The following is a 144,179-nucleotide window of genomic DNA, read 5'->3' on the forward strand; positions in this document are numbered from 1 at the left end:
TGGCGTGGCTTATGAGCGATGGAGAGAGTTACGTGACCTGAGAAACGTAAAATCGGACGCTGAGATGGCTACATTTCTTATAGACAGGTAAGGAATAGTGATATCTCTCCATGGTATATTGTGAAGAATATGTAAAGTGTCGGCTGGTATGGTTTTTTACTAGGCAGAGCCACGATAACTGTTACATTACGGTTCTGTAATGTAACCGTTTCAATACGGTTCCGTAGGATGTCTTGCATCGGCCCATGGTTCTTTTCCGGTCCGTTTTATGTGTTAGTTATGGTCAAACTAACCTGTCGGAATAACACAGATTGTGCTCACACGTCGCTTAGGCCTCAACGCAACTGTGGATAATGTCCGAGTCACGTTTGTGTAAAAGCTACTTTGACACAACTGCCAAGATAAGCACAGCGAGGGAAGTGTAGCATATGATATTCCATGTATTGTTATAAAGTTGTTGCAATGGTGTTTCGTCTTCCTATCAATGTAACTGAATTCACATGAACGCGCATAACTGATTTTCGGAGGGAGGAGCTACGGCAGGTAGAGCGTGGCAGGGAGGGACCAGAGAGAACACAACGGAGTCTCAACGGCTGTTTTCTCCAAAATTACCCACCCTAGCTTTAAAGTCCAGTTTATAGCTGTTTTTTTATTGTGTGGTATATTTAAAAAGGTATGGTTAGCCTGTAAATAGTTTTGTAATTGATTAGTTGGGTATGTTGACCCTGGTTAAAGTCCAGTTTATAGCTGTTTTCTATTGTGTGGTATATTTGCACTCCAAACTCTGTAAACCCAGTAAAGCCACCTCATTGGGGTTATGGCAGGGAACATTGCTTCAGTGAATAAACATAACTTCCAATAAAACTTTGATAGCCTACATTAACTCGTCCTTGAATCGATTTCTGCATGAGTAATTTTCCCCGGAAATGGTGGTGATAAGAAAAAAAACTCCCATGTTCCGAGACTACTTCAAAAGGTCGACAAACTAGGTATATTGTGATTGCCTTGATTGAGGGGCCCCTAGCAGCAGAAGTTACAATTACCATTCAGTTCCTTAGAAAATATTCTAATAGAATGTAAGTAATTAAACCTTTACTATGCAACTTAGTGCCTTAACAATATTAATATCAATATACAGTATCTGAACAAGTAAATTCATCCACTTTTGTGACGGTACGTTATCTTAACCATGTCCATCTGAAGTAGCTCCTTCCGTCATTATAGGACAAGATGGTCCTCAAAATAGAAGCCATCCGGCCGGCTGTTGGCTCTTATATATAATACGAAGACACATAACAGAACGCCTTGTAGGAACCAAAGTTTTAATCACAAACTGCGATCCTATGCTACATGTCTTTCCCTCCCTTTCAACCCGTGATCTTTTAAACGGTTTGGAAACATAGGCGCCGGAACTGGTGCGTCCAAATTGTGCAACCACAAAGAATATATAATATATACATTTGTCCATGTCATGGCGTGGCAGTGGTGGTTGCAGCATGAACCAGACCTATTCACAACGTTGTAGCTTTAAATTACAAGTCTGCTCTTGCCTCTTGGTCATGATGTCACGTGCACCAGGCAATCGGATGCTTCGGCCGCAGGGTAGGCTACAAACCAGAAAAAATAGAGGTCACGCGAGCGCAGCTCTCTGACCAAGCACCACTTTTATCTTGCAAATAGCTGTGCACTGCTGCTTTACCTTCATCTGTATTTGTTCATAACAAAAATCTAGACAAACTATACATCATGAAAGGTGAGACTCCACTGATTCAAACAGTCCCAACCACTCTAACCTAACCGGAAGCACACTTCAACACACTGGCAGATGCCTGCTGCAGGGCTTTGTTCTTCTGCCAATATGACTAAATAGCTCTGTACAATTTATAAATCTATGAAGGAACCTCATCCCTTGGCTACTCGATGCTGACGATGAGCCCATTTTGGAAGTACCTTCTGACACAGGGTATAATTCTTCTTCTTATTATTTTTATTATTATAATTCACACGCTGGAGTGATTGTTGCAGACCAGACTAGACAAGCGTTGGGATCTCCAGCGACCACAGCCTCCTACCAATTCCTCATGACAAGTCTTGAGGGCAAACCCAGGCACACTTCCTTTATTTTAGATGAGCTCATGATGCAACACGAGAACGCCTCGGTAATACCCCCCATCGTATCAATTTCTTTAAGCGATATTGCGTCTCTACAACGGATGAGACTTCTAAATGCAAAAAAGCACCTAATAGTTGTAGACAATTAACCTATTTTAATGTATGCATACACTAGACTCCTCTCTAGCAGAGTGAGTCCAGAATACAGTTAGACAGAGCGGTTTAGACAGTTTCACACCCTCCCCACAACAACAGATGTAAATAAATCAGATAATGTTTACCCAAGACATGTTTACTCAAGTAAAATAATGCATAAGGGGATGCCTTCAACCTTGTGACCGGTTTACTCCAAGCACAAAGTTAAACATTTAGATGACACTGAGGAAGGTAGGGTGGCTATACAATGCAATACAGGAAACAGAAAAAACTGCTGCAGATAACTAAAAAAGAAATCTCCCCCCCCGTCCCCACCCTGATTACAACACAGGGCCTCCCATCGCCGTCTATAGTGAAGAAAAAGGAAGAGAGTTCTCATTCAAACACTGTACAGACTGAAGGGTGCATCAAACCGGTAAGTCCAAAAATAGTTTGAATTTTTATACCTTTGCTCCTTGGTAGATGTATTCAACCATTTTTTATTACTTTTGATTCAAGTGTGGAGTATAAGACTTGCATTTCATATAGTTCCCACTTTCAGCTTTACATATTAAAAAGCTATATTACATATAGCTTTACATAGTTTTCAAGGCAGAGCTGTTTTAAGAGGATACTTGAGTCCAATGCAAAATATGCTGGATTAGTTCCCCCTTGAAAGAAAGCTCAAAGCCCCCACAAACAAGTTCCTTCCTTTTGCAGATATTGTGTACGACTACTTTTTATACCATGTTAGTTATAGTATGTATAGTATGTGGAACATACTATACATACTAACCATGTGGAGTGTAAAAAGGTTTGGAGCAGAATAAATACCTATTCAAAGCCTTCACCATGGCCAAGCAGTAGCGTCGTCAAAGAATTAGGATTGCGGGAGCTACGGGGGTGCTAGAATGTTTATAGCTGGTGCTAATACATTTTGACGTGGTTGTGGGAAATATGATGTGTGTTTCGTGTGTGTGTTTGTGTGTGTGTGTGAGAGAGAGAGATAGAGAGTGTGTGAGAGAGAGAGAGCGAGAGAGCGAGAGAGCGCGAGAGCGCGAGAGAGCGAGAGCGAGATAGATAGATAGATAGATAGATAGATAGATAGATAGATAGATAGATAGATAGATAGATAGATAGATAGATAGATAGATGTTTAAATAAGTCAACTCTCAGGGTGGTAAATAAAATAAAAAATAAAAGCCCGGGCTATTGAAGTTTTACGGTATCACTGACATCCACCGACCCAATGTCAACCGGGTTGAATTCACTGCGGGTCCCTCTTCTTATATCCATCTTAGCAAAGATATTTTAATACTGTCCTTCTTAACACTCTCTGATCTCACTAAAAGGCTAGCAGCAAGAAACAGCAATATCGACGAGATGCGCTATGCATAGAGAAGAAAGAATACCGACGTTGAATTTGCAACATTTTGCAACAAATTATTCTAAATCTGCCCATTATGGACATGTCGGGATTTTGCAGTTTTCACTCGCTACAATGTTGCATCTATGGCTGCTGGTAATGCAACCACAAAGAAGTAAACTCTACGGGGCTATTTTCATCATTATGTTTTTTTGTTTTTTTTGACGGCACAGCGATCCGGGGCTATTCCCAAAAGATCCGGGGCTATAGCCTCGAATGCCCAGGTCTAACGACGCGCCTGATTATATGAAAGATATGGGAAATGTTAGATATGCAAACCACAAACTATTATCCAAAATCATCTTGAGAATAAACACTGCTCCAACAATGGTTACCAGTGGCGGACTGGGACAATAATTCAGGCCAGGAATTTGATGACATTCCAGGCCACCCTTCTCATGCAGACCACCATACCTCTAGTTGTGTATTTTAACACTATTTGATAGTTAAGAGATTAAGGAGTAACCGATGAGTTATCTATTTGAATATATGATTTTCATTGAAAACCCTGTTTTCAAATGTTATAGCAATGGATGAATACTCAAAAACTATTGAGGACAGCAGCCATAGGATACACAAATGTACAAGGCAAGACACACAAAACAATGGGCCTATATTTGTAAAAAGAGAGACAAATACTAGCTTGGATGTTCAATAATTAACTTTACTTTCAAGCATCAAACATATAAAACATTTATCAAAACTGGAATATATTAATTTCTTTAAATTTAACAAGCAACAATGTAAGAACAACAAAGAAGAACTTAGAATACAATATTCACTCATTAGTGTCAATAAAGTAGATCACTAAGAGTAACCAGTCAGCGATTATCCCTAGTAAACCAGTAGGCGGCGCAGTAGCTCACTGCTCTCTGCCATCTTGTCAATAATGTCATCTTTGTCAAGTGCCATTAGAATCTCCTTCTCTGTTGCCATGAGCATGAATGCTTCTAAGTTCTCTTGATTGAGAGAGGTTCTCAGGCGATTCTTCACAAGTTTCAGAGTAGAGAAGGTCCTCTCACAGGCCACCTGTGAGACTGATAGTGTGAGGATGAACTTGTAGCCCAAACCAATGATATGATATGCATCTGTGAGCAGATTGTACTGTGACAGGAGTAAATAGCAGCATACCAGGCAGTTTTTACAGGCTGAACAACTTGTGCTCACAAACTCCACACTTTCATCAAGATCCTCTCCAGAGTCATCACTGGTGGTGGCAGCCCTGGTGTTGTACTCATCTTGGTGTGATTGTTTGAGTCTTTCACAGTGTTGTGCAAGGCTGGTCAGTTCAGCCTGCAATGCTTCAACAGTGGCACGGTCATCAAATTTCAACAAGCATTTGCTGAGCTCCTTCATGGCTGTGTTTGGAAGGCCCTTTTCTCTGATTTCAGGAAAGCGTTTAGGATCCATGCAGGAGACATCTGCACAGAGCACTGCATTTGCTGCATAACGATGGTGGATACTTTCCACAACAGTGTCCAGTATCACATTGTGGATTTTGATTTCATAATTTTTGTCAGCATTAGCAATGAGGTCATCTTCTGCCAATTCACCTGGCCTTCTCTTCTTTTTTTTTGTTCTCTTCTCTGGCAGAGCAGTTTGAGCTTCAGCATCAGTTCTGCTGTTCTTCCAGAATGCCATTGGCCCACTCAACAAAGTTGTCTGCTGCCTTCTTCACACTCTGAAAGTCTCTTGCATACTTTCTCAGATTATCCTCTGTTCCAGTCACTAGGTGTTGTGCTGTCACAAAATCTATCCCACTTGTTTGCAAATATTTTGAGAGAGGGGATGTGTTCTCAAAGATCCTGAGATAAATCTCAGCTGTGAGAATCGTCTCATACCATAGCAGAGCATCTTTGTACCCTTGGGCCTTGCTTCGGATAGAAGGTTTTATGGTCATGTCCTTTTCAATTTTCTCCATAGTGATGATGACATCTGTGTAGAGTGCCTGGTTGGGCTTTGCAAAGCGTCCGAAGACTTTCTTCAATGCTTCATCTTTAGCCCACCAGCGTGTTTCACCAATGACACCTAGACGCCTGCGTCTCTTGCCCTCAGTGGTTTCCTCCCATAGGTGCATGCGCTTATAGGAGTCTCGAATTAACACTGCAATGTCGTTCAGGAGACAGAAAAGGGATTTGCTTGCAACAACAACCCGAGTGGTGTCACTCAGCACAAGATTTAGGATGTGTGAGTAACACCAAATGTGGACTTGGTTGGGAGATACTTCTGTAATCAATGCAGAGAAGCCTCTGTATTTTCCCTGCATATTAGCTGCTCCATCTGTTGCATTGCCAATGCAATGTTTGATGTCTATGTCCATCTTTGCGAGTGTCTCTTTTACAAGGTCCACAAATTACTGTCCAGTTGATGACTCACAGTCAATGACAGCAATGAGTCTCTCATGGACAACAGTAGTGACATATCGCAGAACTACTGCACATTGGTCTTTGGATGTCAAATCCTGTGTTGTGTCCAGTTGTACAGAGAACATCCCTGCCCTTTTCACTTCAACAGCAATTGTCTGCTGAATCAATGACCTGATGACTTCAATAACTTTATTTACTGTCGTTTTGGACATCATTGTTACCAATGACCCTCTTCCTTTACTTCTCATCTGTTTTTTACTCTTCTCAATACAATCCTTAACGTGCTCTTGTAGGCAGACATCATATTTGCTCAGCAACAAAATTAGTTCAAGAAAGTTGCCATGGTTGCTGGCGATGTTTTCCAATGTATACGCAGCTTCTTGGCTGTGTCCTCTGTAGCTAAGCCCGCATTTACCGATAACTTTTACTACATTTATGACACGTTCCATGACCTGCCTCCTCTTTCTGATCTGCTCTCTTTGAATAGACATTTGTTTGTCACTCAAAAGGCTACAAATGTCACCCCTGCTGGCTCTGAGAAAAAAGGCTTCTGCACTCTCTCTGTGAGTCTTGCTTCTCTCATGCTCCTGTACCCTCTGATGGGCATGTTTCCAATCATGCATCCCTCCTTTGGCAAATGTGCTTTCACTGGCAGAGGGTTTTGCAAATGCTAGACATACTGAACAGAAGAAGGAGTGAGTTCCTTCATTGTATGTCAGCCATATTCTGTTGGTGCCATCTTTGGAATTGAATACATTAGGGATGATTCTTTGAGTGGTTTGTTTTGGGTGGTTCTTAAAAAATAAGTCATAGTCCTTGGGCTGAGGGCGGGCAAAATAATCAAATGAATGTTCTGTTTTCTCCCTTTCATTTTCTCCTGTGCTGGACTCTGAACCTGTCTCTCTCTCTCCCTCTTCCTCAACCTCAACGTCTGGTTGCTCTGCAGAATGAGATTGACAAGTATAGCCTGATTCTAAACTTGTATTACATATTATGCAGTCATCAATTGTATTCTTCCTGATTACACTTACTGATAGTTTCATTAATAAATCACCTATTAATCTAAAAGCATACTCTGTGTGCTCTTAAGTGGTACCTGGGAGGTCCTGCTCTGTTTCTGACTGTGTACCAACACTCTCCAGTTCTGCAGGAGCACTTGGGGTACCAGTGCTGCTGCTGGTTCCTTCTCCACCTTTGCAAGGAAAAACCCAAGAGCAGGCCATGTTTTAATGCCATGTTTATTGCACTGCTGTTTACATTCAAACAATGTGTATTGCACACACAAACCAGAAAGACAGGTGTCTGTGAACACAGCCTATGAAGTTTATAGTCATACCATATAGAGCCTGTATATATTATTATGATAGTCAAACTATCATTTATGGTGCAGAATTACAATAAAGAAAACTGCCACAAAGCTGCAGCCTAATAGATTAAGAGTAAACAAAAAAGCTAGCTGTATTTAATAATGCTTTATTATTTCAGCATGTATAAACTATCCTGTAGTGGCTCAAACATTATGCAACATATTTTTCATTCATGTCTAGGTATTCTGGATTGATTGTCGGGCCGTGTGCCTGTGTCAGTGTGTGTATGTGTTTGTGTGTGGAGGGGGCTGTGTTGTAAACTCTGAAACCACCATAAGAAATAGTAGGATCTCTTCTTTCTTCTAGAAAAAAAGTTTGTTTCTACCCTTTTCCGTTCCTTAGTAATTGGCATTAGCGCGTCTTTCGCTTCGCCATTTAATTCCTATTATCGCATGTCTTCTTCGTGTAATAAAAACTGATAGCTCATCCTCAAAAAGCACTATAGCTGTCCCAAAAGATTATTTTTCTAACGACTAATCTAGCGATTATTTTTTCGATTAGTCGACTAATCGAACGACTTTCTTTTTTTTTTTTTAACATGACAAAAGTTCTCTTTTCACCAGAGTATAAAATCCGAACCCGACAAAGTCTATTCATATTTCATAATATTGTAATGACCACGGAAGAGGCAGTGAATGAAGTGATTAGACAGCTTAGATACCTAATAAACCGTTGGAACGCGCAAGACCGGTCACCATAGCAACACTGGTAAACAAACCCTCGGAGCTCGGCTTTTGGCCGAGTTTTATACTATATAAAGGAATGAAGACATTTAATGGTCCAAATATTATTAATAAATATTCGAATATTAATATACATACAAACTTTTATCTTTGGTATACTACTGCGACTGCTTGATAAACGAACATTCCAGGTCGGGGAAGGGGGAAAATCAACAGAACTTGCGGTGGTTTGCGGCCATCCTGAACCAGAGCTCCCGGGTGTTTTCTTTTTAAATGCTCGTGCATTGCCGTAGTGCTGCTGTGGTACGCTAATGTAAATTTGCATAGTCTGCAAATAACCACCTTGTTGGGAGCGTTGAGAGTGAAAAAATCCCACACTTTTGAACACCTCAGTCGTGTTTTTTTTGCTGTTGGAGCCTCTGTGCTCCCGCTACTACTGCTTGCCGCCGCCGCCATTGTTATGATTAAACGATTGGCGATGATCGTTTTTGACTGACCTTCCCTTCTGGTAAACATGTCACTTATTTTGCAACATTTTGCTCCGTCTGTGGCGAGGGCTTTACGTTTTCTGTCCCTCTCTCTCTCTGCTCCACCTTTCCTCTTTTTCTGACTCTCCATTTCTCTCGACTACTGGAATGAAGACAGCGGAGCTAATTGGTTGTTGTGTTACGCCGACAGGTCGCCGAGCGGCGTTATTACGTAACTAGATGGATCGATTTGATTGGCCCGGGCGTCAGTCACTCAGTCCGGTGACTGTTCAAGTCAGGCCAGGAGGACCATCAGGCCGCCGGGAAACGTCCCGGTGCTCCCGACAGCCAATCCGCCACTGATGGTTACTACAATGCATTGGATAATTTTAGGACTGTTATGGACCTATGTACATAGCTGACATGTTTTGATTTTCATTGAAGCGTGCGGGATTGGATTGAGCAGCGGACCAGCTACACTGAAAAAAAGGAACATAGCAGGTCTTTAAATTTACAAAAAGGAAGTACGTAAATGCAACATGATCAATTTATATTCTTATTGTGGACATGCTATAATCATGTTAACTTTGATTGTTTATGGAGAATGTTAGATGTACTAATGTCTCTCACGTTGATTGAAATTGATTTAATTAAAACACTCATGTCGATGTGATCGAGTTTGGTGCTTTTCTGCCGCCTAAGTGTAATTTGCATTGCGAGCAGAGGGTGGCAGTATAGTGCACCCATAGGCTGGATTCAAATTGCGCTGAAGAAGAAGAGAGAAGGAGTACATTTGACCCCGAAAATTCTGGAAGCAATCACATTTCCCCCTTCAGCCACAACGGACACAGCAGCCCATTTACTGATAAAGTAAGTTTGTGAAGTTGGAAACATTTGCACTACACTGCTATGGTTCACTGTGTAACTATTAAAATATTAAGTCCACTCGTTTGTGTGTGTAGGCTATGTACCTATAGGCTATATTTTGTTTTTAGCGCGCTAATTAGCCTGTGTCCGTTTGTGTGAGAGCCTAACGGCTAAAGCTAGTGGTTAAGTTAGCTATATATTAAGAGGTTTTGCATTTATAAACATACGTGTGTGCACGTGTGTGTCAATGTCGGGAGGGTCGTTGCATGCGGGGACTGCATGTGCACTCATGTATGTCAGTCCCTCAAGATGAGTGCAGCATATTTTTGTGATTGTTGCGGCCAAGAATCCGTGATTATGCAGCACTTTTTCTTAAAAATGCGATGAAATATGCGGCATATTTATGCAATGAATTTGTGGGAATTTGCAAAAATTGCGGGAACTTGCAAAGAATGCGGGAACTTGCAAAAAATGCGGGAACTTGCGAAAAATGCAGCTTTTCGATGACGTTCACGTCGCGTAATTACGTCATTTCATATCGTGGGGGGAAATGGCTGCTCTTGTGTTTTTCAACTTTCTGCTAAGATATATGGGACTCTTTTGCAACGAAAATGCGGGGATTATGAAATCATGCAAGCCCCGCCTATTATGCGCGGAAATAGGCAATTTATGCAGTGAAAGTGTGGCATATATGAAAAAATTGGCTTTGACATTGGCTGATTATGCGTTGAATTATGCGATCGCATATTCGCGTTTTTCTGAAGGGACTGTGTATATGTTTGAGCGCCATTCTTTTTCTCACTAGCTGTTTATTGCCTGTCATGACCGTTCATGCAAAGTCCAACAAGCGTTCTCCTGAATCGGTTACTCCATCTTTTAATATATATTTTCCCTTATGTGTTAGTCCTTGTATTTAAACACATTAATCAGGTAAATTGAAAGCGATAACAGATTTACATGTGCTTTGAATTTTGGTATTGCTGCAGACCTTTTTGTTTCTGAATTGATGATTGAAGCTTTGATGAAGTTACTAATAATAATCTTGATGTATGTTACAGGGTTTGGTGGCGGTAATGTGGAGTTGTAAAAGCTGCAAAGAGACTGTATCAAGTAGGTCCGAGCTTTTGCATCACTACAAGTTAAAGCATTCACATTTTGGACGTAGTTCTCGCTTTCCATGTACATATCTGAACTGCCCATGCACATTTAAGACATGGAATGCCCTTATTGTCCACCAAAGTAAAATTCACTCCACAGGGGTCACTCGCAAAGAGGAAGCAATATTCAGTTGCCACATTTGTGCTTGTAGTGATTTAACATCAGAGAGGTGTTATTTCGCCCATATTAATGCACATGCACATCCGGTAGGTTCAAGTTTCCAGGAAGTCCACACAAGTCGATAACCGGCTACCGTAAATAATATAATGAAGGCGCCAACAACTTTAACTTGACAATCTCCCCTCTTGATACTTGGCTGTTTTAAATTTGTTTTTTGATGCTATTGTATGGTAACCTGACTCTCAGGTTCATCTGTCTAGAGTCAGGTTAATTGTATGGGTCTTCATGCAGAAAAAGGAATTACACTTTAATAGTTTTTTTTGTATGCTGTATTGTTGGAGGGAGCCTGATATTTAGATTTAATTAAAAATGACTGTGCCTGTACCAGTTCCGCATATGATAAAGAAACTTATAACTAGGAAAATGAAACTTAACGTCTAATCTTTTTTTGTGTGTCTGTGCAGAGTGAACAGCTTTAAAGATGGAGACTCCTCTGATCCTTAAGATCATCTTGACTGATGGCAGCTGTCAGAGGTTGACTCTCACCAATGGACTCCCTGCATCAATTGACGATCTTATGGCTGAAGTGAAGACGCAATGTGGACTTCAGGGCACTATTAGACTAATTTATGGACGTATTGTTTGGAAATGAGTTCCTTAACCTTACCTCAATTTCAGAAATAGAAGCCAAAGGTACTCTTAAAGTCATTGATATGTCGAGGCCCAATACTATGCAACATGATGAGATGCTTACTGTTCTCAATCCAATAGCAAATCCCCATGCATTCAGTCCTTCCTCTGTGAATGACTCTTCGTCCATGTCAGGTGCATCTGTGGATATAGATATACTGTCATCATGCGAGTCTACGAGCTCACGGTGTTCTTGGCCTGCTGTGTTTCATGTGCCAAAGTTCTCCTACGATGCTGAATTTAGCTTATGTTAAAAATGGCACTGTACTTATTCCAGATCCCAAGTTAAAGTCATCCATCCTTGAAGGTTTAGTGCAGGAAATTGTGAAGTACAAAGTCTACGTCAGTGATAAGGATCAGGTAGCTCAGAGACTTATCAAGAAGCATCCTTGTTTGACCGAGAAAGGTTCGAGCACAGGATGTGGCGGATAGAAGACCAGTGTTAAATATAAACTTTCAAATTACCGTACACTGCTGAGGAAACTGGGCTGCCCAGAGGTGACTGTGAACTCTTTAAAAAACAAACCTGCCGGAAGGCACAGTGCAGCCTTTGGTGTCAAAAAGGCAAAGAGAGCGGAGGTGAATTTTTGCCCAATATACCCGTCAGAAGAAACTAAAGAGAGTCTGGAGGCAATGCAGAAAGATCTACTTTCAGATCTAAAGAAGAGAAACAACCGAGAGATTATGAAAAAGAAAATGGAGAAGACTTTCGCCCTCAGAAGACATGAGGTCGTACGTGATGAGCCAATGGTGGAGGAATTCATGGCAAGGTGGCCTGCTCTATTTGCTGTCAATGAGGTAAGGCTTATCTACATGGTTGGTTATTCATCTTGTTTTGGTTGTTGGTCCAAGGAAAGTTATGGTACCGTGGCTATGCTTTATCTCCTAGACTTTCCTGGTCGGCTGTATGTGTTATGTACGTTCTCTCTGATAATAAGTTTGAAACCTGAATCCTTTGTGCCTTTTTTGTGCTTACTACTATTTTGATCAATGCTGAGTTCAAGAGAATCGCCACCGTCCCACTTCAATCCAGGTTCCTGTCTCAGCTGGACGTTCACTCTGACAAACTGACGAGGCTGTTCCAAAGGAGAGGACACCTAGGGCAAAAGCTCAAAAAAAACGATTGCACAAATGGCAGATGTAAGTTATACGGGAGTCCAACTTTCATAAAAAAATAGACTGTTTTTGGAGAATATGATTTTTTTTTTTTGAATTGTTGACATGTTATGCAACACTATAGATTGTTTTAGTTGCCACATAATTGATTGGCAAGGAGGGTACATGAATTGTACACAAAGCCAGGGAGACGATAAGTGCATTTATTTTTCATCTTCCCCTTCCACTATTTGTACATCTATTTTGTCTCACAGCAAGGCTCTTAATCATATGAAGAAGCCAGGTGCTATATTCTTAAATTTCTAAATTATTTTATTGTTACTTCAAATGACAGTGTACATGGTGATATAATCGCAATGTATTTCTTAATTGCAATGTCCTGCACCTAGGCCATATTGTCATATTAAAATCATTTATTAACCATATAAATCTAAAACTACTAACTGCAGGGTGTAACTCTCTTAACACCGGTAGCTCACTTTATTTAAGAAATAGCAAAAGGGCTGAATTCTGACACTGATCAAGAACATTTCCTTTCAGTGTGATGAGACCGATGTTGGACGAGAGTGCATTATCAAGGGAGTCTGCATCTACATGGGTGAAAATCCAGAAAACCTTGTGCAAGAATACGCGGTGTGTACATGGATCAGTGCTTACGTGCTAATTCCACTATCTTCCATATCAGATACAATTCTGTTACATATATTTTAAAATCATTATCTTTCTCAGTTGCTGGTCACATAAACGTACATTTTTTTCATTTTCATCTTACTACTATAACAAAAGCATTTTCTGTCAAACTACAAAGATAAATATGATAGTGTGCTGAAAATAGTAGTCAAAATTCTACTTTATATTTCATTCTAGTTAATACTTGTATCATACTTCTTGTCCACCTAGCGACTGAAATAGTGTCTCATGTCTTAGATTATCATGTGTATTCTTAATACAGTTTGTGTTGCTCGAGGAAGCCAGAGATTTTAAAATGTCATTGCCAACTGCTGCTTCTGTATTTGCTGTTCATGATAAGTAGTCAAACTTGTGGTCTAATTTACCTACCTTTGTCTGTTTTGTACAGGGCATGGATGGAGACGCCTTCAATGCTGCTATTGAAAAAACCACGGTCGGGATTTATGTTCTAAAAGAGCATGAGGCAAGCGAAGAATCTGAGGACATTGGAGTTGTCCTCGAGGGCATCAGGGTGTTAAGAGATTTAGACAATAAGCATTAGCGGTTGCTATGCTTTTTGGACTGATGCACGCACTGAACATCAGCTACCCCGCCGACCTCCGGTACTAATGATACTAATGGACATGGATGTGGGTAAACTTTAAAACAAAGTACTCACGCTGAAAAACCGTCTCTTCGAATGAATGGGTCAAACACTGCGCTGCCTCTCGGTAAACCTCAGATGATCACTGGCTTTAATTTGTGTTATTCATTTCTGTTCCTTATTTGGTGTATAAACATGTGTGGCTCTAGGTATTCTAGGTTTCTATTGATACAGTGATAAGTTCATTTTGTGCTTGTGTGTTCATCCACTGCTGTTGATGGTGTCCAGTTTGTGTGTTCATGGTATCCAGTTTGTGTGTTCACCCACTGCTGTTGATGGTATCCAGTTTGTGTGTTCACCCACTGCTGTTGCTGGTATCCAGTTTGTGTGTTCACCCACTGCTGTTGCTGGTATCCAGTTTGTGTGTTCATCCACTGCTGTTGATGGTATCCAGTTTGTGTGTTCATCCACTGCTGTTGATGGTATCCAGTTTGTGTGTTCATCCACTGCTGTTGATGGTGTCCAGTTTGTGTGTTCATCCACTGCTGTTGATGGTGTCCAGTTTGTGTGTTCATCCACTGCTGTTGATGGTGTCCAGTTTGTGTGTTCATCCACTGCTGTTGATGGTGTCCAGTTTGTGTGTTCATCCACTGCTGTTGATGGTGTCCAGTTTGTGTGTTCATCCACTGCTGTTGATGGTGTCCAGTTTGTGTGTTCATCCACTGCTGTTGATGGTGTCCAGTTTGTGTGTTCATCCACTGCTGTTGATGGTATCCAGTTTGTGTGTTCATCCACTGCTGTTGATGGTTTCCAGTTTGTGTGTTCATCCACTGCTGTTGATGGTGTCCAGTTTGTGTGTTCATCCACTGCTGTTGATGGTGTCCAGTTTGTGTGTTCATCCACTGCTGTTGATGGTGTCCAGTTTGTGTGTTCATCCACTGCTGTTGATGGTATCCAGTTTGTGTGTTCATCCACTGCTGTTGATGGTATCCAGTTTGTGTGTTCATCCACTGCTGTTGATGGTGTCCAGTTTGTGTGTTCATCCACTGCTGTTGATGGTGTCCAGTTTGTGTGTTCATCCACTGCTGTTGATGGTGTCCAGTTTGTGTGTTCATCCACTGCTGTTGATGGTGTCCAGTTTGTGTGTTCATCCACTGCTGTTGATGGTGTCCAGTTTGTGTGTTCATCCACTGCTGTTGATGGTGTCCAGTTTGTGTGTTCATCCACTGCTGTTGATGGTGTCCAGTTTGTGTGTTCATCCACTGCTGTTGATGGTATCCAGTTTGTGTGTTCATCCACTGCTGTTGATGGTTTCCAGTTTGTGTGTTCATCCACTGCTGTTGATGGTGTCCAGTTTGTGTGTTCATCCACTGCTGTTGATGGTGTCCAGTTTGTGTGTTCATCCACTGCTGTTGATGGTGTCCAGTTTGTGTGTTCATCCACTGCTGTTGATGGTGTCCAGTTTGTGTGTTCATCCAGTGCTGTTGATGGTATCCAGTTTGTGTGTTCATCCAGTGCTGTTGATGGTGTCCAGTTTGTGTGTTCACCCACTGCTGTTGCTAGTAACCAGTTTGTGTGTTCATCCACAGCTGTTGATGGTATCCAGTTTGTGTGTTCATCTCCTGCTGTTGATGGTATCCAGTTTGTGTGTTCATCCACTGCTGTTGACGGTATCCAGTTTGTGTGTTCATCCAGTGCTGTTGATGGTTATCCTGTTTAGTGGAAGAGGCAATGTGCTTGTTACTATGTGAATGGACCTGCACTCTCCATATTTTGTACGGAAGCAAGTCTATGTTTGTGAATTACCATAATGTATAGCTGTTGGCTAGTGACATGTTGCAACACAAAGGGAGAGAGGTAAAAAAAAAATTGGCCAGAAATTCCCATCATATTGCATTATGTTCAGTCAGGGCCACTTGTGATAACTTTGACTGTTTGACTGTTCTAGGCAAATTTATTTTTATATTGAGAGTGAAAACAGTAAATGTGGTATTTGACAGTGAATCCACTGCTGTTGATGCAGGGTATCGAATTTGAATTTTGATTCATCTTACATCTGTTTACGGCAACTGCACAGATTTGTCTGTTTTCCTGAATGTTTTAAAGCTCAATACAGAAAATTTGACTACAGATGACTGACTGCCTTTTTTCTCCTGTATTTTGTATTTGCACACACTAAATCATGAAATTGATCTCTACAAAACATTTGGATAGTTTATTTGAACAAATCAAGTTAGATTTATGTCTAAATTGGATACCAGAGACATTATCAAATTGCCTTAAAAAGTTACATAAATAGTGGATAATATAAGCATTAAGAAATCAAGTTGGAGTTATAGTTGAAAATCCAGTACCCATAACATGATGCAATCATTTTAACTACATAAATACATAACATATTAGTGTTACGGTTACTTACACATAATATGTCTAATCAACATGATTTTTTCAAACAGTTTTATGTGAATACGATATTTTGGGTTAACAAGAAATATTTCATTGAGAATAAAAGAAAACGCATGTCAGATGGCCACATTCTGATCATGTGGGACCGATGTCCACATTAAAATCAAGTAATTTCAACAAAATTACATACATTAAAGATAAACAAATTAAAGTTACAGTACCTCTGTCTTTTCCCCGTTTTTCCTCCTCTTCTTTTTTTCCTTTCCTCCCCTGGGCGCAAGAGTTTTTAGGTTTTTTTGACATTGCGATCTGCAAAAAGATGGCTTTCTCCTCTCCGGTCAGAATGATGTATCAAGTGGGTAATTAAGGTAACTCGCCCCTCCCAACCTCCCGATTCAGGTAGAGTCTAGGGCGCTCTTTTATTTTACATGTTATGTTGTCTAATATTTATTTCGACATAATTTTGTTTAGTTTATTTTGTTTATAGTTTTGTGGACAGTCCCCTTTGAGAAGGAGCAGCTTTAGCCTATTTGGCTAATTTCCAGCTGTAGTCCGCAGCCAGTTGTCAGTAGGCAACCTACAATACATAACAGTAAAAAAAAATACATTACATACAGTGGGGCAAAAAAGTATTTAGTCAGCCACCAATTGTGCAAGTTCTCCCACTTAAAAAGATGAGAGGCCTGTAATTTTCATCATAGGTATACCTCAGCTATGAGAGACAAAATGAATAAAAAAAAATCTAGAAAATCACATTGTCTGATTTTTAAAGAATTTATTTGCAAATTATGGTGGAAAATAAGTATTTGGTCAATAACAAAAGGTAATCTCAATACTTTGTTACATGCCCTTTGTTGGCAATGACAGAGGTCAAACGTTTTCTGTAAGTCTTTACAAGGTTTTCACACACTGCTGCTGGTATTTTGGCCCATTCCTCCATGCAGATCTCCTCTAGAGCAGTGATGTTTTTGGGCCTTCGCTGGGCAACACAGATTTTCAACTCCCTCCAAAGATTTTCTATGGGGTTGAGATCTGGAGACTGGCTAGGCCACTCCAGGACCTTGAAATGCTTCTTACGAAGCCACTCCTTCGTTGCCCGGGCGGTGTGTTTGGGGTCATTGTCATGCTGAAAGACCCAGCCACGTTTCATCTTCAGTGCCCTTGCTGATGGAAGGAGGTTTTCACTCAAAATCTCACGATACATGGCCCCATTCATTCTTTCCGTCACACGGATCAGACGTCCTGGTCCCTTGGCAGAAAAACAGCCCCAAAGCATGATGTTTCCACCCCCATGCTTCACTGTAGGTACGGTGTTCTTTGGATGCAACTCAGCATTCTTTCTCCTCCAAACACGACGAGTTGAGTTTTTACCAAAAAGTTCTAAAAAGTTCTATTTTGGTATTCTGACCATATGACATTCTCCCAATCCTGTTCTGGATCATCCAAATGCTCTCTAGCAAACTTCAAACGGGCCCGGACATGCACTGGCTTTAGCAGGGGGACACGTCTAGCACTGCAGGATTTGAGTCCCTGGCGGCGTAGTGTGTTAGTGATGGTAGCCTTTGTTACTTTGGTCCCAGCTCTCTGGAGGTCATTCACTAGGTCCCCCCGTGTGGTTCTGGGATTTTTGTTCACCGTTCTTGTGATCATTTTGACCCCACAGGGTGAGATCTTGCGTGGAGCCCCAGATTGAGGGAGATTATCAGTGGTCTTGTATGTATTCCATTTCCTAATAATTGCTCCCACAGTTGATTTCTTCACACCAAGCTGCTTACCTATTGCAGATTCAGACTTCCCAGCCTGGTGCAGGTCTACAATTGTGTTTCTGGTGTCCTTTGACAGCTCTTTGGTCTTGGCCATAGAGGAGTTTGGAGTGTGACTGTTTGAGGTTGTGGACAGGTGTCTTTTATACTGATAAGGAGTTCAAACAGGTGCCATTAATACAGGAAACGAGTGGAGGACAGAGGAGCCTCTTAAAGAAGAAGTTACAGGTCTGTGACAGCCAGAAATCTTGCTGGTTTGTAGTTTTTTTTTTTTCATTTTGTCTCTCATAGCTGAGGTTTACCTATGATGAAAATTACAGGCCTCTCTCGTCTTTTTAAGTGGGAGAACTTGCACAATTGGTGGCTGACTAAATACTTTTTTGCCCCACTGTATATAATTACAGCAGGCCTGAGCAAAAAGGGGAAAAAGACAAACAAACATGTTGCACACAGTTGGAGCAAGAACCAACAGGCAAGCACAGATGATGGCAAAGATATCAAGGCAGTTCATGCAACAACACAAACACACAGGAGACAAGGGAAAATAGGCCACAAAGATCACATTGAAAGCACATAGGGCAGAACATGCAGGCAGGTAGCAGAGATGGAGCGGCAGCAACAATGACTAAGACTTTGTCACATCAAACACACACATCACGTCTGACAGAAATTAATGTGTGCAAAATAACTACAGGTACAAAGTAATATAAACATTGAAGTTAAAGCTAGATGAATACAGTATGCAAAAACCAAACAAAAAAAACAACATATTTTTGGCGCCCCCTGCGCTGCCCAGGGCCGGGCCTGCCATGGTATGTCAGTGGTCGCGGTGGCACATGCCACAGGCCAATAAACGATCTTGGTGTACCCGTCACGGATGGCCCCAATTATGGCTTGCTTGGACGTTTGGATTAGGCTTCCTCCAGTTCAGGGGACCACAAAGTTTGCAGCGTGGGCTGAGGAACGGCCTGAATAGTGCCATAGTGTCGCACAACTGGGCGTAGTTCGCCACCTGGTTGACAAGGCCAAACCAGCTTCTGATACCTGTCGTGGAGTCTGGGGTGGGGAAGTCCCAGATGGCGTCCAAGTACTTTGGGAGTGGCTCTATGGTAGTGTCTGACACCCTGAACCCAGCAAAATCCACGCTCCTCTCCGCAAATTGAAACTTATCTGGGTTCAACTCAATACCCGACCGGCCGACACGAGTCAGGAAGTCCATGGTCCTCCACCAGTGATGCTCTAGAGGACAGCGTCAAAACGACGGTTGTAGTGCAGGGGAATGGTATTGCCTGAGGCCGTGGTGGAGGGGCTTTACGCTTGGGGCATGAGCACTGAGCGTCCTGGGCTCAGTGCTCAACCATTGCTTCTTCATGAAGAAATACACTCCTCGATATCAAACTTCTTATTTAATGACAACGATGAAGAAGCCCTGCAGCAATACACAAAATAACAACATAAGCTACAACCAGTAATTCCTAAATGCATATTTCTAACATAAGTATCTTCAGGAACATAACCAACCTTGATCTCAACAACTATAGTAATCAAGAATGATAATGGACTTACATGCATTATGTTAACAGCTTAATATCTGTAACAGGAACGTCTGTAATGCTGGCAAACACAATAAGGTTGAATCCTAACTGAGCCGGTCAGCGGTCTGTAATCCAATACTATCCCCTAGCGGCCGCTGGTAAACTCTGCAATTAACCCTAGACTATGGAGAACATCTAATGACAAGTAGAATGGCAACGTAGAAGTTATTTGGCCAAATGTGTTTCATAACCTGTTTTTGAAATTTGATTTAGCTACCTGAACAAATTTGTTATCACATGTTACGAATTAAGATTAACTTTTGTAATGTATATGTCTTTCCCAGATGGAGATGCTATTTATATTGCTGGGATTTTCCTTCTTTGTCAAAGGTAAGAAAATATTCCAGTTGGAAGAGTTCTAACTGTAATAATTAGCTGAGTGCTGCATGCAGCGCTCAACTATTGTTCTTCTTAAGTTTTATTGTTTCTTTCTTTCTTTCTTTCTTTCTTTCTTTCTTTCTTTCTTTCTTTCTTTCTTATTCTCTACAAAATTTGGGACCTATGTCCTTCCTCAATTTTCCCCTAGACTCCATTCAAATTTTTTAATGTTCATATTAGCTTGGAATAGTGCGCTTCTTCTTTGAAATATTTTATACTTTATTAGATATTCTACTTTTAAAATACTATTTTTCACAATGGAAGTCAATGGGAGGACGGCGCAGCCGTCCGCCCATTCTCTGACCCTTACTACTTCAGCCTTCGTTACTTGGTCAATTTTTTATCGTCAACCTTCGTTCAAAGGTTTAACAAATCAACACTTTTATCTTCAATAATCTGAAAACAAAATTTCGATTACGTTTATACTTTTTTCAAATTCACAGTTTAAGTTCCAAGTCGTCTTGTTTTCAGTTGGTCTCATTGATTTACGCTGAGGTTAGAGCGCGAGGACGTGCAGGCAGTGTTGCCAGATTGGGCCGTTTTCTCGCTCAATTGAACTTCTTTTTACGACGTTCAGGCAGCGCTGCCAGATTGGGCAATTTTTCCCGCCCAATTGAACTACTTTTAATAACGTTAGGCCGGAAAAATGAGAATTAGGCGAGTACATACAATTTCGGCTGGTTTAAAAAAAAAAAAGGCGGGATTATTAAAATTATTTTTACAAACATCAATCAATACCATACCTTTCATAAGGCATATCGTTTGTGCAGCTAGTGTCGTTGATAAAACCCACGGTCTAATACTCTAACAACTTACGAAAGGTCGAGAAGGACTAGGGTTGAATGATCTAGGCTTTATTGTCACCACAGATAGTAACAACATCACCTGAGTTGGTTTGCAAAGAACTCACAAACATTATCGGAGCTCCGCGTTGTATCCTAATTGTGTGGCCACCCCTAAATTGTCCTTGGCCAATCACAATGCTCTAAACTACGGGCTCTTGACGTTCACGGCCACAATGTCCAAAAAACTTTCCATACAGTAATTTAAGCATTACGTACAAAAGGGTTACATATTAAAAATTTGTTAAAGGAAGTTACATATTATACATTACTTATATGAAGTGAGGTCTTTCATTAAAATCCATTTACCGCCTTGTTTATTAACCTGATCTAAAACCACCATGACTTACCACATGGGTTTAAGAGATGAGCCCTTTGAAAGCAATATCAATTCAAACAGTAAAATATACATTTGTAATAGTTAACAATGCCACTTTATTTGTCTGTGGCATATACAGTCATAATCCTAAAGCTGGCAGTGTCTGATTTTAACCGGTGTATGGATTAGTTAACTTAACTCTAATTTGAAGTCTACAGAATATACATTTTAAAACCACAGACGAGGAACCACAGGGGGTAACAGATGTTCTCTATGAGGCCATTTACTAAAGCGTCGGGCGTTCATCAGAATGCAGGCATTAGTTTGACACAGGAAGGCCAGGCAATATCAATAGTGGATAACATTTGGCTCCATTGTAAATATATTTACCTTCAATTCTTATATAATTTATACTTAAAGTTAACCTTACTTATATTTATACTTAACGTGAAATGAGAAATAGACTGATATCATTGACTACAGAGGGATGTCTTGTGTGGGTGTTTGCCCTAACTCTCTGAGGTGTTGAATAACAATGGAAAAAGGTCTGGAGCCTGCCCCTCCCCCCTGTTGGTATATTCCTCTCCACTAATATATCCTAACATTTGGCAAATATCCTTTTAAACCTTCATTATTTTCTACCACACAAGTACAGAATCTTTGCAAATTCTGGCAAAATAACCCCAATAGCCTAATCGACTTTGTATGCAGCCATACCGAAAGGTTTTATGTGGACACATCTAACGCATTGCCCAACATTGCAGACGCGCCTCAAAGTCTGTGTGGATTTTCTAAAATGAACCTCCCTTTGGTAGAGACTATTTTATAGTCGCAGGCAGGGTCGGTTTTCTTGGCAAAAACTAACAAGCAAGACAATAGATACAAACAACTGACTCCAGCAAGCGTTGCCAAATGAGCAGCTAAATATTTACATACCAGAGCTAGTTGTTTGGTGACACATGGTCATGCTGGTGTGGTGTTCTGTCTGCGTGTTGCAGTAATGTGATGTGGAGGCTATAGAGAGATACAGTTTGGATCATTAGTTTCAGACTTGACGTTCTCTCTAAATAAGTTGCAACCTTTCTCTTTCAGGTTGTACTGGCCTTACTCTTCCTGGAGAGGTCGGTGGGACGGTCGTATTTCAATGCAACTCAACGAAGAAGGAAATAAAGTCAATTTCATTTCAAGGAGGAACATATTTTGAAAAGGCTATAATTGAATATCATGCAACGAAGAAGCACGATGGGCCCAGTCGACCTGACACCATCTTGAACCATGAGGATAAAACGGTAACCTTTAGGAATCTAACCGTCTCAGACGAAGGGACATACAAATGCATCATAAACCATGGGGACCCCGGTGGAATTACTGAAGACACTATAATAACTCTCAGCATAACTGGTAGGCCTCCGTTCACTAATTCCCACTCTCAACAAGAACATTGGTAACATAAATATATCATAACTATTACATTCAACAACTCCAATCAGTTTGTTCATGTCAGGTTTCCAATTTCAATTTCTTTCACTTTTCTACAGGCATTAAGGCGGTATGCATCAATTATGTTATATTTTTATGCTTTTATTAAACATATATTACAGAACTGCTGTACTCTTTTTTATGAAAGTCAAACGAACAAATAGGGGATGAGGATATCCTTTGCGTGCAGTTTGAGTACCTCACACCAGAATTGATAGAACCACGGTACATTTATATCTCATCGATATTTATTTACTTACCATTATAAAAGGGGGCAGTCACTGTTGCGCTCTATAGTCGTAAGCAACAAGGAGGATGTTTGCATAACTTCAACCTCTTGTACTTCCCTCCATGTAGGGCCCTATTCATGAAAATAAAAGTCTTATCTGCTTGAAATGAATGGTGGCAAACTCACCAATGTTGCCCCTCTACGGACAGCTTGGTTCTCTTTGTATCTCGATGGTTTCACAAAAGTCAGAGTTTCTATGTATGTTGGTGTGGGACGTCCTCTTGATCGAGTGTTGCCCGTGTGTTGGTTCCCATAGCACCAGCCTGCTTGCTGGAAGCTCACAGTGTCTTTGGCAATGACCCGCCAGTCTCATTCTCCTGGCTGCCACCGTCTCGCTCAGCCCTGGTAGCCCACCATACAGATGCTTGTTGGTAACATGCACGTTCTGGTTGATGTTAAGTACTGCACGGAGCATTCTGGTGTAGCACCCATCCAGCGACTTCTGTAGGGTGGGCTTCAGGGTCCAGGTTTCACAGCCATACAGTAGAACAGACTCCACGGTCGCATAAAAGAAGCTGAACTTGATGTTTCTGGGGAGGTTGGATTTCCATACACAGGCCATGCCATTCAGGCCTCTCCAAGCGAGCGCCTTCCTCACTTTCAGGTCTTGCTCTGATGAGTTCACCCATGAGCCCAGGTACTTGAAGTCATTGACTACCTTCAGAGCAATGCCCCCTGTTGTAATTAGGGTTAGATGGTCCGGGAGGATGTTGCAGGTGATAACCTCGGTTTCCTTGGCATTTAGCGTAAGACCAACCTTGGCACATTCCGTCTCCACTCTGGTCAAGCTCTGTGCCTGCTCTACACGGTCCGATATCAGGCTGATGTCGTCTGCATAGCCCAGGTCTGTTAGGACTACAGCAGGGAATCTCCTAGACCTCCTTGGTGTAATGGTGAAGCCGAGTTCCAGCTCTCGTCCACTGATGGCTTGCCTGAGTGCGTAGTCCAGCACTATAATGAAGAGGAAGGGGGCAAGGGTGTCTCCTTTTAACACCCCTGCTAGGATGTCAAACTCCTCACTGTCGCCATCTGGGGTTACCACCCTTGCTCCTGTGCCCTCCTACATGGTACCTATTGCCCGAAGTAGGTTAGGAAGGACACCGTAAGCCTTAAGAATGGTCATCCTCACTCCTCTGTGTATTGAGTCAAAAGCTTTTTTGAAATCAATAAAACACAGGACCGCTGTCAGGTTGTTCTTTTTTACCTCTTCGATGACCCTCCTTAAGGCTAGGATCTGGGATACGGTGGCTATCCCCTCTATAAAGCCATTTTGGTTCTCTCTCAGGTGAGGGTCGATGGCACCCCGTATCCAATTCAGTATCATACGGATGTACATCTTTGCGATGATACGTGTCAGACTGATGCCTCAGTAGTTGTCTGGCTTTGAGAGATCTCCAGATTTAGTACTGGGATGATATTGGAAAGAGACCACATATGCTTGATGTTTTCCATCAGAGCTAGGTTGCAGAACTCCAGGATGATGTCGTCGAGGTTGCAGTTTTTAAGGACCTCTGGGGGAATGCCGTCTGGCCCTGCACTTTTCCCTTGCTTCAGGGTGGATTTTACTGCTGCAAGCTCGCTAATTGTAAAGGGGCCATCGTCAATTTTGAGATCTCTTAGGACTGCCGATATTTCTGCCTCAGCTCCATCCACTCTCGGGTGGTTGCCGAGGAGATCACGGAAGTGGGTGAACCAGGTGGTCACTCTATCCTCTGGGCTGCAGCCTGCTACCTGTCCCTCCTTCGACCTCTTGCGCCCACTCATCTCATTGATGACCCTCCATGACTCCCCATACCGTTGTTCCCCCTGCGCTGCCTCCACTCTCTGTACCTTCTCCGTCAGCTCCTCCCCTTTGATCTTGTCGTACGTATTGAAGAGTCTTTGTTTGGCCTTGTTCAATACTCCATGTCTCTCGGTGGTCCGTTCGCGGTCAAAGCTTTGTCGCACCTCCTCCACCATTGCACGTGCCTGCATGACCTCTGGATGTCTAGACCTTGGGGAGATTCTGATCCTCTCCTTCTTCGGTACGCACTCCCTGGTTGCTTACACATTTGCTGCAACAAACCGCTCATACACTGTGCTAGGCCCTTCCTCAGTATCCAGCAGTTGGAAGCGGTTCCTCACTTCAACTGTGTAGGAGGCTTGGAGGTCGGGGCTTCCCGAAAAGGTCTTCCAGTCATGGTGGATCTTTGGGCAAGGCTTGGGGACCCTCAGGCTCAGTCGCACCCTCATGGAAACCACTCTGTGGTCTGAGCCAACAGAGTCACACGTGCTGTATGGCTCTGCGTTCAGGATCGAAGTCCTCCACTTGCGCCTTACCAGTATGTAGTCTAGCTGACGTAGCATACCAGAAGCCCAGTCCTGGAAGGTCCATCTCTTGCCCATTCTCTTCCGGAACAAGGTGTTTGCAGCTAGTAGGTCGTGTTCCGTTATTAGGGCAGCAAGTTGTTCACCGTTGCGGTTAGTGCTTTCATGATATGTGATGGGTGCATCCCGTTGAGGTCCCCCAGAATTGCTAGGAAGGTGTGAGCCGGAACATCCCGGAGTGCTGTTCTAAGGTCCCCATAGAACTCTTCCACTTTCTCGACTGGCGCTACATTGATAGGTGAGGACACTACCATGATGGTTGTAGATGGATTGGCGTTGACCTTAGATAGAAAGAAACCAGTCGCCCTCCAACACACTCCCCTCTGCGATAAGGTCTGCGATAAGGATCCTGTCGGTGTGCTGGTGCACCCTACGGAGAGCCTTTCGTGCTCGAGGACTTAGCAGTAGCCCCACACCTCCCATTGCAGCCCGGGCCTCGTTTCGCCATGCTGATGAGATGATGAACAAGTAACTCCTCACTTTGCAGTACAAAATATGGTCCTGTTCATATACTCTCCTGTGCTCCTGGACTCCCAGGATTTCCACTCCCCTTTTCTCGGCACAGTGTGCTAGCTCTGCCAGCATTGCTTCTTCTCTCACTGTGTTTGCGTTGAAGGTTCCCATTATAAGTGGTCTCCGACAACGCAGGAGTGTGTTAGATGGGTCACTGTGTTCAGACTGAACCCTCCCTTTCAGTTTTGGGTCCTGACGTCATACTGCCCCACATGGGGGGGGAATCAGCTCCTCCATCTGCCAGGTGATTCCTGCGGACTCCCGCCACTGGAAGAATAGGATTTGCGATGATTGGATTCTTTACAATGTGCATAATATGGGGCTGTGGGGCACAAGTCCTCATAGCTAAACTGAACTCGCTTTTAAAGTACTATGAACCAATCTTAGTCAGACACCTCACCTAAGACCACTTTGCCTTGGGAGACCCTACCAGGAGCACTAGGCTACAGACAGCACAGCCCTCAGGTTCATAGGGGCACACAAACCTCTCCACCACAATAAGGTGACAGTTCCCGGAATCATATAAACTATATTAATTATGAATTCCAAAACTTTCCTCCTTGAACGGAACTCTGTTGCATTCGGTAATCGACTTGAATGGCCTTCCTGTAAACATGGGCTTACCGGTAATGCATAGACTTATAAAAAATAATGGTTTAATAAACTCTTGGTTCGCTAGCTACGTTGTTGGTGCTTCGTTTTATGCGACGGGACTACTGCAGAGGTTTGGTGCTATTCTGAGCAATATTAGTGGTGCTCCGGGCAAGATCGATAGTGGTTGATCAATGAAATCAACAGCTTATTTTACCGGTTTTCATGCAGAAATAGACCCTGGGTTAAATTTTCGCCGGACTAACACTTGAAGGAAACATGAAATAGCCTAAAGAAATTGGCAAAACTAATGGCCTTGGGCATTAGAGTAATAAAACAAATCGGCCCATATCTTACGGCTGGATTGCATTGCCAGTGCCGGGATATTTGGACGAAAGTTAACCTAACCTTTACCATCAGTTCGCATATAGGCAAATATATGAAAAGTGACAGGGCTCTAGACTGCAGGCAAACAGACAGATTTACGCACTGGCAAGAAAATGACCACCTATGCAATACATTATTTTTTAGAATTTAAATGAAAAAGTTGGGTGCAGCAGATGGAAGACCTCATCTCTGTTCTTGTGTTCTTTTCACCTGACCAGAGCCCCCTCCGACGCCCAGTATAAAGACCCAGCTGCTGGTGTGTGAGTTCACTTGTGCTCTGAAGTGTACCGCGGACACCCAGGATCTGGGACCGGTCTCCTACGAATGGAAGAAAGACGAAGGAGAGTGGACCGAGGGTGACGAGCTGAAGAATATCAGCAGTTCTGACACCCCTGAGAAGTTCTTCTGCAGGCTGAAGACCAGTGTGATGACCAGCAACAGCAGCCTGCCCATGGAAAATCCACTCTATAAACCAGTACCAGGTATGTCACCGCTGAATGGTCGTATGAAGGTCATTTTGTTGCGGAGGCTTTAATTTGTAGAATAGTATTTGGGAAGTTGTAAGTTTGACCTTTGCAACAAATAGGATAAGATTGGATCGGAGAGGTTTAGTGCATTTGTTTTTTAATAGTGTAGGCATTGTGTACGCAATGTCTAGCAAACATTATCACTTTTCCAATAGGTTAATAAAACAGGCGGTTTCTTTTTCTCTTTTAGGCCGAACCCTAGCCTGTTCACCTCATACATCCAAACTCTCAGTATAATACAAAATGAGAGCCAAATTATAGGCTTGACTAACGTGAGAAGTCTTGATTATAGTAGCCTTCTTCTACCTGACTATGAACGCCAACCTCCGTCTTGATTTTAATGATCCGTTTTAATTTGCCAGTTGGGTCGGTCAGTTGTGACAGTCGGTTAGGAACCAGTGAAATGATCCATCTGTGTGTGTTGTTTCATACCCCTCAGGTTGAGACAAATTAATAACATTGTGTGTGTTAGCATGTTGATGCCATGATGGTACCTTTTATGTTTATTTCCAATTCCTCTCCTTGCAGGTGTTGGGAAGATTTTCGGAATAATTATTGCCATAATATGCATTGTTGCTCTAATGGCAGTAATTGCTCTGGTGAAGTGTCGTAAGTATCCATTCAATCACCGTTTTCTCTCTTTTTACTCTCACTATCTCTAGGTCTCACTCAATTTATAGAGATATATTCTAGATCTATATCGATAGACCGATAGCTCTATATATTTATATATATATAAACATACTGATGAAAACATAGCAAAAATAGAATAACTACATGGAGGGACGGCATGGCTGTTCAATGGATAGGCTTACAATATTTGACCACGACAGGTTACACAAACTGGAATACTAGTGTCCCCAATGTTAACCTAGCCTTTATTCCTGATCCAGGTCCGAGCCATCCACTTTCTATGTTAATCCTCCAGAATGATTTTCTGAAGAATTGCAAGTGTGAGTATTCTTTTGGCCAAATGCCCCCCCCCCCCCCCCCCCCCCCCATACATATCTGAGCTATGGAAGATCATTTGCGACTTGCATTTACTTTAAATTACCTCATTCTCCAGTGGTTTTTCAAAGCCGAATTCCAAGTTGTCTTTTTTTATGATTCAGCATATGTACAGTATGTGATATATAGAGCACCCCCAACCGTACAGCATCAGACTGGTGTTAAGCTACACAAGCTGGCTGAATCCCTTTAGTTTAAAAAGTCGCCCGTTGGCAAAGTTCAGTTCATCCCAGGGCCTGTTTAACATGGGCTTTTGTTCATTACGTTGTTTCTCCTCAGTTTGTAACCAGCAACCAGCCCAATCAGCCCCACAAGCCGATCCAGAACCAGCAATCGCAGGTGAGTCACCATGGTTACCAAGAAAAAAGTGAAATGCTTGAAAGATGACTGATTATAAACTGTAGACCATAGGTACATATTGTTGAAATATCATTATACTGTTGCCATAATGTAATATTTTTCTGTTTAAATTTTCATTAAAGAGGGCATAGCGGAGGTGACCAGGCGAAACTTTGTTTAATATTCCACATTCAATTGGCGATATAATAGCGTATAACTAAATCGTGTGATGTGTATTCCCAAATACGAAACTAGCTTTACTAGCCAACTCAGGAATTTGACTGAGGAAAAAGTTCAGCATTCTGTTTACTTAATCTATTGAAAAAAATACAAAATATATATGTATGCCGTAAGCCTTTTCCATAGCAACAGTAACCCACTTAAGATGTTATTCATGCCCTTCCATGTTTGTTTCCAGAAGGCGTGTTTCCTGCCTCAACCACTTTGTGAGTCTCTGGGATCATGACATTAGAAACAATCAAGAACAGTAAAAAAACCTATTGAACTATTGTTTAAATTATTTTTCTCATTTATCATAAGCATTTATCTTGCTATCCATCAGGAAAAAAGCCCACCACAAACCATGTAGCGCTAGCTCCAAACTGCGCTGTAATGGCGACCCAAAAACAATCGTTACCATGGCAACATGCACAAACAAACTCTAGCCACTCAACCCAGGCCGAGGGCTGAGTGGATCTACTGGTAGCTGGCACAGAACCCACCCACGACCCAAATGGACCATCCATACATAAATTTGATCATTAAACAAGACATGCTAATAGGGGCTAGGCCTGAGTTAATATACTTCCTTTATAATGTGTTTTAAATCCATCTCTCGAAAGCACCTTTTTCAGGTCACAAAAGCTTCATGCCAGTGTGTACCAGCACCATGCCAGCACAGTTCTGCCAGAAAAACACACAATGTGGACACAGGCCCCCTAACTAGGACACTCTACGCATCAAGTTGAAATTGCCAATAGATTGGCGAAGTCACACCCCTTCCAGTAGAGCCCATGGGACCTATGAGATCGAAAAATATGAATGGGTTTCAATGGAGAGAAATTCATTATTTTATGGTCCCAGTCTTTATATGCCCTAGATTACACATATGTTTATGGATTTAAATTATAATTTTTCATGCAAAGAAAACCAAAAAAATTCACAAGGAAGTTTGATAATGTTAGGTTTTGTGTGAGGCCGCTTTGTAAACTACAGCTCTTCGCTGCTCTCGACGCAAATAATATACGTGACCACCCGCACTTGGAACACATGTCGACTTCTCTGCTCCACTTCACGGCTTTTTTCCAAGGGCAGAATAAAAGCATTGAAAGAGGTGAAAACCATTATAAGTCGGGGCATGTGGAGAGTTTCAGTTATGCCGATGGGGAGATTGTCGGTCTTGTCCACGCCTGACGTCACATACGAGACATGTAGTCTTTCTCATTGTGTTTTCTCTACAGCCTTTACCTAAACAATTGCAAAATAAACGGTCAAACTCTTGACATGAAATATTATCATTTAAATCCATAAACAACATATGTGTAATCAGGGGCATATAAAGACTGGGACCAGAAAATAATTACTTTCTCTCCATTGAAACCCATTCATTTTTTCGATCTCATAGGTCCCATGGGCTCTACCGGAAAGGGGCGTGACTTCGCCACTCTATGTAAGCCGTTTCAAAACAATCCTTTATTGACATCACAGGTGAGGGTGTATGATGGACGGATCAACTAGCTTTTTATGGGGAGAGAAGCAACGGTGGTGGACCTTACTAAACGCCCTATCCATTGTATCGGTCTGTAAAATGCTAATAATATCAAATCAAATGTATTTATTAAGCACATTTAATAACAAGGTGGGGGGGGGGGGGATCTTATGCTTTATTTATTTATTTATTTTATATTGCACACCGTTTTTTGTTTTTTTTACTGCAGTATGAAATAAATGAACTAATGCCTGTATGTGTGTGGGATTGCAGTAACTTGGCTGGATTTACATGCAGCGTAAGGGTAATTGTAGTGGGTCAAGGAGCCCATTTTATTAGGGCACCAATCTGGGGCAAACCACAGAGGCATATAAACCGTTTTGCTTCAGCCACTTAACGTGCGCCCGGTGTCACAAAAAGAATACCCCCAATGATCGATGATCGTTAAGTTTTAAGCTTGGGCACATATATGCCACCGACGGGCTCAGATTATATTTTATTATTCCAATATAAATTGTGTCATTCCAGAAAATCCATGATCGTTAGCCTCATAGCATAATTTCGAAAGTTATATTTTGGCCAAATTGTGATATCTAACCTAACTCTACCCTCCTAACGCTGATGAATCACTGTGCCCCATTGGCTATATCCAAAGCCAATCAGAGTGTTTTTAACATTCCATAATCACTATCGGCACAAGTCATCTAATTGACCTGGGGATTTTTGACGCTAAATACAAGATGAACCTTAAAATATGACTTAGGCAATTATGCTATGAGGCTAACAACATATAAAACTTGTTTCTGTACCTTTTGCTTAATCTGGTCTGTTTGTTGTTGTTCCCTGCGCCCATATTTAGTGCTCTGTAAGACTTGCCTATGTACAAAAATAGCCAGGAAACCACACCGTAACCACACCGCAAACTACAGGCAGGTTTATGTAATGAGCTCCATCCGGCTCATCTGGGTCAATATGGGCCGTCTATGGACTGAATGGATGCGAGGTGAACGTGAGATTCACACACTAATAATTAATAAAATAAGCTTGTTGAACGTTGTTGTAATTTTATAACTTTACTGTACACATTAGGGTGTGTGCCGATAAGTCAATTGGCTGTTTTTTTTTTGTTATTTAGCAGGTGCTAATACATTTTGACGTGGTTGTGGGCAATATGATGTGTGCCTCGTGTGTGTGTTTCATGTGTGTGTTTGTGTGAGTGTGAGTGTGAGAGAGAGAGTGTTTCAATAAAGTAAACTCTCAGGTTGGTGCGGAGTACGCGCCCCCTCTCCCCCCACCCCCCCGCTGTTGCCAAGTCACGTATTGTTTGTGAGAGGATGTGGACAGAGTGTCACAAAACCAAAATCAGGTGACATCCTCGATTTGCAGAAAGACACCAGACTATGGAGAACATCTAATGGTGGGCAGAACGGTGATGTAGAAGCTCATTATGGACTTATATGGCCAAAAGTGTTTGATATTTGCTCCACTTGCTAAATTTGTTATTTCATGCTTAAAAATTATGATTAATAATAAATTTAATTAATATCGCTAAGCTTAAAAGGTCCGAATTCTCATGCATATGAAATACTTATTCACTACAGGTTATGGCATGATATTTTTGTGCTTATTTCAAACGTGAAGTCATATTCTCAAGGCCGTGCTGGCACCACATCTATGGGGGTAAAAGGCATGATGCTAGACCGGCGAGATTTGAACCCCGGTCGCTGACGTTCGGGTCTTATACTAATCCACTTCCCCGCTACCTCTCAGCGGTTGAAAACATAGGCCAAACATTTCTTACATAGGGTGTGTTTAAAGTGAATTCCCTAAATTATAGAATAAGGCAGGTTGGATGTTGCTTATGCATTTTGAAATCATCATCACTCTGTTTGGATTAATGGTTAACAATTCTGCATTTGTCATAGTTATTTTATAGACGATATGCAGGATCTTTTCACTTTACGAATTTACACTATTGGCTGTTTTTTGCCAGCATGCCTCCCTAGCCTTATTATGTGCAACTGTGTTGCCCCTAGCTGTTTTCTGACTTTTTGACTCCTCATAGGAATTCATTATGACTATCTGTTCCTTTTGAGTGAATTAGACTGCTCTTGATCTATCCAGTTTGTAAAGGTGAGTAAAATGACGCGATAAACGCCCCTTTCACGTGACGTGCATTGAACCTAAAGCGGAAAACCTGGCTTGACTAATCAAATCCTAAGTGAGCGTTGTAGTACCATTTAACTCTGATCACGAGTTGCGTCCTCGAAATATGATGGCGGGAATAATCAAAATAACGAAAATAACAGTTAGGTATATACTTGATAGCAAGTATAACCTTTTTAAAACCTTTGCCTCGTTGAAAGGAAATAGACTTTATTTCCTTCTTCGTTTAATTGCATTGAAATACATCCATCCCTCCAACCTCTCCAGAAAGAGTAAAGTCTGTGACACCGTGGACTTAAGGGATCAAGAATGAACAATGAAAGGCATAATGAGATGGACGACCAAAAATGATTAAAAAAGACATGGTTATTCACGAAAAATAATTAAAGAATTAAACAATTGTCCTGTCAAGTCTAAGCAAATACAACATTAAAGACTTAATTTTCCAACATGGGAGGAACACAAGCCACCACCCTTCTGTTTAAAGTGTTGTGCAGAACAAGGAAGTGTGTCATCATTCAAATACTTTCTAACTCAGGACTCCATCAAAACGGTAGGTCGAAGAATACTTTGTCTTGATACATACTTGAAAGATTGATACATTTGCTCCTGGGTGGGATTATTCCACCATTTCTTCACTTTATATTCAGGTGTTCAGGAGTGTAAGACTCTCATTTCATACAGTTCACACTTTCTGCTTTACAAACAGTGAGTTTCAGGTTAGAGTTTGTCGCCAACCTTTAGCTAGGCTAGGTAGGCGTAGTGCCCCATGCGGGCACCATGATGGAACACAAGGGGACGGTGGGGTCCGACTCAGAGGGCCGAGCACCCAAAGGTGCTGGAGCCACGCTGGCCGTCACGTATGAAGTAGGGCTGGGCGATTAATCGAATTTTGATCACGATTTCGATTCTTGGGTCAAACGATCTCCAAATTAATAAAATCCAGTTGAAACGATTCTTTTGGAATTTTCCGTTTTCCGTTTTGAGACGCGCATGCGCAATTCAGTCCCTCCCCCAGAGCGTTCAACGCGGCCCCGTAAGCTTTGTGTGTGTGGTGACCTAACTGAAAAAACAGCGCGAACGAGATGGCAGAGGGAAGAAGGCCGCGTTTACTCGACAAAAAGGGTAGAACGAGTTCTATAATATGGCAACACTGCGGATTCGAAGAAGCCGACGAGGCACAGGCCCACACAATGTGCAAAATCTGCTACAATGTTGTATCCGCACCCCTTGGAAACACGACAAACTTGTATAATCACCTAAGACGCAATCACAAAGTCACTTACGAAAGACCCCAACCCCGACGACAGCAGGACAGATAGGCACACGAAAATCACAGCTGCCATCGGGTATTTTTTAGCTAAAGATATGCACCCTATTAGTAAAGTCGAGGGCGAGGGTTTCAAGAAGCTAATCCAAACTTTGGACAAACGGTATGCGTTGCCGTCTCGGCATCATTTCAGCAGAGTGGTTCTGCCAAATATGTACGAGGAATGTCGAAAAGAAGTTGAAGAAGTGTCTACAGCGGACTACTTCGCAGCGACGACAGATCTATGGTCAAGCCGCAGGATGGAGCCATATGTTAGCCTGACCGTGCACTTCATTGATACCGAATTTACTTTGAGAGTGAGATGTCTCCAAACAGCGTTCATGCCCGAAGACCATACTGGACGCAACATCGCCCATGGACTGAGGGAAGCTCTGGTGGAATGGGGATTAAATGAGGGAAAGCTCATCTGTGTCACCACAGACAATGCCGCTAACATTATGTTGGCGGCGGAGGTCAATGGATGGCTGAGGCTCCAATGCTTTGGGCACAGACTGCACCTAGCCATAGGTGAGTATAGGCTACAATTAAGTCCAAAACACACCGCCGCCGAACGGTGCGCGTCATAACAGCTGCCCCTATTATTTTCTATGTACACTCCCACACCGGCGCTATATTTGTTTACAAAAAGCGATGACGGTTATAAGTGATGATACTCAGCTCAGTGAACCGGATAACAAAATAATTAAATGATTATGACAATATCATTGGCCATATCATGCCACTGCCCCTTTTTCATACTATGCCATCATAGCCTACTAAATATATTATGTTATATGCCTATAATTTAATATTTTATTCATCTCAGCGCAAGCTTAACTCACAAACTTTGCTTGGAAACATTACCTTGGCTGTGTATCAATGTGTGGCAGAGATGTAGAACAGCCCAGAACTGCATTCATTATCTCTCAGCAAATTATCTATGATGGCAGTTGTCATGTTTTTCATGAAAAGGGATCTGTTTCAAACAGAATGACTTCCCAGGTGTAGTGTAGTCCCATTACTAGCCAAATAATAGCATGCTTGCGCTTCTGTCATACTATGTGATGCTGAATGTGTTTTTATTTTTATTTCATTTTTGTTATCTTAGAGAATTCAATGCAGGATCCCAGGATCAGCCGTGCAATGGGGGTCTGCAAGAAGTTGGTCAGCAGTTTCACCTATAGCTGGAAAAAAAAGAGGGAACTTGAAGTGGTGCAGAAGCAGTTGAATCTGCCTGAACACTCCCTGAAGACAGAATGTCAAACCAGATGGGGTTCTAGGCAGGCCATGATCGAGAGAATCCTTGAGCAGCAGAAGGCTGTTGCCCAGGTGCTCTCTAATGACCGGAAACTCAGACATCTCACCCTCTCCTGGCAGGATGTTGATGTGCTAGAAGCTGTCAATAAATCACTTAGCCCCCTGGTTGACTTCACGGATGCACTTTCTGGAGAGAAATATGTAAGTGTGTCTTTTGTGAAACCAACCCTTCACCTCTTCAACAATTCAATCTTGGAAGACCAGCAGGGAAGGAACTTGCCAAAACCATCAAACACAAGATACTGGAGTATCTCAATGACAAATACAGTGACCATGCAACACAAGAGCTACTTGACATGGCGTCTGCCCTGGACCCAAGGTTCAAATTAAAATATGTTGATGAAGACCTCCGTGAATCCATTGTAGTCCGACTGAAAGTGGAGATGAAGGACTTGATGACTGCCAGTGTCAGGGTAATGATAATGATAATAGTAATAATAACAATAATAAGAACAGATTAAGTGCATGCATTGGAAGCAAATATTCTGATATTAACACCACAACTGTTTCCTATTTTCTTTTTTTGCTTCTAGGAAGCCCCTCTTGAAACAGCAGCTAGGCCTGCTGATACAGAGGATGCTGGTGCTTGCAAGAAGAGGAAGAAGGGCCTGGGCAGCTTCTTCAAGGTCACCACAGACAAGGCTGCAGGGACCACCACTCCTCCACAACAGGACCAAGCCATTGCTCTTGAGATCCAGTCTTACTTCCAGATGGAGACACTAGATCCTGAGGAGGACCCTCTGACGTGGTGGAGAGATACCCAAATGATGTTCCCACATCTTTCAAAATTGGCCAGGAAATATTTGTGTATTCCTGCCAAAAGTTCCTCTTCAGAGCGAGTCTTTAGCACTAGTGGAAATATTGTTTCCTGCTTGCGCTCATCTCTGAAGCCTGATCATGTAAACAGGCTGGTGTTTCTGGCAAAAAACCTTTAAGTATGTGCCATATTCACCCAAAATGATTCAGAAGTTCATTTCAGTGAGTTCTGAGTATGATGGGTCGGGTCCTTCCAGCCTTAGGCCATTACTGTATCATTTTACAGAATGCAATTTGTTGAGTGTTGTTTACAAAAAACGTTACATTAAAAATGTGTCAGTGCACTAAAAACAAGAAAGTTACTAGTTTATTTCAGTTGTTCCGTCTATTTCTTATATTCATTGAAAGTTTTATTGAAATTACACAACAGCTGGATACATATTTATTTCTACATTATTTTCAATTTGAACTTTTTCCATTTTCTTATTTGAACAGTTTGCGTATTGTGTAGTTTAAGAATTTTGAAATCTCAGATACCGTGTTTTTCTGAAATGCCGAATAAATGCATTTTTCAAACTCAAAGAATCGTTTCAAGAATCGTGATTTCAATCTTGACCTAGAAAATCGTGATTCTTATTTTTTCCAAAATCGAGCAGCCTTAGTATGAAGTATAAAATGAGGTTTGTCATCAACGTTTAGTAGCAAGGTAGGCAGGCAGTAATGACATCAATGCTTAAAAAACATACAGGGGTATGGTGCTGCTGTGGTTCCCAACCGGACACACGGCACCTGTTTCACAGAGATCCACGGAGCAGGTGTCCCAAGCCTCCATGTCCAAGAAGTCTCTAGTGTGTGTGGTGCTGGTGTCTGGTGCATTTATTCCTCAATGCAAAGCAGGTGTGCAGCCCCACCCAACCCCAGCCTGACTGAAGTTGGCAGGTGAGGCTGCTTAAGGAGGAGGTTTTGCCAGGCTAACTCCACACTGGCTTTTTTTTATTGACGCCAGTAAAACAAAAGCAGCTTGATGCTTCGTTTTTTGACTGTTGTCTTTTTTTGACTGTTGTCTTTTGACTACGCAACCGTCAGTCATCATCGGCGGTTCACGCCTCTCTATTCGTCGTATTGGCGATTGAAAAATAAGGCAAACGGTGTCAGGCACTTCAAATGCTCTGAGTTCAGGGAGCTCCGGCATAATACATGAGGCGCATTGAGCGGAAAGCACTCAGCAACGTAAAGGAGGCGAGGAAAACACGTAAACACACAATGTATGTGTGTGCGTTACCAAAACTATCAAAACATTAGCCCTAGACTATGGAGAACATCTAATGACGAGCAGAATGGCAATGTAGAAGCTATATGTCCAAATGGGTTTCAAAACCTGTTTTTGAAAATTGATTTATCTACCTCAACAAATTTGTTATTGCATGTTTAAGAATTAAGTTCAACTTAATTACTTGTAATGCATATGTTGTTCCCAGATGGAGATGCTATCTATATTGCCGGGATTTCCCTTCTTTGTCAAAGGTAAGAAAATATTTCAGCTGTAAGAGTTCTGACTGTAATAATTTCATAATTTAATCAGAATTGCCAGAATCTTTGCAAATTCTGGAAAAAATATTCCAAACATAAATAGCCTAATCGACTTTGTATGCAGCCAAACCGAAAGGTTTTATGTGGACACATCTAATGCACTGTCCGAGGGCAACATTTACAAAACCCTTCAGCCTTTAGTTCCTCATTCTGCAACATTGCAGACGCATCAAGATTAACAGAGGTGCAGGAACAAGACATCAGGCAACCTTTTATGACGATCGGGATTATTGCCGCCGCCTTGTAGGGGTAACACAGTTCTTAGTCTGGAGAGGACTAAGTGGGACAGGATCGAAGTCCCCCACACCCAATGCCTATGGCTTCAATGTCCAGGTGAGTGAACACGTTGTGCGCTGTTTAGCCGTTTAGATCAACGGTAGCCTACTAGACAGGGTAATGTAGGATTCAGGATGTCCTGAGGGACCGCCTAAAGTGTGTGCAGTGTTTGCGACCTGACACCACCCCCCTTCTTTACTAATATTCGGCTAAACAGGTGAAGCACCCCTACCCCCAGGTAAGTAGCCCAATACAAAATAAATAAAATAGAAAATGTCTGAGATTTACCTCTGATGTTTACTCAACATGAAACACAGCTTATGTGTCAGAGAAATAGCTCAAAAGACACTTGCCAGCATTCAACACAGTATGCATACATTTGTTCCAATCAACAGTAACATTTAAACCGGGAAAACATAAAACCCATTTCCATGCTAAATCACCAAATGTGCATTTAACGTTCAAATCACAATCTCAATCCAATTATATCTATATTATAACATTAATAACAATTATATCACTCAGACAAGAAAAACACTTTTTCTTCAGTCCTGAACAGTTATTCGAGTAAACCAGCGCTACTGTACAATTCAGTTCAATGGGTGGTTGTGTGGGGTATATGCACGGAATGCACAGCGGTGCAATGTCCCTTCCAGTGGGGGGGGGGTGGTGTGTGTGTGTGTGTGTGTGTGTGTGTGTGTGTGTGTGTGTGTGTGTGTGTGTGTGTGTGTGTGTGTGTACCGGCGCAGCGTTAGTTCGTTGAGTCACAGTTCTGTTCGGGCTGCGCACGGTATGAGTGTCTTCAGTTTCAGTGTAATTGGTTAGGTGTGGTGCAGGGATTACAGATCTTGCAGCAGGGATCACACTTCGGGATGTGCGATGGCTGGCAGGGCAAACTTCTCCTGACACGTACCCAGCTTTCGAGCAGCTCTAGGCAACCACGTACAGCGTCGTTCCTCATAATAATCACATGGAGAGCCTCTTTCCCCCGTCGCTTTCACTGACGTCCAGACTCACTCCGCAACGGAACGCTCAAAACCGCCGCACTGCTCTCAGAGACCGAGTTGACGTCCAACCGTACTAGACTTAACTTATAATAACTAATAAACTAATAAAACAAAACAAAAAAAAATGCTTGCAACCACCATACTTGGCATTGCACACCGCCGGGTTCCTTCACTATCTCCTGCTCCCCCTTCCCGCTCGTTCTCACTCCCGCCTCTTTCCTTTTCCGGGTCCGTCATGCGTCTTTGTACCCGTTACACTTTCATACCTTAGGATGACACAACATAACATAGTCTACCTGTCTTACCCTTAAAATGGTTGGCCAAGGTCCATCTCAATGTCTGTTTGAGTTTTACAAAATTAGATATATATTAAAATGCTGACTATAGCAAGCGTTGCCATATGAGCAGCTAAATATAAACATACTAGAGCTAGTTGTTTGGTAAAACATGGTCATGTTGGTGAGGTGTTCTGTCTGCGTGTTGCAGTAATGTGATGTTGAGGCTATGGAGAGATTTGGATCATTAGTTTCAGACTTGACGTTCTCTCTAAATAAGTTGCAACCTTTCTCTTTCAGGTTGTACTGGCCTTACTCTTTCTGGAGAGGTCGGAGCGACGGTCGAATTTCAATGCACCTCAACGAAGAAGGAAATAAAGACTATTTACTTTCAAGGAGGCACATATTTTAAAAAGGTTATAATTGGATATCATGATCCGACGAAGAAGACTGAAACCCTTCGACCTGACACCTACTTGAACCATGTGGATACAACTGTAACCTTTCGGAATCTAACTGTCTTAGATGAAGGGACATATAAATGTATCATAAACCATGGGGTCGGCGGAGGAAAAGCCGAAGACACCATAACAACGCTAAACATAGGCGTAGGCCTCCGTTCACTCATTCCCACTCTCAACAAGAACACTGTTAACATAAATATATAATATCTATTACATTCAACCACTCCAATCAGTTTGTTGTGAAATGCATAAATGTGGGCAGATGAACTCTTAAATGGTATTATATATTTTATGTCTAAAGCATGTAACTTTCTCCAGTGTTTCTATAAACCATGAAGGTTATTTTCAGTTTGTTTCACTATTATACAGCCATTAAGGCGGTATACATCAATTATGTGTTATTTTTTACACTTTTATCAAACATTTATTACACAGAACTGCTGTAAACTCTTTTTCATGAAAGTCAAACATGAAAAAGTAACAAAGATTCGCCCAGCACATTTGCGCGAGTTATCTCCTGGTATCTTCTGTAATGAACTTCTCCTGTTTTCCCTTTTCTCTAGCAACCCCCGATGCAGTCACACTAGAGCACCACAACCCTGAGAGCGCTGTTGACGTCTCCAATGCCTTCCTTACATGTACTGCCATTGCAGTCTATCCAGAAAGCGAAATATCATGGAATGTTTATGGTGTCCTTGAGCTTCAATGGAAGAACATATTTAAGCATGAAAGAATTCTTTGCTGTTCAACATCTCTAGTACTGCTTTCTTCAACTGTTCAAACAGATCAATGCGACTCATCAGATGCTCTTTGGGGGGCGTTTCCTCTGACAAGAAGATGGTCTGTGAGCATCCCAAAGGTGAATGTCATTTAGGGACACAGGCAGATAGGGATTATAGTGGTAGACTTATAGTGGTAGCTTTCTCGAAGTTGGTGGCGGTAAAGAAAAGACCTGACTGTTTGTCATGTCTTTCAGTCATTTGAGAACATTGAATTTAAACTGAAGTGCCCGTCATGTCAAGCAGAGCATTCCCGAACAACAAATAGTAATTGTAACGATATAGGCTGCTTTTTCACTAACTTACGTTCATTCTGGTGTCAATGTGTTTTTCAAGGTGAACCTATCGATACTTCACTGCGCAACCATATAATCGTAAAAGTGGTATTCCTGGCAGGTGTTGCAGTGGTGGCACTTTTGCTATGTCGTTATTGGAAACGCAGAAGAAATCCACGTAAGTTCACACAAGATCGTTGAGCAAAAACCTAAATTAAATAATTGTCAGCATACTAAAAGGTGTTAATTTTCTTCATGTCGATTTTCAGCACACGGGCATGTAGCTGTCTTTGCAGGATGGTAAGCTAGATGGTTACCAATTTCATACTCACTCACGACTTAAAATGCAATCCCTACAGCCAGCGGCGGCTGGTGAAATTTATTTTAGGGGGGGCTAAAAGTTTGTAAACCAAACCCCCTGTAGGGGGACTGGGGCATCCTTCCCCTGAAGATTTTTTGGTGATTTTCACATACAAACAAAGCATTCTGGTGCATTCTGACAAAATAATAAAGACAAAAGAGAACATTTCCTTACAAAGACGAATGGAGCCAGGGAACTAAGTTTTAACTTAATTGATTTGCCTTGTAGAATTCAGCAAGATTAAAAGTGCAAATACATCAATAATAATTGGGAATTATACACAAGAGAGAATGTGATTCTAAAATGGGTGAGTTACGGCCAACCTATTGTGTTGGTAACTTCACTCATAAATCTATCTACAGTCAAGTATGCATGTAGACAAATACGATAAAATATCAATATAATATGTGCAACCTTTTATGCGTGGTTGTTGAAGACACACTGAAGGCATGATGCCACCATAGGTTTGCAGAGAACTATATACAATATACACACTGAAGGCATGATGCCACCATAGGTTTGCAGAGAACTATATACAATATACACACTGAAGGCATGATGCCACCATAGGTTTGCAGAGAACTATATACAATATACACACTGAAGGCATGATGCCACCATGGGTTTGCAGAGAACTATATACAATCTACACTTGAAAGGGGTGGGGTGGGGGTGTGGGGTTGTGAGGGCCGCTGTAACCCAGTGTCCATCCTCACGGGAAGGGGGGGGTGGGGGACAGAGAGAGTGAGAGACAGAGAGACAGAGACAGAGTGTTAGAAATTACACGTGTTCGCACTGTAACGACTGCCAACTGCACTGTTTTTATCACAAACATGAAGCAAGCATCATGTCCCGAATAAATTCAATATCAGGCCTCGAATCACAACAAATAGAATGCAGGGAGACAGCAGGCAATGGAGAAACGAAATGATTTTCCAAAATCTCAGGTACAGTCCAGAGATACAGCACCAAGTTACAGCAATTAATAATGCTCTATAAACAATTAGATAAGTAGGCTACAAACATGTTCTGATGGCAAAGGTTTCTCACACACACACACACACACGCACACACACACACACACACACACACACACACACACACACAAACAAACAAAACGTGTTCGCACTGTAACGACTGCCAACTGCACTGTTTTTTATCACAAACATTATGAAGCAAGCATCATGTCCCGAATGCAATCAATATCAGGGCAGCTTGGGTCTACCTTATTTGAAGAGAAGCTCACATCGACGGCCTTTCTGAGTCGCAACCAGGTTAATCACCATGTCATTGAGGTCCGGTGATTGGATGAGGTCCCGCTCAACAGACAGCATCGCTAGGGCGTTAAGCCCATCTTGTCCCGTGGCACTTCGGAGAAATGTTTCGATCCTCTTCAGTGTACTGGAGCACCTCTCTTGACTCTGCCGATGACACAGGGGTTGCAACTCGTTTGGGCTAGTCTTAGACGTGTACTTGGCAACATGTGCGTTTGACAGGTGATCTGCTAACTGGCTGTCTTTAAAAAAAGAGAACTGGTCAACGAGGTCCAAAAACACGGCCCGCTGGAGTGAAGTTGCCGGTTCCTCAGAGCCCCTGAGAGCTAGCTCGTGTGCCCCACAGAACCTAATACAGTCCACAATCCGTGACAGCGAATGTCTTTTTTTCTTTACCTGCTCGTTGCGTCTCTGTGTATGGAGATGCGGTGGCCGTCATCCAGCTGACAGGCAATATTTACATTGCCCAACATTGAAAGCTTCACAGTTTCCAATGTGAGTTGCACTGCATTCGTGTTTCTTTACTTTACAGGACACATGTTTTTAATCCTCAACCCCTTGTTGGGTCCAAGCTGTGTCTCCTCCGAACAGCACGCAAGGGAAACGGAAGAGAGCGCTCCTAGCTAAGCTAGCCGTTAGCCAGTCTTTCCTTTCGAACCAAGAGGTGCAAAATGAACGATTTTGTCGCGTGTCCTTTAGTCTTATCTGAACATCGTTTCGCCGATGTGCCCCCAGTCTTTTAATTTCTTTTTTTCCTTCTAAAGACATCAACGAAAACGGATGAGTCAGTAGATAGTCCACTTCGTTAGGTAAATTAGCGCTCGCCATTGTGGTCAGGTTTTTTTTCACTTTTTTCTCCCGCCTCTTACAGGGACCGTCACCAGTGAGAGTCACTGCCACTGTTGGTCTGGGCTATATTAATTTAGCCCAAATGGTCTCTAAATCAAGGGGGTATGTCATAACACCTGTCAATCACGATTGGACGACACCGATTGGATGCTGATTTTCTTAAGCGTTGGCTTAGAAAAATCAGCCCAGACAAATCGTCTGGGCTGACTTTTCTAAACCCACACAATTTATCTCTATGTATCTCCTGCGTTTTTGTGATTATTTGGTGCTGTTGCTTCTCCGTTGCACCAAAATCAACCAATTCTAAGTTGTAGTAATTATTATCTTTTAATATTTTCATTAATTTAATAGTGTTCTCATGTTTATTCTAAAAGATAGGGAGGGCTTAGCCCCACTAGCCCATTGATACCAGCCGTCCCTGCCTACAGCATTTGAATGTACCTGTCGGCCTATTAGATAAGATAAGATAAGATAAGAAGATTAGATAATTTTTCTTGTATAATAATAACACTATATACACAATGGACCTGAAAAGTCTGTCAAATAACGACGCAGTGAGTAATAAATAGAGCTGTACGGATCATGAATTTGTGCGATCCTTTACACCAGGCCTATTCGACTAGCGGCCCGCGGGCCGGATACGGCCCGTTTGAAAAATTTTCTGGCCCGCGAGACTGCCAGTAAATAACAGTGATGAAAATTATTACAAAATATAAAAAAAAAAAAATTTAAAAATTAAAATATTTAATTATTATTATTTTTTTCTAATTTTCTTAAAATTATTACATCAACAACGGCTCTGATCTGGATCTAACCGGATCTAACTCATAAATATCTATGTCACGCACGTGAACTAGGCGTGTGATGCGTAGCCAATCATGCAGCCAAATGCAGCCAATCGCACCAATCACAGCGCTGCTCTGCAGTTGCCGCGCTGCTCTGCAGTTGCCGCGCTGCTCTGCAGTTGCCGCGCTGCTCTGCAGTTGCCTGAGCTCATGGGTGACAGGGTTCGGCACCAGCATGGCGCTCTCTAAACCGAAGAAACGGAAAATTGACTCGGAAAACCGCCAGTTCCAGAGCGAATGGACGGACAAATATTTATTTATTTTGCCTGCCGTGACCAGTACGAAACCGGTCTGTTTACTGTGCAACGAATGCATGTCTGTGATGAAAGAATACAACTTGAAGCGGCACTACAAGTCAAACCACGGCTCGTTTTCGGCTCGTTTCCCGGAGGGCTCGGATGAACGGCGAAGCAAAATACAGTGTCTGCTAACATCATTTCAACACGGTCAGGCCGCCCTTGGTCGCTTTTGCACGGAGCAGGAGAGGGCTATGATAGCATCCCTTCGTGTAGCCTGGACACTAACCAGACAGAAGAGACCTTTTACCGAGGCGGAGACGGTTAAAGATTGTATGCTGGCTGTCATTGACGAAGTGGTTGTTGATGAAAAAGTGCGGGAAAGCGTCACCTCATCCATTAAAAAAGTGCCTCTCTCGGATACATCAACTCTTCGCAGAGTGGAATTACTCGCAAAGGATGTATCAAGGCAGCTTTTGGATAACCTAAAAAAAACTGATGTTATGAGCATCGCTGTGGATGAATCAACCGACTGTACTGACATGGCTCAGCTATGCATTTATGTCAGATTTCATGATGGAGTGCGCTTTAGAGAAGAACTTGTGGGGCTTATTCCGATGGAGGGACACACCACAGGTGAGGCGATATTTCAAAAGATTGTCGCATTTTTTGACGAGCGTGAACTGGATTTACAGAAAGTTTGCCTTTTGGTCACCGATGGCGCTCCAGCAATGATTGGTAGATTACAAGGGCTGACAGCGAGGCTATCAACCATAGCTCCACACATGCAGTTTTTACACTGCATTGTTCATCAGTCTGTGTTGTGTGCAAAGTTGAGCGGTGATCTGAAAAACACCATGGACACTGTCATGAATATTGTGAATTTCATCCGCTCAACCTCCAGCCTACAACACCGCCTTTTCCGTATGATGCTTGCCGACATGTTTGCGGAACACAAGGACTTGCTTGTTCATAACGATGTCAGGTGGCTTAGCAAGGGGAATGTTTTGGACCGTTTCTGTGAGCTCCACCAGGAGATTGTGTCTTTCCTTCGCGTGTGTAAACACAAACGGGCAGCAAACCTCCTGGAGCGCATGCTGGATGAACAGTTCATGGCAGAAGTGTACTTTCTGTGTGACATTTTCAAACACTTGAACACCCTGAATCTTGAACTGCAGGGACGAGAAAAGTCTATTGCTGATTTGGTTGAGAAGCTTTGTGCTTTCAAAACAAAGCTAACCATTTTCACAACAGACTTATCAGCAACAGGACTGCTGCACTTTCCAAGACTGCGTGGATTCATGAACACAGCACCGGAGGCACGGATAACGCCCGTCATGACAGATTTCATGACAAAACTGACTGAGAACTTTACTGAGAGATTCAAAGGGTTCAACATTCCCATTGAGGTATTGCACTTTGCTCGTGACCCCTTTTCTATCAAACCTGAGGCAGACTTTTGTGCAAAAGTAAAAGAGGTAATGTCTTCTATTGATGAGAGCATCTTTCAGTTGGAAATGGTTGATGTGCAATCCTCCTTTGCTTCAAAACAGTACTTGCAGTCTGAGGGTGCAGAGAGCTTTTGGTCTAACCATGTGAACCAATACCAGTACCCCACAATGAGGAAAGTGGCCTTGCTAATACTGACAATGTTTGGGTCCACTTATACATGCGAGTCAAGTTTTTCACATATGAATGCCATAAAAACAAGGGCACGTTGCTCCATGACCAATGAAAAGTTGCACGAGTGTCTGAGGATTGCCCTGACTACATATGAGCCAAACTATGTTGAAATAGCAAGGTCAAGGCAGTGCAATTTTTCACATTAACCTGAAAAGGCTCAGAATGACAGCAGTGTGATGCTAATGGTAATGTCTTCTATGACAGCATCTCTCAGACTTAAAGGGGACATATTATACCACCAGGTGTGAGTGTGATTAGCCTTACAAGCCGTTTCTAAAATCTGCCCCATGTGACATCACTAGGGGGCGTGTCCAACTAGATCTGTGCTGGATAGATGAGCAACATTTACTTCAGTCCACTGGGTAGGCTGGTAGACTGATCTATCCAGCACGGATCTAGGTGGACACGCCCCCTAGTGATGTCACATGGGGCAGATTTTCGAAATGGCTTGTAAGGCTAATCACACTCACACCTGGTGGCATAATATGTCTCCTTTAAATGATGAATGTGCAATTACTTTGTGTTAAAAACTTGCAGTCTGAGGGAGAACTTTTGGTCAAAACATGTTAAAAAACTATCAGTCTCTGTGAAAACAGTTCAGTTTTATGTTCATTATTTTGTCTGTTTTACTGTCCAGCTCAAATTTTAACTGTGAGTATGGACTGCTATGTTTGAAATTGTTTATCTCTATCTATGTTGTGAACAGTCCCATCTATGGTCAGATGGCTTTGCTTTGTTAATCTTGAATGTAGCATTCATATAAATATGGACCTTGGTTATAAAAGCCCTTTTGTGAAAGTATTAAAGTGGGGGAAAAAGTGGATACTGTATGTGTCATTCGTTCTCTATTATCAAGAGTTATTTTTTAGCCATTAGTTTACAAATATTCTGTGCGGCCCACGAACCCCCAGTGATTTTCATATTTGGCCCACTTGCTATTGAAGTTGAATAGCCCTGCTTTACACTATGGGGTGCAGAATGAATGTTATGCAGTTCTGTCAGGGGTTGAACACCTGACTTATTCGGGGCTTTACTGAGCTTGCCTGTTTTAAAGCAGGACCACCGATGCCGGAACAGGACAATGTGCAGGGAGTGGAACTACAGTGCTTCAGGCGGAGAACCGGTGAGACTCCTGTCAGACAGCAGAGTGCAGCAATGGGTGCCACTGGTACCACGGCCGAGAAGGAGACTGATGAGACTGATATATTGTTGACCACAGGGACTTGAACTTGCTTTGTTTACTGTGTGTGTGTGTGTGTGTGTGTGTGTGTGTGTGTGTGTGTGTGTGTGTGGTGTTGTAGTTACAGAATGGCACAAAGAATAGGTGATTAAGCAAGAATGTCATGTTAACATCAAAGTGGCAATAATGTTGACATTTTAAGAACACTGGTTAACAATGAAAAATATTTTTATTCTGCATTCTTGATCTTTATTTATTCCCGTAGAACACAGTTAAAAAACAATTAGCCAACCTTTTTTAATTAAAAGAATATAAATAATAAACAATTCAAGTGGTACAATTATTTAACAAATATATTTACCTATGGCTTACAGTATAAAGAGAAATCATACTTATTTAAAAATACAAAGAATCCAACTCATATTTGCCAAAAGCAATAATTTAAGACATTGAAGACTCGTGTCATTTCAATTCAAGCCTTGATTGGATTCATTATTATTATTTGACCAATGTAAATAAAAGAAACGCCAGCATAATGCCGGATCTACTTTACAGCAATATTGCAGGATTTCTGTATCAAAAAGGACTTGTGACTAGACACATACAGTTTGAATATCAAAACAAATCAATCGATCAATCAATTCCACAAATAAATCAGTAATGATGTGCTCAGTTGATCATGGCTTACTAAGAGGGGGTCTGTTGTCTTTTGTGAGGTGAATCGGAAGCCAGTCTGAATCTGACAAGCTCCCCTCCGGTCTGACCTCGAGATGCTACCCTGGAGGCAGCCAGCACGGGCAGCTCGGCCTCCATCCAATTCTGTCGGCCAATGAGCAACCCCAGCCCCAGCCCAGCCCGCTGAAGCTCATCCAATCGGCTGCAAGGTAAGGTTTGACAGATGACAGCCCTCATCAATCTCATTTCAGACCTAGTAGGTGAAGGGGGTATGGTCGGGCAGTGCAAGGATTCTAGTGTGAAACTAAAACGTACTATGATTCTAGTAGTTTTTCTCAAATGTTAGCCACTTGATAACTTGAGGACAGCTACTCAAACAGGGCCTTCATCCGGAGGGGGTCAACGTGTAAGTGTGTGTGTGTGTGTGTGTGTGTGTGTGTGTGTGTGTGTGTGTGTGTGTGTGTGTGTCTTTGTTACTGTGTCTATGTTTGGGTTTGTGTGTGTGTGTGTGTGTTTCTTTGTTACTGTGTCTATGTTTGTGTGTGTGTGTGTGTGTGTGTGTGTGTATGTGTGTGTGTATGTGTGTGTGTGTGTGTGTGTGTGTGTGTGTGTCTGTTTGGGTTTGTGTGTGTGTGTGTGTTTCTTTGTTACTGTGTCTATGTTTGTGTGTGTGTGTGTGTGTATCTGTGTGTGAGGTCTGGTCTGCCCTCATCATGGCTTGGCGCAGCCTGCTTCTGCCTGGGCTTCCTTCTCCAGGTCTGTGTAGTAGTCCAGGGCCTTCCGCACGGGCTCCAAGATATGTTGCTAGGGAACAATGTTAAAGCCAGCCGGTGAATGATTAAAGCTGCAGTAGTTGACATTCAAGAGCTGTAAAGAGAGAGAACAAAATTCCTAAAATTCCTCCCTCTCCACTCCCTCCCTCCCTACATTTCTTTGTGAATTGCATTTGATAACCTTTTGATTGACAGGAATGATGGATTCCCTGAACCAATCGGGAAAGAGACTGAGCCGGGAGCGGTTGTAAATCGAAACAGTGTCATCCAGAGGCAGTTTCAATTCAACAAGAAACAAGAAACAAACAACAACAATATTCTCACAGCGCATTTAACTCAATAACAGCTGACAAGATGGCCGTGGCCTTCCTCAAAAAATATCATAAAAAGCACTGTTAGACCACACTACGTCACTCAAACTAGTAACTGTGTATAGAGGAGGGCATACATCCACAACTACTGCTAACTAACAAACTACAAACAGTCTTTTGTGGTTTGGAGGGGAAATGTTAACCTTGTTCGCCACTTTGAAACAGCCTATGAGGTGTTCCTATTAGAGAGAGGTAGGTGCTACTGTAGAGGAATGAGAGAGAAGCAGAGTGTGTGCCGGGGTTAGGAGAATCTTTGGAAAGGCGTGGGGTATACCTCCAGGCAGGGGAAGAGCTTGGTGAGCTCTGTGAAGAGAGGAAGAAGCACGAAGCGAATGAAGCCAGTCTGGGAGGAGGGCTTGGACACTTTATCCCGGTCCATGAAGGGAGTCACCGGGAGACCCTTCAGCTTCTCAGAGTCGCTCTGGAAACAAAAGTGGAAACACTGAAGTGGGGGCCGCAGTCGTCCCACAGGAAGACAGGTCGGGCGAGGTTGTTGGAACAAAGTAACCGGATGGCGGAGAAAGGTCTTGTGCGGAGACATGATCGCGTGGAAAAGCTTGATGTGTGTATGAATGCTGTGTGTGTGAATGCTGTGTGTGTGAATGATGTGTGTGAGAATGCTGTGTGTGTGAAGGCTTAGTGTGTGAATGCTGTGTGTGAGAATGCTGTGTGTGTGAATGCTGTGTGTGTGAATGCTGTGTGTGGTAATTCTGTGTGTGGGGATGCTGTGTGTGGGAATGCTGTGTGTGTTCAAATCAAGTCGGTCGTGATTTATTTTGATTATTCCCGCCATCAGATTTCTGATGTTCGTCGACATGGATACCCTATTGCCTCGGTCCGGTGACCAGACCGAAAGCACATTTCGTATGACGGTCCAGAGCACCAGTGGCAAGAATGCGTTGATATTGGGCGGGGCCTATAGCTCAAACAGGGATGGTATTTCCTTTAAAGGCTAATTACGTGCTAACGAACGAGCTGTGAAGTGATGTGAAGCTCACCTGGTTGAAGAACTCCTGCAAAAGACAGTCCAGCCAGGGCTCGGCGACGGCCATGGGCCTGGCCTCGTTGGAGATGTCGCTCACCTTCACCATGATCTTCATCAGCTGAGAGACACAGTCCACAGCTCAGTAACCGGGCTGCACGCTTAGGAATTTAATATTGCTAATTACCTTAATGATTTTTCTGCCTGATATTGTGATTCAATTATTATATTTTTTTATTATGGTATTATAATATAGAGTGATTATATCATAGTAAATGATACATTGTGATTATAAAATGTTAAATATATTTTCTTTAATAATTTGATTTCAAAAAAAGAAAGCAATATTAGTTATGTTTGTATTATTGTTCGAAATTAATTGCAGCACTTTTTCAAGATCAGATAAAAGCAGCAAAACTGTCCTACATTTCGATGAACATGCAAGTCATTGCACCGTCACCCTCCAAACTACTAAGCAGTGTATAATAAATCACACACTGGTGTGATTGTTGCAGAAATTAAAGAGAGGAAATGAAAAAGAAGAACAAGGAGTCTGAGCGACATCCTCCTCACCACTTCCTTATGACCTTCTGTCTTGAAGTCAAACGCAGGCAGCGTGGCTTTGAACTTGTTGAGTATCTCGTTATGTCGTGCCATGTCCGTGGCTAGAATACACCTGGGGACAGTTAGAACAACAGAATGAGCACTCTGTTTGGATTACAATGGGTTTTGATTGGGGTTCATGGTTCTCATGAACTTGGCTCCGTAGCAATGGGCCGGTAGTCAGACACTGACATGGAACTCATGAGACTCAATCAAAACACAATATCAGCAAAACAAAGTCAATGCAGAAAAGTAATAACACTTAGAATAAATGAGGTTGTGTAGCAATGCAAAGTCACACAGTCATTCCTTACTTGATCATTCCTGCTCGAATATGTTTGTACTGATTGCCTGTGAGACTCTTCAGGATGTTGCACTCAGGCTGTAACAGAAGAGCATTTTTATTCAGCATTTACACCACTGCTGTCAAAGAATGACAGACAAAGTAACAGAGTTTGCAGTCTCGTCAAAACACACAAATCAGGTAGTGTGCTACTATGTCTGTAATAGAATCTTTAGATATGTCTACGTTAAAGTCAGGATTGGGGGAGTACTCCGACTTTTGCATAGCTTTATAGTTTTAATGCTTGAATTGCCGTTTAAATTACGCATTATCGGCCAAACATAATTGTTTTGTTATGAGTAAGAAGTTTAATGTTACAGGTAAAGAATACATGCTTTATATTTAATCAGCATTACAGAATTATGTGTTCCAGGAATATGCATTTCCTATGCGTTTCTATTCAGGACGTGTTCACTTTAAAGGGTAATTCCGGTGTAAAATGGATTTTGGATATGTTTTGTATGATAATGAGTTGAAACGTTCGTTTTGGAGCACAAAAACTGTATATAGACGCTTTCTTCAGTTGGCTGTTTTTAGCCGATTCTATCAAAACGCTATAAACTTGGAACGATGGGGGCATTTGTTATGGTAAAAACTTTAAACCACTTTAAAGGCTAAAAGTAGCCCGACACTTCTTTGGTAGTATAATAAGGGTCTTAACATATAAAACGAGGCATTGAGAACTTTGTAAGTGTACAGATTGTTTATTAAAAATGACATTTTATACACACAATACCGTCAGTAGATCACCCGTCGATGCCATTTTGTTTTTAAGACTCAATAAGTAGATTGGCGAACACAGAGCTTGCGTGTTGCTGACAGATGTCACAATCTCTGTGTTCGTCAAGCAAAAATGGCGGGTAAGCGGCCGTCAATGACAGCGATCCCGTGAGTGCTCTGAGGGGATAAACATGGCGGATACCTTGGCCAGGATGGCGAAGGCCACGGCACAGTGGTGGTTCTCAAGCGGCGAGATGTCGTTGTAGCGCAGAGCCAGATCCGTCTGGGCGTTGATCTAGTACATTTAAGGAGATATCCAACGTTAATCACATCTGGAATAGATTGGTTATGCCTACAACATGATGTGTACCATGTGATGTAGCCTTTCCAGTTTATTACACCTGATTTCATCACATACGTGTGTTTTTTGTCTACTGTGAGTAAAATGTTGGTAAGTGTACTCTCTCTGGTGTGGTGAACTGGAATAAATTACCTTTGGAAATTAAGAGCATAGACAACTATCATTGTTTCAGAAAAAAGGTAAAAATCCTGGCTCATGGTGAATTTAAATCCCTAGTGACACTAACATGTCTTCCGCCATGTGAGTTGTTGTCTGTTGGTGTTTGTCTATGTATGCATTTTGCACTTTAATACAGAAAGTAAGGGTTAGGGAAGATTCTTTTACATGTTTAGCCTCTCATAGTCTATTTTCTTTTATGTTTAATGTTTGGTTTTATATGTCCTGTCTTGTAACATCAGGGACCATGATGGAAATAAGTGCTTGCACTTTGTCATGTTTTTCTTTTATCCCTTGGATATGTCCAAATAAATCAAATCAAATCAAACCAAGATTTCCTGTTCAATAATCAAGGGAGCTTTTCCCTGCTCCGTAGGGGGTTAGGGGTTCATCACAGTTGGCCTGTGAAACCCTTGGAGACAGTAACTGGGACAACTCTGTTCCCCACCAAACCCTCCCATGGAGACTCAACAGAAGACCATAGCAGAGGGTAAAACGGATCACCAGACTTCAGTAGCCCGGGTTTGGGGGGACGGGGCACAGACCTGGTAGACGTTGTTGTAGCCGGGGTGGTCCAGGTCGTGGCAGAGAGCCGACGTCAGCATGACGAACAGGTCGATTCTCTCCAGTTCACTCCTGAGGTCCGTCAGCCAGATCAGCCCGTACATCTGCCACCACAGGAGACCTCGTTCAGACCTGTGTGTGTGTGTGTGTGTGTGTGTGTGTGTGTGTGTGTGTGTGTGTGTGTGTGTGTGTGTGTGTGTGTGTGTGTGTGTGTGTGTGTGTGTGTGTGTGTTAGATGCCAGCATGTCTACGAGGGACCAAGGGAACCACAAGGGGGCGTCGGCAGGTTTGATACCATTTGAGTTACGCAGAAGCAGTGCTGGAAGTTGTGGAAGGGGATGTTGTTGTAGTGGCGGTAGACTTCAAACAGGAAGTTCTGGAGCACGTCCACCTCGATGTGGAAGGCGGTGACGAAGTCCAGGTCAGTGTACATCACCTGCAGCAGCACCAGCATCTCGGCCTCCTCCCATTGCCTGAGGACACCCCGCCCCCACACACCTATGGTGTTAGTTTGCTGCCCCCTACAGGTTTAAACCTTGTATAACAGTTAAAACACTCGTTTTAAGGGCGTGTCGGTTTTCGTCATTGTTTAGTTGTTAATTGTGATGGATTTGTCATAAGTGGAGACATTGCTGTGTTTGAAACAACCGCAGGGTTTCTCATGCGAGACGTGGCCAAACAAAGCCTAGAATTAGCCTAGGTGACGGTATATTCAGGTTGATTTAGGATGTTACAGTTCTACAACTATCTTGACTATCTTCTCAAAATGAAGATACAACAATCTTCTCAAAATGGCAAAAAGAAAATCCTGTGATGCATTCTGATGTACAAGCTCAAAAGTCTAAGGATAAACGGTGTGAGCTGGTGCATCACTCACAGGCGTCACGCTGGGGTCAATACTGCGATTTGTTGCGTGTCGTTTACCTAGGCAGTTCACCCAAACTGCGCGTGAGCAATGCCAAGGCGAAATGCCGACTATAAAATGGCCGTGCTTGGACTGGATAAAAGCGTCTCTTAACTGAATACATTTTATTTTTTTATAAATTGCATCTAGTTAATAATATTTGCATCTAGTATATTATGATTCTTATCAAATTCTTATACTTCAGATGTAAAGTATCGAGTGTGTGTGTGTGTGTGTGTGTGTGTGTGTGTGTGTGTGTGTGTGTGTGTGTGTGTGTGTGTTTGTGTCTTACCAGTTGTCAAAGAGGGGGGTCTTTAGGTATTCCCTCACTTTATCATTCACATGCAGGGAGCTACATCCAAACACAAGTAACAAGAGGTTTGGTTATTGTCTGACATAGTTAGGGATTCTTTGCCCCGAAATGCATAAAGCAAAATGCTATACTGGAGAAACAATGATATCTAGCAGAACAATAAATAACGCATTTCAGAGAATATTATTGACAATATAACATTCAGGCCAAAATCTGAATAAATAGGGTCTATCATTTGCATTGACAATACTTTAATAACAACAAATAAAAAAAGGGAAATGATATCACAATTTCAATTAAAAAAACAGTCTCAAAGGGCTTAACAGGCCGCATATTTATGAGAATGATTCTAAAATGCATCCAGAGTTCCCCCAGAATTCCCTCAAAACTCATTCCAAATTCATTCCAAACTGCTTGAGAGTTGATTCCCAGGCATGGTTCTAATGTGGTTTTGGGGCCCTGCATCCCACATGCCCGTCCCCCACTGTGAGCCCACTGCCGGCCCCAGAGACCAGGTCACCTCATGTGGCGGAACGTCCGGCGGACCTGGGCCTGCTCGTCCTGCACGGGCCGGCGCCCCTGGCTGGCCCGGCGCTGAGGCCTCTCCTGCCCCTTGAAGAGACCGATCCAGCTCAGGTGCTCCACGTTCTGCCGGCCGCAGGGGGGTCAAGGAGGACATTGTCACTCTGCTACTGCTACTGTTACTGCTACTGCTACTGCTACTGTTACTGCTACTAATACTGCTACTGCCACTGCTACTGCTACTGTTACTGCTACTGCTACTGCTACTGCTACTAATACTGCTACTGCTACTAATACTGCTACTGCCACTGCTACTGCTACTGCTAATGCTACTGCTACTGTTACTGCTACTGCTACTGCCACTGCTACTGCTACTGCTAATGCTACTGCTACTAATACTGCTACTGCCACTGCTACTGCTACTGCTAATGCTACTGCTACTGTTACTGCTGCTGCTACTAATACTGTTACTGCTACTGCTACTGCTATTGTCACTGCTAATGCTACTGTTACTGCTACTAATACTGCTACTGCTACTAAAACTGCTAATGTTACTGATACTGCTACTGTTACTGCTACTAATACTGCTACTGCTACTTCTACTAATACTGCTACTGTTACTGCTACTTCTACTAATACTGCTACTGCCACTTATACTGCTAATGTTACTGATACTGATACTGCTACTGCTATTGTTACTGTTACTGCCACTGCTACTGTTACTGCTACTAATACTGCTACTGCTACTGTTACTGCTACTAATACTGCTACTGCTACTGCCACTGCTACTGTTTCTGTTACTGCTACTGCTACTGTCTGCCACTGCTACTACAATATATAGAATATATTAAAATGGTGGCACAAATGAATCAATGTTTTAAGATAGATAGTTATGTATCATAATGAACCCCTGCTCATTCAAAAAAAATTATGTGCACTAAACACATCCGATGTGATGCCATGAAAAATACAGGGTTCCCCGTGTGTGTGTGTGTGTGTGTGTGTGTGTGTGTGTGTGTGTGTGTGTGTGTGTGTGTGTGTGTGTGTGTGTGTGTGTGTGTGTGCGTGGACGTGCGTGGCCAACCTCTAGCTTCCTCTTGAAAGACTCCACTTGGCTCTTGAGATCTGTGGTTTTCCCAGTATCTTCAAGCACCTTTGTTTCCACGTTTTCCAGCCTGGGGATTTGAAGCTGGCATTGAGTAGTTCTTCTGAGAAATGCTTGACACGGAAATGACTTCCCTCGAGTTTGAGAGTGAGAAATTGATTCACTCCTTCACTTTGTAGAGCAGTCAATTAGTAGACAATGCAAATAAGTCATTGTTTTAATCAGGAAATAAATAAAAAAGGGAGAGATTCCTTAATTCTGGACTGACCTGTTGTCCATGTTGCGCAGCTCGGTCGGCACGGCTAAACCCCGATCTACATGAGGTACAAATCATCAGTGAGTCAGATTAACTGATCATATGCCTATGCATCAAGAGATACCCTAACCCTACTCTATGAATCAATGACGGCCCTCTGTCAATATAGTTATCAGTGCTGCTAAATGCAATATGTTGACAATAATATACACACTATTGGCTGTTCAAAGAGAGAAAAAGAGAGCAAGGGAGGGAGAGAGAATGGGAGAGGGCGGGAGAGATAGAGAGAGAGAGAGCGAGTGGGAAGGGCCTCACTCTGAAGCTCGGACGCCACCACCTCCAGTCTGTAGCATGTGTTGACGTCATTGGCAGTCAGGCGGGGGGAGATGTTGACCACATTCCCCTCGGCGTCGTACATCGTCAGGATGTCGTGCGGGCCGGCTTCCGCCGCGGCTCGGAGCAGGTCTGGAGCAAAGACCGCGGACATCTTTATTAAGGTCCAACCCCTAATAAAGTATAATCAGGCCGCACTTTGCCTCGGAGCCTATTACCTCGCGAGTTGATAACGGGGGGAAGGCGGAAACAGTAATGGCTTTTAATAATGCTGTCATCCGTTTTTATTTTGGTTAGTTCAGAAAGCAAGAAAATAATGGCATGATAATAAACGATAAACGAATAAAAGATTATCCGTACGTATTTGTACTTAAAAAAACAGTGTTTTAAAGCATCAATCTTCAAATGTAGCCTAGGCCTCTTTCTTTATTTTATATCAAACAACAACAAGATTTCACTATAAACTAGACCTTAGTGACATTTCAGGCCAAAGGGTAAAAGATCCGCTTCCAATACTTTTTCTTTCTGTTTTTCTGTTTAAAATCCTTAAACCTAAAAAGCCAAAAGCCTTGGGCCCTGTGCCAACTGTTACTAATAAGGCTTATCGATAGTTGGCCATATAGTGGCTGACCCCACTTAGAGCAGCCCTCTAGTCTGAGGAGCTGTCAGTGACACATGCTGGACCTTGGACAGCCTGGGGTAACTTGTACAAAATAAAGAAGCCAAACCTCCAGTGACTTGGGAAGCAATAATTAAAGGACAACGCATGTCCTTCGATAGGACACATTGTGCTGATTGAAATTAAGGATAAAATGCCTGTTTTACTCCAGACAATTAAATTCATGAATATGCGAAATTATTAAGTATTGAAAGTATTTATTAAGTATTGAAAAACATTAGGCTATAATACAGTAGTATGTTGGCATGTTGTGTTTTCGACCAAATGAGAATAAAAATGTCATTCCAAATTAAAAAAAATAAGTTTGAATTAAAATCAACGATATGCAGCCTCAAAGAATGAAGCCGTCTTCTACCTTTGACATCTGTCGATGAGCAATCGGTCCGGAACTCTGCATGCTCCAATCGGCCGTTCACCATGAAATAAATCACTCTTGAGGTCATCCTGAAGACAAGAACCTTTGATTGTGTACACTTTTAAAAGTTAGTGTATAGCACACCTGCAAGTGACCGATAGACAACCCGTTCCCCGCATGTCTCTGACCGTCAGAGACCTGTAGAATGTTTATCTGGTATTTGTCCAACTGGTGTCGCTGTTCTACCAGTGTTTATCTGGAGATTCCCCACCAGTTGTCTCTATTTTACCAGTATTTATCTGGTGTTTATCCAGCGGGTGTCGCTGTTCTACCAATGTTTATCTAGTATTTCCCCACCAGTTGTCACTATTTGACCAGTGTTTTTAATTGCTGTCCCCAGTAGGTGTCGCTATTTTGCAAGCAGTAAAACGAATCCTACGGCGTGTTGAATGGGACATCTCGGTTCATTGTGGCAAATTCTTAGTCATGTTTTTTTCTTTTGAATGACTTTTAGTCCTCAATATGGAAAAGTTATAAAGTCCTGAGCACAGTCGCCTTTACGGTGCCCCCCCCCAAAAAAAAAATCGAACAACTAACGACTCCCTATTGCAGAAGCTAAAAAGTGGCCCAAAGTGAGGTTAATGCTGGGTTTCAGCCACAAGCACCAGCGCCGCTGTGACTCCTACGGGACGGACCGAGCTCTGGGTTTCTGTGATCCGGAGCTGTTTATCATGCAGGCTGTGATCCCGCTTGGGAACAGCAAACCCGCCGCCGATCGCAGGTGAGCCCACAACAGGCTAAGTGGAAAGCTAACGGTATCTGCCGACGGGAAACTAAACCCAGATAGCCCACTATCGCTCAACGTGGATTGTGTTTTTTCTTTTTGTGTTTTTTTTTTAATAGCATGCCGTGCTAGCTAACGGTAGCGCCGGGTGTTGCACTGCTAGTCCGCTAGCCTGCCGCCTTGTGTGTCACCACAGGGACGTCTCTCGTGTGTTTATAACAGTAAACCAGACACACGGAATCCGACATCAGCCCTTCATAAGGTAGCGAGTGACGTCACAAAGCCCAGCACACATCTCGTGGGGACTTTGGCTTGATATGCAAATACTTAGACAGGCAGACTTCAAAGGTCGCCGCTATCTACCCATCCATTGCAAGTTTATCGTAAACTTTGCCTGATTATTGATATCTACGAGTGGATCATCCTCTGGACGGTTGACCCATGCGACGCTGGAGGATGAGGTCCAGTGTGTCCTCCAGGACCAGCGAGCAGCACGCTAGGCGGCCCGCGTCGTCACCCAGTCTAGGGGTGTCTGAAGTGTAAGCCAGGGGCCCCGTGGAAGTGTTCGCCTGTGAAGGGCTTCTTGACTTTTTCGCCGACCGCTTGGACTGAAAGATCAGCAACAATGGAGGTAACGATGGATTACTGCGTGGAGCTAGTGCTGCAGAAGGACCTGGGGAAGCGGCTGCAGACGGGCCCGGAGATCACGGAGCTGCTGTCGGACCCGGAGAGGCTCCCGACCCTGGAGCAGGACCCGGCCCTGCTGGACCGGATGGTGGACGGCGTCGCCAGCTCCTGGGTCAACAACAGTCATTTCAAGGTGGGATGATGAGATGACCTGGTAATGAAGTGACCTGGAACTCTACTGTGGGGCCAGCACTTTGGAGCAGGAGGTTGTTGGTTCAAAGCCCCGATTGTCTAAAAACGTGAACATCTGTACTAGGAGGATGCATATAATCACGTGTATTTTCTGGGTGTGGTTGATTGCAGACACACTATTAATATAAATTGTGTCTGAGTGTTATGTTCATAAAACTGGTTGTGTGGTCATTAAACTAGGCTGATTGTTCTAGCTTGTCTAATGTAAACAAACAATAACCACATGCACGTCTATTATTCCCTGGTATGCCGGCCTGCTTAATCCTGCTGAGCAACCTTCTAAAGTCAACATACAGATTTGACTTCCTTTTAAATGCAGTTCTTTTGATTGTGACTTCCTTTCGTTTTTTGACGCTACTTAAAAACAGTGGGCAGAATTTAGTGTGGAAAGGTTACGGTGCCTTTCTTAAGAGTAGCTAGCCTCCATCTATCACAGTAAGCTTGTGCCACAGGTGACTGGATTCACACACCCACCACGTGGCAGGACTTCAGGTGTTTCGGACAAAGTGTCCTGTGGGACTGTTTGAAGCTGAAAGGGCTTTCTATAATTGAGTGGCAGAGTGGTTTAAGTCATGAGTGTGATGCTATACTGTGTAATGGATGCTCTACTAACATGCATTAGCCTGGATATGTGTGTGTGTGTGTGTGTGTGTGTGTGTGTGTGTGTGTGTGTGTGTGTGTGTGTGAACTCTGGAACCGCCTAAGTGAATCTCTCCCTCCCCCATGATGCACCTCTTCAAACTGAACAGTGGGGCCATCAGGCCTTGTGGTCCTGCTAATTAAAGCTGTTGGACTCATTACTGCGTAGTAAGCGATAAGACGTTGGAGACACTGGCAGCCAGAGGTTGAATTAAAATCAAGCTACCAGGTTCCTAATACAATGTGTTTCTCACGCACACACACACACCCACCCACCCACCCACCCACCCACCCACCCACACACACACACACACACACACACACACACACACACACACACATACAGGCTAATGCATGGTAGTAGAGCATCCATTACACAGTATAGCATCACACTCACGACTTAAACCACTCACACACACACACGTCAACGATTCAATCAGAGCCCTTCCTGCACCGCCACAGCCATCGGGACCCGCAATGAGGCCGCGGGGTCTCCTGTGGCGTGTTGGGGCGGAGCTAGCGCCTGTGGCCTGCGTTGAGTTTCATCTGGCCCCACCCTCCCTCTTCCTCCCAGCCCTATCTGCCACAGATAGAACGCTCCCTCCACTCGCCTCACAGCCAGTCTGTCAGCAGACTGGCCCGAGGGAGGAGGAGGGAGGCAGCCATAGCAAGAGCTGCAGAAAAAGGCTTAGGGGGGTAAGGCCAAGCCTGTACGCTTATAAAGGCGTGGATATGGGTTCATGGAGAGCGCGGTTCATGTGGGTCATGTATTGTGGATTAGCATGGGGCCAAGCCCATGTCTTCCCTGTGAGCTGCATGCTCCGGGTTTGCTCAGAATTGTGGGGGGGGGGGGGACAAACAGAACCAAGCCACATGATTTGTGGGTAACAGCACCACTGACGTTCCGCTGGCTCCGGGACAGACCTTGACATGTCCGGCCGGCGTGGAGACAGATGGTGAAGGCAGGAATGGGGCCAGGAAATCAATGACATGTAGTGTTTGGGTGCAGCAACCCTACATTTACAGAGCGGTCCTTTGGGACGGCCACGCCTAGTGGGTTACAGTTGAGGTGTACCACTCAAGATCCCTCCTTTTTCTTCCTTCCTGGATGATGACTGGTGTATTCCTTGTTCTTTGGTGTGTCATAAATTATCTTATCATTCTATAAGTGTGAAACAGCCGTGATTTGATAATTGAGGATTCTGTTGTCGTTTCATTACACTCTAGCATCACATGTAACTAGAGCGGCTCGAAACGATGTTGCCATTCATGACCCACCCACAAAGCATGTGGGCAGCTGCGCTCATGTTGTTAACCGCAACACTGTTACAGTCCTCGGCCAGCAGATGGTGCCAGTGGGTAGTATGTTGATATTTATAAATTTGTGTGTTTCTTCTTTGCAAAAGAAGTGTTCCAAAAATTGCACCGTAGCCCGAACACGAGGTTCAGGTGATGCGAATGTGTCGATTATGGTGTTAGCAGAGTTACTCTCACCAGACGTTCATTGAGTATCTCAAGCCACCCCAAGACAAGGATAGTAAACTTTTCGTGGCGGAAGAGGAGTACTACTTGGTGCGTCATGTAATGTGACTCATGGTGGCATTCATTGTTAACTTTGAAACAAACAATGCAAGAAAAGACCGGTATTTGCGTGTTCAAATGTCATGAAGTGAAACCCGCATTTTGTTCAGTAATGGGATAAAGGGAGGTGAAAGAATCTGCTGTGTGCATATTACCCAGAATCCCTTGCAGGCAGACTGCTTTGCTGTTGCTATTGATTTCAAAATAAAAGCAGGGCAAACGGTTTAGCTTTATACCAGTGTTTCCCCCAGCACTGTATGGTTAAGCCTTAACAACAATAGGGCCCCGCCTTGACTATCAATGTTTAAAAAAATAATAAAAAATAAAAAATTATAATTATTATTATTTTTATTTTATTTTTTTTAATTATAATGCATCAACAAAGTACAAAACTTCCGTAGGGAAGTTTTGTACTCCCCCCCCCTCCCCCATGACCACCTTGACTAAGTCATTTTCTGGGGGAAACACTGTATACTGTTCAACCATCACTTGTATTCATCTACTCATATAATTATCTCCTTCTCTTGTGTAATGTGTTTTTCTTTTTATGATTTAGGTGGTTTTATTTGGAATGGACATTCTATCAGCCCTGGTAACAAGACTACAGGAGAGATTTAGAAATCAGGTTGGAACAGGTATGAATATCTTTTTTTTATCCAACATGTCATTGAAAGACAATTGACCATCTACACTGGTACTGATGTACACTGATATTATATAACAGTTTATTATGCTATTATGTATACAACTAAATAGATTGGATTACCAAAATTTAATTTGTTTTACACACAATATTGTCTTTCTTGGATCCAAAACAATTTTTTTTTATTGGACATGGGCTGGGTCAGTCCCAGCTCTAATTCAACAACTCATATCTACCATAATACCATGATGTACATCAGAGCAGATGATGAAGGGCCTGAATAGAGGCTTTTATGAAGTATAAGCTTAATGATATTGTTTGATTTGCGATTCATTCATATTTTCTTTTATCAAATATCATATATTCTTCATTGTTTAAAGATGAAGATAAAATACAAATAATACAAGTTTTCACTCTTCTTCTGCACTTCTACAAACAATTTCAAGTCGTTAAATATTTGTTACGCCGCCAAATGGAAAGCTACCAGACGTCTGAGCGCTGATGTTGAGGCTAAAGTAAATGTTAAAATGTGAGTAAATACCTGCAGGATAACCTATACTTCCACTTGGGTCTGTCTGGCTGTCTGTGTGTCTGTGTCTGTGTGTCTGTCCTGTCTTTCCTGTATGTCCTGTCTTGTCTGTCTGGCCTTCCATTCGTTGGTCTGTCTCTGTGTCTGTGTTCTGTCTGTCTGTCTGTCTGTCTGCCTGTCTGTCTGTCTGTCTGGCCGTCTGTCTGTGTGTCTGTCCTGTCTTTCCTGTATGTCCTGTCTTGTCTGTCTGACATTCCGTTCGTTGGTCTGTCTGTTTGTCTGTCTGTCTGTCTGTCTGGCTGTCTGTCGGTGTCTTTCTGTGTGTCTGTGTGTCTGTGTGCTGTCTGTCTGTCTGTCTGCCTGCCTGCCTGCCTGTCTGTCTGTCTGTGTGTCTGTCTGTGTGTCTGTGTGTCTGTCTGTGTGCCTGCCTGCCTGCCTGTCTGTCTGTCTGTCTGTCTGTCTATCTGTCGGTGTGTCTGTCTGTCTGCCTGCCTGCCTGCCTGCCTGCCTGCCTGCCTGTCTGTCTGTCTGTCTGTCTGTCTGTCTGCCTGCCTGTCTGCCTGTCTGTCTGTCTGTGTGCTGTGTGTCTCAGTGCTGCCCAGCCTGATGGATCGGCTGGGCGATGCCAAGGACGCGGTCCGGGACCAGGACCAGGCCCTGCTCTTGAAGATCATGGACCAAGCCGCAAATCCACAGGTACCAGACGCACACACACACTTGCTCGCTCACTCACACTTTTTTGGTAATGCGTACACGTACACACACACGCACACACACACATTGCTCCAAAATAATATGCACATTTCATTCATTATTTTATTTAATTTATTATGGAGTTCAAATGAAAAATCCAAAGAAACAATGCCGATAATCTCTCAAATTTAGTCACACACACACTCACACACACAGACACACACACACACACACAGGTGGTGTAACTCCATCCCGGTGCTCGGTTTGTGTCTTTAGTACGTGTGGGAGCGCATGCTGGGCGGATTCAAGCACAAGAACACCAGGAGCCGAGAGGGACTGTGCCAGTGCCTCATCGCCACCCTCAACGTGTGAGTCTGTCGGGTTGCCCCGCCTCCGAGGCGCTAAGCCTTCCGGGAGCTGGCAGTACATCAGAATGCATCATGGGAGTTTTCAGTTGGTACTGTTTAAGGGAACTGAAGAGTGGTTGTAGTAATGTAAATTCAAAGTAAAGGTAATGATACCGTAGCTAGGCTATTCAAAATTAATTTCTATAGTGGACAGTATGACCATGTTGTTTTGAAACCTTTTTCGGTCTCTTTTTCTAAAAGCTAAAAAAGAGACCGGTGTCCAGACAGGATATTTTGGGGTCTTCTTTTTCTTTTGCAGAATTGCCTCCATTTTGGAATTAAAGGAGCATAGGAATGTTAAGTTATGTTGTTGGTAGTAATGGTGTTGGGTCATTGTTTAGAAATTAATCGTGAAATGTTTTGGGGAGTGTTTGAAACTGCCACAGCGTTTCTCATGCGAGGCGTAGCAGAACAAGGTTTCCGTTTGCCTCAGGTCGGGACAAAATAAAAAAAGAAAGAATCCCATGATGCACTCTGATGTACAAGCCCTGTAGCAGTGTATTTATACAGTGACCAGTCCAAACGGTGTTGTTTTTAATCCTTTTTTGACTCTTTTTTTCTAAGAGAGTCTGTCTCCAGACAGGGTGTTTTAGCTCCCTCTTTTTCTTCTTCAGATTTGGATCTCAGAGCCTGACACTCAGCAAGATAGTCCCTCACATCTGTAACCTCCTTGGGGACCCCACGAGTCAGGTACGCACGCCTGGAAACTATGTATATTGTAGATGTACTATTGTAATGGTAAAGTATAGTTTAGTTCATGGGGCTACTCTTTTTATGTACCAGGACAAGGTCAGTAGACAAAACCAGTGAAGTTATGTCTAAGCCCTGGTACCTGAACCATGAGTAGTGTTACGAGCGACACCTGTGTTTGTCAGATGAAGAGCCACAGTGGAAAGTGTCTGTGGTGGACTGCTATGAGAACTCAACACGGAGCTTCAAAGATGATCCGTTAGCACCTCCTACTGCTGAAACACTGGTACTGAAGCCGAGTTTGGCGTGGACTTGTGTGAACACAGCCCCAATTGTGCGTCAGCTGTCTTCAACAGCTACATGAAACGTGTTTTATTTTAAGTGCTTTGCATGGTACACAAAGACACTTCACATACAATTTAAGACAAATATTGATATCAAATACATGCAGAAATAGATGTTTGGATGCAGCCGCTTGTTGTTGGGCAAATTAAGTCACACATATAGTTACACATATATATCTTTCTAAGAGGGTTCCTGGCTAATAAGGCGGGTGAGCCCATCGCGGGCTAGCTGTTGAACTGTCAGGAATAAGATGGCGTCCGAGTCTGTTGTCCGGTGATAAGCTGCAGTGCTCCGTCATCACCGGAACAACGCTTCCTCCAGAACAACAGGAAGTCTAGCGCACACACACTTCCTTTGTGGATTTGGCTAGCTGACCAACGCACACCCACATACACACATGCACACGCAGACAGACAGACAGACAGACAGACAGACAGACAGACAGACACACAGACACACAGACACATAGACACATAGACACACAGACACACAGACACAGACACACATATCCATACACACATACACACACACACATACATACATACATACATACATACATACATACATACATACATACATACACATAAATGCATGTGCACAGACATACACAGTCATAGACATGCGCACGCACGCACGCACGCACACACACACACACACACACACATACACACATACATACATACACATGCACACACACAGGCCCACCTAAATGCTGACTCACGTAAACTACATAGCAGGAAGTGGACATTGTCTCTGGCTGATAAATTGCTGGTTGCACGGTTCAGTCAGGCTATTATAAGACCAACGGTAACTGCTTGTTGCAGCAGTATGCAAGAGTTGTTGTTTACTGCCACAGCTGACTGGTGTCTGATTAATTAAACATGATTTGTTTTGATTTAGTTCACATTTTCACAGGTATAGGTCCTTTCCAAGTTGTCATTTCGAGTTAAACAAGTTTTCAAACTGAGCAATCACACATTGGCAGCCACTCAATAGTAGCCTGGATGAATTATTCACGAGCATTCATCCAAAGAATGACAAATACATTATCTTGTATTCGTGCTTTCATCTGCACAATTATAATGAGATGGTGATGAAACAGGACAGAGATGAGCTGAAACAGGACAGAGATGAGCTGCAACAGGACAGAGATGAGCTGAAACAGGACAGAGATGAGCTGAAACGGAACAGAGATGAGCTGAAACAGGACAGCGATGAGCTGAAACAGGACAGAGATGAGCTGAAACAGGACAGAGATGAGCTGAAACAGGACAGAGATGAGCTGAAACAGGACAGAGATGAGCTGAAACAGGACAGAGATGAGCTGAAACAGGACAGAGATGAGCTGAAACGGAACAGAGATGAGCTGAAACAGGACAGAGATGAGCTGAAACGGAACAGAGATGAGCTGATACAGGACAGAGATGAGCTCAAACAGGACAGCGATGAGCTGAAACAGGACAGCGATGAGCTGAAACAGGACAGAGATATAGTAGGAGTTGCAGATGGTTAGTCTCAACTAGTTGGCATTCACATATCTGGTTTAACATCTAGACCGTTAACTGTTATATCTCTCTCTCTCTCTCTCTCTCTCTCTCTCTCTCTCTCTCTCTCTCCCAGGTGCGTGACGGTGCTATGAACTGCCTGGTGGAGATCTACCGCCACGTTGGGGAGCGGGTGAGGATGGACCTGGGGAAGAAGGGGCTGCCTCAGTCACGGTGAGTCAAAGGACCAGGAAGCAGTTTGGCTGCCCAAATAAGGGCAGTGCTGTCTTCTGGGATCGATGTATAACCATAAAAAAATATTAGGTATAAAAATCAAAGTTGCAATTTATTTTTCGCTAAGGCTAGAGCCCTGCTTTATATAAAATATATATATATATATATTAATAATCAATACTTTGGTTTAGCAGACTGGTAGGAGGCCTAGACATGTCACCCTCATGCTTCGTGATGTGTCATTTATATAGAACGGAGGAGCGAGTTTTTTTGGACATCTGCTCTATTGGAAAGGGGGGGGGGGGGGAGGTATTTTGGGATGGTGGTGTGATGTTCTGATGGCCTCTTTATCTCATCCACACACACACACACACGCACACACCTTTTTTCCGTTCCGTTGTGTCTTGTCGCCCGTCGCTACTCAGCCGTCCGTCATCGAGACGATGACTTTTGATGCCCGTCAAATCCCTCCGGATTGACTGACTCTGTCGCCGTCTGCTCGTTCCTCTTCTCCGCAGGTTGAACGTCATCTTCAGTAAATTTGACGAGGTCCAGCGGTCGGGCAGCATGGTCCTCTCGCCCCTGTCCGGTGAGTCTTCAGCCGACCCTGAGATACATGGCTGTAACGTTGCTGGGGGTTACACACCTCCTGGTCGGCTTTCACGAGGCTCCTCCAAACACAAGGACAAAGGGAGGTGGTGGTGTTGGGAACTGGTTCATTGTAGACGTTTGAAGACAACGATATATGACCTGCTGCTCCGTGTTGCTAGCAGGAGGTGTGTGTGTGTGTGTGTGTGTGTGTGTGTGTGTGTGTGTGTGTGTGTGTTGGGCGCACACGCACAACCAAACGGGTTGAGCGCCGACCTCATGTTTCGTTAGCGCCTCACCTCCGTGCGTTTTACAAACGGGGAGTGTTTGCATTTCATTCGTTGGCCGAGTTTGGTCATTGCGGCCCAACCTGTAGACAGACGAGCCTACCTGTCTCTCTACCTACGTACCCCAGGTACCTGCGTGGATTCTGCCCTTGCCCATATTGCGTGACGGGGTCTTCCACTATGCTAGGCAGGCTTTTCACTAAAGCTAGCGAGCTAGTCGTGTGTTTTGGGGGAGTGGTTTTGGAGGAAGGCCTTGAAAGGAGGGGTGGGAATTTCTTCAGTTTGTATACTTTTAAAATGGAGCCTACTCTGGTTAGGGTTAGGGTTCTTTTGCATTGCCTACCCTAGCTTTAAGCAGAAGAGCAAGCTTGGTCGGACACTGGAGTCAAGGTGGGGGTGGGTGCTTTATTATGGTAGATAATAGTAAGTTGTTGAATTAGAGCTGGGACTGACCCAAGCTTCGTGACAATGTCCAATAAAAACGCCAGAACAAACGTTGAGCTGAAGGCGGTGATGAAGGGCTGTGCTTTTGAAGGCAGTAGGGAGTGAGCCTCCCGGACTGTCTGGGAATGGGGAATCGGAGGAAACATTTCACTCCCTGAAGATGTTAAATGAACAGGAAGGACTCAAACATGCAGAATAAGCCATTTTCCAAGCCCCCAATGCCGTAATCTTGCAGAGCAAAGAAAGAGCTCACTCCAATGGGACCTGACCGATTTGCATACAGTCTTTAAAGTAGTAGATAAATGGATCCCAGTCAGAACTGTATCTACACTATCCATCCAGCGAAACGGAGAGAGAGGGTACTACACATCTCACCTCTGTCCCACAGAGATGCATGCTTCCATGTGACACACACGATGTATCACTGGGACTTCTTCTGGCTGAAGCAGAGACCCAATCACAGCAATGGAATCCGTGGTGGAGGCTAAGCTAAATAAAGCACGCAGTACTGGTTATTTGGCGTTATTCAAATGTAGGCCGTTTGGACGAGCAAACATCTGCATGCAAAGGGCTCCGAGTTTCTTCAGGGCCGGCCGCTCCCGGGAGAGAGCCATTAGAGGGAGGTCAGCCCAGTCGCCGTGGTAACAGGCCACCTGTAGTCTTTTCAAAGGGGGTGTTGTGCGTCAATGCCGCGGTGACTGACAGCTCGGTGAATGTCACCGAAGCAGAGCGGCGGAAAGTGTTTTAGGCAGGGGGAGAAGGGGGAGGGGGGGAGAAGGAGGGAGGGAGGGGGGGAGGAAGGGTAGGAGGGAGGGAGGGAGGGAAGGAGTGAGGGAGGGAGGGAGGGAGGGAGGAAGGGTAGGAGGGAGGGAGGGGGGGAGAAGGAGTGAGGGAGGGAGGAAGGGAAGGAGGGAGGGAGGGGGGGAGAAGGAGTGAGGGAGGGAGGGAGGGAGGGAGGGGGGGAGAAGGGGGAGGGAGGGAGGGGGGGAGAAGGAGGGAAGGAGGGAGGGAGGGGGGGAGAAGGGGGAGGGAGGGAGGGGGGGAGAAGGAGTGAGGGAGGGAGGGAGGGAGGAAGGGTAGGAGGGAGGGAGGGGGGGAGAAGGAGGGAGGAAGGAGGGAGGGAGGGGGGGAGAAGGGGGAGGGAGGGAGGGGGGGAGAAGGAGGGAAGGAGGGAGGGAGGGGGGAGGAAGGGAAGGAGGGAGGGAGATGGAATCAAACGACAGAAAGGATTGATCTTCCAATCGAGGACTGCCAATTGGGCCAGTTTGAAGTTTAAAGAATTAAACCGAGAAAAGTTCAAAGATACAGAAAGACAATGTGAGAGTGGGAAAGAGGGAAGGGGAGAGGGGAGGGATTTGTTATCATCCTGGAGTTTGAGTTGATAGAAAACCCTGAACCATCTTACTTTGTAATCGCTGTGCTCTTATTTTGGAGGAGAGTTGTCAGCTGTCGTCTGTGCAGTCACAAGACGTGTGTGTGTGTGTGTGTTCGTGTGTGTGTGTGTGTGTGTGTGTGTGTGTGTGTGTGTGTCAGTGCATCAGCAGTAAAACGGTGATGGGACACTCCCCCGTCCTCTTGCCCTCAGCTGTGTGTGTGTGTGTGTGTGTGTGTGTGTGTGTGTGTGTGTGTGTGTGTGTGTGTGTGTGTGTAAGGGGGGGGCAGGCTGTCAGCAGCTAGTGCCTCCAAGTCACACAGGGTAGTGTCAGCTCCTCTCGCTCCTTCCTGATCGACCGGAAAGGCGACACTTGTCTCCTCCTTCTAGGACATAGCTCATCGGTTGAGTCGCACGGGATGAACACTTTCAGGTAAAATGAGTATCGTATTCCTTCCTACCATTGATATGGCCTGATTTACTGGCTGCTGCAAACGCGCAGATGCACGCGGGTGTTCAGTTTGTCAGGAGATTGCTTATAGCGTTCGTCTCGGCAGTGCTTTATTTGAAAGCATTTCTCTGTATTCGCGAGCGAGTTGATCTGTCTGCACCATTCATCATTGCTTCCGGAGCGTCTGCAGCGGCGACACACATCAGAGCCAGGTACCGTCCCGTTTCCTCATGTTACTCGTGTGTCCTACGCTGACTGACTGGTTCTCTGTTGTTTGTAGCAGCCCTACTTTTGCACAAACAAAAGAAGAAGGAAAGTTGTGTGGCGTCGTTTCTTTTTTAAGGGTCTTAATTTGTTGTTCACTCGACACGATGCGACTTTATCGTCCTGGAAAGTGGATCGTTGCCTTTTTGCTTCTCTTGGCATCAACATCAGCGACACTTTAGTACGCTCCACGTAGACACCACGCCTGTGGAAGCCCTGCAAGCCTGCACAGTTAAACCAGTCTCACACCAGGTTTAAATGGACTAGTGTGGCTGCAGCTCCTTAACCACAAAAGTCTTAACGGCGGTGTGATCCAGAGTTAGGTGTATTGCCAAAGAGATCCACATCAAGGAATGACTTTGGCTCGTACTTCAAACAAAGAGACACAATTATGAATTGGGCATAAGGTGGAAGACATACAGGTATTAAAGTAATGTTGTTTTGTGTTATGGTCTCTGAACTCATGCTGTCAGTCTCTAGGGGGCGGTAGGGGAGGCTTTTCCACGTCAGAGGTTTGATAATTATTCGGGTGATTGCTCGCCTGGCATGTGTCCAGCACGTTGAATCTGATTTGAAAATGAAAACATTGGAGAAATGCACTAAGTATCATGGGATATATCGGCGCAACAGCAGTTGTACACTAGTGTTATGGTGCATTATGGGTATGACGTAGTGCAGTATGTAGGGAACCAGATTTGTCTACCGTGCATTTTGAGCAGCCCGACTAAAAATGGATGCCCCATATAGTGCCGTATGCTATGTCACTCACTATGAGAGGTGAGCAAGGTTTTTTGAAGCTCACTTGAACTGATGAAGAAAATGGGTTAAAAGTTTTAAAACATAAATAAAACGAAATATGAAGAAAATGCATTGAAAAATACCCAATTGTTTTCTTGTATCAAACGAAAAAGCCTTGTTGGTAATTTGTTCAGATATTGTGTTGGCGTTCTCTGTGCAAGTAAGGAAGTGCTTGATGAAAAGGCTTTTGATAAATGAATCTGGACTTGACATGAAGTGTTCACTGGGGCTCTTCTCCCAGTGTGACGCAGGTACCACATGACCTGGTGAGAGCTTATTGTCTGTGTTGGAAACCCAGTGCTCTGCTTTCCTCCTGAAAGTCGCAATCTCATTTGCTTTGCCGAAAGATACTCCCTTCTCTGACCTCTGATCGGTCTTAGATCAATGATTTCCTACGATTCTTGAGACTCAATCATGTATGTATGTGTGTTCAAAAGGAGTGTGTGTGTGTGTGTGCAGAGAGAGAGAGAGAGAGAGAGAGAGAGAGAGAGAGAGAGAGAGAGAGAGAGAGAGAGAGAGAGAGAGAGAGAGAGAGAGAGAGAGAGAGAGAGAGAGAGAGAGAGAGAGAGAGAGAGAGAGAGAGAGAGAGAGAGAGAGAGAGAGAGAGAGAGAGAGAGAGAGAGAGAGAGGCAACCATTCAGTTGTTCCATTTCCAACAAGAAACGTTTTACATAATACTTCATTTTGAAACCGACGACTCCCACAGCCAATGTCAACCACCACACTATCGTCACGACAATGCAGCCACTGAATCCAGGCCGATACCCGTCCTGTGCTCCCCCCGCCCCCCCGCTCCAGGACTAGGGTTACCCCCCTGCCTCCCTGGTGAATAATGCAGGTCAGCGCTGGCAGGGAGCCCTCTCTCTCGGCCCCCTGGCCCGGACCTAGGCCAGAGGAGCGGCTCTCATCACGCAGGGAGAACAGCAAGAGGAGGTTCTACTAACAGGGACTGCATCCACTCTAGCTGCGGTTCCCGATGTGGGACATGGGGAACACTATGATGGAGGAGGGTGTCCTTCCCATTTGGCCGACTGGCTGTGGGTGGCATTGTACCGGGATCATGGGTTACATCAAACCAATGCGAGCATGTGTTACTGCAGAGACGTTTTACATGAATCCAAAGGCACTTATGATCGGTTTTGCTCCTTAAAACAAAGGCATTCCGCCTTTCTCCACAAGCTAATTCTTCCTCAGCAGGAACCATGCACACCGGCTAGCTGGATAGCTTCCAAAGCTAGCTAGCTTGCTATCAAAACAAACTGGTCTTGCCAAGTAGGACATGATCGGTAGCTAGCGACTGTGGCTTCATGTGGCTGATGGTGAGGTTAGCTTTGGTGAAATGTGAGTGAACGCAGCGTCTAACCAGCGAGGGTTTGTCCACACTAACTGGTTTGTATTGTTCCCAGGGGAGTTGGCTCTCAAATGCCCTACTGAATACCTCCGCTGTCCTGATGAATGTAGCGGTCTGCTCGGGTTACACACACACACACACACACACACACACACACACACACACACACACACACACACACACACACACACACACACACACACACACATACACATATACATACACACACACACACACACACACACACACACACACACACACCCCTTACAATGTACAAACCCTAAAAGATTGTGTTTTTTTAAATAACGCAGTATAGTTTATTATTGATTCGTTATTGATTATTATTGAACAAAAATCATGTTTCTTATTGAATAAAAGACTAGACGTTGACTGGCCATTCATAATCACAAGCTGGCTATTCTTCCCATTCGTCATTACAGTTGAGACCATGCATGCTCACATCCACCACATCATGTCCTCACCACAACGTGTAATCTTTTGACGTCGCCCAGCATTACGAGCACTGGGTATCTTTCTATGCAACGCTATTAAAGGCTAACCACTTTTATTTTGGCCCGCCGGCCGAGGCAGCGCTAGCCCGGTGTCCGTCAGCCCTCTTCTCTGGGCTTTGTGTTCCTGCCGTAGCTCCCCCTGGGTGGGTGTAACCGTAGACGCCTCGGGGCACCGGAGGAGTGCTAATGAACGCTATCGGGGCCTAGCGCTCCCTCCTGCTGTTGTCCAGGCCCGGATTGTTCTGGTCCGCAGGGGGTTCTGTGTCCATCATACGCCCCGCCCCCCCCCGCTGTGCTCCCATTGGCCGGTTGAACCGTGGGATGGGAACAGACCCTTTTCACAGAGGTGTCCTTGTAGGACCGACCCAGGTGTCCCTGATTACCCCTAATTATGACTGAGCTAGTGAGGATAGGTCTGCTAGCCCTGGGACAGAGAGCCGTAACTGGTGTTATGTGTCCTGTGACGACACCTCTGTGTCAGGGTTACCGAGCTGCTCTACATCACGGCTGTGAAATGCGGAAGGGTTGAGGTATTCGTGGTGGCTGTCATCGTTGTTGTGTAGACGGTTGTTATTGTTCAACATCAGTCCTTCTTGACTCGTTGGAATTTGCATATCTGGATTGAAATCTTGACGGTTAACTGCTGTTATTCAATTTGTTCTCTCTGTCTCTCTCTGTCTCTGTCTCTCTCTCTGTCTCTCTCTCTCTCTCTCTCTCTCTCTCTCTCTCTCTCTCTCTCTCACCAATCACCCTGTGGTTGTGAGCCATTGCATTCCGAGGCTCCAGCATGTCACATTGTGAGCGTAAGCCCGGAGGACAACCTGTCAGACTCCATCAGGCCACCGTTCCGCCGAGGGGTGTTAGGGAACAGGTGCTGAACCTGCTGTATTCTCATCCAACTATTAACTACAAACCCCCCCTCCCTCTCCAAGTGCTTCTTGTTGCTTGTCCTCATTATGCCTGGGATTTAAACCTTAGAGTCTTTCAGTGCGGGGAGTGAAATCACCTGGCACTCATTTGAACCAATCAGAATGAGCGATTGCATAACCAGTTTGATGTATCTATTTTCTCTGGAAGTCCCTGTGGGTGGATTTTGAGCTTTCGTTTGCAGCCGTGGTTACGTGCCAGCAGAGCCCCCTCTGGTGGTCGAAGGAGGTCATTGCAACAGCCGGTGTCTTACTTCCCTGAGGCTATGTTGTAATTGGCCCACTTGTTCCCTCATTCCCTGTTCACTACATAGTGAACACTAGGTAGAGAACTACTTAGGCATCACTGTCTGATAAACAAGCCAACACTTGCAAGATGTTCTGTGTGACAGCTAATTGGCCAAATATACCCGTCCAAGGTCCATCTCTATTGGATTAATCCAATTAAATGAAACCAAATTCAATTTTATTTGTATAGCCCTTAATCACCAAAACAGTCTCAAATGGCTTAGCAGCCTAAATATTTATTTATAGCAATGCATTGCTAACCAATGACGCAATGCATCATGGGATTAAGTGAGCATTAGCTGTACACTTCTTCTACTGTGCATTATAAGTATCGACTAGTGCACTAAATAGGGAAACCAGATACGGTCACTCACATTTCGGGCAACACTACAAAATGGTGGCGCCCCTCTGGGAACAGAATCCTGATGTTTTGGTCACATGGTTTTGTTCCTTTGACTTGTGGGTCAAATTCCACATCAATACATCTGGAAACAATTGTTGACCCGTGGGGAAGTTTCCGAGTTAGCTGAAATGATCGACATTGTTACTGGTTTCTGTGTGGGAGCAAAGCCTTGGGGAATTGTTGAAGGCTGACTCTGCATTGATGCTTAAAGCAAACTATCTCTCTCTCTCTCTCTCTCTTTCCCCCCCCCCCTCCCATCTGGCTCTTCCCTTGTTGTCGAGTCATGATGACACCAAGGCCACACAGTGAATCCCCCCCCCCCCCCCCCATCAGATAATATGATAGAAGGGCTAGAACTCCTTGCCCTATCAATCACACTAAACAAACGTGTGTGTGTGTGCGCACACATGTGTGAAAGATGGGGCGGTGTCCATAGGCCATGCGCACACACACACACACACACACACACACAGTCTGTGACATGTGGCTCACTTCACCGGGGGAGGGGCAGCTCCGCGCCCCCATCCTCTGCCTCCCCCCCCTCCCATTGCTTCCCTTCCGTCTCCTCCTCCCCTCAGTCTATAGAGAGGGCGAGAGAGAGAGAGAGAGAGAGAGCGTCGTGCTGGCTGGCAGCATCGTGCGACGATGTGAGGACCGGAGGAATAGCACCTGGAGAAACAGTCTGTCCTCTGTCTGTCTGTCTGTCTGTCTGTCTTGTCTGTCTGTGTGTGTGTCTCTGTGTTCTGTCTGTCTGCTTGTCCGCCCGGCTGGCTGGCTGGCTGGCTGGCTGGCTGGCTGGCTGGCTGCCTGTCTGTCTGTCTGTCTGTGTGTGTGTCTCTGTGTTCTGTCTGTCTGCTTGTCCGCCCGGCTGGCTGGCTGGCTGGCTGGCTGGCTGGCTGGCTGGCTGCCTGTCTCGCCGCCAGCATGCTGAGGAAGCTGGTTTGTCGGCGCATCTGCTCCTGTAAGCCGCTGGATGATGTGTGTGTGTCTGTGGGGTGGGGGGGTGCATGGGGAGAAGCATGGACGCTTGGCGCGGGGGTGGGGGGGGGGCGGAGAGACGTGGGATCGCGGTCGGTAGTCAGCGATGAGCTGCATGCGTAGCAAACACTGTTACAGCCTCCTGCATTTTAAAGAGCGAGAGGCAGAGGGAGAGAGAGAGAGAGACGCATGTAAATGCCGGTGTGTGTGTGTGTGTGTGTGTGTGTGTGTGTGTGTGTGTCGGGGGGGGGGGGGAGGGGGGAGGGATGACACCATGCCGGTGCGATGCCTTGCTTCAGGAGAGACCGCCCCGCCTTCCCAGTGCACGGTTGAGGTCAGCTGAAGCACGCCGGTGTCCAGGAAAGGGGCTGTGTCAGCGCTAGCAGAGGGTGCAAGACCGCTTGTTTTGTTTGTTGTCCGCGGGCGGGAGTCCAGCGGCGGAACGCTAGCTCTGTTGTCACGTTTTATGCCGTTGCGCCGGGAATCACATTTGCGGCAGTTGTCGGGGGGCGGTGGTGGTCTGTTGCTTTTGTTGTCCTTTTTGCAATTTGGCTGGGGAACACAGCAGATGATGCTGGTTTGGTTTGTTTGTGAATGGGTTCTGCTTTGGTATTGCTTGTTGTCGTCGTTGTCATGATGACCGCTGCTGGGTTCTGCGCTGTGGTGGAGCGTCCTGTCAGTGGATGGCTCGCGGTATGTTCCAAAACAGCAGCAGTATCTTGTGGGAGCGTGTGATGCTGTGCCTATGGGCATTCAGGCTGAAGCATACCTGATCACTTATTTAACTTACCCCCGTTTTATTTTGTTTCCTTTTAGTCGTGGGACTGACAGCCGAGTCCCCATCACTGGGCTGAGCCTGTGTAACACACAAGGGTGTAGCGACATTATAGGAGAGAGGGAGGGAGAGACTCTTGCCTTGTGTGTGATCCTGCATGTTATTTTGTGTGTACTTAATATACACCTTTAATAATTCATGAGGATTGATGGGCTAGACTGGTGGATTCCTCCAGGGTGGGGTGAGGGAGGGTGAAGGGAGGGTGGCTGGAGAGGGGGGGAGGGGGTTAATCTGGTGTCCGGTTATCCCCCTCCCCCCCTCCATGGGGCGGGGGGGGGGGAGGGATAACCTCGGAGCAAGGGTGAGGGAGGGTAGGCTTCAGAATCCACCCTTTTGGCCAACCATTTCTACTAGTGTCCTTCCTTACAGAGAGCCTCAAAGCTAGTCCTCTATGGAAAAGGGAACCATGGAGTTAGTGTTAGTGTCAATGTCAACTGCATGAGGCTAACTAGTCAACATGGTGCGCAACAGGATGCAAACAAGATGGCGTCCACCCACAATAGAATCCGTGCTCAGCTGTCATTGCTGTGGCGCTGCCATGTCCCTTTGAGTTGTTTCAAACAAAACAAAAGCCAGGCCACCACACATCCATTGGGCTCTTTGCCCATGGGCTTCAGGGATGTATCTTTATTATTTATGTTTGAATGATCCGCCTTTAACTTTGTGTCTTTGTGTGCTGGTAGCCACAATGCATCAGGACCAGATAGTGATATTCCTGGTGTTAGCTCTGTGCTAGCATCAGGACCAGATAGTGATATTCCTGGTGTTAGCTCTGTGCTAGCATCAGTGCCAGATTGTGATAGTCCTGGTGTTAGCTCTGTGCTAGCATCAGGACCAGATAGTCATAGTCCTGGTGTCAGCTCTGTGCTAGCATCAGGACCAGATAGTCATAGTCCTGGTGTCAGCTCTTTGCTAGAATCAGGACCAGATAGTGATAGTCCTGGAGTCAGCTCTGTGCTAGCATCAGGACCAGATAGTGATAGTCCTGGTGTTAGCTCTGTGCTAGCATCAGGACCAGATAGTGATAGTCCTGGTGTTAGCTCTGTGCTAGCATCAGGACAAGATAGTGATAGTCCTGGTGTTAGCTCTGTGCTAGCATCAGGACCAGATAGTGATAGTCCTGTTAGTATGTTACATAGTACATTTGTGTGAACTCTGAGTGTACCTGTGGACACTGCAACATATGCTGCATTTTTTAATTTTAATTCAATAGAAATTGCAGCTTTAAAGGAGCTGATTGCTTAATGTTATAATGCTTATTATTATTTTGGGAGGGGTTCCCTCTATATATTCCCTCTCATGGTAAGATGCCTTGAGAGGGAATCCAGGCCACATAACCACTAAAATATGGGAGCTGGCTTTTCCTTGAGCCCTTCAAGCGCGTCCAATGGCCACATATTGCCTTTTTAAGACCCATTGTCTCACAGCACTGTACCATCTCCAAGTTAACGGCTTTCAAATAACAATCAGCATGTGGTTTAGCTCAGCGCAACGGGTTGACTGAAATCTGTCCCCTCGCCGCCACGCGAACAATTACCCACTCGTAACGCACACATTACAATCAACATAACCCTCTAGAGCCAGAACTTATTTCCCATTATCTTAAATCGGTGCCAAAGGCATCTCCTCAGACCCGCTACTACCTCAAAGCCTCAGTTTATATGACGGCGGTAAATCAAACCTGTGGCTGTTGCCAAGAACGCAACACAGCTTCTACTTCTTCTCCAGAAATGGCCGAGAGCCTTTCAAAAGACCCGCTGCCGTTGAGCTAGCCCCGAGTGGGCGTGCAGAACCATGCGATCGTTGACATTCACGGCGTTCCTGGCCCGTCGTCAAACATGGCGATCAAAGTGCTGATTGTCCGGCCTCTGACTGGGGCCCTGTCTCCTCTCCTCGGTCCTCACCACCTCCTCACTCACTCCGTCCCTTCATTCCTTCCTCCCTCCCTCCCTCGCTCCCTCCAGATAAGAACTTCGATGAGGATGACTCTGTGGATGGGGGCCGCTCCACCTCGTCTTCCAAGCCCGCGTCCGCGTCCGGGAGGAAGGCGGTGAGCATGGGCTCCTTCCGGAAGCCTAGCTCGGGCTCCGGCGCCAAGTCCGCAGGTCAGACGCTTACCCGTCGCCACGCCGTCAGCGGCTGCCGCGCTAGCCGCCGCTCAACCAGCCGCCGCGCACCAGTATGTGCTACATCGAAGTCTTTTCTGATTGTCTCTTCAGGGAAAGACGCGGGCAGCGCTGGGGCCGTGGACGAGGAAGACTTCCTCCGAGCCTTTGAAGATGTGCCCACCGTGCAGGTACACGCACACGCACACAGACACACACAGTCACACACAGTCGCACAGATTCACACTCACACACGCCCAGTCACAATGGCCAGCAGTCACAAACATGCTCACAGACACTTTTTTAATTGCAGGCTATTCTCTGGTTCTTATTCTGGGTTAACAGTGTTGAGTGCTGTTTATGATGAATCAACTTGTCTTGTTAGTTACCACAACAAGTATAACATTCAGAACTGGTTGGGGATATGGTTACAAATCCATCTGAAATCCTGAACGTCCTGTGTGCGCGTGTGTCCTCAGCTCCACTCCAACAGAGAGTTGGAGGAGGCTATGACCAAGATCCGGGACGTGCTGTCCGACGACAAGCGAGACTGGGAGCTACGTGTCGCCGCCGTAAGCTAACCCCCGGCTAACATGCTGACATGCTAACGCCCAGCCCAGACACTATACTATAGTTACAGTTTACAGCTAACATGATGACCTAGCCCAACTACTGCACTGTAAAGCCCAGACACCATGCTATACGTACGGCTACAGCCAACATCCTAACCTAGCCCTCCCACTACACTGTAAAGCTAAAACACCATGCTATACGGACAGCTACAGCCTACATGCTATCCTAGCCCACCTACTACACTGTACCGCCCAAACACTATACTATACGTACAGCTACAGCTAAGATGCTGACCTAGCCCACCTACTAAACTGTAAAGCCCAAACACCATATTATACTTACAGGTACAGCTAACATGCTAACCTAGCCCTAATTTAGACTTAACTAGTGAAGTTAAGCCTGCTAGCCGTGCCCAAAGCGGACCAACAATCAGTCTTATGAGCGACACCTGTGTTTGTCCTACGACGACGCCTCTGTGAAAAGGATCCATTCTAAGCCCTCGCCCCCCCACCCCCTCTTGCTCCGCCCCTTCTCCCCCCTTTGCCCCGCCCCCTATCCCCCCTTTGTCCCGCCCCCTGGTCCTCTCCAGCTGAGGAAGGTGCGCTCGCTGCTGCTGGCCGGCGCGGTGGACTTCGACGGCTTCCCCCAGCAGCTGCGGCTCATGGAGGCCGCGTTCAAGCTGTCAGCCAAGGACCTGCGCTCGCAGGTGGTTAGGGAGGCCTGCATCACGCTGGGGTGAGGGCACACACACGGACGGACGGACACACGTACACACATAGTAGGGATGTGAATAACTCAAAATCTTCATGGTCGAATAATCAGCGGGCGGTGCGAACGAATAATCGGTTATTCGATGTGTGCCGACATTCACAAAGGCATCCATGGTTCATCGGCAAGAAATCACTTAATATCTTAAACGCAAAAAAACAACTAGCTGCTAAGTAGTTCCAGTCCAATTGTCTGTTGTGAAAAATGCATTAAACTGTAATCAGAAAACGCGGTTATATGCTATAGACCCTATAGTATCTGTGGTAAAAAGGGGACGAATTTCAAATTATAAAAATGTACGCTTTATGTTGATCCAAGTTCTAAAGGTGTGTTTCCTGCTTTGGGATTGAATTAGCAAATACATTTTTTTTTATTTTTATCGTCTTAGTTTGGAATTTATTTGATGTATCTGTGCTAGCATCTGATCTTAGTTAAGCTTATGTTGTATTCGCTTATGCTATCGTAGTATAGTTTAGCTGATCCGAGTCAAGCCTAGTTCATCTTCTGTCATGTCATCTTAACCTAGTTTAGCCGACAATAGTTTATCATTGTGCCGTGTGTCCCTTCTAAACGTTCCTGTCGGTCTGCAGCCACCTGTCCTTGCTGCTGGGCAGCGGGTTCGACCACGCGGCCGAGGCCACCATACCCGTGCTGCTGAACCTCCTCCCCAACAGCGCCAAGATCATGGCCACCTCCGGGGTGGCAGCTGTCCGCATCATCCTCAAGGTGAGCGATGTACCGCCGTTCACGGTGCCCGTAGTCCAGCGAGACGCATCGGCCAGCTCTGTGGCAAGGGTGCTCGACTGGGACCAAGTTAGCGTTTGACCGAGTTAGCCAAAAATCAATGGAAGCCGATGAGATGGACTAGCTTGTTCGTGAAGTGGGGGTTAAAAGGCTCCATTTCGGTGTCCCTTGTTTTTTTTTTAAAGTGAATCTTATGACAGAAAACAACATCTTGGTGCTTGGTGAAATTATTGAATTGATTGAATAGAGCCCCATTCTTCCTATTTCACTATGGGTAATTATAATAATAATAATTGATCCGTTTTTTATAGCGCTTTTCTAAATGCTCAAAGACGCTTTGCAAATAAGAAAGAAATACATACAGACAGTACAGACACTCAAACAAAAGGGAAAAAATAAACAAAACCACAACAATAGGCAACACATTAAGAGAGCCGATAGGGTAGGGTAGAGCGGGTAGGTGGAGAATAACTTTTTTGCAATGTAAAAAAAGTAACAGAGAATGCATCCTCGTTCAAAATGAAACTCCTATTTGCAATTTGCTTACCAAACAGAGGAAAGATAGTGCGGTGTCCATCTAGCAGCAAGTACTACTGCTAGTACTACTACAGATGTTATAGTGTTAAATGCATGATCAGTATTATTCCCCTGATCACGATCGGCTAGTATCGCCGGCTGCTGACTGTAGTGTGTTCCCTGCAGCACACCCACTACCCACGCCTGATCCCCGTCATCTGCACCCACTGCGTCTGCAAGACCGTGGCCATCCGGAGGTGAGGCATCCGTCAGACCTCCTGGGGTTTCTAGGCGGAGGCGAGGGGTGTGGTCGTGACCATGGCGATGGCGATGGTCTGTCTCACTCGCTGATTGGCGTTGTGTTTGTTCACAGGAAATGCTTTGAGTTCCTGGACATCATGTTGCAGGATTGGCAGAGCAGCTCCTTGGAGAGGTGAGAAACAGTACTTTATTATGTGTATGAATACATATGTATATGTATTAGATGTATGATCCTATATATATATATATATATATATATATATATATATATATATATCTATATTTATGGTGTGAACCTTTAGCAATCTGGCGATTCGATTTCGATCCCTTGATGGTCTGAATCATGGTTTGATTCAGAACTGATTCACCATTTGAAAAGTTACATCAACTGATAATAATGTATACACACAAAGGCAAAAAAAAAATTGGGGGAAATTTTGAAGAGATTCAGAACTACAGAAGATGAGAGTCCCACCTCTTAAGTAAATGGATTTGTTTTGAACTAATGACTTTCCTAACCATTTTTTACCTGGATGAGTTTCTTAGCGAAAAGCTATCACCTTTATGGAGTCCCATCCTGTAAAGAAAGAAACGGTGTGGTTTTATTGTAGACGTCACGATAATGTAAGTCAGCAGGGGTAGCAGGGTTCTTCAGGTGGCTGATAAGGGGAGCAGCATGCTATTGCTATTGTCTCTTTAATCGTGTTACCGTCTCAAAGGGCATCACAGGCCATGTATAACCACACCCCCTAAGCCTATCCCCCAAAAGAACAATAAGACAAGTCCCTTCATTATCACGGCCTGAACCTAGATGAGACGCATCGCCGCTAAAACATCAATGAGCGCTACGCTCGCTGAGCAGGCCGACGGGAAACCTGCCCAGATCCTAGTTCAGCAGTTTCCATGGCGATGCCCGGGGAAGATGGGCCGGGCTCTCATTGTGGGTCTGGGCGGTCGGCTTCCTATCCCAACGGCGTCTGTACGTCTGAAACCTGACGCGCCCTGCTGTCATCAGGGGAACTCTCCGCTTCATCCTAGCTATCGATTTACCCCTCCTCCGTGTGTGTGTGTGTGTGTGTGTGTGTGTGTGCATAGACAAAGTGTGCACAGGGATGCATGCAGACCTCTCGACCGGAGGGTTGTTCATTAGGTGTGTGCGGATGTTGCTCTTATTCCTGGCACACACACTAGACTAGAGGATTTAATTAATTTACAAAATGTGAGGGACCGCACACCTAACAGTAGATGAAGATACATTTAACTGTTCAGGTCGTTAACTGTGTGGTAGGAATAGTGTGCTATGATTTTTGCTAACACAGCACACCACATATTCCAATTCTATTCCCCAACAACCCAGCCCTGATTATTAAAGCCGCAACGCTCGCAAAAGATAATTGCAATCTTGCAATCAAAAACATGTCTGTAGTGGAATCGAACGTGGCACGCATACAAAGGAAATATCGACGTCGAGGAGCGGGGGTAAGACTCCTATCTTTCGCAAATCCATCACACTTTCGTCTCTGCCTCCATGGCTTCTGTTGTGATTGATCAAACACCAAATATGGGGACGGTTATTTTTTCTGATCAGCTGATCAATCTAGAATCAAACTTAAAAGTAGTTATATTAGCACTGGCGGATAAGGCCGCCAGTGCCTAACATTTGCTCAACATGTGCAACACAGAGGCAGCACAAAGAAAGGTTTTGTGTACCTACAATACCCACTCTGTTCATGATTGCTGCTGTGGTAACACCAACTCCAGAGTTTGGGTTAGACCTCAATAAGATTGTGTGTCTGTGTGTTTATTTCTGTCCCGCAGACATGCAGCCGTTGTCATGGATACCATCAAGAAAGGGGTTCACGACGCAGACTCCGAGGCCCGCTCTGTGGCCAGGAAGTAAGTCGGCCAATCAGAACTCAGGAACAAAACGTCTTTCAGAGCGACTCTTACGTTGGTGACCCTGACATGGCCACGATATTATTGGAGCCTCTAGGATTCCTACGATATGATGGGATGAATTACATATTTCTTAGGAATTATTGATTATTGATTGGAAGTTACGATGTGGCAGATTTCAGAGGTCGCTGGCATCTACCCCCAAAACACCTACATAGCGGCTTCCCTGCAGATGATAACATCCTGTATAAAACCGTGTATGAACAAAGTATAAGAAGAGGACGTACACTGTGACTTCGGGATTGTTTAGAGGTCACTCTAACTGTGTTATCAATATTACATCCACATTACCCTCCGGTGGCATGACTCTGCAAACACCGTCACAGAACACTCTAAGGGATTTCAAGCTTATGCGATAACAAAATCTATTTCCATTCATTTCTATTGGGACGGCACCAAGGTCGCTGCCACTGTTTGTTAATGGATCAGGAAGTGGTGCCAGGTGTCTGATGTCACCTTGCGGTTTGACGTCACACCGTGGTCTGGTCCTCGTGGGTGGGGACCAGCTAACGATGATAGAGAAACTATCATCATTAGCGATCGTTATCTGCATATTCATGCGCTACCTTGTTGACCTGGTCTGCCCTCTCTGTGTTGTAGCGGTCGATACTGACACCGCTTAATGCATCCCAGGTCTTCAGTCCATGCTTATCACAGTAGAGCACCATATATTTTCAGAAATCTATTTTCATGAAACAACCGTTTATTGACGTCTGGTTCGATCAACACATCAGAGCCTCAACGCAAAAACCAAAAAAATACAATCCTAAATAAATTCTGTCTTTAATATTTGTTTATCGACTGCGGTTCCATGTTTTATTGGTCCCTTCAGTGCGATTGGTCCCCGACTGACTGAGTGCCCCTTTGTGCGCCCTGTGGCTCGCCGTCTACAGGTGCTACTGGAGCTACCACGGGCACTTCAGCCAGGAGGCGGAGCTTCTGTTCCAGGGCCTGGAGTCGTCCTATCAGAAGGCCCTGCAGGCCCACCTGAAGAGCGGCGACAGCCAGGCCTCGCTGCCGGCCTCGGACCGCTCGTCCTCCTCCTCACAGGAGAGTCTCAAGTAAGGCCCCCCCATTACCATGGTCGCCGTCGCTACGGGGACTGCAGGGATTACAGGGTTTTTTTTCGTCCCGTTTTGGGTCGGTGATGGATTTTCAGGGAAGGGAAATGCAATAGAAATTAAAAGTGTGTGAGTGTGTGTGTCCCTCTGTGCTACAATTCTTACCAGCTTTTATTCTATCAGGTTCAAACCTTTGTTCTTGCATTGCTCTTTGGTTTTTCCGCCGTTGGTTTTGATGGCGGTGCACTCCCGTCCCATCTGGTTGTGTTTCTCTCTGAGAGAGACAGAGACAGACAACCCTCTGTCTGTCTCTGACTCTCTCTCGCTTTCGATCTCTCTCCCCCTCACGCACTCTTTCTCTAATGTGGGGGCTGGTGTTGACAGCTGATTGATCGTAGCCCCATCATGTCACCCTAACCGAGCCAGAGAGCTGATCTTTCTGTGTCACAACAGCCTGGAACCAGACTGATACAGGGATGTGGATCTGATGGATCTGGGACTCATCTCAGACCTTAAAGGACACTAGCGGTCTGGCTGATGAAACCCTGTTAAAGACTTTTCTGGCCTCAGTGAATACTCTGTTACCAATATCATTGGTTGAAATCAACTTGTTGTTCCAAATCTGCCTGAGAGCATTTCTTGTGAGCACACCTTCCACAAATGTAATCAATGGCAATATAGCATTTTGTTCTTTGTGATTACACCTTTTGTAAAGTATTCGTATGGCATTCACTGTTTTTTTTACGTCCATAAAGGCTGTACTTATGTGCACAATGAATAGTGAATGTGTTTAGAAACTCTGTGTGTTTGTGTGTGCTATCTAACAAGACAAGCCGATTCATCATAAACAGCGATTCTTAAACCCAAATAAGAATCAGAGAATTGGAAAAAAGTGTGTGTGCGTGTGTGTATTATTTACGGTGTGTATATGTATTACTAAGCTGTGTATCTGACTGTGTGCTCTGTGTCCCCAGTCGGCCTCTCACCGTGAAGAGCTCTGTGGGCAGCAGCGGGACCAGAGGTACCAATAACTATCCACACGGACACTATCTATATCTATCTCATATCCATCTACGTATATACATTAAATAACTCTACCTAAACAAACAGTACTGCAACATCCCCTAGCCAGATGCTCCACAGAGAGCCAATCATGTTTTCCTGCTGTAGCTTAGAATCAATGTTGTAAGGAGAGAGAGAGAGAGAGAGAGAGAAACAAACCCAAAAACGTCTTCTACTTCTCTGCGAGGTAACTCTATCAGAAACGGAGTTCAGAGCTCTGTGCTATCACGGAGCGTTACAAGACAAACCCTCAGAGCGTGGGTCATGAGGGTACCAAGGAGTCTACAGGAAGGAGGGCAGCGATCACACGCAGAGTAGCGTCCATTTTGGCGCCAACGTCGCCAAAATGGACGTATGCAACAAATTCCCCGTATGCAACAAAGATAGCTAGGCTAAGATGCTACATAACTAAAGTACTATAACTAAATACGAGATACATTCAGTGCGTACATTACTTCTCTCTCTCTCTCCTAAAGCCGTTTGTATGTTTGTCCCGTCAGCGAAACCCGGCCAGGCCTCCCGCCCCCTCCACGCCTCCGGCCCCGCCTCCCTGCAGCGTTCCCGTAGCGACGTGGACGTCAACGCCACGGCCACGGCCACGGCCAGGACGCGCCTGGCCGCCGCCCCCTCTGCCGCCCCGTTTAGCTCCGCCTCCGCCCTGCCGCCGGGGTCCTACGCCTCGCTGGGTGAGCGCACACACACGCGCGCGCACGTACGCACACACACACACACGCCTGCCGGCTGAGCTCTGGCCAATGGGGGGGGGCCCCGTTGAGGACACAGGAATTGTTGTTGTTTTAAGGTTTATCATATTCATAGCACTGATGTTTATCAACCGATCATCAGTTGAATCGGTTTGCAATGGAAATTACACAACATGTGCCATGGGTATTAATGCATTTATTAACACGTACATTAACGCACGCAACAACACATGTATGAACACATGTGTTCACCCATTTATGAACTCATGTGTTAACACATGCACTAACACATGTATTAACACATGTATTAACACATGTATTAACACATGCATTAACACATGCATTAACACATGCATTAACACATGTATTAACACATGCATTAACACATGCATTAACACATGTATTAACACATGTATTAACACATGTATTAACACATGCATTAACACATGTATTAAAACATGTGTTAAGGCATGTATTAATACATGTATTAACACATGTATTAACACATATCTTAACACATATATTAACACATGCACTAACACATATATTAACACATGCATTAACACACGTATTAACACACGTATTAACACACGTATTAACACATGCACTAACACACGTATTAACACATGTATTAACACACGCACTAACACATGTATTAACACATGTATTAACACATGTGTCAACACATGTGTTAACACATGGAGGCAACGCACTAGGGGTCGCCTCCATGGCGCCTGACCTCTGACCCCTTAACCCCTTAACCCCTTAACCACCTGTATCTCTTCCACCTCCCCCCCGCCCCACCCCGCCTCTCAGATGACTCGTGGTCTCCTAAGGTGGAGGCGGGTAAGCTGCGTTGTGTTGTGTGTCCTTCTAATGCAAGGGGGGGGGGGGTGTCCTCTCCCAGGTCCTAAGTGGGTCTGTGTGTGTCCGTGTGTGTGTGTGTGTGTGTGTGTGTGTCTGTTATTCCAAGTCAGTTTTGACGTGTTGGTCACATGTTATAACGGGTCTGCATGGACACGCTCGCTGCATGGTGTATCCATCTCTTCATTTACAATAATGCATATTCAACAACAAACCAGTTAAAAAAAAAAACAGATTTAACTGGTTTCAGTGTGGTCAACGGCCAGATGAGGACAGCAGGGCCGGCACTAGAGTGCCACAGAACCTGACCACAGCGGTCGGGGCCCCCAAACTAGGACCATCCAATGTTGCGCTATAGAAAACAAAGCGTAGCATAACATAGCATTGGGCCGCTAAAACAAAACCGTTTCCTGTTTGATTTTGGATCGACCGATCAAGGTCAAATCCTTTCATTTTTCACATGCCCCCTTTTTAGAGGGGGCATGTGTCACCCCATTCCCCCATCTGGCCACAGCCCCTGCTCTGTACATATTACCACATATAGACTCAGTAAAAATAGAAAATAGACAGATCATCACCTTCTAAATCCCAGTGGGAGATGAAAGGGTGTTCCCCGCTCCCCCAGGCCTGGCCCAGGACTACGTGTCCCACGTTGTGTGATTCAAAACACCAGCTCTGCTCATTTATAGCCGCTGTCAACGACCACGCCTTCAGGGCACCAAACATGTGATTTAAACGCATGCAAATGTGGACTTAAAAGTGATCAAACCAAGGTCGTGAACCTCGAGGTCGCCCATGGGCAATGCTCCTCATAAAATGGGTTTGCTCAAATTCAAGTTTTTTTTCTTTCTCGCCGAGAACGTACCGTTAAACTTGTGCATCTATAGCCGAAGATTAAGTGCTTTTGGCATTGGAATAGAGCCGCGCTTTATGACTTTGTTGGCGGTATGTACAGCGTGCCCAGGTGAAGACGAAGGGAGTAATTTAGTTTAGATATCAATGTAGATGATTGCTATATTTTTAATTCAGCTTTTAGTTATAGTTATTAAGAGACAAAAGTTTATCCCTTTAGCGTCAGAAATGGTCACATGGTTGGTTTTTATGTTATGTTTATGTCTATTTTTTAAATGACATTCCTTTGTCTCGACTGATCGTAAAAGCAAAGCTAGCCACTTTAAGACCCCGACTTCTTACGGGATTTGGCCACGATTTGTAACGCGTCAGAGCAAACAATGGATTCGAAACATAAACGCCAACATAGTTTCATCAGCAATAACACAAAGAAACAAAGAATAGTCAGAAGCGGTACGCTAGCCACGAAGCGATTCCCGAACAACATTAGCGTTTTCACAGAAACTTGGGAGAACACGCTACCCCGAAATAGTTTGGCAATCTTTCGCCCGGAACAGTGGCGTGGTCCAGAGTGGGAGAGAGAAGGAGGAGGCGGGCAGCAGACAGCCCCGGTCAAACTGATATCGATCGGCTAACTCCCCAGACATTGATTGATTGTTCCATTAGACAGTTGGTTACCGCTGAGGGAAAGGAAAAAACGATCTCTACGGCAACTCTGCATTGATGTTTTATGGTGGATGTGAAGTCAAGTGATGTTCCAGACCATGGCCGATGTTCTGCTAATTCTTTAAATACATTTATTTGAAAAAGAACTATGATAAAGTAACATTTCCATATGGTTATAAGGCATTTGATGTAAGATTTTCTTTTTCTCTCTCGCTCTGTTTGTCTGTGTCTTTATCTCTCTCTCTCTCTCTCTCTCTCTCTCTCTCTCTCCTCTCTGTCTCTGTCTGTCTCTCTCTCTTTCTCTCTCTCTCTCTCTCTCTCTCTCTCTCTCTCAGGCCGGGTGCGGACCAGGAAGCAGAGTGTGGGGACCGGCCCGTTGGTCACAGACACCAGGGGGCGTAGCAGGGGCAAGGTGGTCTCCCAATCGCAGCGTGAGTACCCCCCCCTCACTTACCCTTGACCTCTATCATGGACCCCTGTTAAAGTCTGTCTAACCAAACGTGTTTGTGTGTGTGTGTGTGTGTGTGTTTGTGTGCGCAGCGGGCAGTCGCTCCGGGTCTCCAGGCAGGCTGCTGGGCTCCTCCTACGGCCGGGGCCCCAGGCCCACCATGGGCATCTCCACCGCCACCCCAACCTCCAGCGGGGGCCCGGTTGAGAAGGCCCGGCCCCGGGGCCCGCGGAGCCATGGCTGCAGCCGTGAGACCAGCCCAAGCCGCTCCGCCACGGGTAAGACGGGCGCATTCCCTAACACGCACACACACGCACACACAAACACGTACACCAGCACAGACCGACCGACAGACAGACAGACAGAGACACACACGCACACACAAACACGTACACCAGCACAGACCGACCGACAGACAGACAGACAGAGACGCACACGCGCACACAAACTTACCGACACACAATCTTAGAACAACACACTTGCACACACACTTATGCAAACACACAAACTTAGACCGACATACGTATATACAGACACAAACTGACAACAACACACTTATACACACATAAACTTACACCAAAACACTTGAACACAGACACATACACTTACACAGACACACACACACACACACACGCAGACACACACACACACACCACACAAACTTGCACTAACACAAACTTATAAACACAAAACGACACACACACAATCCGGGTGTGTGTCAGACCGGTAAACCGCTCAAAGGAAGTAAGAGAACGGAATTTGCTTTCAAGACCGGAAAAGCGAGGCAATCTCTCTCAGCCAGGTGTTACCGTCTGTCTCTGGCGGCGGCCATTGGAGCGCGGTGTCTGCCGCCACTAGAGGGCAGTGTTTCCATCGTCCATCACTGCGGACAGGGGAGCGACGGGCATTGTGGAATGCTGAGCCCTGCCCAGTTAGTCGGCCGGAGACTTTGAGCAGTAAAGTTCTGAAGAGGGTTCTGTCTGCTCTCACTGGCTGGGATATTGTGTGACGTGGATTAGCGTATCTCCGCTGGCTGGCTGTTTTTTGACGTGGGGACAGTATCCTTGTAAACAATGAGTGAACATATGTTTGTAGAATGTATCATTCGTAGGGTGTGGTTTTATTGATTACATTACTGAAATCACTATGGATCAGCATTGACTACAGATAATGTATGTCCTGATTGGTCAGGCCCCCTGATTGGTCAGGACCCCTGTGGGGTCAGGGTTTGGCGGGGGGGGGGGGGCGATGTTGGTGGGGAAAATACAACAGATGTCCAAAAATCACAGGTGTCACTTCAAGGAGGCAAACCACCGAGAAACCTTCCTCTCGCTTAATATTTTCCTACTAACTAATACCCTCTACCTCACGACCGTTCTGCAATCAGTCCTGCTGCTCCTGGTGTCTCTTGGCTGACTAACCGCCTCCCCCCTCCTCCCCCTCCTCCCCCAGCTCTGAGCTACAGGGGTCTCTGTCTGTGCCTCAATCTGTGTGCTTAACCTCTCCGTCTCCCTCTGCTGCTGTCTGTCTGTCTGTCTGTTTGTCTGTGTCTCTCTCTCTCTTTCTCCACCTGTCTATCTCTCTCTCTCTCTCTCGCCCACCCACTGTCTCTCTCTCTCTCTTTCTTTCTCCACCTGTCTTTCTCTCTTTCTCTCTCTCCCCCGTCTCTCTCTCTCTCTCTCCCCCCCCCCCTCCTCTCTCTCTCTCTCTCTCTCTCTCTCTCTCTCTCTCTCTCTCTCTCTCTCTCTCTCTCTCTCTCTCTCTCTCCTCTCTCTCTCTCTCCACCTGTCTGCGTGATCCTCTCTCGACCGCGCCGCCCGGGCAGCGCGGAGTCGAATTCCGCGGCCCAGCATGAGTCAGGGCTGCAGTCGTGATACGAGTCGCGAGAGCAGTCGCGACGCCAGCCCGACCCGGGGGTTCTCCCCCCTGGGTGAGTAGTGTGTGTGTGTGTGTGTGTGTGTGTGTGTGTGTGTGGAGACCTACGGTCATCTCTCTGCATGCGTCGTTTCTGTGATGGTAACCTGAATGCACACTTAAAACTTCCTCTCTTTCCTTGTCTCTATTCTAGTCTATTTCATTTTCTTTACTAATTCTGTACTGGTCAATCTGGCCTTAAAGTGATCTCCGGTCAGACGCTCAAGGATTTTTAGTCTGAAGAGAACGAGGAGGATTATGGCCATTATTGTAGACATGTTTTTGTTCATTTGGTTGTTTTTTTATCGGATAAATGGATGAAGCGGCCCCTATGTGCTTGTAAGCTGTGATACGGCTTCAGCTTTAACTGAACCAAATACCCAGGAAGACCTTCTCTCTTGAAACCCGCCGGAGCCACGGCAACACCAGCTGAGCCACTGCACATGCCGACTCCTTAAAAGGTCAACGACTTAACTCTACTTCCTCCCTCAGTGACCCGACGCCACTCTCGCTCCACCAGCGCCCTTTCCTCCTCCGCCACCGACTGCTACTCAGGTGACCTGATGGGGGCCCCGCCTCCACCCAGAACCCCCCAGTTAGCCAGAACCCGGGGTCGTTGTACTCTGTTGTTGGTCAGGCCATAATAAAAGAATGTCATTGCAATGCATAGCTGTTGCCACTAGGGGGAGTTTAAAGAAAAAACTGGCTCTAGGGTTTGTTTATGTTTTAAAGGCACAATGTGCTATTTTTCCATGTTTTCTTTTAGCATGTTTGATGGAATGAATCAAGGATCGATGGACCACTGGCCTTTATTGTAGACTTTCGGCCGTTATTGTAGACATTCTTGGTTTTCAAGTCTTTTTAAGCGACATTGGGTAGAGCAAAAAGACTAGTTGACTCACACAGGACATTTGAAGAAGTGACTTGTGCAAGTCCTCCTACAACCCATACCTTCAATAGATGCTGATTCGTTCCATCTACGCGGACCAACGTTTGGCATTTAACGTTCAAAACGTTCCAGAGGTTCTTGGTTCTGGTGATGTGGCCAGCTCGGTGACACTGGGGTCCCTGCATGGAGCTAGAGCGCTAGCTTGTCGGTTACAACTCATTCTGCTTAAGAGCATGTGTTACACTGATGTTTGTAAAGACTTGGAGCGTCATATTTAACAGCCTTTACTAGTGCATCGCCGGCCTGCGTCATTCACTTTGTTTTCTACATTCACTACTTTCATTTTTTTTACCTTTCATTTCACATTTTAGAAATATAGAGCTTCAGTCAAAATGGGCTGTAACATGGTGTATTCTGATGGTGCAGTATGGTCTGCTCCCCTTAAAGGGGCGAAGACAAAAGAGGGAGTCTGCTGTGAAATGTGGAAATGATTGTACGGACATTTTTATGCTTGTATTACAGTTTGCTGAGAATGTTACGCTATTATTTTTTTTGCTCATTAGAGTGAATTTGTGTTTTGTTTTTGTTTTGCATATTTTCATTCTTTATTTTGAAACCGTGCTTGACTCTTTTGTTTCATTTTGAAAACACCAGGTCACCTCCGACCTCAAATGGATCATTTGTGAATATTCATATTTATTCATTAATATTCATCCAAAGACGAGTATGTTTAACGTTGTTATTAACCTTCTGCACCCCTCAAAGGCCTCAAAACAGTATTCGTCATCTGCTCAGCACTTTGATTTTGCGCCCGTATCCATGACCACATCAAAGCCGCCCCTATCTGACCTTTGACCCTGGCGTCTGTGACCCCTGCCCTCAGACCGGCTGTCGCACCAGGCCCGCATCTCGGCGTCCGTCCAAGCCATGAAGATCCTGGACACGGGGACGGAGGTGGAGGCGGCCGTGGCCGACGCCCTGGTGAGAATGAGGCGCCCCCGGGGGACACTGGACCCTGAGACACCGCCGTGTAGATGAGAAGCCATGTAGTTGTTACATATTGTTTATCAGATGAGAAGCCATGTAGTTGTTACATATTGTATTATCGTGGTGTAGATGAGAAGCCATGTAGTTGTTACATATTGTTTATCAGATGAGAAGCCATGTAGTTGTTACATATTGTTTATCAGATGAGAAGCCATGTAGTTGTTACATATTGTATTATCGTGGTGTAGATGAGAAGCCATGTGGTTGTTACATATTGTTTATCAGATGAGAAGCCATGTAGTTGTTACATATTGTATTATCGTGGTGTAGATGAGAAGCCATGTAGTTGTTACATATTGTTTATCAGATGAGAAGCCATGTAGTTGTTACATATTGTTTATCAGATGAGAAGCCATGTAGTTGTTACATATTGTATTATCGTGGTGTAGATGAGAAGCCATGTGGTTGTTACATATTGTTTATCAGATGAGAAGCCATGTAGTTGTTACATATTGTATTATCGTGGTGTAGATGAGAAGCCATGTAGTTGTTACATATTGTTTATCAGATGAGAAGCCATGTAGTTGTTACATATTGTTTATCAGATGAGAAGCCATGTAGTTGTTACATATTGTATTATCTTGGTGTAGATGAGAAGCCATGTGGTTGTTACGTATTGTATTATCAGATGAGAAGCCATGTAGTTGTTACATATTGTATCATCATAGGATAGATGAGAAGCTATGTAGTTGTTACATATTGTATTATCGTAGTGTAGATGAGAAGCCATGTAGTTGTTACATATTGTATCATCATAGGATAGATGAGAAGCCTAGTAGTTGTTACATATTGTATTATCGTGGTGTAGATGAGAAGCCATGTAGTTGTTACAGATTGTTTATCAGATGAGAAGCCATGTAGTTGTTACATATTGTATCATCATAGGATAGATGAGAAGCCTAGTAGTTGTTACATATTGTATTATCGTAGTGTAGATGAGAAGCCATGCAGTTGTTACATATTGTAGTATCGTAGGGTAGATGAGAAGCCATGTAGTTGTTACATATTGTATCATCGTAGTGTAGATGAGAATCATGTAGTTGTTACATATTTATCATCGTATCGTAGTGTAGATGAGAAGCCATGTAGTTGTTACATATTGTATCATCGTATCGTAGTGTAGATAAGAAGCCATGTACTGTGGAACTTAGGAGGGCTAGGGGTTGATCCTGGTCCTTAAGGATAGTCTTTATATAACACTGTTTTAAAAACCGAAATAACCGTTTTGTACGAAAAGCCATGTAGTGATGGATAAGGATAGTCTTTATATATCACTGCGTTAGAAGAAAGCCAAAACTTTACGCACCGTATTATAGATGAAACGTCAAAAGGGTGACATAGTATTGCTATGGATTGATCTTGGTACAAAATCACCCCTAAATACAGAGAAAACATAGGATGAGATGTAAATATGGATTCAAGCTGCCCTCTATGGGTTAAACGGTGCTATTGCATGAGTTGCCTGTTATTTGCTGTTCTTGGTCACCAGCCAGCGTCAATCAAACCTTCTGGCTAGAGAGGTTTGGTTTTCCCTCAACGTCTCTTTTCGAATACACAGAACCCCTTCAGGGCTTTCAGGTTCATCTTAAATAGCCATTGCAATAACGATGGTGATGATGGTACATTTAGAGACGCATCCAGTGTCATTTTTCCCCTACCTGACTTCAAAAAGCTCTTCATGAACGATGTTCCGCCGCTCTCCGTTTGGTCAGAGTGTGTGACCGCAAATGGTCGAGCTCCATAGTGACTTTCCCCTGTGCTTTCTCCTCCTCCTTCTCCTCCTCCTCTCACTACTTCTGCTCGTCCCTCTCCTCTTACTCCTCTTTTCTCCTTTTCATCCTCGTCCCTCTGCCCATTCCTCCTCCTCCTCCTCCTCCTGCTCCTCCATCTCGGTTGTTGTCTCAGTTGCTAGGCGACTCGAGGAATAAGGTACCGCCCAGTTCTCCGTGCCGTCCAGATCGTTTTGCCCTCACTGCATGCAGAAGCACGTTCTCACCGCTGAGCTCTCACTAGCCTGGCTGCTACGTACTGCACACCAGTGTGTGTCGTCGTGATGTCCTCCTGCAAATCGTAGTCGTGTGCGTGCATGCGCGCGCGTGCGTGTGTGTGTGTGTGTGTGTGTGTGTGATAGCCGCCAGGCACTGCCATTACAGGGTCGAAACCCTGTATGGTTGAATTCCCACTGTCTGTCTGTCTCTCTGTCTGTCTCACTCATATCCCACCACAAACCCTGCTTCTCCCTCCCCCCCCCCCCCCCCCCCTCATCGCATGCCGGACCCCCGGAAGGTCACCACATGGCGGACAGAACGCTCACCGCTGCATCCCATCTTGCGTTGGCCTCTCCTGTGCACGTCTGTGTCTGTGTGTGTGTGTGTGTGCGCGTGTGACGTAGTACGCAAAACGCATGGCCGCGGGGTTCCCACCCCCATCCTCCGTCATCGTGACCTGTGAGTCGCCTGACATGCCCCCCCCCCCCCCTCTTAGCGACGGCCGGTGCGGCGGCGTTTCGAGTCGCCGGGCGTGTACTCTGACGACGACGCCAACAGCGACGCGTCCAGCGCCTGCTCCGAGCGCTCGTACAGTTCGCGCAACGGCACCTCCAGCGGCAGCTGCGGCGGTGGGCACTTCCTACGGCAGACGGAGGACGTGGCGGAGGTGCTGAACCACTGCGCCAGCGCCAACTGGTCGGAGCGCAAGGAGGGTCTGCTGGGGCTGCAGAACCTGCTGCGGAGCCAGCGGGTGTTCAGGTAGAGGGCCGGGGGGTGCTTGTATGTGTGTTTGTGTTGAGGTATGCTTCAATCTGTGTTTTTGTGTGTGTGTGTGTGTCCGGGTATGCTTGCTTGCGTGTGTGTGTGTGTGTGTGTTGGGGTATGTGTGTGTGTGTGACGGGGTTGTGTTTGTGTGTGTGTGTGACGGGGTGTGTTTGTGTGTTTACGTTAGGGTGTGTATTTGGGGGTGTGCTTGTGTGTGTGTTGTTTTTTATTATATTTGACCTTTGTTTTACCAGGAGAGCCTTTCGAGATTAAAATGTCTTTTACAAAAGCGATATGATAACACACATGATAAAACATCACACACAGTTTCTACATACAACAAAAAGCAATTTTTTGTATCAACAGATGAGGGGAAAAAAGCACATCACCTTAATAGATATACACATGGAAAGACAATTCTTTAAACGTTTACAAACGTTGGAGGCTGACTCTAGGCTCTTGATGATGTCAAGGGCCTTAATAAACCCAAGAAGTACCCTGCCCTCTTGAACATATGTAAATGAAGCTCCAGAATATGCTCTAGTGCAGCTGCTGTTGCTGCCCTGCCAAACAACGATCAACGATCTCATTGGTCGTCAACTAATTGCCGATTTACAAATCGGCCACATTTTTATTTTCCCTCCGCTAGCCGTGTTGAGCTCAAGAGGCTTTGTGAGATCTTCACCCGGATGTTCGCAGACCCCCATAGCAAGGTAAGACCCTCCCCCCACAAGGTCCACACCACACTGTTACCATATGTACCTGAGCTCCCCTGGGGGTCCACACTATAACCATACCTACCTGAGCTCTTCTGGGGGTCCACACTGTAATCATACCTACCTGAGCTCTTCTGGTCTCCCCCTAACATCATCCTGAACGTCCATGATGGGTCCGGCCTTCGTGTTTTCCGTCCCTTTAACCTGAACCAAACCACAAGCTGATAAAACACACCAAGGAAGTCTTTCTGGCAGTGTTTGCGGGGGTTCGGGTTTTGATGGAGGAAAGCTGAGAAACATGTCTCATGACCGCACGTAAAATGTGAACCATTGGAATGGCTGCAGAGCGCAACCGTTATATCACACATCGACACTGTCCAGCTGGACGTTAGGTCTCTAGTCCACTTAGAACGGAATATCCTCCGAGTGACTTCCAGTTCATTCTGATGCAGGTCACCGAGGAGCCCCTCGCTCAAGAAGCCCCACAGGTAGGCCCACAGATCCAACCTAGAACCTTTCAACTAGGAGTCGCACCCCTAGCTGCTGAGACTCTTCTCATAGCGGGATGGATAGCAGAGCGTCCCCTGTGGGGGGCTTCTGAAGCCAGCGTCCTCTTAACTCCTGCGGTGAAACTCCCAATAGTGGCTTCATGTAGCGCCTAGCAACAGGCGCCCCCTAGGACCTCCATGTACCTGGCTAAAGACAAACACCTTTGCGTGACATGTGAAGCTGTAGCGTGTTGCTGTCATGTAAACCTGGATCGGTCTTTATATTGTTTCTGCCTGTGTCAATCAAATGCAAAGTTTTTTTTGTATGCATCAATTACAGCATTTGATACTGAATTAAAGCTGCTGTAGGTAACAATTGAGGGTATTAGAGAGATTGGAAAAGAGCACAATTATTTAACTAAACAACCAAAGAAATGTCCACCCTCACTCTGCTCCCCACCTCTCTACGTTTCTCCACTATTGAGAAGTGTTGCATTTCACACACCTCGCCATGTTCGATGCCCCGAAACCAATCATGGAAGAGATGCCTGTGATTGGTCCGAAATTAGCCAGGAGCAGTCCAACAACAAAGTGGTCTCATACAGAGGCAGGCACAGTCATCTACAAAGAGATATTCTCACGAAGCATTTCACTCACTAATAACTGACTGATGACTACGTCATTCCTAATAAATCACCACTCAAATAATAGCCTTTAAATCGTACCTACAGCAACTTTAAGTGTCCTCCCACGTCAAACTAACTGGTAGGTGTTGACTAACGGAGTGTGTTCTTCTATTGCATGCGTCTGCGCTGCCACGGACCCACTAACACAGAGAGTAAGTGGCCAGCCGTATCTTCATCATCATATTCATGATAATAGACTGTTATAATATCCTAATGTTGACTTAACAGACGTAACACATTCATAATAATATACTGTTCCTAATTGTGACATAACACACCTCGCATCATCATATTCATAATAACATACTGTTCCTAATGTTGACATAACAAACGTGACATCATCATATTCATAATAATAGCCTGTTGTTAATGTTGACTTAACAAACATAACACATTCATAATATTATACTGTTCCTAATTCTGACATAACAGACCTAACCTCATCATATTCATTACAGACTAATTTAGACATAACACGAAATACTCCATAACACAGATTGTCTCCATATGTTTGTCAGAACACTGTTCCATGTATACCATATAGAGGGAATATATATATATATACCCTCTATACTACACGGTATATATATATATATACCCTGTATATATAGGGGGTATATATATACCCTGTAGTATAGGGGTTTATATAACCTGTGAGGAATAGGGTTGTTTATAACCTGTATAGAATAGGGCATGTATACCCTGTATAGTCTTGTTGTGTATAGATATATGTACCCTGTGTAGTACAGGGGTATATCTACCCTGTAAAGTCTTATCTTTCTCTCTGTCGTTCTCTGTCTCTCTCCCCATCAATCTCTGTCTGTCTGTCTGTCTGTCTGTTTGTATCTTTCTCTCTCCGTCTCTGTCTGTTTTTCTGGCTGTCTGTCTGTGTCTGTCTGTTTGTTTGTCTGTCTGTCTGTCTGTCTGTCTGTCTGTCTGTCTGTCTGTCTGTCTGTCTGTCTGTCTGTCTGTCTGTCTGTCTGTCTGTCTGTCTGTCTGTCTTCGTCTTTCTCTCTCCGTCTCTGTCTGTCTGTCTGTCTCTCTCTGTCTGTCTGTCTGTCTCTCCGTCTGTGTCTGTCTCCCCCCCAGGTGTTCAGCATGTTCCTGGAGACGCTGGTGGACTTCCTGAGCCTGCACCACGAGGACCTGCAGGACTGGCTCTTCGTGCTGCTCACCCAGCTGCTGAAGAAGATGGGCGCCGACCTGCTGGGCTCCGTGCAGGCCAAGGTCCAGAAGGCCCTGGACGTCACCCGGTGGGTGCTGGGGGCCCTAGGGGACAGGGGGGTCCTCCTCGTAACATAGTCTGTGTCTGTCTCTCTGTCTGTCCCTCCCTCTGTGTCTCTCTCTCTCTCTCTCTCTGCCTGAATCTTTGTGTCTCTCTGACTCTGTCTGTCTCTCTTTCTGTATCTGCCTGTCTGTCTCTGTCTGTCTGTTTCTGTGTGATTCTCTCTCTCTGCCTGACTCTCTGTCTGTCCCTCCCTCTGTCTCTGTCTGTCTGTCTGTCTGTGTCTCTCTCTCTCTTTGTCTCGGTCTGTCTGGCTCTCTCTGTCTCTCTCTCTCTCTCTCTGCCTGAATCTTTGTGCGTCTCTCTGACTGTCTGTCTCTCTTTCTGTATCTGCCTGTCTGTCTGTCTGTGTCTCTCTGTCTCTCTCTGTCTCTGTCTCTCGCCGTCTCTGTATCTGCACGAGTCTGCCTCTGACCTCCCAGGTCTCTCCTCTCTCCCCCCCCCTCCCCCCTAAAGGGAGTCGTTCCCGTGCGAGCAGCAGTTCAACATCCTGATGCGCTTCATCGTGGACCAGACGCAGACGCCCAACCTGAAGGTGAAGGTGGCGTTGCTGCGCTACGTGGAGGCGCTGGCCCGCCACATGGACCCCGCCGACTTCATCAACTCCAGCGAGACGCGCCTCGCCGTCTCCCGCGTCATCACCTGGACCACCGAGCCAAAGAGCTCCGAGGTCCGCAAGGTAGGCTGGGGGGGCGTGGTAACCACAACCATGGGGTAACCGCTGGCGAGGTGGATTCCCCCTGAACCAATCAGGGAAGACGCCCTGATTGGTCAATGCTAAATGGTCTCATACTGAGGCCGTCGCAGTCGACCAGAACCCGATTTTCTCACAGAACCTTTCATTCACTCACAGCTGAAGGATAGCTACGCCATTTCTAAGAAATGACCCTCAAATAATAGCTCTCAAAGGGTACCTACTACACCTCTATGTTCAACGGAGAACTTAAAGGTGTAGTAGGTACAGTTATGTGTGGCCTCTCTGTTATTTTTCTGTTGGCTGTTGTTTCCCTGTTTGTGCTTCTCCCCTGTGGAACTGTGGGAAACCTGGTCTCCCGCCAGATTTCTCTTCATGGATTTATCCCCCTTTTCGGTTCAGTTGTGTGTGCAGTTCTCTTTTTATTTGCCCTGGTCTGCTTTCACGTCTTCCTTTCTTTCTGTTCATTCATTTATTTGTTTTTTTTGTTGTTCTTTCCACCTCCTCCTCTCTTTTTGCTCACCGAAACCCCCCCTCCCCCCCCCACTCCCTCCCCCTCGGCCCGGGTCCAACACACACACACACACACACACACACACACACACACACACACACACACACACACTATCACACTATCTCACACAAACACTCACTCACTATCTCTCACACACACACACACATACACTATCTCTCTCTCACACACACACACACACACACACACACACACACACTATCTCTCTCACACACACACACACAATAACACACACACCCCAGAGTCTCCAGAGCTGGTCAGGGGAGGAGTTCTCGTGTCGCCCCCCCACCGCTGGCCCTCTGCCTGGGGAGGGCAACGTGGAGGAGAGATGCAAGCAGGTAGAGGCCCCCTGCTACCGCACGGCATGCACCGACCTCCGACCCCCAGCCCGAGTCCCCCGCCCCAACCCGATCTCAGCTTGTAGCTGCCAGCTTTAACCTCCACTAACCCCCCAGCCCGTCGTCCCCCCCGTCCCCACCCAACCGCCGTGCAGACAGACCTGGCTAACCGCCGCCATGATGCCGTGACAACCGTGGAAACCGTTTTTATGTTGCGATGGCTCCTGCGGCCGCTCATTGTCAGCGAGATGAAACGGGCGATGGGACGACGCAAACCCCCCCCCCCGCCCCCCCCCCCCCCAGTGCTGCAGCGAGACTCTGCCTGACCCCTTCAGCAAGCAAACAGTCCCGGGTGTGTTTTCATCCAGCCCGTGCATCTTTTCCTTAACGTGCATGTAATCTTGCGTTTAGCGTTTTTTTTATCCTAATTTTTTTAAAGCAGTGGTCAAACGGTAACAATGAGAATTCTTACAGGATTCTAATCTAATCTCATTGCTCGATTAAGGGACCAGAGCAAAAACGCCTTCGCAGTTGTTCGTTAGACGACGACGGAGGAAAGGTTTGCAATGGAGGTCTGAGCATGGACGAGAGAGATTATCAAAGATTATCAAGGGAGATTATCCACAAACCGAACCTCGCACCTACTGCCAGTGGGCCCGCCTGCTTGTTAACCCTCTTCCTCTGACTTACGTCGGAATTCGGGTTCGACGCATGCCCAAAGCAAACCTGCGATCCATGCAAGCATTCGTCTCGCGTTTACAAAGGGGAGGACGTAACAATGTGCACTACCGCCATCGCTTCAGCACGTAGCCTGATCTCAGCCCATAGAGCTGAGTGCTTGAAATCTGCACCTTTCCATGTGATGGATTTCATTTACAAAAAGAGTGTGATCAGGTACCCTAGCGCCAACACATTTTTAATGGTTATGGGAACATTTGTCCATGGGAGTACTGGTAAGTTAAATGGACTCGGAGGTACACCCCTTGTGTTCTTCTGTCATGTGTATACGTTACCGGAATAATGTGTGTGTGTGTGTGTGTGTGTGTGTGTGTGGTGTGTGTGTGGTGTGTGTGTCGTGTGTGCGTGTGCGTGTGTGTGTGTGTGTGTGTGTCTCAGGCCGCCCAGGTGGTCCTGATATCTCTGTTTGAGCTCAACACCCCAGAGTTCAGCATGCTGCTGGGGGCACTGCCCAAGACCTTCCAGGACGGGACCACCAGGCTGCTCCACAACCACCTAAGGACCAACAGCGTCATGGTAACACACACACACACACACACACACACACACACACACACACACCAACCATTAGGATTAGAGTACATGTATTGTCAATCACGGTCTGCATCCACTCCATTGGACCCTCAACATAATTTTTCCAAATCGTCCCATCGGAGAAAGCAAATCCTGGGCCAGGGACGTCCATGGTCCGACGTTCCCACAATTTTCCAGGGGGAACTGGGTCGTTGTTGTTGCAGACTGTGATTCTTCACAAAAGGCGTATGAAGCGGTACTCTTATTATATCCGCCAGTAGCCAATGTTGACTGGTCCGCCCTTAAAGGATCCCATCAGTGGACATACTGTACTTTCTACCATGTGATTGACATCCAGAAGCGAGGAACACCTCTCTCATGCTGCTGTTTTAAAGCGACGTTAGCCTGACCAGGGCTCCACACTGTGTGTGTACCTTCCCCGTCGCAGGCCTCCCCCAGCCCCCAGCACACCGCGCCCACTCCCCCTCGCCAACCAGGCAGCCGAGGCAGCCCGCTCACCTCCCCCACCAACTGCTCCCACGGCGGGCTCTCCCCCAGGTAGGAACCAGGGGCCCGGCCCCCGACCTCCAGACCGTAGCGTAGCACTCAGTGCAAACTCTCTTACTGCTGCTGCCGATGACTTTCTCTCTTGTTTCACGTCTTCCTCTTTTTTTCCTTCTTGTTCCTGCTGACCGCCCCTCTCTTATCTCTTCTCGATCGCCCCCTCACCTACTCTCCTCCCTGACTCCTCCCCTTCTCTCCTCCCTCACCCCTCCCCTACTCTCCTCCCTCCCCTTCTCTCCTCCCTCACCCCTCCCTACTCTCCCCCTCCCCTCCCCTCTCCTACTCTCCTACCTCTCCTTCCTCACCCCTCCCCTACTCTCCTCCCTCACCCCTCCCTACTCTCCTCCCTCTCCTCCCTCACCCCTCCCTACTCTCCTCCCTCTCCTTCCTCACCCCTCCCCTACTCTCCTCCCTCACCCCTCCCTACTCTCCTCCCTCACCTCCCCTTCTCTCCTCCCTCCCCTCCCCTACTCTCCTCCCTCTCCTTCCTCACCCCTCCCCTACTCTCCTCCCTCCCTTCCCCTTCTCTCCTCCCTCCCTACTCTCCTCCCTCTCCTTCCTCACCCCTCCCCTACTCTCCTCCCTCCCTTCCCCTTCTCTCCTCCCTCCCCTCCCCTACTCTCCTCCCTCCCCTCCCCTTCTCTCCTCCCTCCCCTCCCCTTCCTACCCTCCTACCTCCCCCCCACCCCGTCCGGTAACAGTCGCTCATGGGGCCTCTCCTCCGCTCGCCCCACCCCTCTCTCTGCTCCCACCTCCCCCACCGCCGTCCCCCCCTCTCTCAGGGCCCTCCGGCGTGCTTACTCTCCCAGGTAACACCCGCCCCCTCCTCCCTCTCCCCTCCCCCTCCACCTCACCCCCTCCCCTCTCGTCGTCACCCCATGGGAGGCTTTCAACACTGCAGTCCCACGATAGCGGTCTTCGTGGGCGGTGAAAAACTAAGAACACATTCATTTATGTTTAAACGAAGGAAGTGCAATCCCTGAAGGAGTGTACTGTAGAAACCCACTCCTATTGACACGCTCACACACACACGTCTGTCCTACAGGGTACCCGCGGAGGTATTCAAAGGGCCTCAAGAGTCTTAAATGTCCGAGGGCCTCAGAAGGCCCTCGGGCGTCACGAACGCCACCTGCATTCGCGACAGAGTGCAGCGTTCACATAGTGTTTTGGGGAGGCTTGCAAAAACATAGGATGTAAACCCTTTTTTCTCTAAATTGGAGACTTATTTCAGTCACAGTGATCAGATGGCGTCAAAAATGAGATATGTTAGATAGCATAGCCCGCGATGGCTTCATATCGCAGGCATGGCACTTTTGTTGTCAGACAGGCAGCACTGCTTAATGGCACTCAATGAGGGTGTAAACTTACAAAGAAATTTCAGGTTGAGGACAGTCTATTTCCTATTCAACTTTGGGAGTGAAATCTGTATTAGATTGCGTTCTAAATGGTATTCAAAATGTATTCAAAAGTCTTAAACTAAAGTGGTTAGGGTTAGTTGAAACCTGCCGATACCCTGGCCCTCACTGATGCACTTCATCTCCTCAATCTGTTTCTCTCATCGGTTTGTGTTCATTATAGTACTGTTGGTTTGATGTTATCAATTTGTGTATTATTGAAATGAAATCATTCAAATGGAAGAAAACAATAGAGCCTTACTGCTCAGCAAGCTGCCTTGTCCGTCCCGTCTTGTCATGCGCTGTGTCCGGGTCACATGCATGCTGCAGTCCGTGCACATGCACGTTTCCGTGCTCCCGGTATGCTCACTACTGCATCATGAGGTCACTTGTTGTTCAGCTCAGTCTTAATACAGCCTGGTCGCAATGGAATGACCCAAGAACCCCAGACGGTCCAATTGCATTAACGAAAAGGCCAGCGTTTGAACATCCAAAGTGTCTTCTTCATCAACTGCTCGGTAGCTCTAAAGGTTAAGGAGAGGGCCTAGAGAGCGTGGTAAAGTATTAACAGTGCTGAACATATTACAGGACAGTATTGTGATTGATGTGGAGTTGGGTGGCCTAGATTTCCGGCCATAATTTGTTTATTTTTGGATGAATAGGTTTGATTGTATCAAGAAAAGGGAAGACATTTTTAGATTTGGAGATTGAGATGATTTCTTTCCAAATTAATAGAAAATAGAAAGCTGTAAACTTAAGTGAGGGACGGCATTAATGGGATTGAATTAACTTGAAGGGCTGCATTAGCTGTGAACTGGAAATTAAGTTACGCAAACGTCTGCCACAACTTAGTGCAGGGGTTCACTTTCGGGCCGGAGAAATGGATTCAAAACAAAATCCTAAAGTTAGTTGCAGCCATATGCGCTCATGTTTTCTAAATTCTAACGTTTTGGTGATTGGTCAGTTTCGGTGATAAGCTAGGCTGCTTGTCTGCGCGACACAGACTAAATTAGGTTAGCGTTAGCAAGTTGCTTTCATATCCATGACAAAAGTCGTTAATAACGAAATTTGTATGTGTCAACGACAGCCTGCTGGAGTTCGACAGCGAGAACCTGAACTCGGAGGAGATCTACAGCTCGCTGCGCGGCGTCACCGAGGCCATCCAGAACTTCCGCTTCCGCAGCCAGGAGGACCTCATGGAGCCTCAGAGGCGCGACGGCAAGAAGGACTCCCTGGTGAGCAACAGCACCCCCTGCTGGCTGCGGTTTATAAGCTCAGATTGACGCGATTTAGGACTGTACATTTTGTAAATTCGTCACGTGAATGATAAATTTACAATCTCATGTTTTTGTGTTTTTGTGTTTTCTCAGTTTTCGCAAAGGTATTAGTAGACTAGACGCTCAAACATTTCTTGAGCTACATATATATTTTCTTATTTTTTGAGAGTTTGTTTTTGGAGATATTGAACACATTCATATTGGTTGTCTTAACAGATATATTGTCTGCATATTTGTAGACAAACAGTGTTCAGTGGCTGAGCCAACACGTTGTGGTTGCTGTTCCCAGTCAGGACTGGGCGCGTCCCTGGACTCGGACCCCCGGTTCGGCAACGGCGTGGGGGAGGGCGGCCGCATGGCGCTGGACAACAAGACGTCCCTGTTGAACACGCCGTCGCCGCGCTCCTTCTCCAGCCCGCGCTTCCGCGACTACAACCCCTACAACTACACGGACACCATCGGCACGCTGGACAAGACCCCCCTGAAGGGGGTGCTGTTTGACGACGCCTCAGACGGTCAATACTCTGTTCCTCCAAACCGATTTTCTTTAGGGATATTGTGTTCGGGAATGTTCAATGGACGTGTTTCTGGAATATTTAATGCGTTTTAGCAATGTGAAAAACTAAAAAATTATTTGTTAGGTTCCAAATGTACTGTACTCTAAAACTGAATATCTTTTTTTTTTATTCATGACAGGCCGTCGGCAAGAAAGTGTTGAAAACAAAGTGGCCCCGCCCAAGAGCTTCCCTGGTAAAGTCCCATTCGGTCCCACATTATATTCTAGCATTTTACTGGGATCTTGTTTAATCACACATACCTACAAATTCCCTTATATGTTTGTGTGTCACACAAGGCTTAAATATTGCTTTCCCACGAGACAGAAGAGATAGTATTTATACAATGCACGTACATGTATATCCATATTGTGGTAGAAATCAAATGTATGTGTTGATTCAGACAGTCGAATATATCATATTATAGACCGAATGGCAAAATCTGTCCTGTCATATTTATTAATGCTCTCTGTCTGTCTGTCTGGCTCCCCGTCTGTCTGTCTCTGTCTGTCTGTCTGTCTCTGTCTGTCTGTCTGTCTGTCTGTCTGGCTCCCTGTCTGGCTCCCCGTCTGTCTGTCTGTCTGTCTGTCTGTCTGTCTGTCTGTCTGTCTGTCTGTCTGGCTCCCCGTCTGTCTGTCTGTCTCCCCGTCTGTCTGTCTGTCTGTCTGGCTCCCCGTCTGTCTGTCTGTCTCCCCGTCTGTCTGTCTGTCTGTCTGGCTCCCCGTCTGTCTGTCTGTCTGTCTGTCTGTCTGTCTGGCTCCCCGTCTGTCTGTCTGTCTGTCTGTCTGTCTGTCTGTCTGGCTCCCCGTCTGTCTGTCTGTCTGGCTCCCCGTCTGTCTGTCTGTCTGGCTCCCCGTCTGTCTGTCTGTCTGTCTGGCTCCCCGTCTGTCTGTCTGTCTGTCTGTCTGCCTGTCTGTCTGGCTCCCCGTCTGTCTGGCTCCCTGTCCGTCCGTCCGTCCCTGTGTGTGTGCAGCTGGGCCGACCGAGCAGCTGGAGCTGGTGGGGGAGCTTCTGAAGGAGCTGTCCCAGGGCCAGGCTGTGGAGCGGGGGCCGGAGCAGCGCCGCGCGGCCCTGCTGGAGCTGCTGAAGGTGGCCCGGGAGGACAGCCAGGTGGTGTGGGAGGAGCACTTCAAGACCACCCTGCTGCTGCTGCTGGAGACCCTGGGGGACAAGGACGTGAGCAGCCCCTCCACACGCCGCCATCGCTCGTAGTTCGCTCGTGGTCAACTAGTTGTTGGCTTGTAGTTAGCCCGTAGTCAGCGAGCTATTAGCATCTAGCTAGCGAGTATTTGGCTTGTAGCTAGCTAGTTATTAGCTAGCAGTCAGCAAAATTTTAGCTAGTCGGCTAACTTGTAGCTAGTCAGCTAGCTGTCAGTAGCTAGCGAGTATAAGCTTGTAGCTAGCTGGTTGTGAGCTGGTAGTCAGCTAGCTGTTAGTTTGGAGCTAGTGAGTAGTAAGCTAGTAGCTAGCTAGTTATTAGCTAGTAGCAAGTTAGCAGTTAACTATTAGGGAGCAGTCATTGGTTAAAAAAATATGATTAGCTATATTCGTATTGTGTATTCTGATAATTCAACGACCACGATTTTAAAATACCCTTGTCCACCCCTCACAGCACACGATCCGTGCACTCGCGCTGCGCGTCCTGAGGGAGATCCTGAAGAACCAGCCGGTGCGCTTCAAGAACTACGCAGAGCTCACCATCATGAAGACCCTGGAGGCCCACAAGGATGTGCACAAGGAGGTGAGCACGGGGGACGTCCAGCTGGGAGAGAGGGTGGTTGGACCTGCAGGAACCACCTCTACGGCCACTTCTGTAGATCCACAGTGCACCACACCTATTTCAACACCAACAACCTAAAGGAATAAATGAGGGGTGTTTCTTCCTGACATGGCTCTGCATTCCCTCTGGGAAGCCGACCACATGAGCTTCTTTAAAGATCACCTATTATACTACTTTTCTGGTCTTCATTTCTTATTAATGACTCCTATAGAGCAACCTGACATGAATCGCAGCACAAAAAACTGTGTAGATTTTCGGGAAACTCTTCCTCTCGTCTGGGCACTTTCAGCATTCTGTCAACACTCGGATTCGTCCTTCTCCGCCCCCTCGCCCCCCTCCTGCCAACCCCACTCCGTTGTGATTGGTTACCTTCTGGAAGAGCATGTTGCAGCATTACCATACATGGAAAATCCGGATTGTTCTACGTAGATAAATCCCGGAAATTTGAACAAGTGAATGGCGACCGGCGTCCCTAGTGTTTAGCGCTCTGCACAACCACCCCAGACGGTCAGCAGGGAATACGGCTGAATGCATGTACGTCATTAATTGACACTTTAGTATGGTTAAACATGACTATAAATCATTGTAACAACGTTTATAGGTCATAAAAGTCGAAAAGCATAATAGGTGCTCTTTAAAGGTGACAGATTATACCTCCAGGTTTGAGTGTGATTAGCCGTTACAAGCCGTTATGAAAATCGGGCTCTTCTGACATCACAGGTGGGCGTGTCCACCTAGGTGTATGACGGATAGATGAGCAACGTTTGCTACAGTCCACTGGGTACGATGGTGGACTGATCTATCCAGCACACATCTAGGTGGACTCGCCCACTTCTTAGCGGCTAATCACACTCAAACCTTGAGTGTGATGTCACCTTTTAAGCAAATAATTAGGAATGTTCCTTCCAGACATGGCTCTGCATTGCTCTGGGAAGGCGACCACATGAGCTTCTTTAACACGCAACCATTTAATCTTAGTATTCAGCAAAAGAGACCGCAATGCCTCAACGATCCCCCCCCACCCCCCCCATTGTCTTTTGAAAGGTTGTGCGGGCGGCGGAGGAGGCGGCCTCCACCCTGGCGAGCTCCACCCACCCGGAGCAGTGCATCAAGGTGCTGTGTCCCATCGTGCAGACGGCCGACTACCCCATCAACCTGGCCGCCATCAAGATGCAGACCCGGGCCATCGAACGCATTGCCAAGGACTCCCTGGCCTCCCTGCTGCCCGACGTCATCCCCGGCCTGCTGCAGGTAAACGCTCACGCTAGTCATGCTAATGCTAAGCGCGCTAAGGCAATTGTTGTTGACGATATTCATGCTAGCGGTGTTCGTGCCACTGATGTGGATGCTACCACAACTGATGATACCGCTATTGATGCTGACTCGACTGATGTTATTGCTTTCGATGCTAGCGCTATCGATTATAGTAGTTTAGTTGATTGATGCATTTGCGTAAATGAAAGTAAATGTAATTTGTGCAAATGCTAATATGCCAACTATAACAGGGTGTACTCTGTATTATAGGCTACCATAGCAAATCTAAAAATGCTAGCAATAATTCAAAAAAAAAAATTATAATAATGCTTCTGCCTATCCCAGTAAAGTTCAATGTTAAAAGTACATTGCAGTTCACCTTTAAACCATGTTTCCTCCCACGCAGGGCTACGACAACACGGAAAGCAGCGTGCGCAAGGCTAGCGTGTTCTGCCTGGTGGCCATCTACTCTGTGATCGGAGAGGAGCTGAAACCACACCTGGCTCAGCTTACCGGCAGCAAGGTACGAGCTTGTGTGTCCTGTCATGCCTAGGTTACCTCATGGTATAGGGACGGGGAATGTGGAATACACATGAACATAATTTTTGTGTCTGTGACAAAATGGAATAGATTTGGCCTACTATGTTAAAGATCATGTTAGAGAGGTTAATGCAAAAATAATAAATAAAATACCATGGTTTTGTGTTTACTTGCACTCACATTTTTGATTCTAGGTTTAACTTTATTCATATTTTGATATGGTCTTCACTCTTTCATATTGATTTGTATTTGTATTGACTGCTGCCTTTGCGACCAATAAATGAGCCGGGATGAAGAATGTACACGTCTTATCACAGCTTCTAAAACCTTAGTTTAGGTTAGGCGGTTTTGTCTCCAATCACAATCACTAACCAAAATAATCACTTGCTTTCAGGGTAAAAAGTATCCTCCCCTTGTATGGTTTAAGTCAGATAGGTCAGGTATTGTCTGGTGTTTAAAGCGGTGGCAGAGCCTCTGACGCCCCCTGCTGTCCGTTTGTTTTCCTGCAGATGAAGCTGCTCAACCTGTACATCAAGCGGGCCCAGACATCCACCAGCAACAGCAGCAGCTCCTCCGACATTTCCTCCTACTAGCCTCTCCTCCTAGGGGCGTCGTCACGGCAACCACACACACCTTCTCCCGCCGTCGTAATGGGGCCACGCCGAAGTTCAGAGTCGGTTTTTTCCGGGAGACATGTCACTCCCTGTCTGAATTCAGCCCACTCCTGTGGACCACCATGTTGTTGTTGTTGTTTTTCTTTCCTATGAGTTTCCACAGCCGACTCTTTTCCCGCCTCTCCCTTGCGGACGGACCTGAGAGACGTCCGTGTTCCCAGAGTCTCGACCGACGCACCACCTTGGCACGGTGTTGTTGTTTATCCTCCATCCTTCTCGTTGCCCTTCTGGGGGGGGTTTATTTTGTCACGCCGTCGCCACAAGGGGGTCCCGGCGTTCTTCCAGTGGGTTTCCAGAGAGTTCTTGTGCAGGTGTTTCTCTTCATTTGTTTGGTTAGTCATGGGTTTGATCTTCTCCATCGCCCTTTTGAACCTCCTCCGCCATCGTTTGAGCGTTCAGAGCGATCGCAAAGACGCCTCCAACCAGCGACAGCAGAGTGGCGATGTTTCATACTCACTGAGATGAGGACGATTCAGACAGAGAGAGAGAGAGAGAGCAGAGGGACCCTTACTCTCTCTCTCTCTCTCTCTCTCTCTCTCTCTCTCTCTCTCTCTCCCCTTTGCTCCTATGTCCCCGCCCTAGAGATCCTCGTGTCACATTGTCTCCTCTCTCATTAAGGTTCCGGTCCTTGCCGTACAGTTTGGGAAACCTCACACCCCCTGACCATCAGTATTCCATTGCTGTGTGAACGAAACCTGACCACCATTTATATCAAGCCTTTTATGTTTGTTTTGTGTTGTTTTTGTTTTGCTTTGACACATCATACCTTATAGTATATATCGAATGTAAGAGCAAACGCTTTTGAGTGATTTCCAAGGGTTTGGACTCCGATCCGCCGCCTGTTGGCTTGTGGGATTGGCAGTGTTCTGGGGGCCTGTGGGGGCCTCGGGCCCCCAAGGTCTTGTGATGGGTAAGAATGGGCGGGGGGGGGGTACGCTTATACGGGATCAAATTCAACACTTTGAACCAAAATGTATCCTGAATGTGGGATTCAATGTGCATTGTTGTGGACCCAAACGCATTAACTACACGCACAAGTATGTGTGCAATGAATGCTTAGAAATATGAATGTCTATTTACTCCAAATTCACCCTGTCGTTTTGAAACGATCATTTGGCTGGCCAGTGATAACGCACGTGAAAGCAGAAGCTTATTTAGCAATACGGCCTCAATAGATCTTACAATCGGGTGATTATATTATTAAAGCGTCGGTTAATTTAGAAGACATCGTTGTACTTCCGTGGCGAGTAGGCTCATAACGGTTTTTGTTGTGGTTTAACCTTTGATGAGAAGGATGTTTTTGTTCACAAGGGTCCAGAGAAACAGCCCTAGTCCTTTGAAACGGTTGAAAATATTGTTGAAAATATTTGAAATGCTGTTGCTCAGAATTGCTCCCAGATTGACTACTGCGAGTGATTGAGTTGAAGTTCCAAATCACTAAACGGTTGGTTAGGATACCGTCTCCTATTTATGCTGATGAGATTGAATCGGGTTCAAATGATTCCTTTATGAATAAGGACTGAAGGTTACACGTCTAAAAAAACGCATTCATCGTTAAAACTACTGTAAGCAAAAAGCTAAAAGAGGAAAGAAATTCTTGTTTTTTTTGTACATTTTGTCAACATGCATTTGTAAAACATACCAGCAATTGTTGGAGAAGGATTAGTGTATAAATTATTGAAACTCTTCTAAATTGAATGTAATGGGCTCGGAGGATATTTTGTGTGGCCTTTCTTAATGTGAAATATTGTCTCTGCTTTTAGGCGGGAAAGCAATATCTAGTGCGACAGACCAACAAACAGCCATATTAGACATTACACAAAATTACCCCCCAATCTATTTTAAAAAGGATCATAATTTGGGAAATATTGAAAGAAATAACATTTGAGGTAGGAAGGAAATTTAAAATGAATACCCATAGTTTGTGTTTTTTTTATATGGTTTATTTTATTTCGTTTTTTTTACGTGAAAGCACTGTAAAAGTCTGTTACGTCTTACGCAAGACTCTGTTTCTATGGTCAATGTACCTGCGCTGCTTAACAGGAACACTTTCAGTATTTATTTATCTTCTTAAAAATCTTCACCATCAAGTGATTCCAATCAGTTGAATAGAGTTCTTATTTCTTAACATTATCAAGCTCGCAACTATGGAGATTTCACCAGGGTGGGATGTAAAGAAAGCATTAGTTTACCATGTCTCTTCAGTGCTCACAATTTCCATACTAAGACTGTTATAAGGCTGTACCAGCGCTACCATTTTTGGCTTAAATTAGTTTTTAGAATTTATTTTACAAGCCATTCTGTTCAGCTGCGTCTGAACTCAATGTTCTTCTGACTAGCCAATCAAGTTGTATCTCCATTTGATCCAACCCCTTTTCAATGAGGCGTCACCATAGGACCAAAACAGGTGTTACTCATCACGCTAATGATTGCGCTGCTCCTTGTATGGCAACAGGGCCCGACTAGTAGACGTAATAGCGCCACTAGTTTAGCCTTAGAATCGCGCACTGATACATACAAGGAGCAGAGCCATAATTAGTGTTGTGAGCGACACTCGTGGTCCCACGACGGCGCCTGCGGAAAGGGTCCATGGAGACCTGAGTGACGTAGAGCCCTATCGTGTCACCGTCACGTCTTCTGCAACACCACCTTGCCTTTGTAATAATCGGTAATGACATCACAACTAACAACAGAACGTCTAACATTCCCAGCATCGAGCGACGGTCGTTTATAACTGTTCCTTGTGTGTGTGCCACGACCACATATTTGTTCAAAAAAATCTAAATAAAATAAGTGTTTTACTAAAGGTAAAAAAAAATAAAATAAAAGTCAACGTGGAAGTAATTGTGAATTCATTCGAGACGTTGGAAGGCCGCATAAATATATATATATATATATATATATATATATATATATATATATATATATATATATATATATATATATATATATATATATATATATATACGCGCGGCCAAACCTCCGGACATGCGTCGCCTTCCCAGCACAGCTTTAACTGCTAAACGCTCCACCGCGTACTGACCCCTTAAATAGGTCCATGACTGACACCCACCACTCTTTGCTTCGCCCCGCCGATGTTCGCCATGGTGACCCCATGGCGGGGTCGGGACGTCTTCGCTCCCCACGGAGACGTGCGTCACTTTAATTTCGCCAGCGGCACGACCGCTACCTTTTTCCTATGATTGCTGAGTTGCTTACACAACTCACACACTTGCATGCCACCTGTCTTAGTTTTACTCCTTTTTCTCGGGCTGTCCTGTATTTATTTAACCTTTTGGACCTTGCTATGTTTTGAATGTATATATTTACGTGCCGTTTCTTTGTCGTTTGGTTCTTTTCCTTCATCCCGACCTGTGAAAGTCGTTGCAGACATTTAAGGATTAAATAAAGTGTCAGACTTTTTTGTGTGTGTGTGTGTGTGTGTGTGTGTGTGTGTGTGTGTGTGTGTGTGTGTGTGTGTGTGTGTGTGTTATTAATTACGTTATAACAATACATATATTGCCAAATACATCACTTCATACTACGATGCTAACACAACAACGAGTGGAACAAAAAAAGTGGAACAAAAGCTGAAGTGAGACATTGTTCGGGCGGTATGCGTGTGTATTTATGTGTTGCCAGGGGTGCATTTGCATTCGGTGTGTGTTATTTTATTTTTTACGATATTATTATTCAAGAGGAAAGCCGAGCCAAGATCGGAGGTCTCATCAACATTTTCTGGCCATCGCGTACATCCTGCGCGCTCGTCCCAAAAGCAGTGTGATCCACGTTGTACATCATACGGCGGGGTGAACAAATGTCTTGTCAGGAGTGTGTGTCTGCAGTGCTTCATCACAGTCTCCAGGAGAGGGAGGGAGAGCGATGCGGGCCCCCAAACCGTCCGGGATAATTGGGATGGCTCCTCAGTCCGGCACACGCTCGCATAGGGGAGTAGAGGAAAATAACAGACTTTCAAAATAAAAGTTGGTGCGGTATTTCAGGTGCACGGAATGGAATAGTGAAATGTGTTTAATAAGGCTGGAGGTATTTATTAAGCATCCACCTCCTCAGCACAGCGTATTTGACTTTGAATTACAGACCGACCGGGATTTCAATATCGTTATATTAGCTAAAGCTGAGAACAGAGGCTCCTTTCAGTGTGACGTCACTTCAGGCCTTGCATGGCCGTTGATCAAAACGAACCTACATACTTGATCAAAGTATGAGCAACGGTTAAACCAGAACTGATTATACTCCGTAAAATCGAAATTATTAATTAAAATCCAGGTTACTTGAGTTAAAGTGGCCGTGTTGTGCGGTGGGTAGATGCAGTTCGTCCCCCAGCGTGGTCTCCGTGTTTGAGAGACACCGAGGGCCTTCTGGACGCCTGCAGCTCCCGCTTCTCCGTCTTCATCATCAGACCATCAGACCTACCTTCACACGGTCCTCATCGCCTTCTCAACACGGTATGATTGGCGTGGTTGCAAGGGGACGGAGGAAGATGGAGCACGTCGCCTTTGAAGGTTGAATCCAATTTTAAGGTAAAAAAAAAGTTGCCATTAAAAGTCTACTTCAGAAGTCCGCTCTGTGTTGAGCTGTAACGCAGATTGTTAATGCAATATGAGTAATATGATTAAGCAAGTTATTAAGTTAGGCCTATAACTTACTGACTTAACTTAATAAATTGCTTAATTGCTTTGTAAACATAGCTATAACGACCCAGGCATGAAGGCAACTTATTTAATACTGTCACTGAAGCTATATTCTTATTCTAAAACGCATACATTTAATTTTCCATTTGAAACGGCGTATGGTGGATAATCAGGTGTTAAGTATACGATGGACGGCAGATGGCGCTACGAACATTAGTGTTGGAAAACCTAAAGATTCCTGCGGTCTAAATTGACTACTGCGTTTTTACTCGATGTAGGTTTCATCAACTTTCCTTTATGTCGATGTTATATAAACATTTTAATTCTGCGTGAATTGATATATTTAATAAATAAATAAATACATACTGTATATTTTGTTCTAGACTCATGCCATGTGTTTTTTTGGCGTAATTGATACGAATTTATCATCTGCGTTATTGCATTGCTAAGCGTTCAAGTTCTTTGTCGTACCTTGTGCCTTGCAGTATTTATCGTGTCATTATCGACTCATTTTAATGTTTTATCAATGTTATCTTTTCTTTTGGTGTGTGTGTGTGTGTGTGTGTCTGTGTGTGTCTGTGTCTGTGTCTGTGTCTGTGTCTGTGTATAGAGATCCACATTGTTATTTCATTACTAATACTAAGCTTCTGGTTTGTTCGTCTGATTCTAAACATAATCCAGTCTACTTATTAACGGTAGTGTTACCTGAGTGACCCCGCCACACACACACACACAGATTTATACACAGATTATTGCAGCAATGTATACACATCCAAACACACTCGACAGAAGAGCAGAAGGGGGTGTACAATACATCCAAGTCCATTTAACTTACCAGCACTCCTATGGACAAATACTACATGTGTTTTCCTATAACCATTCAAATGTGTTGGCAGTAGGATACCTGATCACCCTCCTCTCAGGAAATGAAATCCATCACATGGAAAGGTGCAGACTTCAAGCCAAAAAAAAATGGTCACCAACACATTTGCATCACAGATACCTGATACCTTCGCTATCTCTAATAGAGTAGAAAAAAACGGAAAAAAAACACTAAAATCAGAACGACTGAAGTGTGAATATCAAGGTCCCGGACACAAGGCCCCAGGCCAGCGGTGTCTCCGTGTGTGTGTGCCAGGGAACGGCGGGGCCGCTGTGTCCTCTGTGTGGCAGCGTGTGTGAGCGCACGGTGTTTCGTTTTACAACGCAAACTCACCAGAATGAATCTTTAAACACATCTTTCGGATCACTGGCTCCTAATGGGCCGCTTCATTCCTCCATCAAAGCCCCCTTGTTTTTTTATTATTATTCTGTGTGCGGCGGCGGTGTGTGTCTGTGTGTGTGTGTGTGTGCGCACCGCACCGCTTGTGTGCGTGTGTATGAGTGTGTGTGATTGGTGTGTGTGTGTTATTGGTGCTTGTGTGTGTGTGTGTGTGTGTGTGTGTGAGTGTGCGTGCGCACCGCTCGTGTGTGTGTGTGTGTGTGTGTGTGTGTGAGTGCGTGTGTGTGTGAGAGAGTTTGTGTGCGCACCGGGCCGCTCGCGCGCGTGCGTGAGTGTGTGTGTGCACCGCACCGCTCATGTGATTTTGTGTGTTTGTGTGTGTGTGCGTGTGTGTGTGTTTGTGCTCCGCACTGCTCTTGTGCTTTTGTGTGTTCGTGTGATTGGTATGTGTGTGTGTGTGATTGGTATGTGCGTGTGTGATTGGTATGTGTGTGTGTGTGTGTGTGTGTGCATCTCTGTGTGTCTGCGTATGCGTGTGTGCGCGCACGCCGCCCTCTACCAAAGAGGTGTCGCGGGCGATCGCTCCGTCAGATGTTGTACCTTCAAACGGCCTCGTCGCGCCGCGGTGGCCTCCGACACACGCCGCGCCGGGGCCCCGCCCGCCTCATTAGTATGCACGCGCGCCCCTGCTGAAAATTAATTTCATTAAAAGGCCCTCGCTTTGGCGGGGCCCTGCCCGGCCCGTGCTGTTTAAAAGCCCTCATGGTGTATGATTACCGCCCGCCCCCCCCAACAGGGCTGGGAGTGGCGGGCGGGGTCAGGGGGGTCGCCCAAATGAAAGAGAAGGACTTCATTGTGAGATGACTGGCCCATAAATCATCCAGCGTTTTTCTATAAATCACGGCAGATGGCAGGGTAGCGGGGCCGGGGACTCGTGGGAGCGCCGGGCGCGCGGCCCCTGTGCATGATGGGAAGAGGAAGTAGTGGGGAGGGAGGGGGGAGCAGGCATGCCGGCGGGCGAGGGTCAGTGTGGAGGCGGGGCCAAGTCGGGCCGCGGTGGAGGAACGCCGGCTCAATAGAGAAGCCTGGACCTCCCCCCCCCACCCACCTCACTGCTCTTCCTCCTCCCTTCACCCCCCCCCCCCTCTCTACACCTGACGAGATGAGATGCAGAAGCACGTGCGTGTGTGTGTGTGTGCGTGTGCACGAACGTGTGCGTGTTAGCTCCCCGGGCTGGCTTCCGTTTAGCGGCTCTAATCTGCCTGTTTAATATGGAGACAACTTCATCCCCACGCGCGCACACACACACACACACACACACACACACACACTTCTTACCTGCATACCCACACTAATGCACACACACACGTAAACTCTCCTCAACCGCACACACACACACACACACACACACACACACACACACACACACACACACACACACACACACATGCGCGCGTACGTCCCTGAAGCTGGAGTGAGTGCTGTCAGGTTGACATGAAATGTCGGCCCGGGAGGGCAGATGATCCCCTCCACCCTCACCTTCATTATTCATCATCACTATTTAACAGGCTGGACCGGGGGCCACAGCTGGGAGGGCCCTCCACACACACTGCTGCTGCTGTACACACACCAACACACTGCTGCTCTACACACACCAACACACTGCTGCTCTACACACCAACACACTGCTGCTCTACACACACCAACACACTGCTGCTGTACACACCAACACACTGCTGCTCTACACACCAACACACTGCTGCTCTACACACACCAACACACTGCTGCTGTACACACCAACACACTGCTGCTGTACACACCAACACACTGCTGCTGTACACACCAACACACTGCTGCTCTACACACACCACCACACTGCTGCTCTACACACACCAACACACTGCTGCTCTACACACACCAACACACTGCTGCTCTACACACCAACACACTGCTGCTCTACACACACCAACACACTGCTGCTCTACACACCAACACACTGCTGCTTTACACACCAACACACTGCTGCTCTACACACCAACACACTTCTGCTCTACACACACCAACACAATTTACAATTATAAATCATTGCATTTCCTAGTTTGCTTTCAATGACACCCAAAGCGCTTTATACATAATAAAAGTAGACCTGCTACAACTGATAATATCAACAACAAGTTGATAGTAATGATATTAATATTGCTCATATTGATAAGCCTAGGAATCAAGATGTCAGCCCATATCGCGGGACGTCATGCTCCACTGTGTCAATGATCAGAGCCAATTCGATGAGTGGGCCGCCATCTTTATCGGTGTTTACTTTATCTAGGCTACTTATTCAAAGTACGCAAATCTGGGTTTACCATTTACATGGCTTCCAAAATGTCATCAGCAAGGCAGCTGCTCTTGGCAAGGACTCACAGAGACACCGGCTATCATCTCGTCTGTGGTTATAATTGACATTACATTTCACATGACATCGTTATGTTTCTAAAATGAAATTTTCACGGAGAAAAGCCCTCCGCGGGAATTGAACTCATTACGCCACGACTGATAACCGAGAGCTCGCTCCGCTGCGCTGGCGAGATGCAGGCTGCGCTCTTGTCGGAGGCTGTAACTGACAGTTAAACGTATGACATTGTTATGGTTACAAAGTAACTTCAATAGCTGTTGAGTCTGTATGGAGCCCATTCTGCAGGGCTGGATCCCCAGGTCTCAGAGAACGATAGGCAACCGTTCTGTCTCTACACCGTGCCACCGAGAAGTCATCGATGAAGTGGTCAGGGGTTACACTTAGACGTTACAATTCAAATGACATTGTAACATTTCCAAAAATACATCATTACATCCATCCAGTTTATTTACACTGTACACGACTATTTTACGTTTTGGTTTCTAAAGAGTTTAAGCAGAGCTTGGAGTCATTTTTATCTGTGTAAAGATAGTTGTATATAAAGGGGGTGTTTTATACCGCCATAGTTTTGGTGTTTCTTTCAACAGTATAGTAATGTAACTAACTACACATGTCAAAAGATGGTGTAGCAACTGACCACAAATGAATGTGCCAAGTAATCCCAAAACAAATTATGAGTACATACAGCCTTATCAACTAATATTTCAACTGCCAGATTTATTTGCGGTGACACTTTTGGCTGCCAATCAAAATGCTTTTTGGGGGGCAAGGGCCACCATAACCCTCCCCTTATACACGCCTCTGCATTTCGGCAGACTTAAGATTTCTGCGGCTGACTGGAGGAATGACTGTCGGTCGGAGAGCAATGCTACACTGGAGTCTCGGCAGGAGCAAATGAACATCTGGTCGGAATTGCCGCTTGTGATAACTGTGGGCGTAATTTCTATGAAGAGGGTTTTCGTTTGTTTTGATCATTGTTTGGTAATAGCAGGAATCTGCGACGCGAGTTTTATTACAAAGAAGCAAAATGTGTTTTGAGTTTGCCGTGCTTAAGAAGCTCTTTGACGTGTGTTATCAAACATCATGAGTCATAGGGTTATTTTTGGTGGTTGGTGCGAAACGTGGAGGCATTCCTTCTGGAACGTTCAAAGGTGGACTCAGAATGTAGTCTCCATTTGATTTAAGTTGATATCATACAATATATCATCTGATGAATCAGATGTGTGTGTGTGTGTTTGTGTGTTTTCACTCTTTATTTTTGAGAGTGAAAACAAAATCAAGGACACATGATGATGTCATAATCTTTCTCTTCACGTCTCTCTGCCTGTCTCCGTCTCTGTCCCTCTCTTTTTCTTTATGTCTCTCCATCTCTGTCTCTCTCTTTTTCTTTATGTCTCTCTGTCTCTGGCTCTCTCTTTTTCTTTATGTCTCTACTTCTCTCTCTCTCTCTCGCTCTCTCACTCTCACTCTCTCCCTCCCCGCGGCCTCTCTTCAGTCCTGCTGGTCCTCCTCCTAAAGCCCCCCCTCTCTCAGTAACTCATTCCAACACTTAAAATGTTTATAAGCCCTCACTTCTCCAAACAAAAGCGGTCAGGTTGAGTGACCAGACCTGTCGAGGGCATACATGACCGCAGACACATTACTCACCCTGGACTGAAACTCAACCAAGGCGGTTCTTCAAATGTGGGTTCTTGAGAGAGAGAGAGAGAGAGAGAGAGAGAGAGAGAGAGAGAGAGAGAAATACTAACCCATCGCCAGGGATGGTTTGAGTGCGAAACAAGCAGAGAGACCTGAGGAGCGTGCTGTAACAGCTGTAATGTGAGAGTTCTGAGGATAAAAAGGCCATCACACGACACCTTCTTTGGATGTTTGCAGAGCAATGTTGAACGTCTCATCACGTCATTCGTAATTAATTAAATATTTGAAAGAAAATGAAAAATTACAATAAAGGATGAATCACGCTTTGCAATCAACCAAAACAAAGTGTGTGTGTGTGTGTGTGTGTGTGTGTAACTGACGTGGGCTGAGGGTGGTGTGTGAGAGAGGTAGTCAAGGCAAGGGCATTGGAGAGCATTTTGAAGTGGATGAAGTCTTCAATAGCCAGAACCAGGCTTCTGTCACCACCCTTGTAACCACACACACACACACACAAGCTCACACACACACACACACACACACACACACATAGGTCCGGCCCGGTGGACACTAATGCAAATTATAGCGGGATAATTTAATAAAACGCCGGGCAGCTTGATCTGTCCTTTTTATTACAATTATCATCAGGCAGGGGGTTACGTTCCATCATCAGAAACATAAACATCATCCATCATCGTTGTGTGATTAGCACTGTGACAGGCCACGGCCGGCAACGCATACATACTGGACTCTAATGTAGGAGGGGGCAGAGGCCCTCTGTGTTTTTAATAGCCAATGAGATATTAGATGATGACTTGTTAGAACATAATCAACAGCATGTCTCTCTCTATCTGCCCCCCTATCTCTCTCTCTGTCTCTCTCTCTGTCGCTCTCTTTCTCTTTCTCTATCTCTCTCATCTATCTTTCAATTGTATTCAATTCAAAAAAGCTTTGTTTGTATGGGGATTTTTTTTTTTTTTTTTTACATTGCCGAAGCAGGTGGAAAAACAAGCAAAAAAAGAAAAAATATGAATGAAGTCAAATAGCTAATATACATTCTTGTCTTGGTCTGTATGTGGCATCCCTTCTCGTCGGCTAGGCTGTGTTTACTGAGTCTATGCCCAGGATTATTTGAGTTTTGGGTCGGTCACGGTGGTCAGGTATTCTTATACTGTGTACTTTCTGTTTAGGGACGAGTAGCGTGCCAATTTGCTCTGATTTCTGGTTGATTCCTTCCATGTGCCAAATAGCTTTCTTATAATTAGGTTTTGCCGGCTGGGGTGGTGGTTGTGTTGTGGACAGAGGCCCAGGTCCAGCTGGCTAAGGGGACCTTTTTCTGGATGTAACTCTGTGGGTGAGGGCCTTGTTGTGGAGCATGGTGCTGTCGCCATCCTTCAGCCGGTGATACAGTTTCAGCGCCCTCGTCCATATTTTTAATAATATGTGGATTCCGTCCTCTTTCTGCTTTGCATGCATTATTTGGTGTTTATCTTTTGACTCTGGGAATAGATTTGCAGAATTCTACATGCAGAGTGTGTCCCATTTTATAACATCTTGCTCAGCGAGTGGACCCCAGACCTCACAGCCGTAGAGCGCGTTGGGTTCTATCAGCGCGGCCAAAATTTGGAGCCAGATTTTAATTGGAATGTCTAGTTTGATGTTTCGTTTTGTGGCATGAAAGGCCCTCTTTGCCTTGTCTCTGAGGTCATTCACGGCTTTGTTAAAGTTTCATGTCGGGCGGATGTTTACACCGAGGTAGGTAAAGTTGTCTGTGTAAAGTTGTCTCCTAGACTCTCTGAGTCTAGGACTATGGTTGTCTAAGTGGAATTTATATTTGTGGAGGCTGGATCAAATATCAAAATGTTTTTATTTTTTTACCAAGGTTCACTGTCAAGGCCAGTGTGTGGGTGTGGTTGTGGGTGTCAGAGTGAGTGAGTGAGTGAGAGAGAGAATTAACAATATGGCTGCCAGGCGCATGCTATCCCATTGCCACGGTCCTCCCCTGTTAAGTCCTTCCAGCTATGTGTCTGGAGGTGCCAGGGTCAAAGGAAAGACCTCCCCCTCCCCACACACATGCCACCTCACCACCGCCACCCTGCCAACTGAATAGATCCACTCAATTGAAACCGATGTACAACTGTGGAGTGTGTGTGTATGATGGCTGCATTAAGTAGCCTCACCTGGCCCGAGGCACACTGATTGGACTCTGGGGCTGGGTGAGGCTACGCACCTGTTTCACATTGAGTAATCAGTGTGCACAGGGTAAACCAGCCATCATCCCCCACCCTCAGACAGAGATCTCATGCATGGCTACATGGAGCACCATTGTCATGTATCATTACCTACAATCTTACAATAAACCAGTCTTCCAGCACAAACACTCTCCCAAAATGACGTACTTAGCGCCCGTTGAAATGTCTCTTTAAAAAACAAGAATTTGGTTCAAAAACGTACAAAAGGAAGAAATCTAAGAAGCAAACACAGGGATGAGTCCTGTACTTCTTCAAAGTTCCTCTGATGTTGACGTGGAGGTAGCTTTGGCGCACGGGGGCTGCTCTGAAGTCACCGTTGCATCAGCTGCTTAATGTTACATGACATGGTGTCTGTGTTTGTTACAACCCTAGAGCACCGCTCCACAGTGAGAGGAGGGTGTTCTTTAACCAGGAGCACGCACGCTTCATTTAGAGGACTCGTTCTGATTGCCCCTCTGTCGTCTCCCAACGTAAAAGAAATCTGATATTTATGGTTCAAGACTAAACTCACCTTCTGTTCGTACTTCTGTACTTACAGGCTATGAAATAATGGCCGTATCGTGGATGGGTTCGGACGGCCGTCTTTGCACGGTGAAAATGAAAACCCTGCATAATTAATTCCCAGAACGGAGGGATTTGTTTGACGCTAGGTTCCTTTGATCGGTTCAGGTTTTTTTGTACGTTTTGTTCTTGAAACGTCGGCCCGTGTCCACATCCCCTGCAGCATGTTCCGGAACCATCCGACTGAAGCAAGCCATGGGGCGGTGTTTTAAAAACCACATCACAACAAAGAAAGACAAGCGAGAGCCCAAAAAAACCACAATCTTTTATTTATATTCCTAAAAACCAAACACGAAAACCCAAAACACTGCTGTGGCGGTTGACCTATCACAATGCCTTGCAGGATCAAAGATGGCGGGTTAGCACTGATGCCAGGTTAGCACTGATGCTAACTCTGAAGCTCTAATGCCTCTCCTGTTGTTGCGGTCCACTTGTGGTCGGAGTTGTACGTCGACCAACTCACAGCAGGGAGATGTCACAGCAAGTAGAGTACGGATCAGATTTTAAACTGATAAATATATGTTTGTTACTGTATTTTGAATCACCGTTGGCTATGCAAATATAATTATGGACGATAGAGAGGGAGAGAGTGTGACAGAGAGAGTGAGAGAGTGAGTGAGAGGGAGAAAAAGAGAGAGAGAGAGAGTGACAGTGACAGAGAGAGGGAGAGAGTGAGTGAGAGGGAGAGAAAGAGAAAGAGAGTGACAGAGATGGAGAGAAAAAGAGAGTCATAGAGAGGGAGAGAGAGTTTGAGAGGGAGAGGGAGTGAGAGAGGGAGAGAGTGATAGAAAAATTGAAAGAGAGTGAGAGGGAGTGAGAGTGAGAGGCAGAATGACTGACAGACGGACAGACAGGACACCTACCTAGCCAGATAGAGCAGCGGTATGTGGATGGAAGAGAGCTCTGACTGGAGGTCAGAAGCTGTGGTTTTAATGAGGACCTCCACAAGGCTCCAGAGAAGCCAGAGAGGAACCCCCCCTTGGTACCTGACCTCCCAGAGCCCCCACCCAGATCCCCCGCTCCCTGACACGATGAGACCCCTGCCGCTCGAGAATTTAAACACCACCACCTCCACCACTGCAACACCCTGCCTGCTCCCCCCCACCTCTTCCCAACCATATCTGAGGTATATCTGGAGGAGGAGATGGTGGAGGTGGAGGATGAGGAGGAGGAGGTGGAGGAGGTGGAGGTGGAGGAGGAGGAGGAGGAGGTGGAGGAGGTGGTAGTGATTGTAACGGGCTGAAATTCAGAACTCCGTGACTGGATTTATTCAAAGCATTAAAATGTCTTCATCGTTTCGGCGATGCTGTGAAAAGGTTGAGCCTGGGAAACACTTTCATGAGCGATGAAGAACCATATGCATAAAGTATGGATCCAAGTATAAATATAGATTTGACCTTCGACTCAATACATCGATTCTCTATCTCTAGGTACGGGAGCAACGGTTAGCAAACAAAACCCTGTTTGGACGATCTGTTCTTAATCATCCTCATTTTAACATCCACAAACACCTCCGGCCCATGAGCAAGGCACCGCCTCACTCTTAAGTGGTTCTGAAGAGCGCACCAGCGGCCTGGCACCATTGTATGCTAATGCGTCGGAGGCGTTGTAATCACATACCTGTGATTACATGTAAATGACGCCCGGAGACTCGCATGAGCTTCACATGATGTATTGCAGGTGATGGCGGCCGCGATTGTCCCGCTAGCAACCGCTGTTGTCCACGACGACGCGTTAATATCGGCCGGTCGCCGCAGACAGATGGCGCGACGTTGGGGAAGCAGATGTTATTTTTGCATATAGGAACATATTATGAATATGCATGCTGTATTAGTTCATGACACCGTAGGCCCCTCCCCTACGATTGGCCGACCCATTATGTATATAATCCTGGTCATGAATATTTTCCTGCCTTGGACGGGCTTTTTTATTCACAAAGCAGGACTGAGATACCTTCATTTAATTTGAGATATGCGTTAGAAAAAAAGAGCTCTGTGTGTTTCCTATTGCCTGAGAATTAATTGTAATTCATTTCAAAAACCAGTACCAATGGTCACATTTCTATCCCCGTTAAACCTTCGCAATAAAATACAGAAAAGTAAATAGTACTGTCCTAACGTTACATTCAGACGGTAACCATGGATATCCTCGGGCGCGGACCTCTCTGAGGGGCGGGCATTATTCAGAGGTCCTGGTTAATATTAAGCAGGCACTGACACTGGGCGCCCTCAGAGTTTACCCCCACCTTAAATACCCACGCCTGGGCCCACCAGCCGAAGGTGTGGCGGCCGTATTTAAATGGGAGCAGCCCTGAGCAGAGGCGTGCGTGGTTAACGCCATGGTTTATTGATAACCAAAGGGCGTTCCGTTCTGAGACACCCCCCGCTCGGGGTACTCCGAGGAGCCTGGTTTGAGGTGTGTTATTCGGTATGGTGGTTGTGTGTTGGGTCGTGTGTGTTGGGCTGCGTTAGCGCCGGAACTCGCTTGTTTTGCATGATCGCGTTGAGCCACGTGATGACGCTAACACGGCGGCGAGAACACTGGGTCCTCACAGATTTGACCTTTTTAAGATTATTCAAGTATTATAGTGTTATGATAGCCGACCATTTTCAAAATGGCCCCTGGCTGGGATTGAGAAACGTTCTGTTTTTATTTAATTTATTATTTGAATCATCTCACCTAGCCCCTTGTATCAGCTCAGATATTCATATTGTTCTCCCACCTCCCTGTCTCTCCCTCTCTGTCTCTGTCTCCAGCTCTCATTCTTACGTGCTTTCCTCGCTCCATCTCTCCTGCCTCTCTCCACCCACCTACTCCCGTTCTCTTGTGATCTTCCGTAGATCATGATGGAGAGATGGAAGGTGGATGGAGGGGTGGATGGACGAGTGTGTGTGTGGATGATGGACAGATGATGGATGGGTGAGGGTGTGTAGGCGGGTGGATAAGTCCTTCCATCCACCCGTTCCTCCGTCCATCCGTCCTCCACACACTGTTTCTTTTAATTTCCCCCATGCCTCACCCCCACCTCGGCACCCCCCTCAGGGGCCCCATCGGGGGGGATGTTCTGCATGTCAGACAGTGATCAGTGGGAGATCTGAGTCCCCCCCCACCCCCCACCTCCCTCTCCCAGGCTCCTGGGGGGCCGGCCGGCCGACCCGCTCATCCCCACGTGGCCGGGCTGAGGGGCCATTTGCATAAAGCCGCATGAGGGCCCCGGCGAGGAACACTTAGAAGTCCCCTCCGCCCCGCGCCTCTCTGATCTGGGGCCCGCTAATTAGACGCAGCAGCGCAACCCGACACAGCGGCCGGGATCCTGACGAGGGCCCCGTCAGCCGCCGGAGATGTCAGCCGCTAAGGATATGTTTCTAACGAAGACGTACGTGTGTGTGAGTGTGTGTGTGTGTGTGTGTGTGTGTGTGTGTGTGTGTGTGTGTGTGTGATGCGTAAGGGGTAGATCTGGATGCGTGTTCTCCTTTGATAGTGGATGCATGTGTCGCGTGTGATGAAGTCAACTCCGACAGTTGTCTGCGTTAACGGTGGGCATTTCGTTCCTGTGTTCTTGTTGATGCAGTTTCCCCCGCGCTGAGACCAGGGAGGGGGGCCGCCTTGCCTTTAACACGAACCCCTGTGATCTCCGACGCGACTACGCAACCCCGGGAGAGACAACCCAACGACCAAAAAGACACACACACACACACACTCTCTAAGAAGGAAGACATCTTCCTCTCCAAAGCGACGGACAAACAGCTAAATCAGGGTGGATCTGACAGGCAGAAGACGAAAGCCAAACGAAAAACACATTTCAGGGCACGAGATGGGGGAAGGAAGGAAATGCGCGACGGGTCTTGGCAGACAGATAGTATGACGCGCGCGGAGACACTCTGGCAGACAGGCCCTCTGCAGGAGTGGCTCGAATTCGGGCTGGCCTGAAATTGATTCATCAATTAATATTGTCTTCCGTCCTCGGGAGATTGAGTCTGGGAGTGGATTAACATGATATTATTCAGGGGAATGAAGAACGCCAGCGCAGCCGGGAGGGCCGGTGTTATCCATCATCCAGCATGACACGCCGCGCAGAACTTCTTCTGGAGATCGCCGTGGAAACAGCCAACGTTTGAGTGGCGGCGCGCTGCGTTGGGCGCTAGGCTGACGAGGAACGGCGGTGTTCGATGCACCGTGGCGAGATGAGGTCTTTGTTAGCGTGGGTAGGACAAAGGGAAGCTTTGGTCGGGTTCTTAATGGAACCGGTAACGACCAGGACGGTTCCCCCGGTCAGCCAACACCGACGTCACCGATGGGGACAAGGGGGGGGAGTGATGAGACAGGAGCCCGTGGAACCTGTGACTGACAGCCCGGGAAGTTACCGGACACCCGGGTGGGGGGAGGGAGTTTTATTCCTGGGTGAATACAGGAGTAGGACTATTTCATTGTGTGAAATTCGTTAGCCAATTCGATGGCTGAAGGCCCTTGACTAAAGAAAAGGCCTTTAAGCCTAGCAACAAGAACAATAATATCCAACATCTCACCCATGAACAAGGGAAAACTATGAGCTCTCTCTTGTCATCAGCTGCTTTGACTTTTTTCACATTAATTGCAGTAATAATTGTTGGGGTTTTGAGCTTTCCCTGCTGTTTTGGGTACAAGTGTATAAGCAATACAAGTATATGTATATATATTCTAACATATGTTATGCTATAGTACCTATACCTCCAACAACAGGGATTGGAGATTACAATCTGAGCATGAATAGCCCAAATTGTTCGACCAATCAGAAATGCTGAATCGCCAATAACTCCACCTAGTTCCCCCTAGATACAGTTCTCTGGTTTGGATGTGACGCGACGGTCCTGTTGACTCAAGTTTCCCGCGAAGTAAACAGGAAGTCCCAGCATGTCTACTACTACTACCTGGCTGGCCCTGGCCTGGCCTGGCTTAGGTTTGGGTTTGGGAGTGTCGGCTGATGGATTGGCCCAGGCGAGGTGTGCCTGGCTACAGCCACACAACCCATCACTCACGCTCACGGCGCTCCGTACAGCAACACTGCATTAAAGTGTCGTTAGCGCTAGCGGGCTCACAGGCCTCTAGAGGAGCCCCCCCCCCCCCCCCCCCGCTGCTAGAGAGAAGAGGAAGGAAAGAAGGGGTGGGGGGGGGGGGGGCGGAGAAAAGGAAAAGAAAAGGAGCTGCTCAACGGGGCGTTTATTACGTAGACGGGACCCAGTGAGTCTTTTGTTTTTAATGCGTGGAAGGGCAGCTTGATCCATGGCTGTTTTTGTTGAGTCTGTGTGTTCGCGGTTGTGTGTTTGTTTGTTTGTTCGCGCCCGTGTGTGTGCATGCATGTGTGTGCATGTGTGGGCACATCCAAGCCGGTATTGCATCTTTTCGTGTGTATGTTTTTTTGGGGGGGAGGGGGGAGGTATAAGCGCTGACAGGCTTGTCACTCATGAAAGGACCCCATAAATCGGGGGGCTTCCCCCCCGGGCAAAAGAGAAACCTTGGACACACTGTTAAAGGCGCTCCCCTGAAAGCCTTTAAATCTTTGGCGGACATGCCTGCTTTAGTGGCTAGCTAATGCGTTAGCAGTCTGCTGCCGTGTGCTCTCTACGATACGTCCAAGTTGTACATTCCTCTGGTTCAACAACGGCTGCACCTCAAGGACTTGTGCGCCCCTTTTTTTTTATGTCCAACGTGGAAAGGACTTGTCCGTGTTGTCTTCTAGGTCTTTCCGTGTTGTCTTCTACGTCTTTCCCCGCTACTTTCGGTGAGAGGTTAAGAAGGCTGCTACTGCTTGGTCTGTGAGCGTAAACTCTTAGCTACATTTTTTTTTCAGATTGTGCACATTACGTTACATTTTGTTGAATCAAGAGCAGCATAACCAAGGAAACATAGGGTAATGTTTCCAGTGCGTTTTGAATTTTAACACCGATCATTCGATGGACACACAGAGACTCTGTTGAAGGCTGTTATTCAGTTACTTCTGTTATCTGTTAGTTAAAGCTGCTGTAGGTAAGATTCAAGAGCTGTAAAGAGAGCCGAAAATAGATGTATACCTCCCTGTAATTCCTCACCATTGAGTAGTGCAGCATTTCACACACCTGTGATGATATGCAAGATGGAGTCCCTGAACCAATCACAGAAGAGATGCCCTGATTGGTCAGAAATATGCCAGGAGCGGTCTAAAATCGAAATAGTCTCACACAGAGGCAGGCGCAGCCAACTGGAAACAGATATTCTCACAGCGCATTTCAATCACTAATAGCTGATGGATGGCTCTGCAATTTCTAACAAATTACACTCTTAAATCTTACCTACAGCACCTTTAACTCTATAATTACTGAGGTCATTCTGTGGGGGGGGGGGGCTCTTAGACAAAGTGACTTAGTTCATAAAGATGGAGGGTATTAAGGAGCAGGTAGGGATATTAAAAAGGGCATAGGCTAGGCAGAGGAGATCTGGGCATCAAACCGGGAACCTATACGGCTGGGGATTCAGACACCTCAGATTCAAGCCAGCGATCCTCCCAACCCTTTTCCACTCATCGCTCTCTCATGGCCGTAATTGCTGCACACGGACGGATATCAAAGCAGCCATTTGTGAATCACACAAGATGCCATTTTGACGACACAGAGAGCACCGTGTTCTCTATTCAGTCTCCGCCGCGTCCCATTCATAATCCACGACGACATTCTCCGAACGGCGAAGGTGGTGGGAAAAAAAAACCCCTCTTTCATCCATCCGAGGCGATTATCTCCTATGAGGAGAGAGCTGCGGGTAACCACCACCACTTCCACCCCCACCACCCCCTCTCTCCTGAGCCCCGACTTCTGCATATCCCCCCCCCTCCCCACAGCCCGGGGCGATCCCTTTCCACCGCCAGCGCTCCGAGCGCGTCTCTGAGAGAATAAGGAATCGAGTGGCAAGAGCAATCACAGCGCCGCCGTCCCGGGCATCCACCGCTGGAACCCCCCGACAGCCCCAACGTTATTTTTCCTCCCTCCTCTATCCTCCCTCTCCCCTCACCCTCACCCGTCTCTTCTTTATGACACGCGCGCACACACACTCATGCACGCACGCGCTTGTATGCACATTCCCGGTGTTCAGTTCAGAGCCACGTCCCCCTCGCGTCCTACGCTTCGTTTTATCGGGGCCGACGGCGGGCTGACGCTGTCAGTGCTAATATGAAAGAACATACACGACTGAACTGCTCCCCCCCCCCCCCCACTACAACACACACACACACAGACATACACACACACTCTGTCACTCCCCCTTCCTCCCCCCAGTACCCCGGTACGCACACACAGACATACACAGACACTCTGTCAGTTCCCCTTCCTCACGCCGGTACATACACACAGACACACTCTGTCTCACAGGAAACGCCTGTGCAATCTGAAACAGAATCTATAACTTGATAATACTGCTTTATCTTTTATGGTTGCTAGGGTGGTTACAACGCGCGATCAGAGTTTGTTTGCTTGGCGTTTCTTTTTTTTTTGGGGGGGGGGGGGGGGGGTGGGGACGGAAAGGAAGGATTAGTGATTTTATGAGGGCCTCTGGGCACTCATAAACTCATACAAACTCACTTTGTGGCATATTTCTGTGGATCATTTCTTATCCCCTCCCCTGGGTGAGGGCCCTTTGGTGCTCAAGCCCCCCCCTCCCCCCTGGGCATGTGCCCAGATTGTCAATATCTGTTAGATCCGGCCTTCGGAAACAGTTTGTTCACCTCCCAGATTCTTCAGGGATTCTTGGTTGAGCCACGACGGCGAGAAAGATATGAAGGCAAGAGTGTGACTGTTGGTCCTCCTGCAGCACGTGCACGGCTCTTCAAAGACAAAAAGAAAGTTTAGCTCCTGAATTATTGATGCCGTAACCCCCCCCCCCCCCCCCCCCCCCCCCCCCCCCCTGTCCGACATCTGACGGACGCAGCAATCAAGAGCAGCTGTGATGAATTATCATCTGTCTGGATCAAATGGGGAGTGAAGCTAATCGCTGTGCTATGCTAGCTAGCTTATTTTATGAGGACAAAGTTCCCTTTCTTTCTCACATCCAGAGCCTGAGATGGATTACCCCGGATCTGAAATCGAAATGGTCTCATACGGAGGCAGGCCCAGTCAACTAGAAACAGATATTCTCACAGAGCGTTTCACTCACTAACAGCTGAAGGATGGCTGTGTCATTTCTTACATCTCACACTCGGATAATAGCTCAGAGTCTGACCTACGACCCCTTTAAATGTTTTACATTGTGATGTGAGACAGTGACTTAAAAAAGCACATGAGATCGGCTAAATTGATTGCAGGGAACCATTATATCATTTATATTTACGGCAATATACTGGAAGGTCGGACTCATATGCATGGTTAATATGGATACAGGTAACTATTAAACAAACAAGTGTGTATAAAACTTTGTCAAATATTTATTCCATAGAAATGTACAAATTATGTTTACATAGTCAGTGCAACGAATTGGCATAACGTCGGACAAAAGGAATTTTGAATATCTTAAGAAGAATGTTAATATTTTTTCTTCTTCCATGATTTTCAATGCTTAAAGACTTTTATTATTGTCACCTTCCTCTTTTAGGGTATCAGTTGTGAACCTTTTAATAAAGACATGTTGATATGAATAAGGAAATCCCATTTAGATGATATGGCTGAGATTGGGATTCAGGGAAATAAAATCAATACACAATTAGGAGATGACTCATTCTTAAGATGTAGGTATCTTGATGGTACCTATTTGCCTTTTAAAGATGCAGTGTGTAAGATTTAGTAGCATAAATTGGTGAGCAACTGAATACCCCCCGACCCCCCGGTTGCCAGTTGGTAAAAATGTGATCGTCTGCGACAGCATCGCGTAAGCAAGTATCAACTGATGAGGTTCCTTCTAAATTGTATATAGTTAAACTAGAGGTAATGGTTTACGTAAGTAAAAGTATGCATCCTCTGTAGAGTCGTTTGTCCTTTATGGGCTACCGTAGAATCATTGAGGTGCAAAATGGCGGGCTCTGTGGAAGAGGACCCGCTCTCTATGTAGTTATAAAGGGCTCATTCTAAGGTAAAAAACCACAATTCTTATTTTCACAGGATTATACTGTAATTAAAACATACTTATAATTATCATACTCAATATCTGTTTGTTCCGTTAGCCACCACTAAATTCTACACACTGTACCGTTAATGTTCCACACTTAATGTGTCGTATGTTTTGGTTGTGTCAGGCACTTAGTCAAAAACTCTACTGCAGATTGGTAACATCATCAATATGTACACAGTAACAATTGTGCTGTTGTTTATTCCGGACTCACTACCTAAGGCAAAAAATATGGCTTTTCAAAAGATAGGAAAATGCCATTTTAAATAGTTTACAAAAGACTGTACAAGAAGAAGGACCCCATGTGCACTTCTGGCACACGGCCACAGATAGTTCATTCAAGTTCTCGACATTTGATTCGCTGTATGTCATTCGTTTTGTGCCAGAACTCTGTTATTAAGCACTTGCAGCTGTTTACTTTCCCCAAAAGTCAGAGACGCAATTTGCCGCAAAGTGTGGCTAAGACATCAAGTTGAGGAATTTACTCTCCTCTGCCAGAGCAGTCAACAGAGAGCTCATGTTCCCGATGGCCATGTTCCCCGTCCCAGCCGGCACGGAGGGGAGCGTGACCGAGTTCCTGGGGGTGGTGAGGCGAGAGGAGCTCTGTGAGAAGCTACGGAGGAGGCCCGGGCTGAGGGCTCCTGATACTAGGCTGGAGTGATCCCCATCGTCCAGCATGCTGTCAAAGTCTATCGGCTCCTCTGATCCGGCGTCTCCAGGGTTCGTGACTCTGGAGCCCTGGTGGAACTCCGGCAATGCACGGTCCTCGGCCCGACTGGAGACAAACTGGGACAGATCCACCATGGCGGCTATGTCAGGGTTTCCGTTGGTTGGAAAGACCTGAATCTGCCCAGTGTAGTACAAGGCATTGTCGTTGCCGCTGCTGTTGATACTGTTGATGGACAACACTTGTGCTACTGCGTTCGAGTTAGTGTAGGCTAGGTTCAGGTTGGTCTGAGTTACCATCGCGTCGGGCCCTGACTGGCGCCTGTCTCGGGACCTGGGTTCTGTCGGTGGTCTCGGCTGTCTCAGCCCTTGGCTGTCGCTTTGCATCGAGTGCTGGGAGGCGAGGCTGCAGCTCTGGTGCCACGCCTGGTCGTCCTCCGGTTTGACCTGCATGAGGCCATCTTCCAAAGCGCTGTATTGCATGTTCACATTCTGTCCTGTCTGTCGGTTGCTGCTGGGACTAAGCGCACTCACGTCGGTTTTGCTGCAAGGCAGGTGATGAGCAGTGCCGCTGGTGCCGTCATAAACACCGGTGTGATGGTTCAACTGATACTGACAGCTCACGGTTTCATTGAGGTTGGCTTTCAGAGGGAGTGTCCCGTGCTCACTACAACCACCGTTGCGGTTAGCGCAATGCGGAAGAGCGGCATCATCACTGTTCTGAACCATCCGTTGGCTGGAGTTCAGATCGCTGCGGAGAGGTCCAAAGTTCTCGTTTTGCTGGACTAGAGCCAAGTTCCCTCTGGATGCGCTCGTTTTCAAGGACACTTGGTCCCACTCAACAGCCCTTTCAGCGCTACTAGAGCCCTGCGGGGTGGAATTAACGGCCGACGTCCGTCTCTGATGGAAGGACGACTGCGAGAGGTTGGCATTTCCTTGTAGGCTCTGCGCCGCTGGGTGACGCCACGCCGATTGCCCCCCGCCCTGCATACTAAAACGTTGCAGGACGTCATCCTGGAACATCATCTCTTCTTCTGCGGCGTCCCTCGCCCCGGTTTCCACGGTGACGTTCTCTGAGATGGGGTGCCGGCTGAGGCCGCCGCGCGTCTGGAGACACACCTGCGCGGCCCGATGTCTCGGGTCCGCGGCGGAAAGTGCCGGGAAGCTGGGAACGCCGCGACTGCCCAGCGCGTCCACACTGTTGTAGCGCTGCATTTGGGGCGGCCGGAGGGGCGCCAGGCCGGCCCGCCTCACCGGGTCGCTGGCCCGTCGGGGGCCGTTAGGCGGCACCTCGTGGGGCATCACGGTACAGGCGGAGTAGTTGCTGTGGCGCCTGGGGGAAAGACCGGCGGCGGCGGCGGCGGTGGCGGCCTTGCAGAAATAGGAGGACTCCCGGGCGTCCCCATACAGCGCCGTGCAGGTCTTCAGGCTCATCCGCTCCATGTCGGGGAGGGGCGTGGGCGGCGGGCCCCCGGTGGCGGCGGCGAACCTGGCCTTCAGGCAGTAGTGCTGGGCCGGGGTGAGGCTGAGCGAGGTGGGGTGGCCTCCTCTTCCTCCCTCGGCCCCCGGCCCGTCCCCGCACGGGCTGGCCTCGCTGGAGCGCCGGGACATGTCGGCGGAGATGGGGTCGTAGGAGCCGGTGGAGCTGAGGCTGTTGCTGTGGCGGCTGGCGTCCAGCTGGGAGGTCTGGCTGGAGCGCCGGCTGGAGAAGCACTGGGAGATGCCCGAGGAGCGGCGGCTCAGGGTGTAGGCGGAGCTCAGCGCACTGGACGCGCTGTCCCGGCGCTCCGACGGATGGCCCAGCCCGGGGGGAATCTTGCCGTGGCGGCCCACGTCGGACAGCCCGGGGACAGGGAGGGAACCGGAAACACCCACGGCCATTTTGGGATAGTCGAAGGGGAGCCCTGGAAACCACAAGAACGTCGTCGTCAGGAATCTTTTCCATGTCGGTGTGTATTTCAATATTCCCAAATTAGAAACCAGCAATGTATCTAAGATGAACACCACGACTTGGACAAAGTAGGAACATAGGAAGGCATCATGGATTTTTTTTTGTTAGTGATACCCAGCCATTTTGAGAGAACTCAAGAGTCGCAGTACTGGAGAAATCCTAAATAAACATCAATATACTGTATCCCAGGCTACGGCTTTGTCTAGCCACGTCTCGCGTCCCGACACTGTGGCAGCTTCAAACACAACAATGTCTCCCCATAACGCCAGTGACCGAAACACCATTACCACCATTAACATTCCTGTGCTCCTTTACTTCCAGTAGTGGGAGGCGGTCATTGCGATATGCTTCACGATGCATCGGCCCCATATCTCCACCGCCATCTGAACACGAGAGCACTCACCGCCTGCCGGTATGGGGGGGAGCGCGGTGCTGTTCCTGGGGGACGGTGGTGCCGGGTTGCCGCCCCATCTGCACGATTCCCTCACCGTCCTCAGCTTCTCCTTCTTCAGGTACCCCAGGCAGTGGCCGGGGCCCGGCTGGCGACGTAGGCGAAGGCCCACCGTCGCCCCTCCGGCCCCCGGGGAGCCCATGGGGAACAGGTCGTCCAGGGGGTCCGGGACGTCCGGGCCCGGGCTCCCTCCCCTGTCCCCCGCCAGCTCTACTCCACCGTCATGGTGGGCGGCGCCGCCAAGCAGTGATGGCTCGCTACTGCATGACGACTGACCGCCAGGGCTGGACTGATACACCTGTAGAGAGAGAGAGGGAGAGGGAGAGAGAGAGAGAGAGGGAGAGAGGGAGAGAGAGAGACAGAGAGAGAGAGAGAGAGAGGGGGGGGGGGGGGGAGACAGAGAGAGAAAGAAAGAGAGAGAGAGAGAGAGAGAAAGAGAGAGAGACGTCAGTGGAGACAAGCGAGACACAGCATTGGGGTGAAGGAGGGAGGCGAATGGAGAGGAGAGGAGAAAGCGAATGGAGAGGAACTCGGGAACGGAATGGAAAAAAAAACAGCCGACATGGAGAAGGGAGAGGAGTAATGAGAGGCTGAGAATGAAACCATGACACTGTTTATACTAAATTAAAAGAAGAAGATGGGAGGCTGAACCATGACTAAATGGACCAGCAATAAACATGGCCCTAGGAACCGTGGATCCTGCTGTCTTTTATCTTCCCTGGCCTTAATTGTGAATAACGAGGCTTTTTTTTTGTTGTTGTTGTTGGAAACGGAGTAGAGAGTTGGGGTGGGAAGGTGGGGGTGGGGGGGGGTTGAGTAGTACCACAGATTACAGACCGTCCAAGTCTGTCTGTGAATTTGAAATGGGCAGGATGAAAGGCTGCCCCAGCATGTGCCAGAGCGCTGTGCTGGCCGCTTGTCAATGGCTGTTAGCTCACTCCTCAACTTCTCTCTCTCGCTCGTTGCTCTCCACTCCTCTCCCGGCACCACCTAGCTTTTGATCGGAAGCTCCGGTACGTTTAGCTCAAGCAGATAGCTGTTGTGTCAATCTGGACTTTGGCCAGCCGTTTTTTGTGGCTGACCAGCATCCATTACGAGGACATTGCTACGTATTAGCGGCTTGGTACATGGACAAGTAACAGTCAATAACATATACGGTGGTGTCCCTCGTTGCTTTAATATGTTGTGTAAATTGACACATTAATTAGTGACATCACAAGTGGGAGTGTCCAACCAGATGTTGAGTAAGGGTTGGGGGGGAAGGGTTGGAGTCCTTTACCTTAAAACACTGCATTTACTCCACTGAACTCATCTTAATTCCATTCAAACATTATACCCCCATGCAACAGGTTGTCCTGTAAAGAGTAATATTTCCTCTTCACGGCTGTAGAAGATCGTCCTCACTTCAGCCTCACTACAGCGCACGTTGGACCCTGATGCCCGACATTTCTACAGATGAGTCTTGATCTCAGCTTGATACTGTATGTAGAGTGTCTTGCCGTGCATCGACATGTATTCCTCAAATGTTTGCAAAATAATCCTGCTGGATGCTCTTAATCATTTAGATATTTTCATGGTGGTCGAAATCCTAAATGCATGGTGGGATGCATGCATGGATGGTTGCATGTTGACTGCAACGCCATGCTTACTGAACATGTGATGTTGACACAATGACAGTGATAATGCCCGATGCCATGCAATGGTGGCCTGAAATGTCACAATGCCATGAGAAAAACTAATTTGCACAACAAGTCAGTTATGAATTACACTGCACGTTAATATGTGAATATGTATGTATCTAAGAATATGGAATATGTATGTATTTTGAAAAAACGATGCAAATTTTTTTTTAGATTTGTGGATGTTTGGATTTTCCACTCTGGCAGTCAGGCAACTGGCTCACCTTAGCAGGGTCTGTCCACAAGGAAGGATTGGGGGGACAGAGAGAGAGAGAGGGAGAGAGAGAGAGAGAGAGAGAGAGAGAGAGTGCAAGCAGGGGACAGAGGCAGGGAAAGTCAAAGCTTGTTAGTAGGGTAATGTGTTGGTTAGTGTGGAAGAAACGCACAAGAGATTGATTCGAGTTGCAGTTACCAAACTCTGGCAAAGGGTGAAAAAGAAAAATAAGCGACAAATCAAATATTTCCAGACGACAATTGAACTAAGTTGAATTGGCTTCAGTTTTTTGGCAGAAATGAAAGCGATCCAAAACCATTGATTTACGACATAGGGGATAGAAAACCACCGGGGACTGACGCTATTAAGTATTCATCCTAAATAATAGTATGATGTCAGATAAGTAATAGCTATGACATCTCTGTCTCCAAAACCTCCCCAGCCCTCCTTCTCTTCTCCTGGTCCGCTGTGATGATAACATATGGAATCACTACTAACTACACAGTTTGAGATATACTGTTGAATTTCAAGGGAAACCAACTATTGCTGTAAAGTCTGATTCTGAATGTGAAATTCGAGTGTCATGCTGTTTTCTGCACTAATCTCACATTACAAATATTAAAAGATATATTTTTGGTACTTGGATAGTAATGCTTATTTTAAACTGATCACGGTGTAGGTCATATGGTACAGATTCTCTGCAGAAACCAAGGTCACTTCTAAATAAAGGGGTGATATAACGCCACCAGGTGTATATGTGATTACCCATTGCAAGCCGTTGGAAAATATGCCTTTTCCCGTATTGTAGTGACATCACAAGCATACGTCTAGGCCAGGGGTCGGCAACCTGCGGCTCCGGAGCCGCATGCGGCTCTTTAGCCCCTCAGCCGTGGCTCCCTGCAGTTTTCTTTAAAAAAAAATATATATATATATATATATATTATATATATATTTTTATATATATCGTCAACTAAACGAGAGGTCGCAATGGATGCGCAATAGCGCTACCGTGAGGGGGGGAGTGAATGACAAAGCTTCGTTGATTTGCAGGTGGCTAATCCCAGTAGGAGTTAAATCTTTAACTGGCATCTGGCATCAGGAAGTAGCCTAGATGCTGCCATTGGCAGGAGGCGGGACATGCCAGTGAGCCGCCAATCAGCAGCATCCACCGTTGACAGCCAATTGCACGAACGAATACTGAGCGAGAAGGGTTTACAGCATTAAAGTTCGTAGTCAAAAAGTTATTTAGCTGTGTTGAATATTAAAGTTTCAGTACGTTATATTTTGATAATAAAAGGTCCTTACAGTTTTTTCATTACTTGACTATTGTATCGCTATGCTATGCTATGCTATCTATTCCTTGTTTACATTGCTGGCCATGACCGATCACGTAGAACGTCAACGGTTGACGCTGCTGACTGGCTACTGTAGTCTACTGTAGGCTACTGTAGGCTATCCCTGATGCCACATGACAGCTAAAGATTTAACCATGTAACTCCCTCTCTGACTAATATTGAGTAAACTTACCATGGATAAATCCAAGAAAAGAAAAGTGGCAGAGGAAAATCGAGATTTTAATTCAGCGTGGACAGATTCATTTGCTTTCAGTACTACTGATGCAGGCTTACCTATATGCTTGATATGTGGCGAGAAATTAGCCAATAACAAAAAATGTAATGTTGAAAGACGTTTCCAGAACAAACACTCCGCATTTGCTGAAAAGTACCAAGCAGGAGATGAAAGGAAAAGAGCGATTTCGGAACTGCTGCGGAAATGTGAGCAGAGTAAAATTACTTTTAAGAAATGGATCAAGTCTCCAAATTCAACAACTGCTGCTAGTTTTGCGGCAGCTCAGGAGATCGTCAGGTGCGGAAAGCCATTCACAGATGGAGAATACTTGAAAGAGACATTCATTAAAATATCAGAACATCTATTCTCGGACTTTAAAAACAAAACTGAAATTGTTCAGAAAATTAAAGATATGCCTCTCTCTGCAAAAACCGTAAAGGACAGGACCATTAAGATGTCAGAAAACATCACCAGTCAACAAATTAACGACATAAATTCAGCTCCAGCATTCTCCATCGCCTGTGATGAGTCCAGTGATGTGAACGACATTGAACAACTAGCGCTGTTATGCAAATACGTGAACTCTGACGGGCCGCAGGAAGAAATTATTGAGTTGATACCGCTCAAAGGCCAAACACGGGGGGAGGACATTTGTGAGGCTGTGGTGAATTGTTTAAAAGCCAAAGGAATAAATACCACCAACATGGTGTCAGTGGCTACTGATGGGGCACCTAGTATGAGAGGAACACAGAAGGGGTTTATTACTTTACTTCAGAAGTCGCTGGGTCGAGAGCTGCTGACGTTTCACTGCATCCTGCACCAAGAAGCACTGTGCGCTCAAACATTTCCCCCCGAATGCAAAGAGGTGATGGACCTTGTCATTCAGATAGTCAACAAAATAATGGCAAAAGGGTTAAACCACCGACAGTTCTGTTCATTGTTAGATGAAGTCGACAGCGCATATTCGGATCTCCTGCTGCATAACAAAGTCCGGTGGCTGTCCAGGGGAGAAGTGCTTAAACGGTTTGCGGCTTGTCTGGAACAAGTGAAAACTTTCCTGGAAAGTAAGGGCCTCACCTATCCAGAACTGGAACACCCAGATTGGCTGGAAAAGCTGCACTTCATGGTGGATATGACAGGTCACCTTAACATGCTGAACAGAAGTCTCCAGGGAAAAGGAAGCAATGCCCTTCAGCTGCTGGAGTATGTTTTGGCGTTCGAGCGCAAGATGACAGTGTTTGCCAGAGATGTGGAGAAAGGTACGTTCTCTCACTTCCCCTCCCTGAGAGAGTTCAAAACGTCACACAACATCAATTGTGAGTACTTGCAGCACACGATCATTGCAATGCAAACTGCATTTGGACAAAGATTCAGTGAGTTCAGAAAGGAAAAAAGCACATTATCCTTCCCCGTCACACCCCTGGACATCGACCCGTCCATGCTGAACATGTCAGCATTCACTTTCGTGAGTCAACCCGATCTTGAAATTGAACTGGCTGACATAGCTGACAAAGAGGTATGGGTGTCCAAGTTCAAAAGTCTGACAGCTGATCTCGAAGACGTCGCCCGTCGGAAGGCTATTCTCGCTCGAGAACACAAATGGAGCGAAATAGAAAACCTTCCCAAACCCGACAAACTTGTGTTTGAGACATGGAATGCAATTCCCGAAACTTATCACAACATCAAGAAGTATGCCTTTGGAGTCCTGTCCATCTTTGGATCCACATACTTATGCGAGCAAATATTTTCTAACATGAACTATGTCAAATCAAAATATCGCTCACGCCTCACAGATGTCAGCCTGCAATCCTGCGTTAAGATGAAGGTCACGTCCTACAGCCCCGACATAGAAAAGCTCAGCAGTGATGTTCAGAAACAGAAATCACATTAAACAGGTGAGGACACTACAATTTAATAGGCTATTATTTTGCACCAAAAAATATATATTTTAGAAACTGAGCTGGTGTGTTATTTTGATTTTTGTTCAGATTCTATGGTTTATTGCTGTGGCCGAGGAAAAATCAAGAGGATGACAACAAACCTATGTTTACCTGTTTAGGTGTTCTTTATGTTTAGACTTATTATAGCCTACTCGTTCTATATGTTTGATTTATTTCAAAGTTATTTCTCCTCTTCATAAGAGTTTGAGGTTTTCCTGTTAGAACAGCAATCAAATGTTCTTCAACAGCTTTCTCTTTGTTGTTTTATAATTTCATGAATGCAACGAACTATGTTCTTTATGTTTAGACTTATTATACTCGTTCTATATGTTTGATTTATTTCAAAGTTATTTCTCCTCTTCATAAGAGTTTGAGGTTTTCCTGTTAGAACAGCAATAAAATGTTCTTCAACAGCTTTCTCTTTGTTGTTTTATAATTTCATGAATGCAACGAACCATGTTTTTTTTTTACAGAGTGTCACAGGGAGGGGGTGAATTAAAAAGTTTGCGGCTCCAAACATTTTTTTTTTGCGGGAGATGGGCCAAAATGGCTCTTTTGATACAAAAGGTTGCCGACCCCTGGTCTAGGCGGACACTCCCATTTGTGATGTCACAAAAACACAGGAAAAGGCCGATTTTCCACGGCTCGTCATGGCTAATAACCCTCCCACCTGGTGGCATGATGTCCCGCTTTTAAGGTCTACACAAAAATCATAAAAAAAACGAAAAATAATAACCACGTTAAAAGAAGAAAAGAGATGCTGGGCGACGCTAACTTTGAATGCTACACCTCAGAACAGACGCCCATCCCGCGGCGGTAGCGGCGGTTCATCTCACCACGCTGCTCTCCGTCTTGATGGAGCGCACGCCCACGTAGTCCTCGCCGGCCCCGAGGGAGCCGTGGTGGTCCCCGTTCTCCCGGGGCCCGCCGCCCGGGGGCCGGGGGCCCGGTGGCGGAGGCTCGGCCCGGTGCTTCTTGGTGACGTGGGCCTCGGGCCCGTGCACCGTCTTCACGTGCTTCCTCAGGGAGCTGGGGTCCGTGTAGCGCTTGGTGCAGCCCGCGATCTTACACACGTAGGGTTTCTGTGGGGGGTGGGGGGGGCGACAAGGAGAGACTGGTCAAAGGACTGTGTGTGTTTGTGTGTGTTTGGGTTTGTGTGTGTGTGGGTTTGTGTGTGTGTGTTTGTGTGTGTGTGTGTGTTTGGGCGTGTGTGTGTGTTTGGTGGGTGTGTGTGTGTGTGTGTGTGTGTCTGTCTGTGTGTGTGTGTTCGTGTGAGGGTGGGTTTTTGGCTTGTTTTTGGCTTTTGGCTTGTATATATGTGTTCATGGTCCTGGTTAACCCGAGTGGTCTCAAATCATCGAGTGTCGTAGACGTGATCTGACCCCATTTTGGAATGACTCCATCACGTAAAGGGTGATTAGACTTTCGGCTGAATTTCGGTAGTCTGTTTTGTTTCGGGAGTCATGCGCATCGTTTGATCTCATGCCTTCCTTCTCTCGATGGCTTTCAATTGGAACTCAGTCTCTTTGGGCGTCCGTCCCCCTGTTGTTCTGCAGTTTAGATGTACTGTTTGGATGGGCTCATCATTCATGCTTATGGTTTTTCCCATCACCATGAGCGCTTTAATGCGCGCTTAAAGTGAGAGTGATTCAGAACTGTGGGGGAGGGAGGGAGGGGGGATACTGTCGCATGTCAACACATTCCACACACAGCACGTACAGCACACAACCAGTATCAACACCCTGCTCATCACACAAACTCATTGTTCCTGTGTGTTGGTGTGTGTCTCCCTCTCCTCCCTCATCCTGTTTGTGTGTGTGTCTTGGGGTGGACCGTAGCCCAACTCTCTCTCTCTCTCTCTCTCTCTCTCTCTCTCTCTCTCTCTCGCTCTCTCTCTCTCTCTTTCTCTCTCCCTCTCTCTCTCTCTCTCTCTCTCTCTCTCTCTCTCCCTCTCCCTCTCTCTCTCTCTCCCTGTCTCTTCTTCCCTCCCTCTCTCTCTCTCTCTCTCTCCCTCTCTCTCTCCCTCTCCTCTCTCTCTCTCTCCCTCTCTCTCTGTCTCTCTCTCTCTCTCTCTCCCTCTCTCTCTCTCCCTCCCTCTCTCTCTCTCGCTCTCTCTCTCTCTCGCTCTCTCTCTCTCTCCCTCTCTCTCTCCCTCTCTCTTTCACTCTCCCTCTCTCTTTCTCTCTCTCTCTCTCTCTCTCTCTCTCTCTCTCTCTCTCTCGCTCTCTCTCTCTCTCATCAGTTTTACATCTCATTATTTACTCATGAGTGTGCTCAGGGTCGCAGCGGCACCTCGCGCACACACACACACGCGCAAATGGAATACCCTCCCCATCACACACACACACTCATGAATGCACACCAACACTTTAGGACACACACACACCTTATGTGCCTCCCCCCCGTGTGTGTGTGTGTGTGTGTGTTTTTATCTTTGCGTGTGTCTGTCTGTCTGTGTGTCTGTGTATCGTTGCGTGTGTCTGCGCATCTTTGTGTGTTTGTGTCTGTGTGGGTTTCTTTGTGCGTGTGTGTGCATCTTTGGGTGAGTCTCTGTCTGTGTGTGTGCGTATCTGTCAGTGTGCGTATCTCTGTCTGTGCGTATCTGTCAGTGTGTGTATCTCTGCGCGTGTGTCTCTGCCTGTGTGTGTATCTCTGAGCGTGTGTCTGTCTGTGTGTGTGTATCTCTGAGTGTGTGTCTCTGTCTGTGTGTGTGTGTATCTCTGTGCGTGTGTTTCTCCGTCTGTGTGTGTGTGTATCTCTGAGCGTGTGTCTCTGACTGTGTGTGTGTGTATCTCTGTGAGTGTGTTTCTCCGTCTGTGCGTGTGTGTATCTCTGTGCGTGTGTTTCTCCGTCTGTGTGTGTGTGTATCTCTGTGCGTGTGTTTCTCCGTCTGTGTGTGTGTGTATCTCTGTGCGTGTGTTTCTCCGTCTGTGCGTGTGTGTATCTCTGTGCGTGTGTCTCTCTGTCTGTGTGTGTGCGTTTAACCCCTAAACAATCAGTCTGAACGGGGCCGCTGAGCGGCGCGGGCATCAGGGGCCCACGGTGCGGCGTGGAGCACACATGTAATCTTTCAGCGGCGGTCCCGCCGAGTCTGAGGGAATAGCTAATGCTCCCCCATAAGGGAGTCTGTCTGAAGTACAGGGCTGTGGGGCAGGGGGGGGGTCCTATCATTACAACACACTGGAGGAGATGGAGGATCGCCAGTTGTTGTTGTGAGGAGCAGGTCACAGGACACTGGTGTGTGTGTATGTGTTTGTGTGGGCACATGTGTGTGTGTGTGTGTGTGTGTGTGTGTGTGTGCGTGCGTGCAAGTGTCTGAGACCCAACGGCGAATGAGTTGAATGTTTGAGGACGATGGAAGGAGTCCGTCGTCGTACTTTCAGAATTCAGGTGAGACCCACAACGCTTCAATACAAAACATGGGCATTGCCAAAGATGACATTTGTAACCAAATCAAGTTAAATAAAAATAAATAATAATTGTATTACTATTTCTTTTCAAATTTTCATATCTTAAATACAATTATGATGGAATAAATCATTATGCCTCGCTCACGTGTAAAAGCCCATCGGATTACAGTATGTGCTCAGTCTATACTAGCATGCGATTAGGAATCAGGTAAGAATTGCCATAACATTACAATGCATGCAGAACAGCGGCGTTCTAAAGTGCTTGTAACCAGAGGGCTCTGTCACTCCCAGGGTCGGAGCGGGCGCTACCTCGTTGGAGTGCGTGCGGTTCTGGTGCTTGGCCCGGTCCGAGGCGTTGGAGAAGGCCTTGTTGCAGCCCTCGTGCTCGCACACGTAGGGCTTCTCCCCCGTGTGGGACCGCAGGTGGGTCTTCAGGTTCTCCAGGCGGGAGTAGGCCTTCGCACAGCCCTCGAACTGACCACGGACAGGACACAGGTACAGAAATAAATACAGCAGTAAAGAAAAACAAAGACCCCCCCCCAACGCTCTTTTGGCAAGTTGCTTTCTCTGGCAGGATGGTTTTTAATGGCTTTGTGCTATTGGATGGATTTATGTGGATTTGTAGAGGTCATTGGGGGAGGCGATGAGGTTTCTGATCAGGCCATGCTAAGACAGCTCCCTGGGGTCCCTCTTAGCCCCACCCCTTGGTAAACCGGGTCCTGAATAATTATTTGACTCATGCCCAAAGAGAGGGCACGTGCTTGTGAGTGTGACCCCAACTAACACGACTCTACAGTATTTGTTTCGCACACACAAAAAAAATAGTTTCGTTTTTTTTTTTGCCCACCACCTAAATCGTGCTTTACTTATCCTCAATACACCTGCATAAAATATTCCCGCAGCAGAAAGAATATCCATTTTTTAAATGTAACGTGAAAGATTTGGTCATGATATTTGTATTTTAAAACAGCAGTAAGATTTATGTGCCTCTATTCTTTGGTTTAATGCTAGAGAGAGAATGGGAGCAGGAGGAAAGGGGAGGGGGATGAATATGCATGGACATAAGTGTGACAGAGTGGCCAAATGGGTTTTATATGTAAAGCATCTGTTACACATTCTTCCCTGTGGATTTAAATATGTTGCCCAGTGCATTCAGGTGTGTGTGCGTGTGTGTGTGTGTGTGTCTGTGTGTTTGTGTGTGTGATAAGCGAAAAAGGGAGAGATTATCATTATGTCTGGGTTATAGACTTGCATGTTTTGTGACAAAGTTTTGCACATTCAGTGTCTTTCAATGTGTGTGTGTGTGTGTGTGTGTATGTGTGTGTGTGTGTGTGTGTGTGTTCGTGCTGACAAGCGTGCATCAGGACTAAATAAAGGACTAGATTTTTGTTTGTCGTCCAAAGGATCGTATTTACCCCGACTGTCCAGTTGATATCAACATCTGATGGACACTCCCACTTGTGATGTCACAAATTAAGCCAATAGGCCAATCGACATTTAAGTGGATACTCCGATTTGTGCTGTCACGCATGGCTGTCTTGAAATGGCCAATCAACATCTGGGTGGACGTTCCATCCTGTGATGTCACTAATAACTAGTTTTAGAAATGGCCAATCAACATCTGGGTGGACACTCCCGTTTATGACGTCACCAATGGGGTGGAATATTTAAAATTGACTTGAAAGTGTAGGATAATCGACATCACCTCTGTTGCTAACCATAGGGGCCCTTAAAAGACAACGGGGACCCCAACAAAAAGAGCCCCTCACTGGGGGGAACAGGGTGTCCCGCGGTGGCTGGCCGGTACTCACGCTGCACTTGTGCGGCTTCTCCCCGGTGTGTCTGCGCATGTGGACCACCAGCATGTACTGGGCCTTGAAGGGCTTCTGCTCCCGGGAACACTGG

At 45.9% G+C, this 144,179-nt stretch overlaps 3 protein-coding genes, 1 long non-coding RNA gene and 1 pseudogene across 5 annotated transcripts in view; 3 read left to right on the plus strand and 2 right to left on the minus strand.

The window, feature by feature from the left end:
- The first annotated feature begins 12,016 nt into the window (after nt 1-12,016).
- On the plus strand, nt 12,017-14,168 carry LOC307075415. Its single transcript, XR_013811848.1, has 3 exons — nt 12,017-12,531; nt 13,048-13,140; nt 13,586-14,168. It is a non-coding gene; the product is annotated as an uncharacterized lncRNA (long non-coding RNA).
- Nucleotides 14,169-24,823: 10,655 nt separating this feature from the next.
- Nucleotides 24,824-31,769, plus strand: LOC307074245 (uncharacterized protein; the record flags this gene model as incomplete). Its single annotated transcript, XM_079734263.1, has 6 exons — nt 24,824-24,875; nt 26,928-27,191; nt 27,765-27,845; nt 28,130-28,189; nt 28,524-28,583; nt 29,002-31,769. The coding sequence occupies 6 exons, from the start codon at nt 24,824-24,826 to the stop codon at nt 29,031-29,033; spliced, it is 549 nt and encodes a 182-aa protein (XP_079590389.1). The 3' UTR covers nt 29,034-31,769.
- Nucleotides 31,770-48,319: 16,550 nt separating this feature from the next.
- On the minus strand, nt 48,320-57,036 carry LOC307075075 (high affinity cGMP-specific 3',5'-cyclic phosphodiesterase 9A-like; annotated as a pseudogene). The gene is made up of 13 exons: nt 56,949-57,036; nt 55,897-56,046; nt 55,594-55,639; nt 55,305-55,395; nt 54,219-54,346; nt 53,678-53,737; nt 52,463-52,954; nt 51,603-51,695; nt 50,652-50,719; nt 50,308-50,410; nt 49,751-49,855; nt 49,027-49,173; nt 48,320-48,412 (listed from the first exon to the last, which is right to left on the minus strand). The product of its transcript is annotated as a high affinity cGMP-specific 3',5'-cyclic phosphodiesterase 9A-like (transcript).
- A 490-nt stretch (nt 57,037-57,526) lies between these two features.
- On the plus strand, nt 57,527-111,403 carry LOC307074733 (CLIP-associating protein 1-B-like). The gene is made up of 36 exons (XM_079735005.1): nt 57,527-58,552; nt 61,388-61,466; nt 62,596-62,699; nt 62,973-63,064; nt 63,718-63,793; nt 65,759-65,856; nt 66,375-66,445; nt 77,318-77,458; nt 77,573-77,649; nt 77,938-78,030; nt 78,621-78,766; nt 79,390-79,525; nt 80,246-80,316; nt 80,433-80,492; nt 82,139-82,216; nt 83,170-83,337; nt 84,312-84,358; nt 84,900-85,085; nt 87,821-87,916; nt 88,026-88,211; nt 91,620-91,717; nt 93,689-93,712; nt 94,268-94,530; nt 95,186-95,249; nt 97,516-97,679; nt 98,168-98,390; nt 100,392-100,529; nt 100,975-101,084; nt 103,572-103,719; nt 104,051-104,276; nt 104,458-104,511; nt 105,289-105,491; nt 105,928-106,056; nt 107,140-107,346; nt 107,756-107,872; nt 108,399-111,403. The coding sequence occupies exons 1-36, from the start codon at nt 58,358-58,360 to the stop codon at nt 108,480-108,482; spliced, it is 4,452 nt and encodes a 1,483-aa protein (XP_079591131.1). The 5' UTR covers nt 57,527-58,357; the 3' UTR covers nt 108,483-111,403.
- Nucleotides 111,404-130,853: 19,450 nt separating this feature from the next.
- Nucleotides 130,854-144,179, minus strand: part of LOC307074246 (zinc finger protein GLI2-like) — a gene marked incomplete at its 3' end in the record, with an annotated part of 55,088 nt that continues 41,762 nt past the window's right edge. The window contains exons 9-13 of the mRNA XM_079734264.1: nt 144,086-144,179; nt 142,584-142,748; nt 139,701-139,946; nt 133,415-133,760; nt 130,854-132,964 (exon numbers count right to left, since the gene is read on the minus strand). The exon at nt 144,086-144,179 is cut by the window's right edge and continues 56 nt beyond it. Of these exons, the coding sequence (XP_079590390.1) occupies nt 130,854-132,964; nt 133,415-133,760; nt 139,701-139,946; nt 142,584-142,748; nt 144,086-144,179 (2,962 nt within the window). The remainder of the gene's footprint in view (nt 132,965-133,414; nt 133,761-139,700; nt 139,947-142,583; nt 142,749-144,085) is intronic.

Source organism: Pollachius pollachius (assembly GCF_949987615.1).
Source record: "Pollachius pollachius genome assembly, chromosome: 4".
Lineage (NCBI taxonomy): Eukaryota > Metazoa > Chordata > Actinopteri > Gadiformes > Gadidae > Pollachius > Pollachius pollachius.

Bases quoted from the DNA above. Each gene is read 5' to 3' on its own strand.
- LOC307074733 (XM_079735005.1), top strand. From the start codon at position 58,358: ATGGAGGTAACGATGGATTACTGCGTGGAGCTAGTGCTGCAGAAGGAC. The intron at 63,065-63,717 runs GTGAGTCTGTCG...TTTCTTCTTCAG, and splicing joins CTCATCGCCACCCTCAACGT to ATTTGGATCTCAGAGCCTGA. The intron at 103,720-104,050 runs GTGAGCAACAGC...TGCTGTTCCCAG, and splicing joins ACGGCAAGAAGGACTCCCTG to TCAGGACTGGGCGCGTCCCT.